General features: G+C 63.8%; 10 protein-coding genes across 20 annotated transcripts in view; 7 read left to right on the top strand and 3 right to left on the bottom strand.

Moving 5' to 3' along the window:
* THRA (thyroid hormone receptor alpha) overlaps positions 1 to 4,218 on the top strand; it is a 15,250-nt gene extending 11,032 nt beyond the window's left edge. For both annotated transcript variants that reach the window (XM_072885849.1, XM_072885850.1), the window contains exons 9-10: positions 1 to 48; positions 1,082 to 4,218. The exon at positions 1 to 48 is cut by the window's left edge and continues 211 nt beyond it. In XM_072885849.1, coding sequence (XP_072741950.1) covers positions 1 to 48; positions 1,082 to 1,332 — 299 coding nt within the window. In that variant the 3' untranslated portion in view covers positions 1,333 to 4,218. The remainder of the gene's footprint in view (positions 49 to 1,081) is intronic.
* On the bottom strand, positions 4,200 to 9,952 carry NR1D1 (nuclear receptor subfamily 1 group D member 1). The gene is given in 7 exon segments (XM_072885848.1): positions 4,200 to 4,798; positions 4,888 to 5,098; positions 5,681 to 6,462; positions 6,858 to 7,002; positions 7,089 to 7,177; positions 7,270 to 7,599; positions 9,758 to 9,952. Coding segments are annotated over 7 exon segments (1,785 nt in total). The 5' UTR covers positions 9,786 to 9,952; the 3' UTR covers positions 4,200 to 4,598.
* A 6,290-nt stretch (positions 9,953 to 16,242) lies between these two features.
* MSL1 (MSL complex subunit 1) lies at positions 16,243 to 23,933 on the top strand. 2 transcript variants are annotated; one of them, XM_072885995.1, is made up of 8 exons: positions 16,243 to 17,062; positions 19,548 to 19,771; positions 20,119 to 20,504; positions 21,477 to 21,541; positions 21,833 to 21,900; positions 22,198 to 22,322; positions 22,441 to 22,513; positions 22,679 to 23,933. In XM_072885995.1, exons 1-8 carry the CDS (start codon positions 16,484 to 16,486, stop codon positions 22,767 to 22,769), a joined length of 1,611 nt encoding a protein of 536 aa, XP_072742096.1. In that variant the 5' UTR covers positions 16,243 to 16,483; the 3' UTR covers positions 22,770 to 23,933. The 2 variants fall into 2 exon arrangements, with proteins under 2 accessions (XP_072742096.1, XP_072742097.1); XM_072885996.1 differs by lacking the exon at positions 16,243 to 17,062 and adding an exon at positions 18,562 to 19,245 and having other exon boundaries at positions 22,679 to 23,928.
* A 366-nt stretch (positions 23,934 to 24,299) lies between these two features.
* On the top strand, positions 24,300 to 36,572 carry CASC3 (CASC3 exon junction complex subunit). 4 transcript variants are annotated; one of them, XM_072885799.1, is made up of 14 exons: positions 24,300 to 24,598; positions 25,867 to 25,894; positions 26,250 to 26,287; positions 28,037 to 28,195; positions 28,283 to 28,434; positions 28,911 to 29,087; positions 29,331 to 30,025; positions 31,738 to 31,802; positions 32,051 to 32,165; positions 32,784 to 32,882; positions 33,650 to 33,864; positions 35,062 to 35,184; positions 35,346 to 35,409; positions 36,112 to 36,572. In XM_072885799.1, exons 1-13 carry the CDS (start codon positions 24,341 to 24,343, stop codon positions 35,379 to 35,381), a joined length of 2,160 nt encoding a protein of 719 aa, XP_072741900.1. In that variant the 5' UTR covers positions 24,300 to 24,340; the 3' UTR covers positions 35,382 to 35,409; positions 36,112 to 36,572. The 4 variants fall into 4 exon arrangements, with proteins under 4 accessions (XP_072741900.1, XP_072741899.1, XP_072741901.1 ...); XM_072885798.1 differs by having other exon boundaries at positions 35,333 to 35,409; XM_072885800.1 differs by lacking the exon at positions 35,346 to 35,409 and having other exon boundaries at positions 35,062 to 35,200.
* Positions 36,573 to 40,838: 4,266 nt separating this feature from the next.
* Positions 40,839 to 47,715, top strand: RAPGEFL1 (Rap guanine nucleotide exchange factor like 1). Its single transcript, XM_072885802.1, has 15 exons — positions 40,839 to 41,346; positions 43,680 to 43,758; positions 44,217 to 44,367; positions 44,441 to 44,538; positions 44,842 to 44,954; positions 45,132 to 45,299; positions 45,386 to 45,483; positions 45,630 to 45,752; positions 45,839 to 46,017; positions 46,096 to 46,186; positions 46,283 to 46,333; positions 46,593 to 46,680; positions 46,774 to 46,838; positions 47,168 to 47,222; positions 47,469 to 47,715. Exons 1-15 carry the CDS (start codon positions 40,926 to 40,928, stop codon positions 47,591 to 47,593), a joined length of 1,905 nt encoding a protein of 634 aa, XP_072741903.1. The 5' UTR covers positions 40,839 to 40,925; the 3' UTR covers positions 47,594 to 47,715.
* Positions 47,716 to 48,418: 703 nt separating this feature from the next.
* Positions 48,419 to 66,843, top strand: WIPF2 (WAS/WASL interacting protein family member 2). 4 transcript variants are annotated; one of them, XM_072885847.1, is made up of 9 exons: positions 48,584 to 48,673; positions 56,860 to 57,159; positions 60,384 to 60,508; positions 61,067 to 61,199; positions 61,360 to 61,479; positions 61,979 to 62,638; positions 64,048 to 64,257; positions 64,400 to 64,501; positions 65,448 to 66,843. In XM_072885847.1, the coding sequence occupies exons 3-9, from the start codon at positions 60,446 to 60,448 to the stop codon at positions 65,486 to 65,488; spliced, it is 1,329 nt and encodes a 442-aa protein (XP_072741948.1). In that variant the 5' UTR covers positions 48,584 to 48,673; positions 56,860 to 57,159; positions 60,384 to 60,445; the 3' UTR covers positions 65,489 to 66,843. The 4 variants fall into 4 exon arrangements, with proteins under 4 accessions (XP_072741945.1, XP_072741946.1, XP_072741948.1 ...); XM_072885845.1 differs by lacking the exon at positions 56,860 to 57,159 and having other exon boundaries at positions 48,548 to 48,673; XM_072885846.1 differs by lacking the exons at positions 48,584 to 48,673; positions 56,860 to 57,159 and adding an exon at positions 59,117 to 59,586.
* Positions 66,844 to 67,414: 571 nt separating this feature from the next.
* On the top strand, positions 67,415 to 71,071 carry CDC6 (cell division cycle 6). The gene is made up of 12 exons (XM_072885684.1): positions 67,415 to 67,498; positions 67,752 to 68,000; positions 68,279 to 68,497; positions 68,576 to 68,775; positions 68,964 to 69,127; positions 69,283 to 69,389; positions 69,540 to 69,679; positions 69,765 to 69,865; positions 70,016 to 70,080; positions 70,253 to 70,452; positions 70,563 to 70,703; positions 70,773 to 71,071. Exons 2-12 carry the CDS (start codon positions 67,763 to 67,765, stop codon positions 70,860 to 70,862), a joined length of 1,665 nt encoding a protein of 554 aa, XP_072741785.1. The 5' UTR covers positions 67,415 to 67,498; positions 67,752 to 67,762; the 3' UTR covers positions 70,863 to 71,071.
* A 4,476-nt stretch (positions 71,072 to 75,547) lies between these two features.
* On the top strand, positions 75,548 to 98,033 carry RARA (retinoic acid receptor alpha). 2 transcript variants are annotated; one of them, XM_072886049.1, is made up of 9 exons: positions 75,548 to 75,760; positions 83,048 to 83,349; positions 94,553 to 94,701; positions 94,797 to 94,938; positions 95,898 to 96,058; positions 96,138 to 96,314; positions 96,391 to 96,595; positions 96,856 to 97,014; positions 97,315 to 98,033. In XM_072886049.1, exons 2-9 carry the CDS (start codon positions 83,172 to 83,174, stop codon positions 97,524 to 97,526), a joined length of 1,383 nt encoding a protein of 460 aa, XP_072742150.1. In that variant the 5' UTR covers positions 75,548 to 75,760; positions 83,048 to 83,171; the 3' UTR covers positions 97,527 to 98,033. The 2 variants fall into 2 exon arrangements, with proteins under 2 accessions (XP_072742150.1, XP_072742151.1); XM_072886050.1 differs by lacking the exons at positions 75,548 to 75,760; positions 83,048 to 83,349 and adding an exon at positions 89,279 to 89,456.
* Positions 98,034 to 98,382: 349 nt separating this feature from the next.
* Positions 98,383 to 102,447, bottom strand: GJD3 (gap junction protein delta 3). Of its 2 annotated transcripts, XM_072886079.1 has the most exons (4): positions 102,416 to 102,447; positions 101,670 to 101,774; positions 99,910 to 100,009; positions 98,383 to 99,577 (listed from the first exon to the last, which is right to left on the bottom strand). In XM_072886079.1, the coding sequence occupies exon 4, from the start codon at positions 99,568 to 99,570 to the stop codon at positions 98,851 to 98,853; it is 720 nt and encodes a 239-aa protein (XP_072742180.1). In that variant the 5' UTR covers positions 99,571 to 99,577; positions 99,910 to 100,009; positions 101,670 to 101,774; positions 102,416 to 102,447; the 3' UTR covers positions 98,383 to 98,850. The 2 variants fall into 2 exon arrangements, with proteins under 2 accessions (XP_072742180.1, XP_072742179.1); XM_072886078.1 differs by lacking the exons at positions 101,670 to 101,774; positions 102,416 to 102,447 and having other exon boundaries at positions 99,910 to 100,217.
* A 23-nt stretch (positions 102,448 to 102,470) lies between these two features.
* Positions 102,471 to 124,167, bottom strand: TOP2A (DNA topoisomerase II alpha). The gene is made up of 35 exons (XM_072886019.1): positions 124,055 to 124,167; positions 123,511 to 123,657; positions 123,244 to 123,334; positions 122,711 to 122,774; positions 122,049 to 122,194; positions 121,553 to 121,650; positions 121,022 to 121,234; positions 120,643 to 120,816; positions 120,338 to 120,439; positions 119,723 to 119,860; positions 119,407 to 119,545; positions 118,950 to 119,107; positions 118,397 to 118,522; positions 117,818 to 117,928; positions 117,619 to 117,724; positions 116,830 to 116,939; positions 115,977 to 116,069; positions 115,390 to 115,504; positions 114,410 to 114,531; positions 113,676 to 113,824; positions 112,730 to 112,961; positions 112,466 to 112,600; positions 112,159 to 112,359; positions 111,391 to 111,586; positions 110,011 to 110,102; positions 109,291 to 109,428; positions 109,107 to 109,190; positions 108,267 to 108,464; positions 107,209 to 107,314; positions 106,769 to 106,909; positions 106,194 to 106,332; positions 105,992 to 106,053; positions 105,550 to 105,675; positions 104,268 to 104,494; positions 102,471 to 103,966 (listed from the first exon to the last, which is right to left on the bottom strand). Exons 1-35 carry the CDS (start codon positions 124,085 to 124,087, stop codon positions 103,817 to 103,819), a joined length of 4,662 nt encoding a protein of 1,553 aa, XP_072742120.1. The 5' UTR covers positions 124,088 to 124,167; the 3' UTR covers positions 102,471 to 103,816.
* Positions 124,168 to 130,697: the final 6,530 nt, after the last annotated feature.

Here is a 130,697-nt window from a genome sequence, read left to right as displayed (position 1 = left end):
ATGACACCGAGGTGGCCCTGCTCCAGGCTGTGCTGCTCATGTCCTCAGGTAGCGGCGTCGGCGTCCGCCCCCGGGGCTGCTGGGGGGGAATAGGGTGGGCACCCCAGTGCCCGGGGAGCCATAGGGTGCGTGGGGTGGGCACCCCGATGCCCAGAGTCCTCAGCATCCTGGGAGTGCTTTGGGTGGGCACCCCGATGCCCAGAGCCCCCAGCATCGTCAGGGTACGTTGGGTGGGCACCCCGATGCTCAGAGCCCCCAGTATCGTAGGGGTGCAGGAGGTGGGCACTGAAATGCCAAGAGCCCCCCGCCTCCTGTGGGCATGTTGGGTGGGCACCCCGATGCCCAGAGCCCCCAGCGTCCTGGGGGTGCATTGGGTGGGCACCCTGGGGAAACCGTGCCCCGCTGGCTTTGGGGGGGATGTGGGGGGGGTACCCCAGTGCCCTGGGGTGCCTGGGGTTGGGCACCTTGATGCTGTGAGCTCTCGGAGGTGGGCATGGCTGGGAGCTCCCGGGGTGGGCACTGAAATGCCCGCTGCCCGAGGAGCTGGGGGGACACGGGGTGGGCACCCAAATGGCCCTGGGGAGCTGTGCCAGGCTGTGCCGGGGGAACGTGGGGTGAGCACCCTAATTCCCAGTGCCCTGGGGAGCCGTGCCGGGCTGCATGGGGGGGGTTACGGGGTGAGTAACCTAATGCCCAGAGCCCCAGGGAGCTGTGTCAGGGCGCAAGGGGTGGGCACCCCAATCCCCAGTGCCCCAGGAGGATGGGGTGGGCACCCCAATCCCCAGTACTGCAGCAGCCTGGGGGTACAAGGGGTGGGCACCCCAATCCCCAGTGCCCCAGGAGGATGGGGTGGGCACCCCAGTCCCCAGTACTGCAGCAGCCTGGGGGTGCGAGGGGTGGGCACCCCAATCCCCCGTGCCCAGGAGCACGAGGCGCACGGGGTGAGCACCTCAGTGTCCGGGGCAGCCGTGCCAGGCTGAAGGGGGTCTACAGGGTGGGCACCCCAGCACCCAATGGGGGGGGGCGTGTGGGGCATGCAGCCTTGCGGGAGGGCGAACCCCCAGATTCTCTGTGCCCGCAGACCGGACGGGGCTGATCTGCGTGGAGAAGATCGAGAAGTGCCAGGAGACGTACCTGCTGGCCTTCGAGCACTACATCAACTACCGCAAACACAACATTCCCCACTTCTGGCCCAAGCTGCTGATGAAGGTGACGGATCTGCGGATGATCGGCGCCTGCCACGCCAGCCGCTTCCTGCACATGAAGGTGGAGTGTCCCACCGAGCTCTTCCCCCCCCTCTTCCTCGAGGTCTTCGAGGACCAGGAGGTGTAGGGCAGCCACCCCCTCGTGCCCCCCCTCCTCGCTCTGCCCCCCACCCCCCAAATTTTTCTTATCCCTGCCCCCCACCCCACCCCCCACCCCCCCAGGGGCGAGGGTGGGGGGATGCTGCGCCCAGGGTGGGGGTCCCGCTGTGCCCCCCGTGGCCGCGCCGCCCCCCGCGCCCCAGGACTTGACGAATTTTGTTTGTTTGCACAGGGAAGGGCCCCCACGGTCGAGCGTGTCCTTTATTGTCCTTCTCTTCTTAGATTATTATTTTTTAAGCATTTATTTCCCTCCCTGAGAGGCTAAAATATTAAACTAACTGCACTTTGGAAGGAGAGAGGAGGAGGAGGAGGAGGAGGAGGAAGAGCAGAGGAGAGGAGAGGAGGGGGCTCTGGGCTGCACAGGGAGAGGCTGCCCCGGCCGGGGGGGCCACGGCCACACGCACTTTTGGCCAGGCAGCGGCGCAGGGGCCGGGGGGGGCCAGGACCCCCCCCGTAGCGGGGCGGGGGGCACGGGGGGCACAGCGGCAGCGAGGGGGACCCCAGCCCACGGGGGCGCAGGGCTGGTGGGCCCCCCCCAGCCCACTGGCCTCTGGGTCTGCCCCGGCTGGGGTGGCCCCCCCACCCCGCACCCCTTTCCCCCCCCCAATTTGGGGCCAGATTCGGGGCTTTGGTTTTCTCTGTCTTTTTTGGGCTGAGAGGAGATGATTTTGTGCCAAGCGCCGGCGGACGGTGGGCGCTGCGGGACGCTGGAGGGGGGGGTCGTGAGGACCCGCTGCGGCCGCCCCCCCCCACACACCCCCACCTTTTCCGTTGTCCTTTTTTTGTTGTTTTTTCCCCTCGTTCTCGTGGGTTTATTTGTCGTGTCCGTCAGGAGTTGCAATGGCCCCGGAGGTGCCGGCGCGCCGGGGGGGGCAGTGGGTGCCCCCCTGGGACCCCACACAGCCCCCACTGCACTACTGCCCCGGCCCCCTGGCAGCAGCACTTCGGGGGGCTGCACCCCCCAACCACCCCCCTGCTCCCGAGAGGGGCCGGGCTGTGGCGGGGGCCAGCGGGGGGCCGGGGGGGGCTGGGCGGCCCGGCTCGGCGGGGGGCAGGGCTGCGGTGGGGGCACCCGGGAATGGTTTTATCACCTTTTTCCCCCCCCCAGTTTAGGTTTGTGAATTTTTTCTTACCTCAGGCGGAGGCCGAGGGGGGGGCGCGGGCCGGGGGGCGGCCGGCGAGGCAGGCAGCCTGCCGGGGCCCACCTAAGCTAATATATATATATATATATAAATATATATAAAATATATAATTTTTGTAATTAAAAAAAAAAAATCTTTTTACGGGTCGTTTAAAAGCAGAAATCCCAACACGAGACACTTCCCCCCCACCCCAGGCACAGGGGGACAGGCCGGGCTCCCCACCACACCCCGGCCCCCCCCATGGGGGTCGTGTCTGGGGGCCCTGCCGGACCCCCTGCAGCCGGGTCGGGGGGCGCAGCGGGGCCATGGCATGGCAGGGCCGCGGCACCCGTGGGTGCCCGCGCAGCCGGGGGTGTCGCGGTGCCCTCGGCCCCTCGCAGCAGGGCCAGCTTTGCACTTGGTGCAAAATGTCTTAAAGTCTCACCCCGGGTGCCCGGCTCAGGGGGGTCCCGGCACGGCCCCCAGCAGGCACGGCTGTGCCGGCACCGGCTGCGGGTTGTGCAATAGGAGCCGGTGCCAGGAAACACTAAAGCCAGCACTGGGGGGCCCCCGCTGCCCGCGGTCACGCTCAGCCCTGCCCGTGCCCGCCGTCCAGCGCCGGCCTTAACACGTGCCTTCGGGCTGCGGCCCCCACGGCACGGTGCCCGGGCCATGCCCACGCCGTGCGACGCCGGTGCGATGGCCGTGCCGTTCAATGCTGGTGCAACGGCCGTGCATGCTAGAGCAATGCCCATGGGATGGCCACGCTGTGCCGAGCAATGCCGGCGCGGCGGCCGTGCGTGCCGGCGCGATGCCCGCGCGGTGGCCGTGCATGCTGGTGCAGTGCCGGTGCAGCGGTCGTGCCGTGCCGGTGCCGTGGCCGAGCCATGATGGTGCAGTGCCCGTGCAATGGCCAAGCCGTGCCGGTGCAGTGGCCACGCGTGCTGGTTCAATGCTGGTGCAATGCCGGTGCCGTGGCCACGCGACGGCCACGCCGTGCCCGTGTGTTCCCGTGCACAGTCCACGCGACGCTGTGCGCTGCCCGCGCGCTGCCCACACTCGCTGCCTGCCCGTCCGTCCGTCCGGCAGCGTGGCAGGGCAGACTGTCGCGGGACGTGTCTTAAGCAGCAAACGTGACCCCCCCGCAGCCGGGTGTGGGGCCCCCCCGGGCAGCAGCCCGGTGCCCTGGGGTGGCTCGTCCCGGGGGGCACAGCCCGGCCCCCTGCCCCGCTGGCCAGCACGCCTTCGCCCTCGCACTCCCCCCGCGCCCCCCGGGCCGCTCCCTCTCGTCTCCGTTTCGCGTCGCCATCGCACGTCCAGCGTCGGCCCCGGCTACGCCCGGGGGGGGACAGGACCGGTGCCCCCCCCCCGCCACCTCCCCGGGCCATCCCCGCGTCCCCCGTCCCCGCGGCCCCCCTCCCCCCCCAAGCACATACCTCATGGCTCCCGGAGCTACCCCTGCTTGGGGCTGCGTCGAGCCCAGCCGGCACGGCTCGGCACGTCCCGGCACGGCTCGGCATGGCCCAGCGCGGGATCCCCCTGCTATGCATGGTGCCGCGGTGGCGGTGGGGGCCGCGGCCGGCGTCGCTGAATGTAGGGCGCGGGATGGGGGGGGGCCGCTGAGCTCCGTGACAATCACAGTCTGTGACGTGCGATTTTAAACCCTTTTGTGTTTTGGTCAGGATTTTAAAGAAAGATATTTTTATGGTAATTGTTGCTGGTCTATTTTACTATATATTTATGTAATAAATATATGATGAAAAAAAAAAAAAAAAACAAAAAAAAACCAACCAAACCCAACCAAACCCACCCACACAGCTCGGCTGGATCCGGCCTCTGCTTTCCACCGCTGGCTGCCGGAGTGGGGGGTCCGGGGTGGGGGAACCCCCCCAGTGCTGCCAGCAGAGCCGTGGGGCTGGCGCCCAGCTGGGGGTGGGGGGGGTCCTGGCATCCCAGTGCCCACCTGGGGGGTGCAGCCCCCTGGGAGTCCGGCAGGCGCTGTGGGGTTCGTGCTGCCCCTTGGGGGGCTCGTGCGTGCCCCCCCCCCGCCCGCGGTGCTATGTACAGGGGTGGCGGGTGTGCGGAGGGGGGGTCCCTGGGGTCCGTTGGGGCCCTACTGGGCGTCGATGCGGAAGGAGAGCAGCTTCTCGGAGTGGAGGTTGTTGAGGGTGCGCAGGTCCGGCAGCTTCAGCAGCAGCTTGGTGAACCGCGATGTCTCCGCCGGGTGCGTCTTCAGCACGAGGGCGCGCAGGGCGCGGATCAGCGTCTCCTGCAGCTGCTCCACCGATGCCGTGTCCTCCATGCCCGAGCGGTCTGCAGGGACGGGGCGTCAGCGGGCAGGCAGCGACACGCACCCCCCCCACCCCACCGCCCAGTTCCCCCCGCATCACCCCCGCTCCCACCTGCCGAGACCAGGACGACGGCGGTGAAGAGCCCCAGCTCCTCGTCAGTGAGGTCGAGGGCGCTGAGCTTCTCGCTGAACTCGAACATGGAGCTGAGGAGGTCGCCCATGCCCATGCCCCACAGCTCCTCCAGGCTGTACTTCGTCCGGCTCATGAACGTCACCGTCTGCTCCTTCACGTTGAACAGCGAGGCGAAGCGAACCATCAGCACCTGCAGCACACGCGGTGTCAGCCGGAACGGGGCACCGTGCCGTGCCGGGGAGCATCCCGCAGCGCCGTGGGGCACCGTGCTGGGCTGCGGGGCACCGTGCGATGCTGCTCCATGCCACGGCTCCCATGCTGTGGGGCACCCTGCAATGCTGTGGGCTACTGCGCAGTGCCACGGGGCACCGTACGATGCCGTGCTCTGCGCCACAGCTCCGTGCCGTGGGGCACCGTGCAATGCTGTGGGGCACTATGGTGGTCCATGGAGCACTGTGCCATGCTGTGGGGTATTATGCAATGCCATGGGGCACCATGCCAGGCTGTGAGGCTCTGCGCAACGCCACGGGGAACTGTGCCCGCGCCGTGGGGCTCCATGCCAGTCCATGGGGCACCATGCAACGCCATGGGGTACCGTGCCAGGCCGTGGGGCACCGTGCAATATCGTGGGACTTCATGCTGGGCTGTGGGGCACCGTGCAATGCCGTGGAGCACCGTGCCAGCCCGTGGAGGACCATGCAATGCGTGGGACTTCGTGCCGCGCCACAGGGCGCCGTGCCTTCCATCGAGCGCTCGCCGTCCCGGGACGTACCTCGAAGGTGCCGGCCTTGAGCAGGGTGACCTGGTCGTGCTGGGAAAGGGCCTGGAAGCCGGGAATGTGCTTGGCGAACTCGACCACCTCGCGGACAGCGGGCGTGAAGCTGAGGGAGAAATCCTCCCAGATCTCCTGCACTGAGCGCCCGCTGCGGCCGGGCGGGTGGCTGTTCATGGGGCAGGCCTGCGGGCGATGGCACGGCTCAGCCCGGCGCCACAGGGCTCCCCCGGCCCCGCCGCCGTGGCACAGACAAGGCGATTAGTGCGATTAGCGGCTAAAAATACCCGGGGAGGGGGAGCGGGAGCCCCCGGGCGCTCACCGGCAGGACGTCCTTGGTGCCGCGGGGCCAGGGGCAGCCCCGCACCGGGGGCTCGGGGTAGGCGGGGGGGCAGAGCCGGGGCTCAGGGGGGCCGGGGGCCCAGGCGGGGGCGCGTCCCAGCGCAGGAGGCCGCTCTCGCAGGCCGGGGGGGGTCCCAGCTTGTCGTGCGCGTAGACGAAGATCTCCTTGTGGGCCTTGGCCACCTGGGCGATGACATCCTCGGTGGCCCCCCCGGGGCTGGGCGAGCGGGGGGGCGTCAGCTGCTGGGGGAACTGGGAGAAGCAGGCGGGGGGGGCGAGCGGCGGGGGGCCGGGGGGTGGTGCACGGCCCCCGCCCAGCGCTGGACCCTCGCCGGGGCCGGGCATCCCCGGTGGGGCACTGCCCATGCCGCTCATGGCGCTCTGCATCTCCGCCAGCATCCGCTGCTTCTCCCGCTTGGGGATGCGCCCGAAGCGCACCGCTGCAGGGGACACCGGCGTTACCGGGCAGCCCGGGCACGCTGACCCCCTCCCCCCCAGCCCTGCACGATATGGGGGCCAGGGGCTGCCGGGAATGCGGCTGCATCCCTACACCCCCCCCGCTTGGAGGGGACGTACAGCCCCGAGCAGGGGGGGACCCATCCCGGGAGGGGACGTACAGCCCCGAGCACGGCGCAGGGGGGGACGTGTCCCATGGGGCGTGCACGGCAGCCAGTGCAGGCAGGGGAACCCAGTCCTGGAGGGGACGTACGGCCTCAAGCACAGGGCACCCATCCCGGGAGGGGACGTACAGCCCTGGGGGATCGCACCCCCGGAGGGGATGTGCAGCACTGAACGTGGGGTCCCTGGATCTGGGGGGTCCCGGGGCCGAGCTCACCGTCACGGGACATGCCGACCAGCAGGCACTTCTTGAAGCGGCATTGCTGGCAACGGTTGCGGTTGATGCGGACAATGGAGCAGTTCTCGTTCTTGAGGCACTTCTTGTACTGGATGTTCTGCTGGATGCTGCGGCGGAAGAAGCCCTGCGGGGCACGGGGGGGGGGTGTCACTCGGGGCCCCCCCCCAGCACAGGAGGGGCTCCGCGCCGCCCCGGCCCCATCCCCGGTACCTTGCAGCCCTCGCAGGCATGGACGCCGTAGTGGAAGCCAGAGGCGACGTCCCCGCAGACCTTGCAGAGCAGCACCATCCCGTTCAGCTCTGCCGAGGGACGGGGGTGAGCGGGGTCACGGGGTGCCCACTTTGGGGGGGGGACGACACCACCCGCCGCCCCCCCTGCCCGCCCCACTCACTGGTGACGGTGCTGCCGGCTTTGCTGGGCGAGCTGCGGCGCCGCTCGTCCGCGGGGACCTGCTGCACCCCGGGGAAGTTCACTGAGGAGCAGTAGGATGAGGAGGAGGAGGAGGAGGAGGATGAAGGGGAGCCATCCTCACGGGGGGCCAGCGAGCCCCCGCCGTAGGCACGGGAGTCCTGGAGGGAGCCGGTGGGCGACGGGGGAAAGTAGGTGGGGAAGGGCTGGGAGCCCGACTGAGAGCTGCTGTTGGAGCTGTCGCTGCAGAGCGAGACGGGGCTGGTGCGGTTGGGCGAGGTGCCGCTGGAGCCCACGTAGCTGATCACACCGCCTGCGGGCAGAGCAGCAGGGCCACACATGCAGCGAGCTGCGCCGGGCTCAGCCTCCCCCGGCCGAGAGGGGACCCCGAGACGGGGATCGCAGCCCTAGGCGGGATGGGCAGGGGGTCCCCAGGGAAGCACCCCGGATGCATCCCGGACCCACGGACGTCCCGCTGCACCGCAGCCGCGCGTGCGCTGCCCGCCCTCGGTCGGGCACCGCGCCCGCCGGCTGCCACGGGTGCCGGCCCCACGTGGGACGGGGACAGCCGGGTTGCCTGGGTGTGTGCCGGCCGGGGACACGGGCACGGCACCCCGGAAGTGCCCACGGGAGGAATACGGGCCGGGAACCCGCCGGAGTCATAACCAGGAGATCACGGTGGTTACAGCCGCCGGCTCCAGCCCCGTGCCCGTGGCACAGCCCTGCTCTCAGCCCCACGGGTCCAGACAGAGCCCCACGGCACGGCCCCCCCCATGGCACCGGCGTGGGGGTCACAGCGCAGCCCCCTCAGTTGGGGGGACGCAGCCCCACTGCAGGGCTGCAGCAAAGGGAGCTCTGCACGAGGGAACGCCACAAAGGTGGGGACCGGCGCGGGGGGGGGCACACGCTCAGCCCCGGTGCTGCGCCTACGCCGGCCCTGGCAGAGGTCACAGCCCCCCCCCCCTCCACCCCATTCCCCCTCCACGCACGGGGTAGCGGCAGCGGCACCGGGCCACGGCTCTGGCTGACTCAGTGCCGGGACACGTGGAGGGCGACATTGGGGACACAGGGGATGGCCGGGGCCATGTGTCTCCCGCCGCACACGGTGCCGCTGGCACGGATGCCGCGAGCCGGAGCCAGCTTGCCGCTGTGGGTACATGATGCACCGAGCCACCTCCATAAAGGGGGTCACCGAATTGGGGACAGTGGGTCCCATACCACCACCCGCCCCCCCCTCAGGACTGCAGCTCCTGGGGACCCCCAGCTGCTGGGACACCAAAATACTGGGGGGATCCCCCCGCCCCGAAGCCCCGGGACCCCCTCCCGGGGCTTCGGGCGGGGATCCCCCAAGGGGTTGCATCAGGACGCGGGGGTCATTCCCGACCCCGCAGCACCGGGACCCCCTGGGGACCCCCCCCTCCAAACAGCCGCCCCGCCGCTTTCCGCCTTCCCCCCCCCAAGCTCAGGCGGCCTCACGCCGCCGCCCCACGTGCTCGCGCCGCACGTGGCCTCCCGCGGTCCCGCCCCTTCACGCTTTGCCCCGCCCCCTCCCCTCCATTGGCTTATCGCGACGCCCCGCCCCTTCTCGTTGCCCCGGAGATAAGCCGCCCCCCCTCCCCTCCCCCCCCCCGCGTTGCAAAGGGCCAGTGGGACGCGGCGTCCCCGCTTCCGGGTGTGACGTCACGAGGGGGGGAAGCGATGATGTCATGAGGCGACCAATGGGCGGGGGTGGGGCGGGGCTGCGGGGAAAACAAACTCCGCACGTGGCAGCGGCGGGGAGGGGGACACGTGCCGGGGGGGGGGAGGAGGAGGGGGGGGGGCATCGCCTCCGTTCCCGCCCCGTCCCCCCCGCACCTCCCGGTGCGCGTCCCCGCGCGGGGCGCCCCGGCACGCGTGGCACCGCCTCCGCCGCCCACGGACTGCCCGGTCCCCGCTTGCCCCCGTCCCGGAGCGCTCCCCGCCGGTCCCGGGACAGCCCGGGGCAGCGATCCCGGTCCTCACCCTTCCTGCCCCCGCGCCCCGGCGTTCAGGACTCCCCGGTCCCGGTCTCCGTCCCTCCTGCCCCGGCGACCGGTGTTCAGGTCGCCCCGGTGGCCAAGACGCCCCGGTGCCAGCGCGCATCCCTCCCTCCCTCTCTCCCTCCCGGGGACTCCCCGGCCCCGCTGCCCGATCCTTACCCCGCTATGCAGGACCGCCCGGTCCCGGTAGGAAGGAGCCCCGTTCCGGGATGCGGTCCCGGCTGCGCATCCTGCCCCGGTCGGGCGTGCAGGACCCCCCGGTCCCGGTGTCCGGCCCCCTCCGACTCGCGGTCTCAGCGCGCAGCCCCCTCGCTGCGGTCCCCGGTGCACCGACCCCGGACTCCGCTCCGCTGCTCGCGACCGCTCCCGGTGCCGGTGCCCGCACGGTCCCGGCGCTCACGGCCGCGGGCGGGGAGGGGAAAGGGGGGGGGGGAGCTCCGGCGGGGCACTGACCTGTGCTGCCGGCCTCGGGGGCGGCCATCCTCGGGGCGGGGAGGGGGCGGGGGGGGCTCCGCCGAGCCTCCCGCAGCCGGTACCGCGCCGAAGGGGGGGCCGAGGCGAGGGGAGCCGCGCCGAGCCGTGCCGCGCCGCCGCCCGGCGAGGGCTGTTGTGCGCCCGCCGCCCGCCCCGCCGCCCGCCCGGCACCGGCCGCGGCTGCGCACTGGGCCGCACGCGGCGCCGCCGCCTCCCCCATGTGATTCCCGGGGAGAGCCTCGTGCCCCAGTGACACACTTTCCGCCGGCGGCCCCGGCCCCGCGCCGCCGCCGGGGAGCCCGGGCACGAGGGGGACCCCCACGGCGGGGCCGCCGGCCGGCCCCGCGGGGAGCGGCACCGGCGGCCGGAGCGGCAGCCGGGACCCCCCCCTGCACCGGCCCCGGCCCCGGCCCCTTGCAGCACCGACGCCCGGGCGCTGCGTAGCGGCGGGCAGAGGCGGGGGGACCCGGGCGTGGCACTGTCCCCTGCAGCGGGGACACCCGAGCGTGGCACCGGCACCCCCGGCACCTTGCGTGGCACCGTCGTCTGCAGTGGGGACGCCTGTGGCCCTGCACAGCAGGGTCCCTGCACTGGGGACGCTCAGGCATGGCGCTGTCCCCTGCACTGGGGACACCGGGGGACACCTGTCACCCTGCACAGCAGGGTCCCTGCACCGGGGACACCCGGGCACGGCGCTGTCCCCTGCACCAGGGAGACCCAGGCACAGCACTGGCACTGCTGTCGCCTTGCGTGGCACCGTCCCCTGCACTGGGGACACCGGGGGACACCTGTCACTCTGCACAGCAGGGTCCCTGCACCGGGCACACCCGGGCATGGCGCTGTCCCCTGCACTGGGGACACCCAGGCACAGCACTGGCACCCCTGGCACCCTGCACTGCACCGTCCCCTGGGGACACCTGGGGACACCTGGGCACCCTTGTCACCCAGCAGAGCACGGTCCCCACACAGGGAACACCCCAGCACGACACCGTCCCCTGCACTGGGGACACCCAGGCACAGTGTGGCACCAGCACCACAGGACTCCCCCGCACCAGGGATGCCGGTGCACGGCACAGCCCCTGGCACAGCCCCAGCGCACACCACGGCACGGAACGGCCGGACCCCTGCCCAACCAGCCCGGCTCAGCCCCCTGCTGTGCCCCCCCCCCCCCCCCATGTCCCCCGTGCCCAGCCCCTGCCTGTCCCCAGTGCCACCAGGGCGATGCGCTGCCCACGGCGGGTGCCCGGCGTGGCACGTGCCTGGCAGCCGCGGCCCAGCCTGGCCCCGCTCTCGGCTGCCGCAGGGGCTGCCGTGCCACGCTGTGCCCACCGCCACGGCGCCGGGGCACAGCCGTCGAGCAGATCTGGGTCACGGCACCGGGGCCAGCCCAACCCGGCGATGCTGGGGTCTCCGTGGGTGCCCATGGTGCCGGGGGGGGAGGGTTTCAGGGGTGCCGGCACCCTCCTGGGTGCCACGTGCCGGGTGCTGCCCTGGCCCCCAGCCAGGAGGAGAAGGTGCAGAGCACGGACGTGCCAGCGCTGGGAAATCCTCGGAGCTAATCCCGCGGGAGGGGAGGCCTGGGGCGCCCTGGCCATGCGGGGAGCTGCCGGCAGGGCTGTGCCGGGAGCCCGCGGGGTGCCTGGGGGGACACACCCCGGAGCCCTGCGCCCCAAGGAGCCCCTGGTGCCAGCCCTGGAGGGTGCGTGGGGACATTCCTCAGCTGGGGGCCCCCGGGGACTCTCGCTGGGTGCTGGGGCTGCTCCCGGCTCGTGGGGCACCCCATGGCACTGGGGTGGTGGGGACACCCCGTCACCCCGCAGGAAGTGCCCTCGCCCTGAGTCACCGGGCGGTTGCGCAGTGCCCCGGCCACACTGCGGCCGGCACTTCCAGCAGGGAGAAACCCTGGTGGCTCTCGGAAGAATGTGTGGGGCCAGGCTGGCACAGGGACCAGGGGACCCGGGTGGCCACCTCCCCCGGGGATGGGTGACCCTCACTGCCCCGTCCCCGCTCACGGTGGTCAGCCATGCCCGCCCGTGCCCTGGCTGCCCTGAGCGTGGAGGTGCCACTGGCCCCACACGGCGCCTCGTTCCCCTCCCGGCACGTTCCTGGGCCGTGGCAATTAGCCGTGACTCAGCCGCTCATCTGGGTTCGGAAAATAACCCTGCGCATGGCGCTGCGGCACACGGCACACGGCACAGAGCCGGCCCTGCACAGTGATGCTCGGCTGGACCCCGGGGGTCCCTGGAATGGGTGTGGGGCTGGGAGGGACGAGATCAATCCCGTGGGGTCCCGCCGTGGGGTCCCGCTGTGGGGCTGGGACCCCGGCACAGTGGGTGGGTCTGAGGGTGCTGTGAGCAGGACCCCCAGGCTGGGTGCAGCCGGGACATCCCGGCAGCAGGGCGGGGATGCCGGCTGGGGACAGTCCGTGGACAGCAGGGCTGGGGCGAGGGGGCCACCAAAGCCACGGGGACAGCGGGGTGCGGCAGCTGGGCACGTGCCCGCTGTGCCCTGCACCGGACCCTCGGCAGCCCCATGGCTGAGCCATCCCAGGGACCCTCCCAGAGGCCAGGGCTGTGCCCCGGGGAGCTCCCCGTGGGTCCCCGTGCGCCCCGACACGGCTGTGCCCTTGCCAGTCGGTCCATGGCGTGGACGGGGCACCTCAACCCCCTCCACGGTTGTCACGTGCCACCGCGCTCAGGTGCCAGGTGAGCCCTGCCCGGAGCGGTGGGGGGGTCACACGTCACCCCAGCCCCTGCCGCCGGCGCTGGCCCTGCTCGAGGGCAGCAGCCGGCTGTGCCCTCGCCCCCTCCCATGCGGTGCCCCCCTGACTGCACCCCCCGTACCACCCCCGGCCCCCTGCTTCGACATCCCCCCAGGACGGGCTGGGCCCGGCCCCCTCCCCTGCAGCAGGGACCCCGCTGCCCCTCGGGGACAAGGAGGCAGCGGAAGAATCAGCTCGCCGGTGTCAGGGAGCGGGTGTGAGGGCCAGCGGCCGCGTGCCCCGGTGCCCGGGTTGCCGGTGGTGCCGTGCGGCCGTGCCACGTGACTGTGCGCTCCGCTTGCCAGCGAACGCCTTCGTGCAGAGGGATTTATTTTTACTCTGGGCTGGCCGGGTTGTTTACCTTGTTGTACCTTTTCCAGGAAAGGGGGGGTGTCTCCGCCAGGGACGGGGGGTTTGTTCCTGCCTGTTGCCCCCCGGCCCCGGGCTGGGCACTGGGGGTCCGGCAGGGTGCAGACCCCCCTCAGCGCTGTAGCCCCAGCACCCCCCCGTGCTCGGGCACCCTCCAAACCCACCGCTGGGCTCCAGCATCCCCATGGGGCTGAGGACACCGGGTCTGGCTGGGTCCCTGTGCCACCCTGGGCCACATTGTGCCTCAGTTTCCCCAGCCATAGGTGTGACACCGCGGGGGGACAACCAGAGGTGCTGGGTCTCGCCCCGCTTGGGAGGTCCTGCACGCCCAAGCCCCCCTTTCGTCCCCATGGGATCCCGCTGACAGCAGTGGGCGGGTGGGCAGGAGCCCCGGTGCCGTTGCGGGGTACCGGGCAGGGGTGGGTGCTCGGGGTTTTGGGGTGTTTTCCTGCCGTGCAGCAGCAGCAGCTCCGCGGCTGAGAAGCAGAGAGCAGCCCTGGCTCGTCCCCACGGCTCTTGGCCGGGGCCGGCAGCTCCGCGCTGCCAGGGCTCGCCTTTCCCCTCCCTGCGGAAAGGGAAAAAAAATCAGGTAAACAAGGCGAGCCTGGCCCGGGCGGGGCGGGTGGGGGCACCCCACGGCAGGCGGGGGCACCCCACGGCGGGTGGGGGCACCCCACAGCACGCCGGCACTGCAGGACGGGGCAGATCTGGGTTGGGGGGCAGAGACCCTGGGAGGGGCAGGGTGTGGGGGTGCAGGGGGGCAGGGAGGGGCAGGGTGCGGGGGTGCAGGGGTGCCCAGATCCGGGGAGGTGCAGGATTTAGGGGTGAATGCACCCCAGGAGGGTGCAAGGACCCGGGAATCCAGGGAGGGTGCAAGGTGCCCAGGAGGGTGCGGGGGTGCAGGATCTGGGGGTGCAGGGACCCCAGGAGGGTGCAGAGACCCCAGGAGGGTGCAGGGACCCCAGGAGGGTGCAAGGGACCCAGAGATCGGGGGCTGCCGGGATATGGGGGTGCAGAAAGAGTGCAGGGGCCCGGGGGGGGGGGACAACGATGACACACGACCCCCGGTGTGTTCACCGTGCAGGGTGGTCCGGGAAGCCCCCACATGGGGAGCAGCCGGGGTGGGTGGGGGGACCCCCGTGGCCCCCTGCCTGCAGGGTGGGGCTGCGGCAGCGCTGGCCCCCCTCGCCCGCACCCCTCCTGGCCGCACCCCATAAATCTCCTGTGCTGATGTTCGTGTTCCTATCGCAGTGCCACGGCCCCGGATCCCCGAGCCGCCGCAGGGAGGGGAGGACAGCGACAGCACCGGGGGCCGCGGGGGGCTCCTTCGGCCTCACGGACCCCCCACCCCGGGGCACGCAGGACGGAGAAGCCCACTCCCCTTTCCCACGCCTCTGTAGCCCCATATCCAGCCTTCCCAAAAGAGCAGCTCGGTGGGGACGTGGGGCAGCCCCCCACAGCCCCTGACCCCGCGGTGGCCACGGGTTTCAGGGCAGCGGGCCTGTTGGCGTTTGTGCTAGCCCATGTGAGCGGGTGCTCCTCTCCTCTCCTCTCCTCCTCCTCCTCCTCCTCCTCCTCGGGTGCAGGGAGCCCTCTCCATCCCAGCGAGCTGGTTGCGGCATCACGTGGCGCTGGCATGTGAGCCCTGCTCCATTTTTAGCCCCAGCAGCCTCCCTGCGCGGCGGGGCCTGCTGCAGAGCCATGTGCGGGCGGGTGCCCGGCCGGCACGTGGGCCTGCCGCAGCGGGGACGGGGCACCGGGAACCCCACGGCCCGGGCTCGGCGCGGCGACGCGTGGGCGAGCCGCGGCCGGGCGCGTGTACGAGCGGGGCCACGCGTGTGCGCGCAGCGGGACGGCACGGCACGGCCGTCCCTAAAGGGCTTGGCGTGACCCACGGCACGGCGGGGAGAGCGGAGGGGGCTTCCTCTGCACCGGGCCGTGGGGAGGTGACACCGCCAGCGTGGCCCGGCCACCGCGGTGGAGGGGGGGCACCCCGCGATTCATTGGGAGGGGGTGTCTGCTGTGCGGGGGGGCTGGGTGCAGGGGACCCCCCGCACCCCCCCCTCCGTGAATGCAGCTCTGCGGAGAGGCACGTCCCCCACGTGTCCCCTGTGCGCGTCCCCGGTGCCACGGCCCTGTGTGTCGCGGGGGTGGGGTGGGGTGTGAGTGTTAGCGGAAGTGCTGCGTGTGCTGCGTGTGCGTGCGTGTGCACACGTGTGCAAGCTGGGGCTGCGGGGCGGGGGCGGGGGGGGGCTGCGTGCGTGGGCAGGGGGCTGCAGTGCCTGCAGGGCCCGCGTGTGGCTGCGGTGGGGGCTGCAGCCCCTCGGTGCGGGGGATGAGTGTGCGTGCGTGTGCATGCGTGTGCATGCGTGTGCATGCGTGTGCGTGTGTGCCGGGGCTGCAGTCTCTGTGGGGGAGTGCGTGTGTGTGTGTGTGGGGGTGCACGCACTTGCACATGTACAGCAGGAACTGCAGGCTCTGCAGTGCGTGCACACGGGGGCTGCAGACCCGCGGGGGTGTGGGGGCACACGGGGGGGCTGCAGACCCTGCGGGGGTGTGTGTGGGGTGTGGGCACACGGGGGGGCTGCAGACCCGCGGGGGTGTGTGGGGTGTGGGCACACGGGGGGCTGCAGACCCGCGGGGTGTGTGTGGGGTGTGTACACACGGGGGGGGGCACTGGCGGAGCCCGGCTCACGCAGGACAATCCCCTCCCCGCAGAGCGGGACCTCCCCCCTCCTCGCCCCCCCTGCGTGGGGGGATCGTGGCGGGGGGTCCCAGCCCCCGCCCCACCCCGCGGCCCCCCCCCCCTCGGGGCAGGGTCTCCCCGCGCCCCGCCGGGTCCCTCGCCGTGGGGCTGCGCCGAGAGCCGACAGACCCACGGTGGGCGGCGGGACGGGGCCGGAGGGGGCGGGGGGCGGGCGGGCGCGGGACCCCGGCGAGCTCCGGGCGGAGTCGCCGCGCTCGGGAGCCACCGGGCGGCCGCGCCCCGCTACTGCCGGCCCGGGACCCCCGCCCGGCCCCGGTCCCACCGGGCAGCGTCCCACGCGGGACCGGCGCGTGCGCGCGTGGAGGCCACCCCACGTCCCGGGGCGGGGCGGTGGCGGTGGGTGGGGGCTGTCCCCGGGGGTGCCCCCGCTCCGTCCCGCGCGCAGAGCTGCCCCGCTCCTCGCCCCCGGGGTCCCGGCTCCCCACCACCCCCCTCCGCGCCCCCGCCCCGACCGGGGCCGCCGTCGGCGCATGCGCACCGAGCCCGGTTTAAAGGTAACCGGGAGCCGCCGCGCGGCCCCGGCCCCGACCCGCCCCCGGCCCCGGCCGCCCCTCCCCATCCCCCCACCGCCCCGCGTGGAGCGGTCCCGCGTGTGCCCCGGCTCGGCCCCTCCCCTGCCCCGCGCGGGGAGGGGGCGGCGGGGCAGCCCCTGCCCGTGTCCCGCGGCCCCCGCCGCCCGGGGCGGGGGATGCGCTGCGCTGATGGCGGCGGGGCCCCGCCGTACCCCGGGCCGCGCAGCCGGCGGCGGCCGCCGTTGCGCCGCGTCGGCGGGCGGTAGCGGGGCGGCGCGGAGCGGCGGGCCCCGGCCATGAGGTCCACCGCCTTCCGGGCGGCCGAGCCGCCCCGGGGGGGGCAGGAGGAGGAGGAGGAGGAGGAGGAGGAGGGCGCCGCCGCCGCCGCCGCCCCGCACCGCCCGCCGCCCCGCCGGCCCCGGGACCCGCCGCCGCCGCCGCCGCTGGGGGCACACAAGGGCCGCGGCGGCGGGGTGGCGGCGGCGGCGGAGCAGCAGCAGCAGCAGCAGCAGCGCTGGGCCGGGCTGGTGCCGCTGGCCGGCGGCAAGCAGGCCGGCGCGGGGGATGCCGGCGCCCGGCCGCGCTACCAGGCGGTGCTGCCCGGGCGCGGCGCCGGGGAGGGCGCGGCGGGGCCGGGAGCGGGGCCGGGAGCGGGGCCCGTCGAGCCGGGCCCTCCGCCGCCGCCGCCGCCCGCTGAGGGCAAGTGGAAGAGCGGGTCGCGGCGCGGCGCGATGGGGGCCGGCGGGGGCTCGCCGGGGCAGGCGGCCTGCCTGCGGCAGATCCTGCTGCTCCAGCTGGACCTCATCGAGCAGCAGCAGCAGCAGCTGCAGGCCAAGGAGCGGCAGATCGAGGAGCTCAAGGCCGAGCGGGACACGGTACGGCGGGGGGGGGTGGGGGGGCGGGAACGCGGCACGGCAGGGGTTAACCCCCATCCCCGGGGCTCCCCCCGGATTTATCCCCCCAGCACCCAGGGGTCCCCGGCGCTTCCGCCCACCAACAGGTAAGTGCCCCCCCCGGTGGCACCCAAGGGGTTAACGCCACCCATTGCAGGGGTTAACCCCCGGTGGCACCCCAGGGGTTAACGCCCCCCGGGGTTTATGCTCCCCCGTGGCACCCCAGGCGTTAATGCCCCCTTGGGGGTTTATCCCCCGCAGCACCCAGGGGTTAATGCCCCCCCCCCGACACCTTGGGGGTAATTGATGCCCTGGGGGCATCAGTCCCCTCCCCAAGACACCCGGGGTTAATACCGCCCCCCAAGGGATCATTGCCCCCCGGGGGTTAATGGCTCCCCACCCCCGGGGGTCGGGACCCCCAGGTATCGACCCCCCCCGGGGTCGGTGCCCCCCCCAGACAAAGGCCGGCGGGGGGCGGGGTGACCGGCGGGGGCACAAAGGGCCGGGGCGGGGCGGGCCGGCGGGGGTTAACGGGCCGCCGCCCGTCGCCATGGCAGCGCGCCCGCGGGGGGGCCTTAAAGGGCCCGCGGCGCCTTCCCGCCCCGCCGCGCGGGGGTTAACTTAAAGGGGCCGCGTCACCGTGGTCACGGGGGCGGGGTGGGGGGTGCGGCGGGACACGGTCGTTCGTGGACCCGCGGGCACGGCCGCCCGTATCGCCCTGCTGCGGCAGGGCCGGCCCTGCTGGGCACGCCTTGCCTGCCCTGCCCCGCCGAGGCTGCCCCCCCCCACCCGGGCGTGGGGGGCCCCCCACGGCCCCGCAGGGCTGCCTGCCTTGCCCCACTCACGCGGGGGGCCCGGTTGGGCATTGCCTGTGCCGTGTGCCGCCCTGCTGTGTGCACCCCGATGCACGGCTCGGCTGGGCTTTGCCCCCCCGTGCCTCCCATGCGTTGCCCCCTATACATACCCTGCCTGCATTGCCCCCTATACGTACCCTGCCTGCATTGCCCTATGGATGCCATGCATTGCCTCCTATACGTACCCTGCCTGCATTGCCCTATGGATGCCATGCATTGCCCCCTATACGTACCCTGCCTGCATTGCCCTACAGATGCTGCGCGTTGCCCCCCACGCCTGCCCTGCCTGTGTCGCCCCACGCATGCGGCTGTGCCTCGCCGCGTGCTCACGCTGGCATCGCCCGCCTGCCGGGCTGCGCCTGCCCCAGCCGTCCCCGGTGGGGCGGCGTGTGCCGGAAGCCCGCGCTGGCTCTGCCAGACTGCAGTGGCGGCGGTTGCGGTGGCCCTGGTTGCAGAGGGAAGGGCCACCCCACGTGGTGAAGCTGGCGGGGCCGTACGGCAATGCTGCGTCCCCGCGGAGTGTGCTGAGTCCTCCAACATGGAGGAGCCGTTGCGGTGAGGCCGCGACGGGGCTTCACCGCGATGCATCCTCCCACGGGGGTGAAGGAGAGGGGGCAGGCAGGGACGGGGTGAGGGGGCTGCTCCCACCTCCTCTCCCCAAAGCCGGGTCCCCCCCACACCCACGTCCCCGGGGAGTGCCGGGACCCCCCGCTGCGCTTTGCCGAATGACCCCCTCTAAATGACTGCAGCTCCCGGCTGGCGGGGCCAGGAGAGGGTCGGGGACGGGTGACCGAGGGCAGGTGTCACCGCGACGGGTGCTTGCTCTCTAATGAAGCCTGTGTCTAATTATAAACCTCCCTCTCCCTCCCCGGGCCGGTGGCGCTGCCCGGGTGCTCGGGGAGGATGCGGCAGAGGTCGAGACCCCCAAAATCGCTCCTCAAAACGTGCGGGGTTCGCAGCTGGCCACGGCGCTCCTGCCACGGGGACGGGTAGCACCGGAGGGGGGGAAGCAGCCGGAGAGCAAGTGGCCATTTTGTGCCGTTTGGACATCTTAGCCCCAGCCTGCCGGCGTTGCAGTTGAACCGTCCGGGGGGTGCGATGCCCGCAGCACCCGGCGCTGGTTGCAGACGCTGCCCTCAGCCTCCTGTCCCCTCTGCAAGGGCAGGCGTGAGCCATGGCACTCCCGGCATGCCGGGAAGCCTGCAGTGCCAACCGAGCCGGAGCGGGGATGGCTCCACCGGGGCAGGTCCTGTTTGGGGGGCCCCTCGCAAATGTGCTCCTGCACCCTGAGCGTTGCCAAGAAGTTGCCAGGTAAATGCCACGACGGGCACAGTTTGGTACAGGCAGAAAGCAGGCAGGGCACCGCAGCGGGGTGGGCACCGCTCCTCTGCCGGCCCTGCACCGTGTGTGCCGGAGGGCTTCTGCAGATGGGTGATGGCAAAGATGCGGGTGCTGCGGGGTCGGGATCTTCCCCGGGGTGTTTCCCCGCTGCCGAAGGGATGTGCAGGCAGGGCACCACGCAGGCAGCTGCCCGGGGCTGGGGGAGCAGGGGTGCATGCGGGGTTCACCCCCGGGAGCGCACCCGCGAGGTGAGCCCTCGTCCTGCGTTGCAGCTCCTTGCGCGGATCGAGCGCATGGAAAGGCGAGTGCAGCTGGTGAAGAAGGACAGCGAGCGGGAGAAGCACCGCATCTTCCAGGGCTTCGAGGTGGACGAGAAGCCGGAGGCGGAGGCGTGTGAGAAGCTGCCGCTGGAGTGTCCCCAGGACCTGCTGGAGCCCCCCCCGACCCTGCAGCCCAAGCACTTCCCCTACGGCAGGAACGGGAAGGGGCACAAAAGGTAGGGGGTGCCCCGGGAGGGGGTGCACGGGGCCTGGGAGGGAAGGGAGGAGGGGGAGGACCTTCCCCGTGGCTTCACCCTCCATCCGTGGGGCCGGCACTTGAGCCGCTCGGAGAGGCTGCCTGGCAGCAGGAGTACATCCCATTGACTGTGGGCACCGGCTGGGGAAAACCTCGTGAAAGCCTGGGTGAGGAGCAGGGGGTCCCGAAATGCTGGGGAAGCCCCTCTCGCCTCTGGAAACCCACCTCCGGCCAGCCCTGGCGCAGCAGCCCTGGTTTGGGGGTGCCGGTAGCCCCGGTGTGGGGCGAGGATCCACGTGCCGGGCTCAGCTCCTCTTCTTCCCGCAGGAAGCCGACGTTTGGGAGCGCGGAGAGGAAGACGCCCGTTAAAAAACTGGTGTCAGAGTTCTCAAAAGTGAAGAGTAAAACTCCGAAGCACTCCCCGGGGAAGGAGGAATCAGGCGGCTCCTTGTCTGAAACTGTTTGTAAACGAGAACTGCGGAGCCAAGAGACTCCAGAAAAACCCAGGTCGCTCCTGGAGACCCCGCTCCGAGCCTCAGCCCTGCCAAAAGGCCCCGGCGCCCACCCTAAGGAGAAGGGCTTCTTCAGCAGCGAGACAGACGACCTGCCCTATCTCTCAACCACGGAAATGTACTTGTGCCGCTGGCACCAGCCGCCCCCGTCACCGCTGCCATTGCGGGAGCCCTCCCCAAAGAAGGAGGAGACTGTAGCAAGTAAGCGATGGAGAGCCCGCCGCGGTGCAGACGGCAGCATGCCGGGCGTTGGGGCAGAGCCGGCGGCCAGGTTTGCCCGCCTTAGGGCCGGCGCGGTGGATGGGCAACGGGGCTCGGCACCCTTGCCCCAAAGCCGGCAAAGGGCAGAGTCCCAGACGCGGTGGGAGAGGTGCAGCCCATCGTGCCGTGCTGCTGGCTCCTCCCGTGGTGGCCGGTAGCAGCCCCGCTGCTGGTGATGGGCTCTCCCAAACCACATCTCCGGCTCACCCTGCTCCGGCACGTGCCGGGCTGTCACCACACTGGGCGGACGTCGCACTGGGCTGCCGCTGCCTGCGCGGCCGAGCCGAGGGCAGCACGCTGGGCAGGGCTGCCAGCCCCGCTCCGCTTTAGCCGCCCGGTTTGCCGAGCAGCCTGCGCGCCCGTTTGAGCGAGGGGTGAAGCAACTTCCCGTTTGCGGTCCGGAAACGTGTCTCTGGCTTGTGCCACCGTGGCACAGCACAGGTTCCTCCGCGGGGTCGCCTGCTGCCCCCGAATCTGGTCCTGTCCTGCCGGCCGCCCCTTCCCAGCCGATCTCCTATGGGTCCCACGGCGCGGTGAGCGCTGGGCTGTGCCGTGGCAGACGTCGACGCTGCCAGCCAGGCTGCGCTGGATGGCCGAGTGCTCCGGCACGGGGGGAGCTCGGCGCATCTCCCCTCGGAGCGGCTTGTGTGCTTGGCCAGGGGGATGGCGACGAGCTCATCCTCCTGTCTCTGCCTCCCCCCCCAGGCCCCCCCGGTGATTCCCACCGCCCTCAGCCGGCGGCATCGCCCAGCCCAGCTCAGGACGGGGGTTTGGGGAGACCGAGCTGCGCTCCCCAAGGGAGGGACGGGCTGGAAAGGAGTGGCAAGGCGGTGGGGATGGGGCTGGAGTGCGGGGCTGGGGGGGGGGGGGGTGTCCTGGTGTGGCGTAACGGCCTGGCCTCTTGCCCTGCAGTTCCGTCTTGGAGGGACCATGTCGTGGAGCCCCTGAGAGACCCCAACCCCTCGGACCTCCTGGAGGTACGTACACCGCCCCGGCCGCTGCCAGAGCCGGCGTTGCCGCAGGCTTCTTCCTGGCTGTTTCACCGCTCCAGGAGAGCAGCTTGCAGCGTTGGCTGCCGCCGCGGCGCCGGCGGCATCTCGTCCCCTTCTCTGGCATAAACAGCATGGCAAATCCCGGCTGCGGTTGGAGGGCTGGGGTGGGGGTGAAGGGCCACCCCTCTGTACCGCGGCGGCTCTGGCTGCTGGCTCAGGGCTGTGCCGGGACCACCGGTGCTGGTCGGACGCGCTCACCCCCGTCTGTCGTTGCAGAACCTGGACGACAGCGTCTTTTCCAAACGGCACGCGAAGCTGGAGCTGGATGAGAAACGAAGGAAAAGGTGGGAGCAAAGAGGGCGACGGGGGCCCGGTGTCCCCAGCAGGGCGGTCGGTCTGCACCCGCTCCCGCGGGGAAGGGCCCTGGGGTGTCACCGGGGGGGGGGACGGGACACGGGACACACGCGGGATCTGGTTGCCCAGGGCGCAGCTGGCAGCTGGAATGGGAGCCAGAAACGCTGCCGGAGAAGGGATGCTCCCGCATCGCTGCCAGCGCAGCCCCTGAGCTCCCCGGGAGGGTCGAGGTGCCTGCCCGCTCGCTGCCTGCGGCTTCTCACTGCCGGGGGGGTCGCGTTTTCCAGGTGGGATATTCAGCGGATCAGGGAACAGAGAATTCTACAGCGGCTGCAGCTCCGAATGTACAAAAGGAAAGGGATTCAGGAGTCGGAGCCTGAAGTTACCTCATTTTTCCCTGAGCCAGATGACGGTGAGTGCCTGCGGCATTGGGGGGCAGGCAGGGGTTGGTGGGGGGCAGGCGGGGGGGGGCTGCCTGCAGCGGGGGGTGCCGGCAAGGGGTGCGTAACACTCCGGCGTCTCTCCCGCAGTGGAAAGCTTGCTCATCACCCCCTACCTGCCTGTCGTCGCCTTTGGCCGGCCCTTACCAAAACTGACCCCACAGTGAGTACCGGCATCACCGGCGGTGGCGGGGAGGGACGGGGCTGGGCTGTGCCGGGGCACCGCTGCTCCGGCCGGCATCCTCGGCATCGCCCGCCGGGAGGGTGCTGGTGCGTTTTGGGTCGGGGACGGAGCCTCGCAGTGCGGTGATGCCAGCTCTGCCCGCAGGAACTTCGAGCTGCCTTGGCTGGACGAGCGCAGCCGCTGCCGGCTGGAGGTGCAGAAGAAGCAGACGCCGCACCGGACCTGCCGGAAATAGCGGAGCTGCTGGGAGCTCCGTACGTCACCGGGTCGCACCGACGGCCGCTGCCCTCCCCTGCCTTCTTGTTGACGGATGGTTTCGTTCCTCTGTGACCCCCGTTTTGTTCTCTTGGGTTTTGCAACACGTTCTCTGGACTTGTCCCCTCCGCCCCGTGCCGGCAGCCGTACCCCCGGCAGCACCGACTGTCCTCACTGCCCGCTGCGGCTCCGCACGCTGCCCCTGCCCTCCCGCAGCCGATGTTCGGTTTATTTTGGACATTTGGCTTCGAGCCGCGGGTGGAAGTGCGGAAACCGCCGGGGCCAGACCCCGGTGTTGGGGGTGCCGCGTCCTGCTGGGGCTCTGCCTGCCGCTGCCTTCTTGTTACGTTTAGTTAGGAAACGGGATAAACGCCAGTTTGTGTCCGAGCAGTGCGAGAGGCGGCAGCGGGTGCTGCCAGCGGGTCCCGGCACTGCCAGCCCGGTGCCCTGCCGTGGCGAGGCGTGGGGTGCCGGAAAGTGCCAGGAAGCCTCTTTGGTTTTTTTTTTTTTTCCCCCTCTCTTGAGTGGCTGTAATGGACGGGGTCAGAGGGGAGAATTTAAAAACAAAACCTTTTTTTCTTTTTTTCCTTTTTTTTTTTTTTTTTGTGAAATAGAAATCCTATACGCACAATTTTGGGTTTTTTAAATTTTTTTTTTTATATAATTTAAATGTTTTCAGGTTGGCAAGGTGTGCCATAAGGAGCTGGGTTGCTGTGAGAGCCGGCGCCGTGTCCGCTCCGCCGCGGTGTCCCCTGCCCTGGCCGAGCCCCTGGGTGCCGCTGGACCCACCCTGGGTGCCGGGGCCCGGACCCTGCGGGGTGGGGGGGGTGGGGGGTGTCCACGGGGGGGGCTCTGCGCATCCCCAGCTCCGGCCAGGCTCTCTGCAGCCTCCCCTTCAGCAGAGATTAAACAGGAAAAACGCCAGCAGAGCCGCTTCTTTTCTATTTTATTTTATTTTCCCCCTTCTTGTGCCGTCCCTGCGTGGGGTCTGCACCCCCCCCCGAGTTTAATTTCTGCCCCCTCCCGTCGCCCCCAGCTGCTTTCTGGCACCGAGGTTAATTAGCGGAAGGAAACTTGTTTAAAAAAACGTTTGGGGGGGGGGGGGGGAAGGAAATTGTTAAAAAACAAAAAAAAATAAAGTTATGACCACGTTAGCGGTGGGCGCTGCCCGTCCTGCCTGCGGGGGCGGGGGGTGTCACCCGCGCTGCCTTTTTTTTTTTTTTTTTTTTTTTTTTTTTTTTTTTTTACAATAAACGAGGAAAACGGACACTGCGTGCTGGTGTCTGGCCCCTCCCACCCCGGGCGTGACGTAATTTCCGCCGCCGTGACGCCATCCGCGCTGTGACGTCGGCGCCCTGCCCGTCGCGCGCCTGCCCCCTGCTGGGGGGAGAGAAGAGGCGGGTGGGGAGGGGCGGGAGCGCCGGCCCCCCTGCCGCAAGGGCTGCCGGGACGGCGGCGGCCCCGGTGACGTTGCGGGCCGCGGGGGCCGCCGGGAGGTGTAGTCAGTCCCGTGGTGCCCCGCGCCGCCGCCCGCCCCTGCGGCTGCCCAAGATGGCGGACCGGCGGCGGCAGCGCGCCTCGCAGGACAGCGAGGACGACTCGGACTCGGCTGCCTCCGACAGCGCCGACTCGGCAGCCAGCGCCGTCCGCTCCCGCTCGGGATCCGGCTCCGGCTCGGGCTCCGGTTCCCCCCGCCCGCCGCACCGCCCGCCGCGGGGCGCCGCCGGGGCCCTCAGCGCTGGGCCGCGGGGCCGCGGGGCCGAGAGCGCTGCTGGGGGCGCGTCCAAGAGCGCGCCCGAGTCCGAGTGTGTGAGTGCGGGTGTGGGGGAGCGTGGGGGCCCCGGGAGTGGGGGGAGAGAGGGGGCGAGGGGACCCTGGGGAGTGGGGGGGCCGGGGGCTGGGGGAAGGCGGGGGCAGTCGGGGGCTCGGAGCCGGGGGTGGGGGTGGCATTGGGACCTGGAGGGGTTGGGGGGGACACTGGGGTGCGGGGGGAGCCGGGGCGGGAGAGCTGGGGGAGCGCCGGGCTGGGGAATTGGGGGAACCGGGCTGGGTCCCGTGGGGGGGGAGCGGGGCTGGGGCAGCCCCCCGGGACAGGCCGGGCTCTGCGGCTCCCCAGCACCTGGGGGGGGGGGGGGGTCCCCTTCTGTGCCGGGGCTGGCTTCCCACTGCGGGGTCCCGTCCCCCGGCCTGGGGTCCCCGCAGCGGGGCGTGGGCGGGTGGGTTTGCTGCCCAGTCGGGCCTCTTCCTCTCTGTGTCAGCTCTGGCCAGGCTTCTCGTGGTGGGCATTAAAGCGAGGGCACTAAAGGCCTTGTACAGGGAGCTTGTGGTGCTGCTCTCCCCCGCGTCTGCGGGGCAGTTCTTCTCTTCCGGCAGTTTACGGCTGGGTGCGATTTTGTCCCGTCGTGGGTGTATAGTGCCGGTTATTTCAAGTTCCTCCCGAATCGCAGCGTATTTCTGCTCGGTTGTTTTGGTGTTTGGGCTTATCTCGTGAATGCGTTGGCTGGGTTTGTTTTTGATCTGAGGTTATTTTTACTGCGCAGTTCGATCGGTCTGTTCTTTTACTAGAAACTTTTCCTGAGCTGATTCTGCTTCATCCAGCGTCTTCTCTCGGGCGCAGGGTTGTGTTTCTGTCACCGGAGTCTCTAGCAGATGTCTGCCTGAGCTCGGTCCTGCTCGGTGTCTGTTCATTATTCCCAGGCTCCTGCTTTAAGTACTCCTCTTGTTCTTTCCCGAGTTAGCTGTCTGGCTCTCCGTTATCGAGGGAGGGGAGCCTGGCTTCTCTGTCGATGTCGCTCTTTTCCCTCTGAAAACCCCCAGCAGTTAACACAGTTTGTGCTTTTTTTCTTGAGCTGCGTTCCGCCAGCGTAGCTCGCTCTCGAAGGATCTTAGAGAAAGGTGCTGGGAGCCCTGAATTTGTTTCTTCTTTCTCGGTCACTGAAGCTGAGCTTCCAAGGGCGGATGCGATAGGCCCGGGGCCAAGCCTTGTTGTAATTGTGTCTGGGATCGTAGGATGCCGCAGGGAGCCGGCTGCTGACCTTCCCCTCCTCTAACCCACCTTCCTCTCCCTCTCTCCGCAGGAAAGCGAGGATGGCATTGAAGGAGACGGTGAGTAACGACTCTCTCTGGCACCGCAAGCGCTGTCTGTGTGCAACAAGTAAAAACCAGACAAAATGCCTTTTTTAATAGTCCTGTAGTTGTTGTCATCCCGAATATTACCTCGTAACAGTAAGCAAACGTGGGGTGCAGGGGCAGCGCACCCCAAAGTCGCCCTTGCTTCCTCCTGTGTGAGCTAGCAATGGTATTCATCAGGGATGCGGTGCTGCTGGCCTCTGACTTCCCCTTGGTGGGACTGTCAGTGTGTGTTTGCCAGCGGTCGCCCGCAGCACGGCGTGTTGCGCTCGGGTAGAAGCTGTGTCTCTGTTTCTGCCCTGACACCAAACTCCTTTTTCTCCCCCCCCAGCTGTACTCTCGGATTACGAAAGCGCAGAAGACTCGGAGGTAAGAGGAAGCTCTGTCCTGGTGTTTAAAGGGTTCTGCCGAGTGACTGCATCTTGCATAATTTTAGCACAAAACCCAATTTGTGTCCTTCGTTCTCTTCCACTGACCCCGTCGGCACTGATTGCTTTTGTCTCAAGATACCAGCTCGCGTGCTTCGCGCCAGCCGTGCACAGACTCGGAGCGAGCCGCGCTGCAGCGTAGTCATCGCCGCTGCAGAGGAAAACGGTCTCCCCCGGTCTGAGCCCCCTCGCCGGGCAGTTCCTTCGTGCGCAGTCCACGGCGCTGGGCCCAGCCCTGTGGAGAAGCTGCCTGCGCTGTTGCGGGACAGGCGTAGGGCCAGTGTGTATGGGGGGGAAAAAACGCCTGGCTCCTCAGACACTGGATACTGGGAGCAGGATTTGCCATGGCCAAGAAGGGTGTGGAAGGAAGTGTAGGATGCTGGTTGTGTTTTAATTAGTTGAAATTAAAAACTAAGTGCTGGGTTGGAAGCATCCCAGGTAGCATCCCTGTCTTCTGCGTACAGCAGCTGGAGGGGTAGCGCACCCTGTGAGTGCTGGCAGCTCTGCGCTGGGTGCATGCTGAGAAAATCCCGCCTTGCGTGCACCGAGACCCCCTGCCTGCGCCTGGGAGGCAGCCTGGGCAGCAGCCTGTGGCTGTAGGTTTCCCTGGATTTTAAGTTCAGAACTGTAAGTTTAACATCTCGAGGAAGTTTAGAGAAGTTCTGGTTTCTGATGATTACAATGAAGGCTTTCTAGCGAAAGCCCTTCTCTTGAGACAGCTGTTTTGGGGACCTTGAGGGAGGCAGCAGTTAGAGGAAACGCAAAACAACAAGGCAGGTGAAATCGAAGCTCGTAGGGGCTGTTAATTTGTGAATTAATCTCTGCCGTTAGTGAGGAAGGAGTGCGGCGGGCTGTAGAGGTGATACGTGGAGGGTAAGGGGCAGCGTCCCGTGTTCACCGTGCGGCAGCTCTTCAAACCTGGAAACCTGCGCGGAAGCTCCCCCGGCGCTTGGTGTGTAGAAGCAGAGTAGCGCTGGTGCACGCTGGGCTGTTGGAGCAGCGGGGGTATTGCATCACTGACATGCCAGGATGACTCTGTTCCTGTGCCTAAAAATAATGCCACGTCTGGGTTTCCCCAACGTAAACAAAAGGAGTAGTTGATGTGCAAATACGCTGTGTTGAAAGAGAAAAATAGAGCAGTCTTTTTGTTAATCACGCAGAGCTATTTTTAGTGTCAGTTCCAGCCTAAGCAAGGCTTGCAGGCTCCTGGAGGGTGAAACGAGGTCACGCTCCTGCGAGCGGAGTGCTCCGAGTGAGTCAGCTGAGTAACTCCAGGGAATTTGGAAACGCGGCGCTGGCTGGATCCGGGCCCTCGGTGTGGGAAGGAAGGGACGGTCTGAGGGCCCTTGTTCGCTGGTCTCCCCAGCTTGCACGAGCCCTTTCCTTTCAGAGCGGCGAGAGGCTGTGGCTTTGTGGGGGAGCTGGTCCTGGCTCTGTTCTAGAAAGCCTGACTGTTGGATCTGATGTCACTGGTGGGAGTTGGTGGAGAGAGGTGTTGGGTTTAGTCTTTGCTTTTTCCATAAAAATACAGGGGCAGGAAGGACTTTGAGAGCTAATCCTCTGCTTTGAAAGAGTCAGGTCTCTAACAACTGGAACAGGGATCTAACTCCAGATTTGGGGACTTGTGTGGGGAAATTCCTGGGGGACCTGTTGCTAAAGGTGCATGTTTGAGTAACTGGGGCTCTTTCAGGCAGAGGAAGAGGATTACAGCGAGGAAGAAAGTGCCAAAGTGGAACTGAAGCAGGATAGTAATGACTCCTGTGAGTCAGCAGCAAAAGCAGAGAAAGGGGATGAGAAACCTGACTCCAAAGGTGCTGTAACTGGTGAGAGGCAAAGCGGGGATGGGCAGGTAGGTATTAAACAGGCATTCTCTGGGCTGTGGGGGGCTTCTCACAGAGGGACTGCTGCAGTGGTAAGAGCTGTCTGATTTTGACAGGAGAGCACTGAACCTGTTGAGAATAAAGTTGGGAAAAAAGTTCCCAAGCACCTGGACGATGATGAGGATCGTAAGAACCCGGCTTACATCCCACGCAAAGGGCTTTTCTTTGAGCACGACCTCCGAGGGCAGACGCAGGAGGAGGAGGTCAGGTATGTGAGCATCCCCCACGTGTCTGCCTCTCTCTGGGAGGGTGAGGCCAACTCCCAGGCCAGCGTTTGGCAGCACGGCTCCTTGCTTCGGTGTGAAGCGCTGGGAAGGCATCAGTAAGGAGGGTTTGTCTGTGCTTCAATTGCCTGCTTGCAGTGTCCTGCCAGGGCGTTTTGGCTCTTTGTTTTGAAGGAGAGACTGAGGGTGGTGCAAAAAAAAAAAAACAACAAAAAAACCAACCAAAAAACCAGAAACCACAAGGAAAGCCTCTTGCCAATGAGCAGTGACCCTTGCTGCTTTTCAGAAATAGCAATGGGTAGACCAGCAGCTGCTAGGCGGGAAAAGTGGAAGGAAGAAGAGACGCTGTGCACACGCTGCCCTAGAAATGCTTGGTCTCTGTGTGTGGGGCTGGCTGAAGCTGCCCACATCTCCTTGGCTTTGCAACAATCTCTTGGTCCTCCCTGTGTAACTGTTCCAGGCCAAAGGGTCGTCAGCGGAAGCTGTGGAAGGACGAGGGCCGTTGGGAGCATGACAAATTCCGGGAGGACGAGCAGGCCCCCAAGACCAGGCAGGAGCTGATCGCGCTTTATGGCTATGACATCAGGTCAGCTCACAACCCCGATGACATCAAGCCGAGGAGGATGCGCAAACCAAGGTGAGCAGCAAAGTTACTAGAGCCTGGCTCGTCCCGGAGGGAAACCTCAGCCTTTGTGCCAGGCGCTTCAAACGGCAGGTCTGAAGCCCCGAAGGGGGAAAGCCCTGTTGGCTTTTGGCCCTGGGGTGGGACCTTGGTCTTGGGAATTCTGCACGCTGCGTACAGGAGAGGGGTTCCCTGGCACAGCAGCACCTCTCACTCAGGGATTTCTTTCCAGTCGTTTGTACTATTTTTCTTCCTCAGGTTCGGGAGTCCTCCTCAGCGAGACCCAAACTGGTCCAACGAGAGGCCAAATAAGCCGCCAAGGCACCAAGGTGCAGACAGCACTTCAACTCCCCCGCGAACGTTCACCAACCGGAGCTCTGCAGGTACAGGGAGGATGCCCCCGCCTAGGAACTACCCGAGGATGGGGGGCTACAAAGAGACCCGTCCAAGCTACCGAGCTTCGGAAGCAAGCGTCCAGCATCTGTCTCGTAACGGTGAGCAAATGAAACAGGAGAGCAACTATCGAGCAAAGCGTGCAGAGCAAACCCCACCGAGAGACAAGTCACCCGAGATGGAAGCGGCACACGTCCACAGCAGCCCTGTGAAGGAGGAGGTTGCTTTGGAAAACCAAGCCACGGCTGCTGATGCTGCACAGCCACCGCCAGACAGACCAATTGAAAAGAAGTCTTATTCCCGGGCAAGAAGGACCAGAATCAAAGCTGGGGATGCAGGGAAGCTGGCAGATGAAGTGCCCGCTTCAGAAGGGCTGACTCCTGTGCCTCCGAAACCTGTGCAAGCCGAGACGTCCCCCCCACCAGCCAAGAGCAGTAACTGGGAGTCGCCGGTAGAATCCAGCTTGGATGGACTCGAGCAAGAGATGACCCAAATAAATCTCACTGAGCAGAACTGGACTCTGGGGCAGTCTCAGTTCATACAGACCCGGGAGCTGAGGGGTAAGTGGGTGCAGCCTGTTGGTTTTCCACTGCAGCCCCAGGCAGATGCAATTCTGCATTCGTGTAGTCGGTCAGAGCTGAATTGTCTCTGCCTTATTCCAGTCTCAGGGTAGGTACGTGATGGCGATGCATGCTACTGAGAAAGTGCAGTGGAGAGGTGGTTAGAGGGGACAAAACAGAAGAGAAAAAGGGGAAATTAAACATTCCGGTGTAGGTTAATTGAATTAGAGCTGGGAAGGACATAAGAGTAGATCCTTTCACTCTCTCTGCCCTGTTTTGGGTTGAGAACGGGGAAGCTTCAATGAAGCTCAAGGCCTGGGTGTGGAACAGGCAACAGGGACTTTGTGCAGTGTGAATCATGGAGAGACCGGCTGCTGCAGCGGGAGTCGGAGTTCGGGAGATGAGGAGCCTTGTGCTCGGTTGGTAGGTAAGGGTAACGAATGATCGGGCTCCTGTAAAGTCCTGCTAGGAGCAGGAGGGAACTTTCCTCTGTTCATCAGCTTATTTCCTAGCATTGAGATTTGGTTGCCTCTAGCTAAGGCCTGACTGGGATTGGCGAATTCATTTGTGCCCGGTAGGAGGAAGCTGCTCTGTTTGCAGCAGCAGGCAGGCTGAGGGAGGGATATTTGGCAGAATTACCCCCGTGCGAGGTAAGGACTGAATTCTAGTTGAGCATCCATGCGAGAGGTCATTCAGGTATAATTATCTCTGCAGAACTGGAGTCTTTTCTGGGGAGTGTTAAGAGTCCTTCCCGAGGGAAATAAAACTGGAGCAAGGAGAAGAAAGCGACTTGCTGCTTTCATAAGCATCTCTTGAGGTTTAGGTCATGAAACCATAAGTCTTCTTGCACTGCTGTGACTGGTAAAATCTTTGTGTGAACAGACCCTTGGTCTCGACTGTGGATGTGAGTAGACGGGCTTTAAACATGCCAGTAGAATGAGAGTTCAAAAGTGCTGTGAGTTGCAGCTGAGATTATGTACTCTTTTTTTGTTTGTGATGCTTAGAAATAAAGCATCTTAACAAGTTTACTGTGAGACAGCTCTAGACTGCAGATAGGAGACCGCTTTCTGTCCTTAAGAAGGGTGTATTACTCTACTGTCCCTCTGTTTCTTCCTAGCAGAGAAGGTCGGAGTTAATTCTGGGAGGCATTTGGCTAGATGAGCCAGCCATCAGGTCCTTCTGTATGTACAGCGTGTATGCCTGTCCGTATATTTGAAGTATCAGTGATCCGTGGGCACTTCCAGTGTTTGTTTTGTCCACTTTTGCTCCCCTGGAATCGCCTGTGATCAGTTTGGCACCATGGTTTTAAAGAGCGCCCTAACTTTGTTGTTTGAATTAAAAGGAGACGTGATAAAAGTGGTTACGCCCTGTAGAGGGTTTAAACTGCAGTCCCACGTGGATCCTTGTTTCTACTCTGAAGAGGTCCTTGTCTCCGCAGGAACAGAGCTTAGATCAGGACCTGGGTCTCAAGCTGAGGATTATTTTTCTTTTTTAGCAAGATTTAAAAGGTGTTGAGCAGTGTGGATGATTGTATGGTGGCACAACAGCTTCTAATTTGTACTGAAATATTTAAAATTGTAACCTAAGAGATTAAGTCATTAGAAAAGGTTTCTCGTCATGAAAGCAAGACGGGCGCAGTGCCCTCGGCGGGTGAGGTGGCTCTTTACTGGGAGCAAATGCAAACCATAATAACCAGTTTGTTTCTTCCTCAGGTATTCCTAACCATATGCACGTGGGAACTGGGCCACCACCTCAGTTTAACAGGATGGAGGAAATGGTAAAGCTTGTTGCGTGGAGTGTGACTCTTGCTTTTAGAAGCGCGGAAGCCCAGCATTTATTTGTTTCTGCGTTGTAGTAATTAGAGGCTGCCTGCGACACCTCAGCCTTTCCCTTCTGTGGGTGTTCATAGTTTTTACCGTGTGACCCAGATAGAGCTTTGCAGGGGAGCGGGTCGGCGCTCCCTCGCTGGAGGGAGAGCTCCTGCCCCTCGTGCTGACCCTCGCCGATCCCTTTGGACTCTTTCAGGCGGTGCAGGGGGGCCGTGTGAAACGCTACTCGTCGCAGCGGCAGAGACCGCCGGTGCCGGAGCCTGCCCCCCCCATGCACATCAGCATCATGGAAGGGCACTACTACGACCCACGTGAGTGTTTCCCTCCCGCTCCTGAGGTTCCGTGTGTGCTCAGACCTGAGCAGCTGGAGCAGGAGTCCCCCCACTCCTGTTAGGGTCGGGCAGAGTGGGGGCTTTGTCTTCCCTTTTCCTTGTAAATAACATCGCTGCGTCGTCTCGTACGGTAACTAAAAAGCTGCTCTGAGCCTCCCTGATCGGTGTTTAAACCCACTGAAATACAGTCAGGGTTACCACCTCCCCTCCCTGTGCAAGGACTCTCTAGGACACTGCTTTTCTTCATGAGAGCTAGGATTTAAAATTAACTTGAAATCAGAGCAATGTCTTTGACATTTAAGAGCGGGGAAAAGTACAGAACAAGACTGAGGATAGATTAGGAATTTACTCCAGCATTTGAAGGGTTGGAGAAGAAATTCCCCGAGTATTCTCCTGCTTTGTAAAGGGAGTAGGAAGCTTTTCTGTTGGGAATACGTAGCATCTGCGAGCCTGGTAGACTGCGTGTGCCGATGGGAACGTAGCTTGCAGCACTGCATTCAAGTGTTGTAACGGTAGCTGGCTGGGGCGCGCATGTGACTTGCTGCAGTAGAATAAAATTCGGTGGAGCTTTTCCTTACCAGCTGTTGTATGTTGCAGTACAATTCCAGGGACCAATCTACACCCACAGTGAGAACCCGGCCCCGCTGCCGCCTCAGGGGATGATCGTACAGCCAGAAATGCACCTCCCTCATCCAGGTGAGGAACCAGCTCCCCAGCGGGGCACGGGGCAGCTGGTACCGACGTTCCGGTTGTGCCCTGGGGTGGCTCAGCCCGTGCTGGGGAGCAGATAACTGGTTTAACGCAGCCTCTGTCGCTGGGGGAATCCATTTTCCCTGTTCCTACAACATGGAAGAGACCTGTTTCCCTCATGCAGTGAGGCTGGATCAATATAAATTTTAAGGAAAGAAAAACAGACGTTTCTGGGCCTTGCAGCCAGCACAGAGCCGAGGTGATCTGAATGTTTTGGCAGCCTCTGGCTGGATGTCTGCAGGTTCTGTGCAGACCCTCCTGGCTGAGTCGCTTCCCCTTCAGTGGGGCGCTCGGCTCTGCCAGCTGTTGTGCTAGGCTGGTTCTTCAGTCCCTGCTGCTTGTAGATCAGAAAAGAAAAGCAGAAATGAGAGCTGTTGAATTGGCATGTTCTCTATCCTGTCCACAAAAACTGTTTCCTGAAGTGGATGTGCTGACCAGGGCTGTGTCCGGTTCTGGTGAATCGGGACCCCGGCATTGCGGAGGGGGCCGTGCTCCGCTGCGCTGAGAAGCGCTTCCCTTTTTCCCTCCCCAGCGCAGGAGCTGAGGTCTCGTGGCTGCAGGAAAGGCCTTTGAGCAAAGCGCTTCTCCTTCCTGCTGCAGCGGGGAAGGCGCAGCCATGCTGACCTGCTGCCGATGTAGCGGCCCCCACCCTCCACGGGACGTGCTGGCTTTACACGCGACATCACGTTCAGCTTATTTTTGTTGCTTCCCAGGTTTACATCCCCACCAGACGCCAGCCCCCATGGCAAACCCCGGGCTGTACCCTCCGCCAGTCTCCATGCCCCCGGGCCAGCCCCCGCCGCAGCAGCTGCTTGCACCGACTTACTTCTCCCCTCCTGGAGTCATGAATTTTGGGAATCCTGGCTACCCCTACCCCCCAGGGGCACTACCCCCTCCGCCCCCTCCTCATCTCTATTCCAACACGCAGGTAAGCCAGCTGCCTGAGCAGGAGCCGTCGAGAGCAGAAGGGATCCTGTGGTGTGTGGGTATATTCTCTGAGGCTTCCTGGGAGAGGATGTGGAGCAGCTGGGCTGCTCCGTGGTGGGAGGTTGGTTGCTGTCATCCCTCTCTCTGCTTGGGGTGGGTAACTGAAAAGGACTGCTCCTGTGCCTGCTGTGCAGCTGCCCTGGATTTAGGGTCTAGCGGATGAAATGCCTGTGTTGGTGGATCTCAGAATCGAGGCCTTTCCCTACAGAACAGGGCAACAGCCCACCGGGAGCCTGTGAATCGTTATGTCCCCTTCAGGTCCATGCTAAGCCAAGGACACCTTGAAAATTGCTTTGGAAGTCCTTTCTGTTTGAGGTGGAGGCAGGAGGCTGGAAACTGGCTGGTGCTGTTCTTCGGCACCGGACGGGAAAGCCCTTGGTGTGACCAGCACAGGGCTGGCTGTTCCCGCTCGACGTCCGACCTCTGTGTCGGCCGTAGCTGCTGGGCAGCGAGGAAGCAGAGCGCTGTGGGCGTCGTGATGATGAACCCGTGGCTCCCCGTGGCCGCCGTGCGAGCGGCACACGGCTGACACGCAGTGGCAGGCGAGAGATGTGCACGCTCCCCGAGCCCTGCAACCCCTCTGACCTTCCCTGCTGTCCTGGGCTGATCCCAGCTGCCCCGGCAGGGAACCAGCCTGGTTTTGGGGCAGATCCCGAGCCCCCGGGCAGCTGGAGGGGATCTCGGTGTAAAGGGGAACTGTTGCCTGCCTTATCTGGGCAGAAAAACGGTAGCTGCTGCTGTTGCAAAGCGCAGGCATTATAAGGCAGTTGTGAAGCTCTGCAGGGCGGAGGAAACCCATCTGCCACAAACTTCAGCCTGGCGTGGCTGTGGATTGCTGCAGCCCGTACCTGCCCACCCTGCCGAGAGCAGGGAGGCCCTGGTAAGGGGCAGGGGTAGGCGAGGGTCCTGCGGGAGTTGTAAGCGCTGCTGTTCTTTGTAGCCTTGGAGAGCACAGCACAAATCAACCCCCATCCCCCTGCGGCCGCTCACCTTCGGCGCTAGGCGGTGGCATCTTCTCACAGCCCAGCTGTGTGCCGTAAAGGCTGTCCGAGACGCGTTGTGCTCTCGCAGGGGATGCAGCTTTCTGCACCCCCACACAGTGAAGAGCACTGACCCTTCTGCTCTCTGGGGAACGCAGGCCCAGTCCCAGGTGTACGGAGGGGTCACGTACTACAACACTGTCCAGCAGCAAGTGCAGCCCAAGCCTTCTCCACCTCGGAGGACGTCCCAGCCTGTGACTATCAAGCCACCGCCTCCTGAGGTACCGTCCCCTCGGCGTGAGTCTGCGCGTGTGTGATGCTGTACCGTTGGGGTGTGCGTGATGCTGCAGTCTCCCTCTCCCATCCAAAAAATACGTTGTTCCAAGGAAATCTTAAACTGTCTAATCTTTGACATGTCCCAAACCTCAGCTTCTCGTTGCAGGTGGTAAGCAGGGCTCCAGTTAATTTGAGTTTCTAAGTACTTTAAAACTAAACCCACGTAAAAAGTAAGTCCAAAGTTGACGCTTGCTTTTTTTTTTTTTTAATTTGCTCAGGGTAGAAAACAAAACACTTTAGAGAGAGAAAAATCCAGTCCTAAGCTAGGAGGCAGTGACTTCTCTGGAAGAATAAATGTTGAGACCTTAGCAGTAGGTGACTCAGGCAGCAGACTGAAAGGCTTTCCAGAGATGAGAGCCATTTCTCTGCCCTGGGAATGGTTTTCTCACTCCAGTGCTGTGAGCTGTGCGTGTGTGTGCACGCCAGAGTGCCACGTGTGTGTTTGGTTTCCTTTTTAATACCTTGCTTAGCATATGGGAGCTGAGCGAGCCCAAATCGCGGCAAGCCCAGGCCCGGGCAGGCATGTGCTGGTTGTTTCCCCGTACGCGGGGAGGCGGCGTGCGGCGCGGTAGAGGGCTGGGAAACATGCAGCGTTTGTAAATCCACCGCGAGATGGTCTGATGGAGGTGCCCTTTGAAAGGCCTCGCGATGGAGAAATGTTGAACCACGAGGAGAGCCTGGCTGAAGGGAGCTGGTTGTGCCCAGAGCGGGCACAGAGGAAGCCGGAGGCGCGGGTGGGCAGCGGTCGCGTTGTGGCACCCAGGCGTGGAGGGTGTTTGCTCGCAGGACCCTGGCGATAGCGCTGCAACCCCTGCGTGGCGTTTGTGGCGGGGCAGCCTAAGCCTCTGCTTCTCTTCCCTCTTCCCCGCCAGGACAACAAAGGTGAAAAATCAAAGGAGAGGAGCAACACGTAGGGATGCGGCCGTGGGAATCCCAACGCCAGACCCGGCACCTCGGCAAGGAGGAAGCTCCTCCTCGGGAAAGGCTCCTTCCCTGCGCGTAGGTGAGGCAGCGGGATGAAATCAGCTGCACCGTCTTGTGCTCAGGGCCAGGCACCTTCCCTCTCTGGTTTTACCGGTGCCCTCCCGAAAACCATCTCGCCGCTGCTGATCTGCCTTCCTTCCCCCTCCCTCGCTGGGGCACTGAGGTCACCGAAGAATCAACCCCCAGAGTCGGTCCTTGGCCACAAGTTCTCGCAACTTCTCTCTTTTACTAAACGTCTGCCCTTTTCCCTCTCTAGGATGTTAAACTCGACTGGCTTGATTGTGGTCTCTGTTTTTATTTAAGAAATGAACCAGCTCCTTCAGTAAACCTGATTTGTTTCTTTTGGGTATTTTGAATTTGTTTGTCTGGCTAACCGGAACGTAACATCCCCTGCCCCCCGTGGAGACAGCTGATAAGTTAATTCTTCATTTCAATTCTCTTTTTAAATTAGCAAGTTTATTTCTGCCATTGTTTAAGCATAGGAAGGGCAGCTGAGCGATAGGAGTCTGTCAGGAGCGCGCTGGCCGTGCAGTCACTGCTTAATTTAGAAGCTCCTCCCGTTTCTTTTTCCGAACAAGCCCTGTTGGTAACTGGTGTTTCTGTCCATGTGCGTGCGAGCTCTCCGCTCGCATCAGATAGGAATCCGCGTGCACGAGCACGGGGCGACCCTCTTCCCCGCTGCCGCAAGCGCACCTTGCAGAGCAGGGGGAGATTTCCACCCGCCTCCTGCACCTCTGCCAAATCAGCGGCAGAGAGGGAGGTTTACGGGCGTCCAGGCACCGCGATGGTGCCAGAACAGCCCTGCCAGCAGACAAACCAGCTAGACAGGGCAAGCAGAGGAGTGATTTGCTCCTACTGCTTGGGTGTTGCTGCTGTGGAAGTGGAAGGAGGTGGTGTAACCCGCCCCGACGCATCCAGCCCGGGCTCCCGTCCCCGGGAGGAAGCGCCTCGGCCCTGCGCCTGCCACCACGTAAACCGGCGTTCCCCCGGGGACCTCGGCGGGCTCGTTTCCCCCGTTAGGATTCGGAGGCCGATCCGCAGCGGCGACTGGCACCGCAGCGCCGAGCGTGCCAAGCCGGGCCCGGCTGGCTTGCCTGCGCCGCAGCGCTGCGCCGCCTCTCTGCAGCACGCATCCCACCGGCACCGTGGCAGGCGGAGCAGCTCCGGCTCCCAGTCACGCTCGGGCTTGGCCGTATCCTCGCAGCCGTTTGCAAATTGCATTAGGAAACTTGGCAAGGCAGGCTGCCAATTCCTGCCGCGCGCCCCGAGCACGTGCTGGGGCAGCGTGGGGAGGTGCCAGCTGCTGGCGCGGGCCGCTCGGCGAGAGGGGGAACGTTGCCGCTCCAAGCAAGCGGCCTCTTGGCCTCAGAGTCCCCATCTGCGGCGAGGGAGGGGTGCCCAGCGGCCCACCTGCCCCCTCCCTGCTCGAGATCTTCTGGTGCATGCCCGGCTCTCAGCAGAAGTACCTTCTTTGTTTGTTGTTTGTAACTCGATGACCTTTTGTACCTAATTTCAGACGTCAAAGCGACATTTTAAAATCCCTTCATGTTTGAAATGTAACTGTTTCTCTGCCTTAAGGCTGAAATGCATCGCTAACATATCAAAGTCCTGGACCTTACAACACTGTGATGGGGTTTTGGTTTTGTTTATTTGGATTCCTTTCCCTTAGGAGTGCACATTTGTAACCAGCATTGTATCGGCACGCAGATGAGAATACCTTTTAGAAAGCAGCCAGCTCTCTGTCTCTCTTTCCTCGGGCTGAGACCTGCAGGGACAGCGTGCACCTGCGCTGCCCCGGGAGGACCGGTGTCCCTTCCACCGCGCTGCCGGTAAGCTCGGCCGCAGGCCGGGAGCTGCTCTCCCATTTCCAGGAGCTCCTGGTGGGACTGGAAGAGCGGCTCCTCTGCAGCTGGTGCCAGCCGCCCTCGCCTCCGCACCGGCATCCCCCGGGAGCCGCTGCCGCCCGTCCCCAGCCCAGCTCTGCCCCGGTAGCGGGGCTCGGCGCAGGAGCGAGCCCCCTCCTCTCCCCGCAGCCTCGCTCGCTCGCGGGGGAAGGAACAACTGGTGTGTAGGTGGTGTGGGAGCTGCTGCCTGCGCGCTTCTGTGCCGCGCTGCCTCCCTCCGCCTCGGCACCGCTGCCGCAGCCTCCCCCTGGCCCACGGCCCGGCTTTCCACGGGAAACAGGGTGGTGGGTGACGCGTACCCCGCTCCCGCACCCTCCCGGTACGCCCTGATCGCAGGGGTATCGAGGCAGCGCCGCAGCGGGGTCTGCCCTGCGCAGCCGGCCCCGGGCTGGCCACGGTTTGCCTGCGGAGGGGAAAGGCTGAGGCAGGGCCTGCCACTGCCGTGGTGGGAGGGTGGCTGGGAGGGCAGAGGGACCTCCGCTGCCCCCCTTTGCATCCCCCCCCAGCCCCTTTCCTCCGTTCCCTGCAGCTCTCCCCAGCTCCTGCCCTCGCTGCCGGCAGCAGGGTCGGGGTCCCAGCGCCCGTCTGGCAGCAGAGGCAGGAGAGATCAACCTGCTGCCCCTTCCCTCAGCGGCACCCCTGCCTCAGTTTCCCTCCCTGGCGGAGGGCTCAGAGCCGAGCCTGGTCCAGGGGCCAGCTCAGACCATCACAGGGGCCTCGCAGAGAAGCTGCCGGGTGAGAAGAGAAGCCCCTCGAGCAGGGGCTCTCCCCTTCCCCGAATGCCGAGATCCCCTCTCCCAGCGCTGCAGCCGGGAAGTGGGTGAAGGCGCTGGCTCGGGGAGGGATTTTTCCCTCGGTGTAATTTTTCCCTCCTACACAAGGTCTGTTTTGAGCAGCGCCTGGAGGCTTCGCACCCCCCGCTCGGCTGCCGGGGCGGGAGAACGCAACGCGGCTGCAAATGGAGGCGCAGGCTTTGGGAGGGAAGCGCCTGCTCCAGATCCCAGCTCGTTAAGAGAAATAACAGCAAATTAATTAAGCTAATACCTCGCTCTGCGCCAGCAGTGCCCCCATCCGTGCCGAGCCGGGGGAGAGGAGCTGGGCCGAGCCCACAGGCCCGGGTCTGGGGCATGTTTCCCGAGAGTGAGCACGGCCCTCGGCACAGCACGATGCTCCGTGTCCCTCCTGCCCGCACGGCCCGGCTGCAGCCCCGCCGCCGCCAGCTCCTATGGCCTCGCCGTGCCTCAGTTTCCCCTCCTGCCTCCTCCGGCCTCTGCTGTCGGGAGAAGCCCCTCTCCATGCAGCCACAGCCTGGCCAGCGGGCGCCGCTCGCACCCGGGGCCGGGCACCCTCGTCCGGGGCAGAGGGAACGGGGGAGCTCAGCTGGGTGGGAGCATTTCGGGGTCTCAGGTGGGATGGTGGGGGGTCTGAGTGCTGGGGCCTGGCGGGGCGGGTGGAGGTGCCATGGGGCAGAGGAGGGCTGTGCCGTGCCGTGCCATCCCACCAGGGCCCTGTGCAGCCGGGGATGGGGACGTGGGGACGTGTTTTTGCTGCTTTTCCGCGGCCGCACGGATGGAGTTGCCAAGCAACTGCCGGGTGGAGGCGAAGTGGGAACAAAGCGGGAGCAGCCGGGACCCCCATCCCTCCGTCCCTCCCCAAACCCCTGGGTCTGCCCGCCCAGGCACGGCGGGGGCTGCGGGGTCACCCGCCGCGTCCCCCCCGGCCATCGCTGCCGTCCCACCCTGGGGCTGCGGAGGCGAACCCTGGAGCGAACCCTGGGCGACGGCGATTGTGGGGGCACACGGGGTCTGTCCCCCCGTTGCCGTCGCCACCGTTGCCACGCCCGGAGGGGTGCAGAGCGGGTCCCGCACCCGGCGCCTCCCCAGCTGCTCGCAGCAGGGCCCGGGGCTGCGGGGCCTGGGCAGGGTGGGTGCTCGGCACCCAGCGGGCAGGGGGCATGGCGGCTCTGCCCCGGGCGGGCGCCACGTCCCACCCTGCCCTGCCCCGGCACCTGCCCCGGCTTGCCAGCCCGGCAGGGCCTGTTCCCGGCCTGGCAGGCAGCGCGGGGGGCAGGCAGCTGCCCCGACCTGCCCGGCCCTGCCTGCAGGGTGGCCCCGGCCCCGGGGGGTGCCCGCACCGGAGTGGGGGGTCCTGCACCCACCCCCGGCCTTTTCCCACGCTGCGATGGGGTGCAGAGAGCTGGGCTGGGGGGCGCCGGGGCTGGGTCACCCCACGCCTGAGGACGTGTCCCCCGCGGAGGGGACACCGGGGAGGGGACACCATGGCGGGCTGCGCTCCCCCTGCCCGGCCGTGCGGCGGCGGGGGGGTGCGGGGGCTCTGCCAGTGTGTCCCCCGTGCGTGACCGATGGCGTGTGGCCGTGTCCCCGGTGTGACGGTGCTGCGGGGGGCAGGGGACCGGGGTGTGCACCGCATCACCTGTGCGGGGCTCCGGGGGGGCGCGACGGCGTCCCGCTGTGCGAGCGTCGCTGCTGCGGCTGCACCCCGGTGTCACCGCATCCCCGGGACGGGTCCGCCCCGGCCCCCGCGCTCCGGTGCCGTTCCCGGTGCGGGGGCGGGCAGGTGCCGGGGGCGGCGGCGGGGCGGGGCGGCGGGGCGGGCGCTGGCGGCGGCTCCGCGGGCCGCGGCGGGGCGCAGCGCGCAGCAGGCGCGGGGCGGGCGGGGAGCGGCGCCGGGGCCCGAGCCCGACCCGAGCCGAGCGGAGCCGCCCCGCCGCCGCCGCCGCCGCCGCCGCCGCCGCCCATGGCCCCCTGAGCCGCCGCCGCCGCCGCGCCCGGGCGGCCATGAAGCCGCTGGAGAAGTTGCTGAAGAAGCCGGGCTCGCACCTGCCCGCCCGCCCCGCTGCCGCACCGGGACTGGGACCGGGGCAGGGATCGGGACCGGGGCCGCGGCGGCAGAGCCTGTCGCGCCCGCCCGCCTCCCCCGAGGAGCCGGCGGGGCCGGCGGGGCCGCAGCCGGGGGGCGAGGGCCGCTGGCTGGAGCTGCGGCCGCCCGAGGCGCCGCTCCGCTCCCCCGAGGAGCCGTCCCCGGGCGGCGACCGCGACCGGGACCGGGAGCCGCCGAGCCCCGAGCCGCCGCCCGCCGCCCGCTGCTGCTGCGGCTGCGGCTGCGCCCCCGCCGCGCCCGCGCCCCCCGAGCGGCTCCTGGCCGCGCTCCTCGAGCGGCTGCCGGCGGGCGGCGCGCACGGCCGCGGCTGCGGAGCAGGTACCGCGGGTCGGGGCTGGCGGGGCGGCCGCGGCGGGACCCCCGGGAGCGCGGCCGGGGGGGGTGGAGGGGCCGCGGGCACCGGCGCGGGAGGCTGCGGGGGTGCCCGGTGCGGGGGAGCGCGGGGGCCGCGGCCGGGCGCTGCCACGGGGGATGCTGGGGTGATGCGGCGGGGGGGGCGGTCCGGGGGTGTCTGACCGGCGCCCGGCCGGCCGCTGCCCGGGGGGATGCGCCGAGGGAGGCCGGGGCGGGGAGAGGCCGGGTGCCCGGCGGGGCGGGTGCCCGGTCGGGGTGGCAAGGTCAGGCGGGGTCGCCAGCGGCCTGGGGTGCCCGTGGCAGTGGGGCGGGCAGAGGCGTTGCGGGGTGGGCAGGGGTCCCACGGGGCATCGCTGCCTGGCCCCGTGCTGCGGCAGGCAGAGGGGCTGGGCGGGGGTCGGGGGGGACGGGGGCTCTGCGGCAGCACCAGGCCTGGCGGAGGCCGAGGTTGGCCGGGCACCCGCTGCCACCGCACCGCGCAGAGCCACCAGCCTCCCGGTTAATCTTTAACGTTTTCCCGGTGCTAAAATTATCCCCGACGGGAGCCGCAGCGGAGGAGCGGGGGGGGCCGGGCGGACGCCCCTTCCCTCCGGCACAGGCTTCCCGGTGCCCGCGATGCCGTCCCGCTGCGGCTCCCCGAGCCAAGGTGCCGGGGTGGTTTTGGGTGCGCGGAGCTGGGTGGGAGCCAGGCTGGGCGCAGGCGGGCTGGGAGCGCTCCCACGCCGTGGGGATCCCCGCTCTGGCCGACCCCGCTCGGCTGCCGGGGTGCGGGGCTGGGGGTCCCCGGGGGGCAGTGGGGCACCCCAGCCCAGCGCCAGCCCCGTGCCCCAGGGATGCCCGGGGCGGGGTGGGGCTCTTCGACACGAGGGAGCCTTTTGGGTAGGAGCGAGATGGGACTGGCAGCACCAGGCCCTGCCTGCACCAACACGCTGCCCGGCCCAGCCCTGCGGTGCCCAGGCTGGCGGAGAGCCGGGGGGGGGGAGGGGGGGCAGGAGCCGGCGTGGGGGTCCGAGGGCTCCCGCCGGCCATGCTCCCCCAGCGTGGGAAAGCCGTCCCTGCGGCTCTGGGGGATGGTGTGGGTGCTGCAGAGGGATGGGGAAACTGAGGCAGGGCTGGAGGGGACTGCGGCCTGTGGAGGAGGCGGGAGGTGGTGGTGTTTGACTCCTTCTGCCCCCCAGGCAGAGCCCGGGAGGGGGCTGTGCCCAGGGCAGGGAGGGCTGGGGGAGCTGGGGGCCGTGTACCTGCCCTGGGGGCACCCCCCACGCTGCCGGAGCCCCTGCCCGCCCCGACACGGGTGCAGGACGCTGGATGTGGGGCACAGGCCCTGCAGCGCTGGGGGGGCCCGTGGGTCCAGCCCGTGCCCCAGACTGCTGCGTCCCGCTTTCGGTGGCAGCTCATCCCCCGCGGGCGCTGTGCCCCGGTGCGCTGGTGCTGGGGGAGCCGCAGCCCTGGCTCAGCACAGATCCGTGGCCGGGTTAATGGGTTTGGGCCTGGGGGGCGGCCAGGGGGACGCTCGGCACAGCCCCTTCTGCGGGCGCAGGTCCTGTGGGCCTCTGTGGGTGCACCAGGGTCCCCGGTACAGCCACGGCGTCCCTGGCGCACGTGGGCACAGCCCCCTGGGCACCCGTCTGGCCGGGGACCCGCTCAGGGCTCAGTGTCGAGGGTTGCTCCGGGGCTGGGCGAGGGAGCTGTGCCTCGTCCAAAGGTCACGGCGGTGGCTGGGTGCTGGCGCTGACGGGCCCTGCCGCCGGTATTGGCCCCTCGGCTCACCCAGCCGTGCCGTGCCGTGCCAAAACACCCTCCCCAGCGCCGGTGCGCCTGCGGTGGCCCAGAGAGCCCCACTGCAGGCACCGGCTCCCCCGGCACCGGCGCAGCGAGCCCTGAGCGTGGCTGCCCAAATAGTTGCTGCTGCCACCTGCCCTCACTGCCTGCCTCAGTGTCCCCATTGCCTTGAGCCGTGTCCCGGTTTGGCCGCAGCCGGGCTCTCGCCAGGGCCGGCGGGCGTGCCGGGGCATCGCGGCTCATGGCCTGCCCTGCTGGCGCCTCTGCCCCTGTGCCACGCTCCTCCCGGGACCCGGCTGCCCCGCGGGGCTGGGAGCGGGTCCGTGAGTCAGCAGCGGGCGCGGGGGGGGTTCGGCGTGGGGCTTGGCGTGGGGTTCAGCGTCTCCTGGTGTCACCCTGGGAATTAGCATCGCTCCCCTCGGCCGCCTGCTCCACCGGGCGCGGGGCCTCCGGGGGGTGTCGGTGTGGGGGCTGTGTGGGGTGGGGTGCCCACGCCTGCCCCCCATCTCCCCCAGAGTCGCTGCTGGACGACATCGTGCTCACGCACTCGCTCTTCCTGCCCACCGAGCGCTTCCTGCAGCAGCTGCACCAGCAATATCCTTGGGGGGCACGAGGGGCAGCGGGTGGGCGTGGGGAGGGCGTTGGGGTGCCACGGGGGTGCAATGGGGGGGGGCCGGAGGTGGGGCAGGGGGAGGGCACGAGGGTGGCACGAGGACGAACGTGAGGGTGCAACCAGGAGGGCGTCAAGGTGGGCACGAGGGTGGGCACGAGAGTGCCATGGGGGGGGCACAAGGGTGGGCGTGGGGTTGCAAGGAGGAGGGCATGAGGAGGGCGGCAGGGTGCCACGGGGGGGGCACAGGGGAGCAGCAAGGAGGGAACTGGGGTGCCGTAAGGGTGGGCACGTGGGTGCCGTGAGGAGGGCAGGGGTTTGGGCACAAGGCGGGCAGCGGGGTGTCGCCAGGGTGGGCACGAAGATGCTCACCGGGGGCACAGTGGGTGCCCGCGGGTGGCCGGGGTCTCTCCTTGCCGTGGCACCTCCTTGACGGTGCCACCTTCGTGCTGGCAGCGGGCAGCCCCCCGCCGCGCTGGGAGGAGGGGGCCGGGCTGCGGCGCAAGCGGGCAGTGCTGGCTGTGCTGCTGCACTTCCTCGAGACCTACAAGGGGCTGCTGCAAGAGGAGGAGAGCGCCGGGAAGGTGATCAAGGTGGGTGTTCCCCCCCCCGCGACCCTCCCAGGGCCCCGCAGCCCCCCGGCCTGAGCCCCTCTCCCCCCCCCAGGAGCTCTACCTGCTCATCATGAAGGACACGTCCCTCTACCACGACTTGGAGGATGAGATCCTCAAGCTGCACCAGCTCGTGGAGACCGTGGAGCTCAAGTGAGTGGGGGGACAGGGGGTCCCCAGGGAGGGCGGGGGGTCCCGGGGGCAGGGCAGGAGGTCCCCAGAGGGGACGGGACGCCCTGGGGGTCAGGGGGTCCCCGGGAGGGACAAGGAGTTGCGGTCCTTGGGGATGCCCAGCAGCCGGGGTGGTCATCAGCGGCCCTTTGGTAACGAGCAAGGACCCGGGCAGGGGGCTCTGGCCCCCTGCTCTGGCAGAGCACCCTGGCAGGGCTCGGGGTGCAGCACCCAAGGGTGCTGGCCATGCTGGGACCCCTGCCTGACCCCGCGCCGGTGCTGCAGGGTGGCCGACGAGACACCCCCACCAAACAAGCAGGTGAAGCCGCTGTTCAGGCACTTCCGCCGCATCGACTCGTGCCTGCAGACGCGGGTGGCTTTCCGCGGCTCCGACGAGAGTGAGTGACCGCGGCCGGGTGCCAGCTGCTGGGGTCCCCTCCCTGGCCCGCCGCGACCTGCCAAGGGGCTGTGCCTGCTCCGTGCCTCAGTTTCCCCAGTCGGGGCTCCGGCGTGCCCTGGGGAGGTGTGCGGGGTCCGGTGCAGCCCTGACACCCCCCCTCCCCCCTTCTCCCCAGTCTTCTGCCGCGTGTACATGCCCGACCACTCGTACGTCACCATCCGCAGCCGTCTCTCGGCCTCGGTGCAGGACATCCTGGCCTCCGTCACCGAGAAGCTGCAGTACTCGGAGGAGCAGAGCACCCGCGAAGACGCCCTCATCCTCGTCACCATGGCCTCGTCCGGAGGTGCCCACGGAGCCGGGGGGGGTGTGGGTGTGGGCAGGGGCGGGGGTCCGGCCGGTGCTGACCCCCTGCCTGCGCTCTGCCCGCAGAGAAAGCGGTCCTGCAGCCCAGCGAGGAGTGCGTCTTCACCACCCTGGGCATCAACAGCCACCTCTTTGCCTGCACCAGGGACACCTTCGACTCCCTGGTGAGCGCCGTGCCCCCGGGGACCCCCCCGCCTGCCCAGCCCCGGCGCCGCGGGCACTCCCTGGGCGGAAAGAAGGGGGACCCTCCTGCGGGACCCCCATGGCCCAGCATCCGCCCGAGCGTCCCTGTGCCCACGTCCCCTCGCAGGTGCCGCTGCCCGAGGAGATCCAGGTGGTCCCGGGGGACACGGAGATCCACCGCGCAGAGCCGGAGGAGATCGCCAACCACCTCACCGCCTTCCACTGGGAGCTCTTCCGCTGCATCCACGAGGTGGGGAGGGTGGCCGGGGGGGTGCGGGGGGCTGCGCCGTGGCGGGGGGGACCCTGACAACGTCCGCGTTCCCCCCACGCCGGCAGCTGGAGTTCGTGGACTACGTGTTCCACGGGGAGCGGGGTCGGCGGGAGACGGCCAACCTGGAGCTGCTGCTGCAGCGGTGCAGCGAGGTGCAGCACTGGGTGGGCACCGAGCTGCTGCTCTGCGAGTCGCTGGGCAAGCGCGCCCACCTCCTCAAGAAGCTCATCAAGATCGCCGCCATGTGAGTGCGGGGCCGGGGGGTGTGGGGGGGGGTCGTGGGGGGGTCCCCTGCCCGCCTCTCACCCTCTCTCCCCCCTAGATGCAAGCAGAACCAGGACATGCTCTCCTTCTACGCCGTCATCATCGGGCTCAACAATGCCGCCATCAGCCGCCTGCGCCTCACCTGGGAGGTAAGGGGACGTGGGGTGCCCTGGACACCCCCCCCCCGGGTGCTCCCTCACCCCCCCAGGGCTCATGGTCCTTCCCCCCCGGGGCTTGTCTTGCAGAAGCTCCCGGGGAAATTCAAGAACCTGTTTCGGAAGTTCGAGAACCTGACGGTGAGAGGGTGTTGGGGGAGCCCCCGTGCCCCCCACGGGGTATTTCGGGAGCTGGTGGGCAGGGGACGTTCCCATGCTGTCCCCGGGGTGTCCTCCCCCGTCCGTCCCCCCCCTCCCCCCCGGCCACCAGCAATGGCCACGGTCCTGTGCCTCCGGCAGCCAGCGTGGCAGGGGGGTCTGGGCCAGGCCGGGCAGGGTGCTGGCACCCATGGGGAGCTGCCCCTTCCCCCCCAGCCCTGACCCCCCTACCCCTCCCCAGGACCCCTGCAGGAACCACAAGACCTACCGGGAGGTGCTGGCCAAGATGAAACCCCCCCTCATCCCCTTCGTGCCGCTCATCCTCAAAGGTGAGGGGGGCACGGGGGCTGCCTGCGCCCCACGGTTGGCTGGGGTCCCACTGCCACCCCATGGGACCCCCCTCACCCCCCGCTTGCCCCCAGATCTGACCTTCCTGCACGAAGGCAGCAAGACCCTCCTGGACGGGCTGGTCAACGTGGAGAAACTGGTGGGTGCCCCCTCACTGGGGGGCTGCTGGGATGGGGGGGACGTGGCCAAGGGACCCCCCGGGGTGAGACCAGGGAAGGGGGAGCCCACCAAGGGGCTGGCACCCTCCTGTCCTTGCAGTGGGGTGGAGGGGGTCTGGGGGGTGCAGAATAGGATCCCTGGGGGAGCAGGGTCCCTGGTGATGGGGACGCCTCGGGGTGTGCAGCAGGGTCCCGGAGGCGGGGGGGGACAGTCCCCAAGGTCCTGGGGGGAAGGTGGTCCCTGGGGGGGGGGGGGGCGGGCAGGGTGCGGTGGGAGCGAGGGCTGACGGTGGGGTGCTCCCTGCCCCAGCACTGCATCGCCGAGAAAGTGAGGACCATCCGCAAGTACCGGAGCCGCCCGCTCTGTGAGTACGGCGGGGGGCCGGGACCCCACAGCCCCGGTTGGGTGGGGGGCGAGGGGCCAGCGGGATACGGGGGGTGGGGGTGGGGGTGTCGACCCCATGGCAGGGGACGGAGGGGTGGGGGCAAGTGCAGGGTCCCGCACCCCCGGCGCCGGCCCTGTGGGATGGGGACGTGTCTGGACCCACATCCCCATCATCCCCACCCCGGGGGCTGCATGGTCCCGGCCCCCCCGGCACTGACCCCCCCAGGCCTGGAGCTGGAGGCCTCCCCCAGCCAGCTGCAGACCAAGGCCTACGTGCGGCAGCTGCGGGTCATCGACAACCAGAACCTGCTCTTCGAGCTCTCCTACAAGCTGGAGCCCGGCAGCCAGTGAGGGCCAGGGGGCCCCCCCCCCCCCGGGACCCCCCCCCCCCAGCACTGACGCACTTTGGCCAGGGGCCCCGGCCTCGCAGCTGGGTGCTGCCCCCCCGCTCTTGGCACCGCGGGGGGGGCGGGTTTGGGGACCCCGGGCGCATCCCCCCCCTCCCCCCCCTTCCCCCTGGCACCCCGCTGCCCCCCCCTTCCCCTGGCTGGGGTGCAGGGGCCCGTGTCGTCCTCCCCCCCCCCGGGGTGCCCTGCTGGGCCCCCTCTATTTTTGTACGTGCCCCCTCCGCCCCTGTCCCCCTCCCCTCCCCCGACGTGTATATTTTGTACCGAGCCGCCGTCCGGAATTGTACATTTATTTTTTAAAAAAAAGGAGGAAAAAGAAAAGGGAAAAAAAAAAAAAAAAAAAAAAAAAAGCCCGGGGGGGCGGGGGGCGCGGAGCCCCAATAAAAAGCTGTCCCGGCGCCCGTCTGCTGATGTCATGCTGGGGAGTGAGGTCATCGCCGTGCTGCTGGGGAGGTCGTGCGGGGGGCGGGGGGTCACGGGCGCTGCCCCTCCCGTTACCGAGCGGGGGGGGGGCCTCAACCTTCTCAAGGTGGCGGCAGCACGGAGCCGCTCGGCGTGACCTTCCCAATATGGTAGCCGCGAGTGTTCCGTCCGGCCTTCCCAACATGGCGGGTGGGCGGAGCTGGCGGCAGTAGCCGTAGCCGGGCTCGGCCGCGGCACCTCCGGCCCCCAGTGGCGGCTCGGCCCGCAGCGGAGAATCGCTCCCCGGCGGCGCCGCGCTCCTCTCGCTCCTCTGGACGCCCGCGGAGCCAGGCGCTCCCGCCGCGGGGGTGACCTTCCCAAGATGGCAGCCCCAGAGCCCTGCGCAGCTCCTCGCCCGCAGTGCCCTTCCCGCCATGGCCGCCCGACCGCCCCAGCATGGCGCTGCGGCCTTGCCGCCCCGCTGTGCCCCGCCCACATCCGGTCCAGGCGGCGCAGGCGCAGGAGGGGCGACGACCGCCATTTTGTTTGGCGGCGGCTGGAGGCCGGACGGCGCCGCGGGGCCGCGTTTCCGGGTGCGGCGGGAGGAGGCCGCGGGCGGCGGGTGAGCGCGGGGACACCGGGCCGGGGGTCGACGGGGCCTGTGAGGCCTGTGGGGGCCGGGGCTGGGGGCCGCGGGGCTCTGCGTGGAGTGCGGTGGCTCGGGGTGGGCGTGTGGGGTGCGGAGGGGCTGCGCGGGGCCTGTGAGGAGCCCGGGGCCGGCTGTAGGGTGCCCGGGGCCGGCGGGCTGCGGCGGGGCGAGGGGGCTGGTGGTGTGCTGGGGTCTGTGTGGGGCCTGTTTTGGGGAGGGGGACGCGCTCTGGGTTCTTTCGGGGTGCGGGAAGACTGGGGTGGCTGTGGGCGCTTTGGGGCCGGCGGTGGGTCCGCAGGGGCGCGGCGGGACGGGGGTGGCTGTGAGTGCGCTGGGCTCTGCGTGGGGCGCGGCGGGGTCTGCAGGGACGGTGGCAGCGGGACGCAGGGAGGTTGTGGGGGAGTTTCCCAGGGGAGGGACCGGTGCAGCTGGGAACGTCTGTGCTGGAGAGGTGTTGGCAGAGGGCACCGGTGGCGGCGGGGGGGCTCTGCGGGGATCCCGGCGAGAGCTTCTCCCCCCTCTGCTTCTCCCCGTGTCACGGGAAGGTGCCCGTCACGTTCTTCCCTTCGCCCCCCTCCAGCGGTGCTTCCTGGGGGAGCAGGGAGGGCTCCGTGTCCGTGCGTGGGCAGGTGCCGTGGGAGGTGTGGGTGACTGGTTGTGCTGTCCTGGGGGAGGACGATACTCTCAGGGTGAGGCCAGGCCCAGGGTCCCCAAGCAGCGTTGCAGTCCGGTCGCTCCTCTGGGCCCAGAGCTGGCAAACTGTGGCCTGAGTGGCCTTTGCCTACAAAAACCCGAGCATGGGGCAGCATATGGCCGGGCAGCAAAGTGCTGTGAGTGCCACGGTGGAGGCTGAGCTCTCCCTTCTGCTCTGGGTAAACACCACCACGGCTGCGTGCTCCCCGTCCGCCGGCCCTCCCCACCCACGTAGCCGTACAGCAGCGCCTGCCCCTGCCAGACGCTGCCCAGGCAGCGCCCCGGCCTTGAGGACCGAATTCCTGCTGTGGGTTTATGCTCCGGACCCCTCCAGAGTCCTGGTTGTAAGCAAGCGAAATAAGTAGCTGATTGTTTTCCATGTGTCCTTTGGGACAGGGGCAGAGCGGCAGCACCGTGGCATGAGCGGCCGCAGCCTTTCCCCCCACGAAGACTCAGCAGAATTGATGCGGCTCGTCCCTGCCCTTGAGCGCGCGGTTGGCCCCGGCGAGCGACTCTCGCCCACCCCAGCTCTCTGTTCGCAGGGTTCCCCATGCACCTCGATGTCCTCAGCCGCGACACGGGAGGGGATGCAGATGGGTTCAGGCTGCGGGTTACGTGTGCCGCACGGGGACGAGCCCAGCGGGTGGGCTGCGCCCGTGAGCCTGGGCACTGAGCTGTCCCTCCTCAGGGCTCTGCTCCCATCGAGGTGTTGCTTGTTTTGGTATTTGCTCTGTCACGGAGAAGCTGGGGGAGGCAGTGGCCAGGGTGGGTTCCGGGCAATGCAGGCCAGAGCCCCAGCGAGCCCAGCGCTGCTCAGTGTGCTCTCAAACAGCTTATTCTCCAAGCACTGCTCAGAGCCACTTATTTTTTGAGGGTTTATCTCGAGTCCCCGTTGCTGTTAACCATGGCCCTGCTCCAGCTACCCCCCTGCAGTGAGCGGGGTGGGGGCCCAGGCTGTGTCCCCCCCATCTGCTTGAACTTGGGCAGCGTTTCTGGGGGCCCGTGGAGTGGGATGCAGAGGGAGGAGATGCCGGCTGCCTCCTGACCCTCAGCTGACGGGTGGATGTGGGGTGCTGAACACCTCGTGACTGCCCTGCTCTGGGTTTCCCAATCCTGCTGTCCAGGCGAAACGTGGGCTGGAGGCCGCTGCCTCCCCCCACCCCGGCTGGTGGGAAGGCGGCAGCGAGGAGCCAAGGCGGCAGCGAGGAGCCGGTGCGGCAGCGTCCTCGAGCCACGTGGAGGCAGAGGTTTTGCATGAAAGTCATTTCAGTGAACCGCAGCCTGTGCGCTGGGCTGAGCAGGAGCCCTTGGAGAGGTGCCGCCATCCCAAATTGGCCCCGTTTTACCTTTGGCAGACTTGGCTGCAGACGGGTGTCCGCCCGGGTTGCTCTGGCCTGGCCTGATCTCTGGTGTGGAGTGTCACTACCCCGCTGATGGCTGGCAGAGAGGATTTAATCTGACCTGACTCCTGTCCCCGCTGCCAAAGGAGTCGGCTCTGTTTGCAGATGAAGTGTGAATCCGCCCGGCTCCGTCTTGGACGTGCTCTTCGGGGCAAAGCTACCTGGCGAGCACATCCTCTGCTTTTCACAGCTCAGCTGCCTGCCTTCATTCCTGCCTGTCTCAGCTTACCGAGTGTGTCGTGTCCCCAAGGTGTTTCGGCACCACTGCTTCAGCCGAGCCCCCCCGGCAGATGTCCCCTCTTCGCGCCTCGTGTGACAGCGGCCACACTCCCCGCCGATGGGTGCTGCCAGGCGGCGGCACGGCAGCTCTCCCGCTCGCAGCCGCGCTGTGTTGCTGGAATGCAAAGGCAGAGCCTGTTTTCCCATGGCTGCTCCGGGGCCGGGAGCACAGACCTCTCTTTGTGCCGTGGGAGGTGAGGGAGGGCTTGGCTTCGTCCCACCCGAACAAACGGGAGCTGTTGGCCGTGGCGTGCCAAGCCGGTGCCATCTAGAGCATGTGTTGTACCCGGCACTGAGACATGAGCATGGCACAGAGGGGAGTGCGGCTGACTGGTGCCACCATTACCACCGCTGCCCACCCCTCTGCCTCCCTTCCCAGTGAAATGGGTCTGTTTGAGTGAGTATTTGCCGCTAAAAGTATTAGGTCCGCAGTTCCGCAGCGTGGCAGGCCGGCTGGTGCCGCAGACGTGCGAGGCTGCAAAGCTTTCGGCTGCTGTGGCTGCAGGGTATTAGATCCTGACATGAAAGTCACCGTGCAGAGTGCCACTCTGCTGCTGTTGGATTTTCTGCTCTTGCTGAACGCGTTACCTCCGAGGTGAGGCATGCCGGCCCCCCCTCTCCACCAGAGCCAAGGTGACGGGGCATGTTCCAGGTCAGGGCTCGCTTCCCACTTTGCTTTGCTTTAAAGTGCTGTTGTCGAGGCGCTCTGGTCCTTGTCTGACCTACTTACTTACATCTGGCTGCTTGGAAGGAAGGCAGATTTGCTCTGCCAAAGAAGTAGCTTTCTGCTGGGAAGCAAAGGTGGGAGGAGGGAGCGGGGGAAAATGCCCTCCTAACGAGGGGCTGAGCGTGTTAGGTTTCTCTAACTGGCTGCTTTGCCAGGGCAGCTCTGGAACGAGTGCAGCTCCCAGGTCTTGCTCCTCGCTCTGATGTTACGAGGTTGGTTCAAAAATTAAACTGTCTTTTCCAGAGCTGAGCCGGCTTCTTCGTCACCGGCCTCAGGGGGGCTGTGGTAGTGGGAGCCGAAACCTGCTGCGGGGTCTCTTGCAGCACAGAGGCTGTGGAGCTCCATGCCCTGGCCTGGTGCTGGGGCTCAGATGTCTCTCTGCTTCCTTTGGCCCATCCCCGTTCCCCTTCCTTCCTCTGGTGTCTCCCACATGCAATACCATAACCATAGAAATTCCTGCTGCTCGGCAGGACTGGCTGCACCAGCCGGAGCCAGGGCAGCCCTGGGCGCAGTCTCTCCCTCTGGCAGCCCCGGGGGAGGAGGCAGCTCCGGAGGGATGCTCACGGGGAAAGGGGAGAAGCTGCAGAGCGGGTGCAGAGGTTTGCAGGGAGCTCCGCTTTCCCCTTTCCAGCGGGAGCAGCTGAGGTGAGTTGCAAATGCTGCTCGGCAGAGCTCGCTCACAGCGTTGGCCCCCGGGCAGTCTGAGCCATGGGGAGATGTGGGTGTCGTGCCAGGCCCTGCGCCCCGGGATGCTGCGTGCTGGGATTTGGTGCTGCTGCACTTGAGTGTCCTTGTCAGGTCTGACCTGCTGCCGTGGTGCTCCTGCAGCATTGCATGTTGCGCTTGCTTGGGCCCAGGACCTGTCTCTGCTTTTGCCGAAGCAGCCGGGCACCTTCCCTGTGCGGCCAGCAGTGTTTCCTCCTGGAGGTGTGGGGCTTAAATCTTCCCTCGCCTGGGCTGGAGTCTGGGTTGGTGACCTCAAGGTGCTCGTGACTTTGCATGGGAGCGACAGGGTTGCATCTGCAAGGACCGTCCGACCCCATCGCTGAGTCTCTCCATCTGTCACACCCTGTTACTAGACCATGCCTCAAAGCAAGCCCTCCTCTCCCTCTGCGCCGACTGTAAATTTGCAGTGTGTTCTTGGCACCTTCCGACCTGAAAAGCAGCCGAGTGTGGATCTGACTGTGCGGAGAACTCGCTCTGACGGGGCTTGGCTTGGTTTTCCCTTGGCATTGACACAGGCACTTCCTTCGCACTCTTACACCTCCTGCAGCTGCGGCTGTCGCAGCGAAGGCCGGTGGGGCCGGGCCCTCGCCACCTTCGGCCTCCTGCCCCAGCAAGGGCTCTGCTTGCCGTAAGCTGTCCTATCGATCCCATGACATGGATCAGCCCTGTTTGTAAGGTTTCTGTAGCTTTAGGATCTTGCACAAACATCAAGCGTGTATGTGTGCCCCAAAATAACACTTAAGTGCTGGGTATTCTATGGTAGCTTGTAAATTTTCTCCTAATGACTCTGAGTGCAAACCTGGTTAGAGGAGAGATGCGTTTCTTTTTTAGAAGCAGTCAGCGATGGTTTTCCAAGTGGCTGCTTCCTTTCTGCGAGGCCGTTGTGGCTTTGGGGTGGTTCGGGGTGACTTTATTCTGCGGCAGGGACTGTGCCCTTCCAGCAGGCACCTCCTGACAGCGCCCAGTGACTTGCACTCTGCCTCGGTTACTTGTCCTGTGTATTCTGGATTGCGAATTGGCGCATCTCTGCTTGGCCTTTGCCTAGGAAAACCCTGAGAATACTTGGCCGAGTTTCATGGAACAGCAGGAGACCTCGCGCTCCAGCCCAGCTCTACTCGTCTCCTTCAGGGCTGCTTCCCGCAGCCGGGCTCAGAGCAGCTCTTGCAAAAGAGTCGGTACGGGAGGCTGGCGAGCAGGCAGAGCCCCAGCGCCTCTGGCCTGCAGCAGAGGGGTGGCAAAAGGGACCAGAGCTGGAGGTCTCTGTCGTCAGCCTCCCCAAAAGCCCCATCAGCAGAGGAAGAGGGAAGGAGCGTCACGGATGCCTGGCAGGAGGTGGGAGAGACCCCAGCGGGGGGCATGGGGGGCTGTCTGTCCTGGAGGCTCCCGGCCAGGGCAGGGGAATCCAACCCAGCGCTGGGCACTGCCTTGCTGGGTGAAGGTGCTGAAGGGCTGCAGGCGGAGCGGGAGGGATGCCGCCGCAGGGGCACTGCGGGGTCTCTGGCGTTTTTAAGCACTCTGCTTAAACGCAGGCGGAGGCTGGTACAGGGGTTTAAGCTGGAGCCAGTCCTGCAGTATTTTACAGGCACAGTTATTCTCCATCCAGGCTCCTGAGAAGAGCGGACCTCCAGGCAGTGTGTGTGTGTGTAGCTCATGGGTTTTCAACAGAATTTTTTTTTTTTTTCCACGGTTGTAACCGAACTCTCTGGGTGGGGGCCGGGGGACTGGGCAGACCACTGGCTTTTTTCCTAAAACACCGGCAACAGCCCGTTTGGCCTCGTGGCACAGTGATCTCTTGCAGAGACGCTGCCTGTTGGGCCCACGCACCAGGGCAGGGCTGCTGCTCCCGAAGGGCAGAGGGGGAAGACCCAGAAATGTCAGACCTTCAGCACCGGCCTGGCATCGCTTCTGCCGAGAGGGTGGGTCGGCTTATTGCCAACCGCTCGGATATTGGGGTGAGTCTGGGAGAAAAGCTTGATGCAGGGGTTTGATTTGAAAGCGTGGCCTTCAGCGAGGGCCCCCTCCAATTAATGTGCTTTTTTTGGCAGAGAGTTTCACCTGGGCATTTTGCTGTCCCTGCCTCGTGACTCAGACCTGCGTCGGCAGACGCTGCGGCAGCTGACGGTGTCAACTCAGGGTGGCAGGCTGGAGCTGGAGACTGGTTGCCTGCTCCCGTGTAAGGCCGCCGGTGCCATAAGCTCTGCGCTGTGGAGTGTCTGGTGCTGTTTTACAAATAACTTTGCGCGCCGTCGGTTTTGAGTGACGGTCGGAAGAGCTGCGGGTTCGTTCGGTGTTCCTTGCTCTTTGATTGTAGCACCTCAGCTGCAGCCTGGTGGAGACCAAAGATTGACGCTGCGCTGGGTCCGCTGTGCAGAGAGCCTTAGACGCGGCTCGTTAGTGCCTGCCTCTAAACGAGCTCTGCATGACTGGGCCCCGGCACTACTGGGGGGCTTTAAAAGGCTCTTGGAGGTGGCTGGAGCCCTTCTCTGCTCCGCGTCCTGCTCGGAGCAGCCTGGGGCCACCAATATTTTCCTTGCTCCCCTTGTGCCTCAAGGAGCTCCCGGCTCTGTCGGCTCCAGCGTGCAGGCTTCATTTGCTCTAAATGCACAGACGGTGTTGGAGCCCGTGGTGAAGGGGACGGTGCATTGTTGGCAGTTGATAAAAAGGCATTTTAATCTGACCTCTAGACTAACACCACCAGGCTCGGGAACCGCTTTGCATTCAGCGGTGTATTGTTCTCTGCGAGGCGTGGGCCATGCAGCACGTTATTCCCAGCCGTGGGTCACCGTTGAAGCAGTCGGGAAGTCCCTGTGTCTCCCTCTGTTTCCTCCCGCTGGAACAATCGGAGATGTCCGTCGGAGAGAGCGGTGGTTCAGAGCGGTTCCTGCCCGGTCCCCTCGTGTGCCACCTCTCCCTCCCCGCCTTCCTTTCCCTTCTCGCCTGGCACATGGGACGGGGAGAGGCAGGGAAGTCTGCGGGCCCTCCTGGGACGGGCTTTTCCTGCTCTTCGCTTTGCTGCAGCCCCTAATGTCAGGACATGATTCCTCGCTACTGATTAAAGGTTTCCTCCGCCAAGTGAACCGAGCTGAGCTCGGTGGAAAGCTGCTAAAGGACGGCCTGACTCTGGGGTCCTGTGGTCAGGGATGGGGAAGCTGTGGCTCCACCGAGGGCTGTGGAATTCAGCCCCGAGGCGTTAGAAACTTTTGTGTTCAGGGTTTTGTTAAAAATGCATTGTCAGTGACCGTGGGTTGTTAATAATTCACAGTGAACGTCTGAGTCCCGCGGGGCTGGAGTGTGTCTGTCTGTCTGCACGCAGAGATGCACCGGCTCTTTGAGACGCTCCAAATCGAGATGGCAGCTCACTCTCTTAAAGCATGCTGATACGATTTTAAAAGCCTGAATGACCTTAAATCCTGCGATGGCTGCCTTTCAGGATAAATTATTTATGTCGCATCTTCAGTGCTGCCGAAGCCCTCGCTCCTCAGGAACGGGCAGAAATGTCAGGCTTTGGAGGACAGGCTCTGAATTTGGAAGGGCTGCGCTCAGGGTAACCGAAGGTTTGGATGGGAAGAGGTGGAAGATAAAGGTGCCCTGCGAGGCGGGGGCGGGAGGGAGGGTGTTTGAGAGGTCCAGCCTTGGAAGTCGTCCCCAAACCGGTGCAGCCGCATTCTGCAGCCGACATCAGAGGGCTGGAAATTCCTCTTGATCTGCAGTTCAAAGCCGCTGCCTCCCTGAGGATGAAGCGCTTCATCTCGGGTTTGCAAATGCAGGCTCGCCGCCGCAGCGAGCGTAGCTGTGAAATACAAATCTGCCACGGCGCCCAAATCCCCCTGAAAAGCGAGGAAACGTGCTTATGGCGTCTGAAGGTCACTGCTGCCTGTCCTGCTAAAAAAGCAAACCCCCCCCACCCCCGAGGGATGAGCAGAATCCAGGGCTGCTTGCTGGAGAAGGCATTTCATTTCCCATCATGGCAAACGGGGACTTGAAAAACGCCTGAAAAACGTGGTGTGTAGTCCTGTCCAGGCCAGATCTAGCTAATTCAGCTGTTTTACAGGAGAGAGGGGGGTTGCCAAGTGTAACATTTTTGGGTTTTAATAGTGTTTTGAACCCAGGGTTGGCAGGGGAGGCCTGATTCGAAATGCTGCAGGACTGCCCCAAAGTAGGTGCTGCGGTGATGGTGGGGTCCGGCCTGGCTGCTGAGCAGCAGCTCTGGAAGAAGCTTTCTGCAGGGTCACCTCGATTTCAGTGAACTCTCCTCCAAAGTGATAGCTTTTCACACGTTGTCTTCCTCTCGGTTTTCTCACAGCTTTCTTGGTTTTTGTTTTTTATTTTAAAAGGAAACCTAAAGCGCAAACCTGCCCCTCCTGGCTTAACCGAAGACGAGCTCTCCTCTGCGCTTTGATCTAGTGGGTGTCTCTCTCGCTGCCCTGATTCAGGTCTTTCAAACCACTTTCCCTGCAAGCACAGTGAGCTGCCGCCGCAGCATATGGAGCTCTCAGAGGCTCAGATCTGGCTTGGTGAAAGAATCCCTGGTAACGAAGAACAAAGGAGAAGAAATGCAGAGAAGTCGGCTGTCTGAGCGGCATTGTTTCAAAGGGCATGGTTTCCGTAAGGCATACGCCAGACATTAAGGGGTGGTAAGCAGTGCTGGGAGAACCCCCCCCTTTTTTTTGTTTCTTGGAGGATTTAGCTTGTGTCTCCCTAATCTTTATCAGCTGTGTCTGTCTTCACGAATATTAAAGATCTAGGCTTTATTTTAAAGACGGACACGGATCACTCCAGCGTTCCCATTCAGAGGTTTCGGCTTTTCTCATGGTATGAAATAATCAGCAGCCACCATTGCCGACTTCTGTGCCTCTTGATTTTGGTTTTTCAATGTGACCTTTGCTGTTAATCCGCAACCTGAACGGGGCCGTGTGCTGAAACGAAATGACCTGTTTTTCGGGAATTCAGCTCCAGTTTATCCTCAAGCTGCTTTAGCTTAAACTCATCTCTCCCCTCCTCTCTCGCTCTTCTAGGTCAGAGCCTTTATCTGAATGCAGGTTTCGGTGCAGCACTAGTTTTAAGGGCATGTTAGATACGGGGAGATAATGACTCACGGTCGTCTTTGTAGAAATACCCCTCTTCTCCCCGGCTGTGCTTACAGGAGGTAATGTTGCTGTGGGATTGTCCATAGCCGCTCCGCCTGATGCAGGGCCTACGTGGGGGGCAGCAGGGCAAACGGGGGTACCCGAACAGCATGCTTCCCTTGCAGACATGGCACTGACTTGTATTCTGACAGCCGACAAACCCCCATCCATCCATCCATCTGCGTACGGTGAGGCAGCGTGTCCCTGTCTTGGGAGTATCTGAAGGGGCTCCTGTGACCCCAAGTGCTGTCAAGGTGCAGAGCTGGGTGGGAAACGTCACCCCGTGAGTAACCAGCTGGAGAAGGAGCGTAACAGGGAGGTGATGTGGGTGTTTCTGTTCCTGTGGGTCGGGAGCGGAGGTGACGGCCTGCAGCACTGGCACCGCTCCTGTGCTGGCTCAGGCCTGTGACACATGAGAGCGAGTCAGGAGTCTCATTACCTGGCATGTTTCTCAGCTGTATCTCTGCTAATTACCTCCAGCTGCCGGTGTTCAAACAAGGCCAGGGCTCTCCTGCCTGTCCCCTCCTGCCGCGATGCTGTCACGCCGTCCCCCTGACATCACACTGTGCCCTGGCAACAGCTTGCGCTGTCCCAGCCCTGTGATCCCGCTGTGGGGTGGGAAGGAGCACAGGGGAAAAGCGCTCCTGTTGCAACATGTCCTGGCAGCACCGGCAGGTCCCAGGCGAGCATGTTATGAGCCATCTCTGATCTTGCTTCGGTGGGAAAGGTGCAGGCTGAATGGGTTTGCCGGGCTTCGTTCCAGTCTGCGGAGCATCCCGGTATGGTGGGACTGGTGGCACAAGGGGCTGAAGGAGAAATCGCCGGACATTGGCTCTTCTGTGTGAGGCTTCCAGCTCAGTCTGGAGCAAAGTAATGCTGCGTGTGTCAGGAGAAGGTGCATTTCCGAGAGGCAGGAGTGAGGTTGCTGCCACGGTGAGGTGGACGAGGACCCACTGAGTGACAGCGGGTTCAAGCTCGGGCCGTTCTCTGGCTCTGCAGAGGTGTGGCAGGTGCCACCAGAGAATGTGAGATCTCGAGTGACTTAGAAAACACCAGAAGACAGAGGGAGGAACATCTTTGCAATGAGGGTGTCTGTAGTTGGGAAGTTTCTCACTCAGTAGAAGAGCTGCTTTTAATTAAAAGGCGAGTTATTTATTTATTTTCCTGAACCGCAGGGAGCTGGTGGTTTGCTTGAGGGCAGGGGAGCCGCTGGCATCACAACGATGCTGCTGGTCCGTTTTTCCTGTTCTCAGACCTCTGCTGTGACAGGGAGTGGTAATGTCTGACATGTGAGGACGGACCTGGTCTTATCCTGGCCTCCATGGGCCGTGGCATTAGTAAATTGTAGTTTATCTGGTCGAAAGTGACTCTCAGAACGGATCTGGATTTTAATACCCGATACAAACCATTTCAAAGGTCGTGGGCACCTGGGTTTCAGTGCCTGGGTCTTAAAGAAACTTTCACTGTCGTGGTGGATATATCTGTGACCTCCCTGGTCGCTTGCCCTGGAGGTCAGGGATCAGAAGTTGGAAGCTTCAGGTGTGAAACTATCCTGTTCAACCTGGTGTTGGCATTGTGGTCCCCTTCAATGGTTAACGAAGAGGTTTTCCTGGGGGAAAGATATCTGTGGCCCAGAGAGGGGCATTTATCCCCTGCCTCTCGGTCTGCCCCGAGCACCCGAAACTCCCGGGGTGGCGAGTGAGGCCTCCAGTCATTGCATTCCTATTCCCTGAGCCGCTGCTGCCGGGACGGCCCTACCTGCGCGCTGCTGTCAGAGGCACGAGCTTGCCAGGGGCCCGTCCTGTGATCTCCCGGTGATTCAGGCTCTTCTTCCTGTTCCCGCTTCCTCCGTGCTCAGTCTCCGGTGCCGACCAGAGCTGCTGGGCTCTGTGGAGCCCCACCGCCGAGCGCTGTGTGGGCTGGGAGCCGTTCTGGGTAAGCCGTGGCGCAGGACGGATTCGCTTTGGGCTTGTAATGAGATGGATTGAAATGTAATCAGATCTGTGTTGGGAAAGCTTGTTTTGCTGCCGGCTCGGACAGCTTCAAGGGAGGCTTTGGAGTTGTGGAAATGGAGCGGGGTGCAGACAGCCTTCAGAGTGTTGGGAGGTTGTCAAAGTAGGATCCGAGTGGTTTGGAAAATCTGCCTTATCCGTCAGGGCTGTTTGGGGACGGGAGCGTCTCTCCTTGTGCGAGCCACAGGACAGCACTGTGCCGCTTCGTCTGCCTTCTGCTCGGTGATCCGTCTGGCAGATTTAACGGCATTCGTGGCTGGAGGGGCCTGCTGGGGACATGTGCCAGGGCTGGCCGCAGTGCCTGCTGACGGGCTGTAGGCTTTGGCCTCCTGTCACGCTTCTGCGTGAGCAGCGGCTGCAGATGAAGGAACTGGATTGATGGCGCAGGATTAGCTTGGCTGGGTTTTCTCTGCTGAGCGAGGTGGTCGCGTGAAAAATGTCCTGGGTTTCAGCTACAGGCTCTGCGCTGGCGTGGGAGCCCTGGTGATTTGGGGCGGCGGGGGGTTGTGCTGGCTCCCACCGCTGGGACCTGCTGCTCCCGGGTGTTGGGAGAACCCGGCAGCCCTTTTGAGCCAGCTGTGAGAGGGCAGCCCCAGCCTCTGCTCTGTGCGGGGAGCTCCAGGTACGGGGCACCAGCATGCTAGCCTGGGGCCATGTTTCTCCGTGGCTGGCTCGCCAGCTTTCCCCTCCAGTCCCTGACTGCTTCCTCCCTTCCCACAGGCATGAGTGACCAGGCTTGCCCCCAGCACTGAGCAGCCGGAGCGACCGGGAGCCAGGCCACGATGCCGATCCCTCCTCCCCCGCCGCCACCGCCTGGCCCCCCGCCGCCTCCCACCTTCAGTCAGGTAGGGGTCTTCTCGCTGCCCGGTGGCCTGGCTGGTTGTAGGGTGGGGAGGTGGCCTGTCTCCACATGGTGCTACTTGCTAGGGGCCCCTGTGTTGTCTCTGGACCTCCTCGAGTCCAGCCTACGAGAGCTTCGGGTGACCCATGGGCTGTGCCTCAGTTTCCCTTGCAGCAGAGTCTGTATGTGAAAGGGGCTGCCTGAGTTTACGGGTTTTTTTTTGTTGGTTTTTTTTTTTTTGCATTAGTGTCTTCTGCTCCACCGTGGCTCGGGGGGGAGAGCAGGGGATCTTGCAGGTGGCTGTAACTGAGCTGTGCCTTGGGTCTAGGTAGGACAGGGTCTCAGGCTTGCCCTGTGGGATGGCAGCGTAACCTCCTGGGGCAGCCCCGTCACTCCATCTGGAAGAGAGCCCCTGGAGAAGGCTGTTTGCTGGCAGGAGGTGGGGGTGCCTCTGGGCTCAGCGGAGGAGAATTGGGAAGGTGGAGTTGGGCTGTGCCTGCTCTGTGCGTCGGGGTATCGGTCTGCACAGGTGAGCTCCTGCTAAGCTGCTTCTTGTCTTCAGGCGAACACAGAGCCACCGAAACTGAGCCGAGAGGAGCAGCGGGGCCGTGGGGCCCTCCTGCAGGACATCTGTAAAGGGACCAAGCTAAAGAAAGTGACACAAATCAACGACCGGAGTGCACCAATCCTAGAGAGTGAGTACCTGCCTGGCCTGTCCTCAGGAGGCACTCAGCCCCATGCTGGGTCCTGCTGTGCCCTTTGGGATGGCTTCTGGGCTCTTACCTGTCTGGTTTCCAGTGGCTCCTCGTTGGAGGAGCTGATAATACCAGGCTTAACCTCTCTGCCTCCTTTCAGAGCCCAAGGGCAGTGGCAGCAGCAGCTACAGCTCCAGCTCAGCTGCGATCCAGCCGAAGGGTGGCCTCTTCCAAGGCGGTGTGCCCAAGCTCAGACCCGTGGGAGGGAAGGACGGCTCAGGTAATGGCCGTCTGACTGTGGTTTGCGTGGGGGTTCCCTGGGGAGGTCCCTGAGCAGGAGGGGGTTGAGGATCTTGCCACGTTGACCTGGAGATTTCAGCTGGTTAGAGGCAGGGACCCCAAATCAACACTCCACGTGTGGCTGCAGGCAAGCTGCCTTCTCTCCGTGCCACAGCGTCCCACGACGCAAACCTCCTCGGAGGGCCTGAGAGTCGTGTGTGTTGTTGAATGTTTCTCTCTGCTATTTTCTGTGGCAACCTGCCTTCCAGCAAGCCAGAGAGTGAATAGCAGTGGTGAGAGAGGAGCCGTGTGTGGCTGAGCGCGGTGCCAGCTCCCTGCCTGTGCCAGACAGCGTTCCCCGTGGTCTGGCCCTCCTCGGCCGAGCGGGCAGGCTGCCCCACGCTCTGCGCAGGCTCGGGGACGATGCGCAGCACGTCGCTCTTGCTGACTCCCGGGCCCGTGCCGTGCCTGGCCAGTCACTCTGCTTTCCTTCACCGCAGACAGCTCCAGTAAGCAAACCCTGCAAGTCCCCGGCTCCAGAGCAGCCGCCCCCAGGCCCCCGGTGCCGGCCAGCAACACCCGACCTCAAGATGATGCTGACAACAGCCGGGCCTCTCCCCCGGAGCTGCCGCGCACGCAGAGGCCCTCCCTGCCGGACCTCTCCCGGCCCAACACCGCCGGCAGCACCGGCATGAAGCACAGCTCGTCCGCCCCGCCACCTCCCCCGCCGGGACGCCGTGCCACCGCACCTCCTGCCCCCCCTCCGGCGCACGGCACCAAGGTCTCTTCCTACAACCGGGAGAAGCCCCTGCCGCCCACCCCGGGACAGCGACTGCCCGTGAGCAGGGACGGACCCCCGGCCCCACCACCCATCAAGCCCCCTCCCTCCCCAGTCAGTATCCGAACGGGGTCGGGGGCTCAGGGCCAGTCTCTCGCCCCCCCGCCGCCCCCTTATCGGCAACCCCCTGGTGTCCCCAACGGCCCTTCCAGCCCCATCAACGAATCCGCCCCGGAGCTGCCGCAGAGACACAACTCCTTGCACAGGAAGACGCCGGGCCCCTTGCGGGGTCTTGCGCCGCCGCCGCCTGTTTCATCCTCCCCGTCTCTTCAGAGCAGTCGCCCCCCTCCGCCGGCCAGAGACCCCCCCAGCCGGGGAGCAGGTAAGAACCATTTGCTCTGCTGGGCCCGGCTCCTTCACGCCTGGGAGCAGCCGTGGTGGGTCAGGCTGTGGCCGCCTGCCCGTGGGGTGTTTGGTGGCTGGTAGGAGATGCCGGGGGAAGAGTCAGCACCGGGGTGCAGCGAGGCTTCCCCTGCACGTGGCAGTTGGTGTAGGGGTTGAGCCAGGGGCAGTAGCTGGCCTGTCACCTTCAATACGTGTCCCTGGTCCTGTCCTCTGTTTATTCAGTTCCTTTCACACCTGATGTTGGCAGCAGGTTGCGGCTGGGCAGCTCCTGCCTGTGAGGATGATGTGTCCTCCTGGGGTGGGAGGTGAGAACATGGTGGAGCCAGAGCCGTGTATGGTGCTCCCCTGAGCTTCCCGAATGTTACCGGGGCGGTGACAAAAAGCTGCGGCAGAGCAGGGAGAAGCCTCTCCCTCGGCGGTGCAGCCGTACACCCTCGCGCAGCCCTCGGGAACCGTCCTGCCCCTCCGGGATGGTTTCGGTGCTGCGTGGTTCAGAGCACAGCTGGCGATGAATGCTCTGACGCCGCTGGTGCAGGGATTGGGGTTTTGGTGTCGGGGACCCTTCGAAGGGGTGGCTTTGTGAAAACCACTCGCTGTTCCCCCTGTGCACACAGAGCCGGGCGCGAGCGTGTCCCTGCTGCCGGGAGTGGCCATGGCTTCGCCCCGGTGCCCCCCCGCCCCGTGCACTGCTGGGCTCTGCGTCCAGACCGCAGCTCCCGCCTGGTCCCCTGCCAAGCCGCTCTGTCCTTCCGGCCTTGCCAGAATCCTTCCTTTGAGTTACAGCTGGGGATCTGCTCTGTTAGGCTGTGTGTAATTAGCCTAATGAGGAGCATGAACTGCCACTGTGTGTCTGTGGGAGGCTGGGCAGGAGCAAGAGGTGGGTCGGAGGGGCCGTGGGTCCTGTCGCTGTCTTGGTGGCAGTGCGGATGTGCCTCCCAGCCCTGGCAGGCAGCATCTTGTCTCCACATGGAGCTGCTGCCCTCAAACCCTCACGTGTGCGGGCTCGTAGCTGCTCCTCAGATCTCCTCTCGTGCAGAGGGTGACCTGGGTCCGGCTGCGGGCTGGGAGCGTGCAGGGGCTGGAGCAGCCCCACTGAGGGTGGGCGGTGAGCTGGGAGGGAGCGGGCTGGCCGGTTCCCTCCGCTGCAGCTGAGGAGGAGGAACGCAGATGTCAGGAATGAGCAGGAAATCTCTGCTGGGCGCGCGTAGGAGCATCCCTGGGCCGGCCACGCTGGCCGCTGGTGCGGTCTGGCTCAGCAGCTGGCCTGGAAAGCTACCTCGGAGGATGTCCTTGGCCCTGCTGCCGGAGGGAGGGTTTGCCCTGGGGATGCCGTGCCTTGGCAGGCTGCGGTGGGCTGTGCCGGTGCTGACCCAGCTCTCCTTGCAGCCCCACCGCCCCCTCCGCCGATGCTGCGAAACGGGGGGCGTGACGCCCCCCCACCTCCACCCCCCTACAGACTGCACGGCTCTGCCGAGCCCCCAGGCCGAGGGAAGCCGCCGCCGCCACCCACGAGGACACCGGCTGGGCCACCGCCGCCGCCACCGCCAGTGCGGAATGGGCACCGGGACTCCATCTCCACCGTCAGAGCGTTCCTGGGTGAGCGGGGCCCTGGGCGAGGGTCTGCACTCGCAGCGGCTGCTGCTCCCCCAGGGCGGGCTGGAGCTGGGGCCCTTTGGTTTTAGCTGCGCTCATCCCGAGCCACCCTCCCTGACCTGCCCGTTTTCCCCCTTCTCTGCAGATGACTTTGAATCCAAATACTCCTTTCATCCTGTCGAAGACTTCCCAGCCCCAGAAGAATATAAATACTTCCAGAGAATCTACCCCAGCAAAACAAACAGAGGTAAGGGAGGAGGAGGAGGCGGCGGTGTCCTGCTGTCCTGCGTGACCTGGCTCCCCTCCTGCGCCCTCGAGGGTGGCAGGAGGTGACGGCAGCGCAGCTGTGGACGTCCGCTGTCCCGTTTGTCCCCGCTCAGGGTGGATTGTGCAGGGGCTGGCGTGAGCCACCCCAGATGATCCACGTCCTTCTCTGTGCAGCAGCATTGCCTTGGGGCCTGCACGCTCTCCCCGGGGTGCCCAGCCCCGAAGGCAGCCTGCTGCGCTTGGGGGAGGTGGGTGAGCCCCGAGGATTTGGGCCGTGCGGGTGTCCCATCCCGCCTGCCCCCTCTTTTGCCTGCTGAACCAGTGCGGAGAAACGCCGCAGGGCTTGTTCCCACCTGCGCTGAGGGCCTTTGGTGCTGGAGTGGCTACAGAAGGACCCCAGCAGCCGGCCCCGTGGCTGAAGCTGGGGGGGGGAGGGTAAAAAGCCCCTTTGCCTCCCGGGACGAGCCCGACCCCGGGGCCCTGAGCAGCGGCACTCGGACCCGGCGCTGCCGGCACAGCACAAAGTGCCCTTGCTGCGCCGCTGCCGCGCGTCAGCCCTGCGGATCCCGGAGGAGACTCCGGGGAGAATGGGATGCTCGTTTATTTTTAGAGCGATGAATGTTTAATGTGGATTTGAAAAGCCCTGAGCTTTCCATGCGTGCTGCAGCGGCTGCTTCGAGTCACAAATCTCAGACTCCAGATCTCTGCGGGGAGTACGGGGAGGGGGGGGCAGCTGGCGCGGGGGTGCGGAGGAGGGAAAGCAGACGTGCCAGATCCCGCTCTGCGGAGCACCGGGGCGGCGATCCGCTGAACCCATGCAGGTGGCTGGGGGAGCAGCCAGTCCAGCGTGTGCCAGCAGCGCGGGGCACGCCGTGCCAGCCGTCTCCGTGCGAGTTCTGGTTTCAACAGGCTTTTTTGTCTTGCAGCTACGCGTGGGGCCCCCCCTCTGCCCCCCATCCCCAGGTGAAAGTGGGCTGCGCAGGCGGATTGTTCCTGAGCAGAGAGACGGACCTCCTTCCCCTTCCTCAGACGGACCCTCCCCACCTCCCTGCCCCCCAGGATCCTGCATGAGAAACTCCCAGCGTCTTTGGCTTTCCGAGCTGCGCCAGGACGAGCAGATACCCCCAGCCCAGCCCTCTCCACCAGCCCACCCTCATCTATGCATCTCCCACGGGACTCGGTGACCTTGCTGGCAAGCCCGGATGGGTCCTTTCCTCCTTGCTCGTCGCAGATCCCGGGTCGGGCCGGGACCGTGTGTCCAGCCGCAGCCTGGGAGCCGGGCACGAGGACTTGGGGCGGACGCCGAGCCGTGTGCGGCCGGCTGTTGGGACCGGAGGTGGCTCGGTGCCCGATTCCTCGGGACCGGGGCAGAGCGAGGGCTTGGAGAGGAGCCGGGGTAGGGCAGGAGATGGACGCGCTGCGTGATCACCGGCTGCGCCGGCGGTGGAGCGAGCGGGGAGCCGGGCCAGGCCAGGCCGGCAGAGCCTCGTTACCCCGGCGCAGCTGATTGCTTTTTTTTGCACAGGAGCCAGTGGAGGAGCGGGGGGGCAAGCGGGACCATCCGGGGAGACCCCGACGGCGCTGGGCCGGGGCTGGCGGCTGCGGGGCGGCTGGGTGGGGGGGAACCCCCACTCCCCGCTCCTGCGGGAGGACGTCCCCCATATCCCCCAAACCGCCGCAGCCAACGGCTTTTCGCACCGCTGGGTTTTGATGGGGCGAGGAGGCGCCTGGCGGCGGCAGCCTGGGTTTTAACGCTAAATTACCAAACTAGAGCATTTTAACGGGAAGACGCTAATTGTCCGTGGAGGAAACCGGGGGGTGCCGTTACCGTGGGGGGGCGGGGGGGTCGTTCGTTCTGTTTCTTACGTGGCAGGGGGGAGCGTGGGGAGGGACCTGGGGCCACGGCCCCCGCGCCGGGGGGGCTCCGGCTGACGTTTTGCCTTACACACTACCCTGTCCGACTGTTGGTACCGGGCTGGTTTCACTGTATTTACTCACAGCACCGGGGTGGGCTGCCCATTAACTGTAGTTACTGATCTATTTTGTACATTGTAAAAAGCTTGTACTATAGGAGGAAGGTGGGCTCGCTGCGGGTGTACTAAACCCTCCCCTCTAACTGTTTTGGGGGTTGTTTTGTTGTGGTTTTGGTTTTTTTGTTTTTTTGTTTTTTTTTTTTTAATGAAGATGGACCCTTTCCCTGTTGAGGCTGGAGCCAGGCAGCGCTCAGGGCGAGGGAGGAGGCTTGGGGTGGGTTTCTCTGGAGGATGACCCCCCCCTCGCCCCAGCGCTCCCGTTTGGTTTAAATAAAGGTAAAAAAAGGTTCTCCCCGAGCGCTGGCTGCCCGTCCCCGGGGGGCGAGGGGCTGTTTTAAGAGGGAACACGAGAAAAACTGAGGAGCTTGAAATTGCATTTAAATAAAAGTAATAAAGATACATGTCTCTTCAAGGGCACTGGCTGGGGGCGTGGCTGGGGATGGGGGTCCCCAGGCCCAAGGGGGGGGGCTCGGTGCCTCCCCAGGGACACCCCTCCTCTTTTGGGGGTGGCTTATGGCCCGGGGGAGGGGGGGGTCCGGCCTGCAGCAAGGCCGGTACAGGGAGGCACTAAGAAGGCAGGGTGGGGGGCGCTGGGAGCACTGGGAAGGCGGGACTGGGAGTACTGGGGGTGCTGGGAGCACTGGGAAGGCGGGACTGGGAGTACTGGGGAGGCGGGATTGGGGGAATGGGAGCACAGCGAGGCCTCAGCCCCTCTCCACAGACTACAACTCCCAGCATGCCTCGCGGGCCGCGCACTACACCTCCGCGCAGGCTTCGAGCGCCGGCGCCTATTGGCTGCTCGGCGGCCGTCCCTTCCTCCGGCCGCGGCGCTTGGCGCGGGATCTTGCGATTGGCGGGCGTCCCAGCCAATGGGGAGGAGGGGGCGGAGCCGGCTCGGCCTGGTGGCGGGAAGTGCGGTGCTGGGGCTGAGTTGGCGCGAGAAGGTGGGTGGCGGCAGGAGGGGGCGCGGGGGGGGATGGAGGGGATGGGGGGACATGGGGGGGCAGGGCAGGGCTGTGCCGGTGCGGGGGTGTCGGGAGCGGAGATTGGGACAGGGCCGTGGGGCAGAGCAGGCCGATGTGGGGTGCGGGGGAGCGGGCGGGGGTTGGGGGATGGCGGGGGAAGGTAGTGGGCGACCGGGAGCTGCGGGGCTGGGGGGGTCTCCCCGCCTGACCGGTGTCCTCCCTCCATTCGCAGGCCCCCCCGCCATGGCCAGCAGCAGCCCGCAGCGCCAGCCCACCATCGGCTTCCCCCGCAGGAGGAGCGCCCGCCGCCCCGCCGCCCCCCCGGCCAAGCGCGGCCCCGACCCCGCCGGCCCCGAGCCCCCCGCCCCGCGGCTCTCGCCCTGCCCCAGGGCCTCGGGCCCCGCCGAGCCCGGCCGGGCGGCCTCTGCCACACGCTCGGCCCAGACCAAAGCGCTGCCCCTGAGCCCCCGCAAGCGCCTGGGTGGGCCCCCCCCGCGCTGCCCCCTCCCCTGGGACCCCCCGGGGAGGATGTGGGGGGGCATCCCGTTCCCAAAAGCGGGGCTGGGACCTCGCCCCGGCGGGGCTGGGGCACGGGGCTGGACCCAGCTCCATCCCGTCCCTCGCACATCTGGTTTGCGGCTTCCCCCCGTTTCGGGAGGAAAAGCTGCTCCCGCGGGGCCTGGGGGGGCTGAAGCGCGAAGCGTCCCCCCAGGGAGAGCGATGCCGGGTTACCGCTCCGCTGACCCATCTCCTCCGCAGGTGACGACAACCTCTGCAACGTCCCCCGCGCCCTGCCCTGCTCCCCAGCCAAGCGCAGCAAGGAGAACCAGGGCCGCCGCTTGCTTTTCGGGGACCCCCCAGCCTCCCCCGAGAAGCCCAGCAGCCCGGGGCCATCCCCGCGTCGTGGGGGGCAGGAGACGCCCCGGAGCTCGGGGCTCGCTGGGCAGCCTGCCCGCACCCAGCTCTTCAGGCAGGAAGGTGAGCACGGTCGGGGAGGGGGACGGGGTCCTGGCGACGCTGCGGCCCCCCCCTGAGCCCTCTCCCTCCCCTCGGCAGGCACCTGGTACCAGCAGGCGAAGCGGGTGCTGCATGCGGCCGTGCCCGACCGCCTCCACGCCAGGGAGAGGGAGATGGGCATCATCCAGCAGTTCCTGCGGGACCACGTCTGCGGGCGCCGGCCCGGCAGCCTTTATGTCTCCGGAGCCCCCGGGACCGGGAAAACGGCCTGTCTGAGCCGTGTCCTGCTTGACTGCAAGGTGCGCCACGGCCGGGGGTCCCAGCAGCGGCTGAGGAGCGGGACGGGCCCCTCTGGGTGGCAGGGGTGCCCATTTTGGGGGTGCTGGTGGAGCAGATTGGCAGGGAAACGGCGGGGGGAGCACAGCCCCGCTGGGTCAGGGGAAGGGGCAGCAGGTCGTGGCCGGTGTAACGCTCCCGTCCCTGGCAGGATGAGCTCGCCGGGAGCAAAACCGTCGTCCTGAACTGCATGTTGCTGAGCAGCCCGCAGGGCATCTTCCCCGCCGTGGCGCAGCAGCTGGGCCTGCCCGCGGCCGCCGGCCGGGAGGGCGTGCGGAGGCTGGAGAAGCAGCTGACGGCCCGGGGGCCCATGGTGTGAGTTCCCTGCCTGGGGGGTGGCGTGGGGTCCCGCCTTGACACCCTGAGCGTGGCCAGCTGGGAGAGGCGGCCCCGGCGGCGGCTCTCCCTGCGAACGGGCCGCGGGGGCGGTGGGCAGAGCCGGGGCTGACCCGGGCTCCCCGTTTCCGTAGCCTGCTGGTGCTGGACGAGCTGGACCAGCTGGAGATCAAGGGGCAGGACGTGCTCTACACCCTCTTCGAGTGGCCTCGTCTGCCCGGCTCCAGGCTCGTCCTCGTGGGTGAGTGCGCGGCAGCGTGGCACTGGCTACCCTCCCTATTTTGGGGGGTTGACGGGGGTTTGCCTTTGCACGCCCCCTCCTGCTCGCACTCTCCCTCCTCGGGGCACAGCCTTCATCCTCCCTCCCCTCCTCACCCCGCTGTGCCCGCAGGGTTGGCCAACGCGCTGGACCTGATGGACCGCAGCCTGGCCAGGCTCGGTGCCCGGCTGGCCGGCAGCCCCCAGCTGCTGCACTTCCCGCCCTACACCAGGGAGCAGCTCACCGCCATCCTGCAGGAGCGGCTGGGGCAGGTGGGGATGCGGGGGGGGGGAGCACTCGGGGGGGGCTCTCTGCCCACGCAGGCGGCAGCACTGACGGCCCGCGGTGCCTCGGCAGGTTGCTGGTGAGCCCGTCCTGGACGCCGCTGCGCTCCAGTTCTGTGCCCGCAAGGTCTCCGCGGTCTCCGGTGACGCTCGCAAGGCCTTGGATGTCTGCAGGTCAGCGCCTGCCCCAAAATCCAGCGGTGCTGGGGCCAGCGCGTGGCCCCTGCAAGTCCCGCACAGCTCCCCTGCGCTGGGGGTGCCCGTGCCAGGGTGCCGGTGCCAGGGCGGCCGCTCTGCCTGGCGCTCAGGGCTGTCTCTCCGCAGGCGTGCCGTGGAGGTGGTGGAGCTGGAGGTGCGGAGCCAGACCCTGCTCAAGCCGCTGCCCGGTGGTGAGTAGCTGCTGCCGGCTGCTGCACCGGAGCCAAAACGCTGTGGGGGGGCACCTCTGGGCCGGCCTCAACGCAGGGTCCGGGGTCCCTTTCTGGGGCACCTACTCTGTGCTGTCACCCGCCCGCCTTTCTCATCACCCTGAGGTCCCCTGCAGCCCTGTCTGTCCCGCAGGTGACTCCCCGGCGTCTCCCGTCCCCAAGCGCGTGGGGCTCCTGCACGTCTCCCGCGTGATCTCGGAGGTGTTTGGGGACCGGCTGGTGGCGGGCAGCCGGGGAGCCCCGGACGCCTTCCCACTGCAGCAGAAGGTGCTGCTCTGCTCCCTGCTGCTGCTCACCCGGTGCCTGCGTGCCCGGGAGGTGACGCTGGGGAAGGTGAGTGTCGGTGGGACCCTCTCGGGGCTGGATTTGGGAAGCGGGCGGGCGTCCCTGGGGTCTCCCTTGAGCGCGATGCCGTGGCGTAACGCCCACCCTGCTTTCCCCAGCTCCACGACAACTACAGCCAGGTCTGCCGGCAGCAGCAGCTCCCTGCCGTCGACCAGGCCGAGTGTCTGTCCCTCGTCACCCTCCTGGAGTCCCGCGGTGTCCTCGAGCTGAAGAGGGCCAAGGAGGCCCGGCTGGCCAAGGTACCCCGGGGTCCGGCAGCGGGGCAGGGTCCGGCAGCGGGGTGCTGAGCGGCTCTCGTCTCTCCCCAGGTCTCCCTGAAGATGGAGGAGGCGGCGGTGGAGCACGCGCTGCAGGACACGGCGCTGGTGGGCAGCATCCTGGCCCAGGGGCTGCGCTAGCCCCCCCGGCGGCCCCCTGCCCGTGGCCCCTCGGCGCGGGCTGGGCGGACGCTGCCCCGGGTGGGATTTCGGTGCGTGCATGGTTTGGCCGGGCCATGGCGGGAGCAGGGAAATGGCTCCCGGAGGCCTCAGCTGTTGTTTGTTGAGCCCTGCCCTGGGGCCTCGGTCTGGGGCAGTTTTATTAATAATATTATTATTATTAATTATTATTATTATTATTATTGTGTGGCTGGAGCCGAGGTGGGAGGCTGGCAGCCGCCCCAGCCCCTTTGCAGCAGCGGCCGTGGGCAGTGGGTGCTCCTGGCCCCGCTCCCAGCCCAGCACGCGTGATCCCGGGGCTCGGGGTTGCTCCTTGCTACGAGCCACGGACACATCTGCTCAGACACACGGACACACGGCTCGTTCGGAGCCTTCTGGGCCCCCCAAGGCCCCGGCGGCAGGCTGGTCGGTCCCGGTGCCAGCCCCGCTCTGGGTCCCGGTGCTGACAGCGGCAGAGGGGGTGCGTGGTGCGCTCGGCTCCAGGCTGTGCCCGGCTGGAGGGTGGGGGGACAGCGGGGCCCCCCTCTATCTCCTGGTATTAATAAAGTCATTCTGGTTCAGCGCTGGCTCCTGCCTCTGCCCCCCCTGTTCCCTCCCTGCCCCAGGGCTGTGGGGGCCCAGCCCTGTCCCCCCCCAGCCCCTCTCCTCCGGGGCTGCAGCCCCCCCAGCTCCTGGCCCTGGCTCCTCCATTTGTGTTAAATAATAGATGCTTTGACCTAATTTTTCAGCTTCCCGGGGTGGGGGGGCCCCAGGCAGGCGGGGGAGCAGGGAGGGGCTGGGGCTGCGTCAGTGCCCCCGTGTCCGGCCATCGCACCCCACCTCCGGCCATCCCGCCCTGTCCCCAGGACCCCCGGCTGCCCCCTCAGCAGCTCCCACCCGGGGATGGGGTGCTGGGTGTGGGGGCAGGGCAGGGTGTCTGGGTCCCCCGTGTGCCTCAGTTTCCCCTGGCCCCATGGTGTGGCCCTGGTGTGTGCCAGCCCTGTCCTGGCCCCGGCCCCATGGCTTGCAGGGTCCCCACGTGGGACGGATGCAAGGACGTGGGGACATCAGCTGTGTCTTTTCCCTGGGCACCCGGTGCCAAAGCGGAGCCTGGCGAGGCCGCCGGATGCCACCGTTGAACCGGGCGTCCCGGCGCAGCCCCTGCTTCCCAACCCCCATTTTGGCACGCTGCGGCACTGCCCGTCCCTGCTGTGCCAGGGGACACCTTGGGGACGGGGCAGGCCCTGGCCACCAGGTCCTTTCCCAGCCGCCATTCGCCATGGGGAGCGGTGGGGAAACCGAGGCAGGGCCGGCGTGGCAGGGCCGGGGGTGGCTGATGGCCCCAGCCGGGCCCCGAGCGCGGTTCAGCCGATGGCTGCCGTGGGGCTATTTATAGCCGGAGCTGCCATGTGTCAGACGTGTGCGGCGGCACGGGGGAGGGCAGCGGGTTCAGGCCAGGCTGCGCCCGCTCTGCTCCACGTCCCTGCCCCCTCGCCGTGCCGGGGGGCTGAGGGGGGACCCCCTCCCCACCCCCTCACCAACACCACGGGGCTGAGCGGGGACCGTGGTCCTGCCGCCCGTCACCAGGCCGCGGGGCCGAGCGGGTACCGGCATCCCCGCACCCGTGGGCAGAGCTGGGCTGCCTGGGGGCCCCCTGCCCCCCCCACGGGCCATGGCGGTCGCATCCTGCCCTGCACCAGCCCCGTGGCCGTGATGCAGCCCCACGGCACGGAGCCGTGGCACGCAGTGACGGTGGCCAGAAGGAAGCAGCTGGCAGCGTCCATGACCGCAGTGACACGGCGGTGACGCAGGCGGGCACCGCGGTGCCCCTGCTTCCCCACATCCCCCTGGCTGCTCCATCCCTGGCCCCCCCCGTGCCCACCGTGGGGCTGGGGGAGGTGGCGGCTGTGCGGGCAGGGCACGGGGGGCACCCCCAAACCTAGGCCAGACCGGCCACGCCGGGCATCCCGCGGCGAGGCTGGAGGGTCCCCGATCCCGGCACTGTCCCCAGGGTGGCCCGGCTGTGCGGGGGGGGACGGGGACAGCGGGGCGGCATGGGGGATGTGGCCCCACGGTGCGGGAACGCGGCTCCCCTCGCTGTGCCAGCCCGCCGGGGTGCCCGCGGCCGCGCCGGCCCTGGCTCCGCTCTCTGCCGCAGTGGATGAAAAATCGATAGTGCAGACGGATTCTGCTGCGCGGGTGCTGGAGCTCCCGCCGGAGCCGTTCATCACCGCTCGGTGAGGGGCTGGCAGCGTCGCGGCGGGAGCACCGCGGCTCGGGGACATCTCTGCTGGCCCAGGGACACCCCAGGACACCCAGGCCCCGCACCGCGGCCGGCAGCCGGGGCGGCAGCAGCACGGGGGGGCCGAGGGGCTGGCGGGGCCCCGTCCCCCCCACTCCGGCACACGTGTGCCCACGTCCTCTCGCTCCCACGCGCACGTGCCGTGCCGTGCCCACGGGGCTGGGCAGTGCCTGCCTGCGCTGCGGGCAGCCCCCGGCGTGCACGTCCGGCCGCGCACCGGCCCGCATGTGCGTGGCGGGGGCCCGGTGTCCCCTCGGCGGTGTCCCCGGTGCCCCGGCTGCCTCCCTGTCCTCCCTTGCACTCTCCTTACATAAGTGGCCACGTGGCGGGCACGGCCCCCTCCCGCCGTGCCGTCACCGCCAGCACCCAGATTCCATCTGACAGCCCCTTTCCGCTCGGCTGCGCTCCTGCCGGGCACCGGGGCCGCGGGTGCGGGGCAGGACCCCACACGACCCCACCACGCCGGCGCTGGGCCCCGCACCGGGTGAGGGCTGTGGAGCCTCGGCGGGACGGGGACACCGGGGACACAGCCCTGCCCCGCCCGCACCTCCCGTCCGCGCCCCGGCACCCTGCTGTCCTGCCCGCTCCGCTGCCCGTGCCCTGACAGACCTCGGCACCCCGACGCCGCGCGACAGGCTGGGGCTGGGCCCTGCAGCCGGGCAGGATCCGGCCAGCAGCGGGTTTGGCCCCACGGGCAGCGCCACGGCAGGGTGGTGCGGGGTCCCCGGTGCTCGACGGCCGCCCCGGTGGGCCACGGAGGGGGTGGTGGGCTGGCCGCCGCGCACATCTGGGAGTGATTTGGCACATTCCTCTGGGCTGAGCACACGCCGGCGGCTGGGCCTCGCCGCAGCCGGCAGACCCGGTGTGCTGGGGAGGGGGCCAGCGGCCGTGCCAGGCCATGGGTGCCCTGGCCTCGCTGCCCGCGCCTGGCCCAGGGTGTCCTGCCTCGATCTGCTGAGCACACAGGGGAAACTGAGGCACGGGAGTGCTGCTCAGAGTGGCCCGGTGGGCACCCGGCCCTCCTGGCTTGGATGCCGCGGGGCCTGACAGGCACCCAGGGGCCTGGGCAGCACTGGGGGGGGGGCAGCAGGACCCCCACGGGCGTGTGCTGAGGCTGCCCAGACTCCTCACACGTGTGTCTTTGCCGGGCAGCTCCTGCCCCGCTGCCCCCCCCAGCCCTTGTGCTGCTTCTGGCCTTCCCCCCGCAGGGGACGGCAGGCCCTGGCTCCCCTCCTGCCTCAGTTTCCCTCCGCAGCCGTGTGCAGGCGAGGAGCAGCGGAGCTGGGTGTCTGCTCGGCCCTGTCCCGGGCTCAGGGTGGCTCGGGGTGGCCCTGGGGGAACCGGCACGGGGGACCGGGCCCTCCCCTGCCCCCTCTGTCCCAGCCCGGGGCCTGGGGCTCCTGCAGGGCCCTGTCCCTGCGCGGGGCTGTGCCAGGGCTGCCCCAGTGCTGCAGTTCTCCTTTTTCTTCCCTTTTTTTCACAGCGAAGTTGCTTTAACCCCTCGCCTGCCCTCAGTGGGCTCCGGGTGGGTGGCTCGGTGCGGTGCGGGGGACACGGGGGTGCCGGGGCCGTCACCGGGACCCCGGGGTGGGGGCAGCTGGCGGGGGCGAGGGTGCTGCGGACACAGCAGCGCGGTTGATAGGAGCCTGTGCCGTGTCCCTGTCCCCGTCCCCGGGGTCGGTGGCCCCGCGGGGGGCAGGCAGGCGGCCAGGGAAGCCCCCCCCCCTCTGGGTGCAGCCACTCTGCAGCCCCAGGGGGCCGTGGGTGACCCCCGGCCCTGCCCCTCTGAGCCTGGGGGGCAGCTGGGGGATCCCCCACCCAGGGAACCCTACCACCCCCACACCCCGCTTGACCCCCCCCCCACCCTGCCGCGGGGTCCTTGGGTGGTCCCAGCTCTGCCCCTCCACCCCCCCGCGGGGGGGAGGGTCACCCCCACACACCCCTCCCCGCATTTCCCCTCATACCCTGGGTGCCCCCTCTGCCATCCCCCACCCCCGCGACTCCCTCCCCCTCTTTAGGCATCCCTCGGGTCCTTGCGTGGCCCCTGAATCATGGGGGGGGGAACTCGGTCGGTGAGCGTTGGGGGGGCAGGAAATAGGGGTGAGGAGGCTGCGGTTGCGCGGCCCCTTTAAGAGCCCCCCTTCGCGCGGCGCGCGCACCCACTTTCTCCCCTTCCGCCTTCTGGTGACTTCAAAGAGTTACAATGTAGCGCCGGCCACGCCCACGCCCCGCCCCGCCCGCCAATGGGGCGCCGCCGGAGGCGGCGCCCCATTGGCGGGCGGGCGGGGCGTGGGCGTGGCCGGCGGGAGGGGCGGAGCGTCCGCCCTCGCTCCCCCCCTCCGCCCGCCCGCCCGCCCTCCGCCGCCGCCGCCGCCGCCGCCGCCCCGCCCGGCCCAGCCCCGGGTAAAGTTTCCCCGCGAGCACATGACTCGCAATGGCCGCGGCCGCCGCTCGTTAAACCCCCCTCCGTTCCCCCCCCGCCTTCCCTTAGGCCGGGTCTCTCCGTGCCTCCGCCATGCGAGCACCACCGGGAGCTTTCCGGTTTTAAGGATTTCGGGGTGAAGTCTACCGTGATCAGGTAAACGAGTGGGCCCCGTGTCCACCCGTGGTAGGGTGGGAGGTTCTGTCGCGGTCCCGGTACCGGGGGTTGGGAAGGGGGGGAACCGTTGCGGTGTGCCGGTGGGAGGGGTCGCCGTCTTGGCGGGGGTGCACGCACCGGGTGAGGGCGGTCGGTGTCGTCGTCCCACCGGGACCCCCCCCTTCCCCCCCCCCCCCCACAGTGGGTCGGGGTAGTGGGGTGTCCCCGCCCTGGGAGGGGCTCCTGGAGGTCCTGCCCCGGGGAAGGGGGTGTCTCGGGGGTCCCGGGGCGGTGGGGGGGGCCCCTCCCGGGAGGCGGCGCCGGGGATCCCCCTCCGGTAAGGGGGGGCGGGGGGGGATCCCCCGCGCTCCGCGACGCGGTGGTGGTGGGGTCCCCGCGGGGGGGGCCAGGGCCCCCGCCCCGCTGAGGCTGCCGTGAGCCCCGGAGGGGCAGCGTTGCCGCCGCCCCCGTTCCGGATCGTGGCTTTGCCCCCGGGATTGGCGGTGCCGGCCCCCCCCCCTCACCCTCTCCGGTTACCGGTGCTGGGGTCCCCCCTCCCGGGACCGGCTGGCTGGGCGCTCCCGAGCGGCAGCGCTGCCCCCCCACCCCGGGGAGGGCTCGGGGCACCCCCGGTGCGAGGGGCTGCGGTTCCCCACCGCCCCGGGGGGGGGGGGCGGGCCCCCGCCATGGAGCGCGGTGTTGGGGGTGCCCCTCCGGGAGAGCCGGGCCCCCCCGGGCCGCCGGTGCGCGCAGCCACGTCCCCCCCCGTCGTCGTCCGTGTCGTGTCCGTGTCCCCCCCCCCACCGCGGGGGAGGAGGCGGGCGGGGGGGACCGGGGTCGCTTCCCCTTTTGGGGGTGCGGGGGCCGGGGCGCAGACGGCGGGGCCCGGCGGGTGAGCGGGGCCGGGAGCGCGGGGGCGGCGGGGGCCGGGGCCGGGGTCCGGGGGCGGGCGCGGCGTCTGCGCCGTTTCCTGGCCGGCGGGCGGAGGAAGCCATCGCTCTCCGCGGCTGACAGGGCGCTGGCGCGGCGGCGGGGCCGGGGGCCGGGCGGGGGCGCCGGCCGCCGCCTCCCCGCCGCAGCAGATGCCCGGGGCCGGCCCGGGGCGGCGGAGCCCCGCGGGCTCCTGGCGGCGGCGGTGGCGGCCGGGGTGGGGAGGGGCCGCCCCTGCCGGGGGCTCCCCGGTCCGCGGCCCCGTGGGTGGGGGGAGCCCCCCGGGCCGGGCAGCAGCGCCCCGGGCCGGAGGGGGGGGGGTGGGGGTGGGGGCCGGGGCAGAGCCCCTCTGGCCGCCGGAGCCGGGGTGTCCCCCAAATCTGTGCCTCTGACCTTTGACCTCGTTGGGCGGCGGGGGGGGCCGTCCTGCAGCCCGGTGGGTGCAGGGGGGGGACACACGACACACGGGCACTTCCCCACGGTGCCCACGCCGGTCCCCGCCGCAGGGACGCCCGTCCCACCGAGGGGTGCCGGGCAGGCGCTGGCGGCAGCTGTGGGTGCGGTGTCCCGACCACCGGCCTCCGTGTTGGGATTAGCGGGTGACGGCTTGGTGGCTTAGCGGCCCCACGGCCGCCGCTTCTGGGCCATATGTCACCCGTGGGCCCCGCGCCCTGCCCTTGGGGGTGACCTTGCTGCAGCGCAGGGACACGGGTGGCCCCGCGGGTGCTCGCACCGGGGATGCCGGTGGGTGCCCGGCCCCTTCATCCGCCGCTCCGCTCGTGGTCCCCCCGGGTGACACGGCCGCCGCCAGCGGTCACCGGGACAGTGGGGAGGAGGGCAGGGCCCCGTGCTCCATCCCACGCCGCCCGGTGCCCACGGCACCCTGTCCCAGCCGGGATGCCCGGCGTCGCCCGGCTGTCCTTGCACACCCGCCGTGTCCCCGGTGCTCAGTCCTCGTGCCAGGAGCAGCGTCGCGGCTGCCGAGCCCGGGGAGGGCCTGTGCCGCCGCCTGCCCTGCGGCGCTGGGATTCACCAGCTCCGCGGCTCCGGCTCTATTTATAACCAGGAGGCTCTGGCGTGTCGACGTGCCACACTCGGCTGCGCCAGCCGCGGGCAGAGCATGCCCTGGGCCACCCGCCCCGGCAAGGGCCTGCGCCGATGCCAGCGCTGCCAGCCTGGAGGGTGGCTGGGCTCTGGGGTCCCCTGGCCCTTTTTGGGGTGCTGCTGTGGCGTCTCGGGGAGGGTCTTGGCCGGCGGAGCCGTGGGGCCCTTGCAGCGTGTACCCAGGGACCCCCGGCACCCACAGGCACCCCACCCCGTGGGGCACCCCTATGCCGCAGGGCCCCCCCGTGGCAGTGCCAGCCCCGTGGCTAGGAGGGGGACGGGCTGCGGTGCCAGCAGGCGCGGGGGGGGCTGCGATCATATCTGCGGTGACACATGTGCTGATTACGGAAAATGGGTTAATCTCCCTGCGGCTGGAAGCAGCTTAGTGGGGGGTGGCTCGTGGCAGGGCCCGGCGAGGGGCCTCGTGCGCCTGCCCTGGCCTCCGCTGTCCCCGGCTGAGCCACAGCTGCCAGGCCGTGACAGGGGACATGGCGCTGCCACGCATCTGCACGCCTTCCCGCAGCCGGCCCGGTTGCGGCGTGCGGGGTTGCGGTGCCTGCGGCCCAGGGCGGTTGCCCCCCCCCCCCCCCCCCAGGTACGCCAGGTCCCAGCCTGATCCCAGCAGCCTGCCCGGGCCGGGGGCATGGTGCCACCGAATCCCGGTGTCCGGGGGTGTCGTGCGGTCGCCTGCCCGCTGCGTCCACCCACGCCAGCCCCGGGCGCCGTGTCCCGAGTGGCCCCGTGCCGCGGGCCGGCGGTGCAGCCAGCTGCACTTGTCTGCCGGCTGTCGCGGAGCCAGAAAGGGCTGTCTGGGGCCGCGCTGTTCCCGGCACGCCGTTCCCAGGGCGCCGGCTGCGTGCCGCATCCAGGGCTAAAAACAACCGGGGGCTGCTGCGAGTGGCTGCCGTGGCGCAATCCCACCGCTTCCCGGGAGCCCGCGGGGGGCTGGGATGGGGCACCCCGGGCCTGCCACCCTCCCCTGGCAGCGGGCAGGGCTGCGGCACCTGCGGTTCCCTGGGCTCGTCCCGAGGGTCAGGGCTGTGCCGCAGGGTGGGGGCCGGGCTGGGCCTGGGGGTGCCACCTCCGTGGGCAGGCGGCGCTGGGGTGTGGGTGGGGGTCCCCAGGGTGCTGCGGGGCCATCCCGTGGTGCGAGGGGCTGGTGGGTAGGGCTGGCCTGGGCGCTGCTGGGCCTTGGGGGCTGAGCCGGGCTGGCTCGCTCCTTCCAGGATCCGGCGAGCCGGCACCCGTGGGTCAGCGGGCCCCGGGCGGTGCTGGCGCCGGTGGTGGCGTGGCACAGCCGTGCCCGTCCTGGGGGCCGTGGCGGGGGCCGTGGCACCTGTTCCCGCAGAAGAATGGCGTGTCTGGTGGTGGGTGCGGGAGGTGTAACTGGAGTGGCGCGTTCCCCACGTAACCGGAGCCGGCCCGGCTGCGACAGGTGGAATTTCAGTTTGTGGCTTCCACCCGGCAGCGGGACGTGGGGGTGCCGGGGCGAGGACCCACACCATGGGGCTGGCGGCTGCTCCCTGGGGTGCCTGTGTGCCCCCACAGGGTGGGGAGGCCAGTACGGACACCAGGGTCCATGCTGGTGGAAGCCGCGTGTGGGTTGCTGTTGCCCACAGGGTGCCAGGGCATGGGGGCACCGGCGCTGCCCGGTGACCCACGGTGGGGCTGAGCGGGCCCCTGCGTGCGCCGCTGGTCCTTGGGAGCAGCGTGTGAGTCCTAGGGTCTGCACCGGCCCCAGCGCTCCCAGATCCCCTTGAATGGGTGCCGCGGGCAGCCCCGGCTCTGGCGCACGCCGCCTGTGCCGAGTGTGTGCCGCCGGCTCTGGCTCTGCCGCCGGGCTGGGGCATGATTCACGCCTGCCCGGGGACGTGAGAAACGTGATGGTGACTCACGGCCGAGATGCTTCGGGGATACGGGAGGGGGGTCTCTCTCGGCAGCCCTGTCGGGGGGCACCTCGCACGCCCTGCGTGGCACTGGCCGGCCTGGGGAGAGCCGGGGGGGGGCTGGCAGCGGCGGGGGACTGCCAGGCCCTCGGCCTCGCGTGTGAGGCCGCCCCGGGCTGGGCGCTGACAGCAGCGAGGAAACCGCAGGCTGTGACCGCACAGCGGCTCCGTGGGCGCTTCCTGCCCTGCCCGGGAGGCTGCCAGTGGAGCGGGGCCACCCTGCTCCCCCTGCGCCGGGGGGCACGGCACCCCCGCCCTCTGCCTATGTGCCGCGGGGTGGCCTGGCACTGGGGTGTCCCTGTGACCTGTTCCGGTCTCCCCCCCCCAGCTTTGATGGGGGATGTGGGCAGCAGCTGCCCCTGCCGGATCTGGGGAGCGGAGTGGGCTGGCAGGAGGCTGGGGTGATGGGCTCTGGGGTGGCAGCAGGGACAGGGCAGGGGACCGGGGTGGCGGGGGAGCAGGGTGACAAGGTCTGGGGTGGCAGGGGAGCAGGGTGAAAGGGTCCAGGGTGGTAGCAGGGCCGGGGCTGAACTGAAACCTGGCCGCCTGGGAATCGAGAGCAGCAAGGGGAAGCTGCGGCCGGGAGCGCGGTGCCCGCAGGCATGACAGGAAGGGCCTGGCCACTGCCCGCTGCCCCGCCAGGCACCCCAGAGCAGCCCCAGTCCCGCTTGCCGCTGCGGTGCTGGGGGGGGGACACACACACGGGACGGGGACAGGGCGGTGCCCCCACTCACCGGCGTGTCACATCCGGACGCTGGCGCTGCCATCGCCGTGTACCCTGGCAGGAAGCGCGGCTGGGTTTGGTGGTGTGACATGGGCACCAGGACGGAGGGTGCTGCCTGCACCGAGGGGTTCAGGTTGCCCCTGGGGTAGGACGGGAGGGCGGGGGGGGGGCTGCTCGGACCCCTTGGCGGCAGGGCCGGGGCGGCCACTGGGGAGGTGGGTGTCGTGGTGCCGCCGTCCCGGTGCAATCCCCGTCGCTCTGCGGTCCGTGTTGGCCGTGCCACGCAGGATGCGTCCCTGCCCGGGTGTGGGCAGTGAATCCAGCCTGGGGGCTGCATTTTCAGAAGGGGTCTCTTGGGGGGGGTTGTGCCAGCGCTGCCCAGCCTATCCGGGCGTGTGGGGTGGGTTTCGTGCCCCGGTTTGGGGTCACGGGTGGCTTGGGCAGCAGTGGTCCCCCAGCCGCACTGCTGCCGGCCCTGGGAACGGCTCTGGTCCGTCCGTCCGTCCGCTCCCGGGGGCCGCCCCCGGCCTGGGCGGGAGATTCCTCGTGGCTGGGATTTGGCCCGGGCCCCGTGGCCGTGTTTTCCGCGGGGCTGGAACGAGGCGCTGGATTCCAGGAAGCTCCGGGCCCCATCCAGCTCCTGCCGGGGACTGGAGGAAAAGGCGCCGGGGAGGGCGAGCGCAGGCCCCCGACGAGGGGCTGCACGGCCCCCAGCCCCACGCTGCTGGCCTGGGACGCTGTGGCAGCGGGGCCTGGCCGGGACACCCAGGACCCCCATTTGGGACACCCAGGACCCCCTGGTCAGGGAGCAGCCGTGCGCCAGGGTCTGCGCCGGCTCGGGGGCCCCTGAGGGCTCCTCTGGGCTGCGGCTCCTTCTGCCCGCGGGGACCCACGGGAGTGGGGCTGGTTGGGCTCCCCGGACCCTCCTGGCCGCTGCTGGTCCCGTCGGGGGTGTTGGGAAGGGGCTGGGGGGGCTGGCAGCCGCCCGCTGGGTTTGGGGTGCACAGTGGCGGGGCCGACGGTGCTGGCCTCGCTCGGTCCCAGGCCGGCGGTGTGCAGGGGGGGCAGGAGCGGGTTGAGTAATTGGGCCCCGGCACGGCTGGCGCGGTGCCCGGCGAGCACTTGGCACCGGCAAACATAAACAGTTCTTCCCGCGCCTTCCTCCCCCCTGCTCCCCCCGGCCGGCACGGCTCGGGGGCCACGGGCAGGCCCCCACACCGGGGGGCCGGGGTCCCTGCGGCGCCATGTGGGGACCCCATGCCAGGGCCGTCCCCTCCCCGGGGCTGAGCCGTGGCCCCTGTGCCCGGGCGGATGCTGACCCGGTGTCCAGCACCGTGCCCCCGCGGTGCCTGTGGGAATCCGGCACGCGCTGCAGCACCCAGCGGGGCACCCTGTGCCGGGGGTGGATGTGACCCCCACCCCAGCTGCCCCTGGGTGCCCACCCTGGGGGCAGCTGGACCGTGGGTCTCCCCACGGGTGCTCCAGTGGGTCCCCACGGGCGGGGGGTAGCACCGGGGCTGTGGGTGCTGGGGTGAGCTGGGAGGATGGGGGTCCTGCCTCCAGTGGGTGCACCCAGCTGGGTGCTGGGGGGGGGCGGGCAGGGCCGTGCCCATCCCAGCCCCTCCCCAGCGCCTCGCCGGGCGGCTCAGCCTTGTTCCTCTGGATCCTTTTCCGCCTCCGCGGGGCCGGGAGCCAGCACTCTCGGCAAATAAACAGCCCCCGCCGGGCCCCACGCCAGCGCTTAAATAAACAGCCAGCCCGGGATTGTGAAAGCCCCGTGCCCCCCTTCCCACCGCCGCCCCCCGGCCTGGCCTGGGCCGCGGGGTCTGTACCCCGCCAGGCTGGCGTGGGAGCTGCTGGCACAGCCCGGCACACGGCCCAGCCCGGCACACGGCACGGGGCGGGGGCTGCGCCCCGACGGGCAGAGCCCAACCCTGCGGCGGGCTGCCAGGCTGAGTCCCCGGGTGCCGGTCCCAGGGGGATGAGCCCCCTCCAGCCCCGGGGCCGGGTGGCTGAGCCCCCTCGTGCTCGGTGCAGGCGTGGGGGGAGCAGAGCCGGCGAGGGTGCGTGGCCATGACAGCAGAGCTGGGCTGGAGCGGAGCCGCTGTCCTCAGGGGACCCCGGCGTGCCCGCCCGTCCGTCCCCCCCCCCCCCGCAGTTGCCTCGCAGGCCCCCAGGCTGGGACAAGGGGTGTTGCCCCCCTGGGACCCCCGTGTGCGCCTGCTCCCGGGCCAGGCCTGGGTGAGCAGGTTTGGGGCCGTCGCGTGGCCCTTGGCCTGAGGGGGTGTCCGGTGGGGCCGCAGTGTCCCCACGCCGTCCCCCTGTCCCCTCGCCCACTAAGCTGGGATTAGCGACCTGCGCCTGCCGGGCCCTGCCAGTCGCGGTGTCGTTAATCTGGGGGATTGTCATTAATCTCGTGGGGAGCGCTGGGCCCGGCCGGCTGCGCCCTCCTGGGGCTGGGAGGGGATGCGACCCCGGGGGGGGTCTGGGGAAACTGAGGCAAGGCTGGTGGGTGCCACATTGGGGTGGGGGCCAGGCACCCCAGTCTTTCCGCTAACCCCCTTTTCTGCTCCCCCCCTGCAGCATCGCAGGAGCCAGCGCCGCCAGCGAGGACAGCCGCCGGGCAGCGGGTTGCCCACGGGCCCCATGCTCTGCTCGGCCCCCGCGCCCCACGCCTGAGAGCCCCCCTGTGCCGGAGACCCCCGCCATGGCCAGCAACAGCAGCTCCTGCCCCACGCCTGGAGGGGGGCACCTCAACGGCTACCCCGTGCCCCCCTACGCCTTCTTCTTCCCCCACATGCTGGGGGGGCTCTCGCCACCCAGCACGCTGGCCGGCATCCAGCACCAGCTGCCCGTCAGCGGATACAGCACCCCGTCACCCGCCAGTGAGTACCGCGGCCCCGCGGGGAGGGTGGTGGGACCCCCGGTGCTGGTGGGGGGGTGTGTGTGCGGGGTCCCCTCTGTGCCAGGGTCTGTCCCCAGTGTGGGGTGTGGGTGCTGTCTCTAGGCTGCCGCTCCGGCACCGGTCTGTAACCTGCCCCGGGACAGTGGCACCGGTGAGCGGGTGCCTCTGCTCCCAGCCACCGCGTTGCCCACCCATGGGGAGCTGGGTTTGGGGGGCACCGGCTCCTCGCCCGGTGGGAGGCGAGCGGCAGGCACTTCCCCCCGTGTGTCCCCGTTAGCGCTGCTGCTGGGGAAACTGAGGCATGGAGCGGGCAGTGGCACCCGGCGGGATGTGTGCGAGTTAATTGCTGCTGTGTGGCCGCCTTCGTTAATGGCCGTGTTTATACCCTGGCTGTTAACGGCCCAGCTGGCCCTGGTTAGAGGCCGTTGACTGTCACCGTCCCCGGCACCCACCGCGGCTGGGCTGGGAGACGGGGGGCTCGGTGGTGGCGGGGAGCTGGGGAGGCCGGTGCCACGCTGCGTCCCCACGGCGGCTCTTTGTTCGCCGGCGGCGCGGGGGCCGCCCGTGGGGGAGGCGATGAAGGCAATCATCGCGTCTGCTCCTGATTCAATTTCCCCCTGACAGGGTCGTCCATCACGGCCCCGGTAATCACCGCCCCACCGCGCCGGCAGCTGGGAGCTGCGGGAGGTGGGCTCCCGGCCGGGGTCCTCCCCGCACCCTCACCCCGGCACTGGGCTCACGGTGTGCCTCAGTTTCCCCAGAGCCTCGCTGGGTGCCGTGGGGTGGCTGCCGGACCCCTTCCTATCGCCGGCACCGCTGCAGACAGGTGCCCTTGCCCGTTCCCGTGCCGTGCCGGCATGGGTGCCCTGCGGCACCCACCGTCGGGGAGGCCCCCGTGGGTCGGGGTGTGGCGGGGCCCCCCCAGCCCGTCCCTGGCCCCGGGGGACGGTGCAGGCCCGGGCAGGGCCGGCCCCGGGCGCTGTCCCCCGCCGGAGACGCCCCGGCGGCGGTGGGACCCAGTGGGACCAGTTCAGCGACTGGGTGGCGGCGGGTGGGGCCCCTCCCCCGCGCTGGCTCTGGGGCCATTCCTGTACAGCGCTGTGGGAACGGGCTGGGGGGGGGACACACGCCTGTCCCCCCCCCTTTCCATGACACTGGGGATGGGGGCCTTGGGGAGGGCTGGAGGGTGCCCTGGGGCTGATGGTGGCCAGGTGGGCTGTGCCTCAGTTTCCCCTTGGCCTTCTCTGCTGGGGTGCCCAGGGGTCCTGGTGGGATGGCAGCGTGTCTGCCCCCCCCCCGTAGCACCCGTACAGCCTGGTGGGTGCCCCGTTTGTGTGGGTCGTGCAGGATTCGGTGCGTGCCCGGGTGGGATTCCTCCGCTCTCCCTCCTGGTGGCGGGGCCGGCAGGGAAACGCTGGGGTCCGTGTCTCGGCTGGGGGGACCTGGGGCTGGGGGGCTGCGGAGGGGCCCAGTACAACCACCCCCTCCTCATGTGTGTCCGGCCCTGCCGCTGGCCCCGCCGCCGGCCCGCCCTCGCCAGATGTGCTGCAGCTGCGCGGCCCCGGGACCGATCCCACTGGGCCCTCCTGGGGGTGCAGATGTCCCCCCCGGGGTTTGGCCGGTCGCCCCGCCGCGGCCGTGGGTGTTGAGATGGGGATCCGGTGGTGTTGGGGCTACAGGGGAGCTGCCAGGGCCGGATCCGGCCCCCTGGGGTGCTGCGTGCTGGGCCCCCGGTGTGGGGCAATGGGATCGGCCGCGTCCTGTGCTGGGGGCTGCCCCGCTCGCCCCGGGCACGGGTGCAGGGGGGGCCCGTTGCCACCCCCCTGCCTGAGGTGGGTGTCCCTGGGAGTCGCCGTCCCAGCTGGGGCCAGACCCGCGTGCCGGGGCCCTTCGTGCCACGAGTCGAGAGCGCCGGGCGAAGGGGAGGTGAGCGGAGGTGCCAGGCACGGTGCTGGGGACCCCCGGTGCGGCCCCCCGGCACAAGCGCCGCGTCTTCCCCTGCGGGGTGGGGACGGGAGCCCCTGCCCCACGCTGGGCCCCGACGTGGGGCACCCCGGGGCAGGCAGGGGACGGTGGCGGGGGGCACCCAGGGTTGGCGTGGGGCCTCTCCACGCTCCGAGCTGCGTGTGGGCACGTGTGCTCTGGCACGGTGGGTGTGCACGTGTGTGCACGCTGCGGGGGTGCGTGCGCGCGCGCCCCGTGCGAGGGGGTGCGCACATCCGCGCCGCGCGTGCACGGAGCTGGCTGCCTGCGTGTGTCCGTGGCGCGGTGCGCGTGCGCTGTGCCTGCGTGTGCACGTCCGTGTGCGCACAGCTGGGGCTGTGCGGGGGGGTGCGCGTGCGTGTAGCAAGTGTGCGCGGGTGCGCTCAGTGCCCAGCCCGCTGTGCGTGTGCCTGTTCCTGCGCGCCCGTGTGCGCACGCCGAACGCGGCACGAGGCCGCCCGTGTCCCCGTGCCGGGTGTGTACACGCGTGTCGGTGCGTGTGGGGGTGCTGGGGCTGTGGCTGCGTCCCCGTCCCCACGGACTCTGCGGTGGCCTGCTGCCACGGGCCCTGGCTGTCCCCGGGGGTCCCCTCCCCTTGCCCAGTGCTGGCCCATGGGGGGGTCTCGGGGGGTCACGAGGGATTCCCACCCCCTGCCCCGCGAGGGGCTCCCTGGGCTGCCGCCCCCCCCCTCCCCGGACCCTCCCTCTGCCCTGGTTCCCAGGCTGCGGGAAATGGGACCCCGGCACGGCCCCCTCCCTGGGCAGCCGGCCCCCCCCACCCCGGCCCCGCTCTCGGCTGCCGGGACGGGGGGCCCCGTGGCCGGGCCTGGCCTGTCACCCTACCCGCTGGCTCTGGTTTCCTCTGCGCCACAGCCGCTCCCCCGCAGCGCCCTGTAATTAATTAATTTTTAAAAATTAATGAGCAAAACGTGCTCCCTGCAGGCGGGGGGCGGCGGGGCTGGCGGGGCCCCGCTCGGGGCAGCGGCCGGGGAGCCCCTGCGGGGTGCGGTGCTGGGGACCCCCTGGCCCCCCCATCCCCACCCGGGGAAGATTGATGAGGCCGGGCTGGGCGCTGGGCCCCCGCGCCTGGGAAAGCCCATTACGGCGGAGGTTTTCTATCACTGTCACGGGGGGCCGGGGGGAGCCGCCTGCGCAGGCCGGGAATTCGCCGCGTTCAAAAGCCGCTGAAGGGGATAAATGGGGTCTTTTGAAGTGGGCGGGCGGGAGGGGGGCTGCGGGGCCCCGAGGTGCCGGCGTGGGGATGGGGGGAAGGGGCCGGGGCCAGGCACCCTGTACCCCAAGGCTGGGATGGGTGAGTTTGCGTGGGGGTCCCGGCTGTCCCCACCCGCGTCCCGTTGTCCGCTGGGGCTGTGACCCTGCACTCCTGCAGCTGCACGCTCTGGGCACAGCGGAGTCCCCCGTGGTGTCCCCCGTGGTGTCCCCATGGGCTTTGTGGCCGGGTCTCCATCACGCTTGTGGGGGGGCATCTTGTGTTCCCCGGAGCATCGGCCGCCCCCGTGAGCGGGGCCAGGAGGAAGCGGGGCCGGGGGCTGCTGCTGAGGGGGGGGCCTCATTCTGTTGTCTCCAGGCTGCTGGCGGGGTGGTGGGACGTGGCCGTGGGGCGTGGCGGGGCGTCCCCGTCCCCCTCGTGCCGCAGGGCTGCGTGTGGGGCGCTCCCCTCGCCCTGTTCCTCTTGGCTTCTGCATTAAGACTTGGGTTTTTGGGTTTTTTTAATCTCTGTTTCTTCCTGTTGCCGCCGGTACGGGACGGGAAGCGCTGCCCGGCGGCACAGCCGCCAGCGTGCGTGCATGGCACGGCTGTGCCGCGGCCCAGCCGTGTGGTGCCACCGGCCTGCGTCCCCTCCGTCGCAGCCACATTCTTTCCAGCGCTGGTAAATGAGTCAAAGCAGACATTTGTCATGTTCGCTGCAGGAAGTTGGAGGAGCGCTGGGCTTTTGTTCAGAAACCTGCTGGCTAAGCAAAGCCTTTGACTTTCTATTATTATTTAAACAGGCGCTGCTGATCTGCTCTGCGCAGACACACACATATGCACACACACACACACACATGCACACACGCCCCCCGGCCTTTTTCTTATTCTTTTTCGTTTTTCTCCCTTTTCCCCCCCACTCTTGGGGGGGTGGGGGGGAGGTTGCAATAAAAGCTGGGCGGCCCTGGCTGCTCACTTTGGGACTGGGGTGGGGTGGGGGAGCCGCTGGCGTGTGTGGGGCCGGGGGTGCGTGGGTGTGCAGAATGTGGGCGGGAGGGTGCCCTCGGCATTGGGGGGTGTGTGCTCATGCTGCCCCGTGTGCACACACGCGTGCACACACGCGTGCACACGCGCAGCTGCTCACGCACGCTCCCTGCTTGCTGCGTGTGGCCGTGCAGGGCTGGCATGTGCGTCCTCCCATCAGCGTCCGGCCGTGCACACGCGTGTGCTCCTCTTGCCCCTCGCCCGTGGCAGGACCCGGCCGGAGGCCTGCATGGGCCCTGCAGCGTCCTGGGCTCTCCCTGTTGTAAGGACACCCCATGGCGGTGGCAGCATGGGGCCGGGGCAGAGCAGACCTCGGGGTGGCAGGGGCCGCGTGCCCGCCGTGGGACGCGCCGGGGCGGGGTGGCTGTGGCAGCGGTGCTGCGCTGCAGGAAGCGAGGGTGGGTGGGTGAGACCGTGCGGTGGGGAGGTTACCGGCGCGTCAGGGAAGTGGCACTGCCGGCGCCCGTCCTGCCAGCCCAGGCTGTGGCCGCTGTCCTTGGCGTGGGTCCGTCCCTGTTTGGGTGTGGGCAGCGGGGCCGTGGCGCGTGGGGAGATGCCGGCCTGTGTGTCCATCACCGCGTGGGCAGCCCCGGGAGGGGTGCTGGCCTTGGGGTGCTACCTCCCGTGGGGACCTGGGAGGATGGGGAGGGGGGAGCGTGTGGTGCTCTCCCCTGCGTGGACCACACGCAAACACACACATGTGCAGTGAGGACGTGCACACACAGGTACGGTGGGGATGTGCAGGCGCACACACGCGCAGACATATGTGTGCACGCGCTCAGCTGCTCCTGTGGTCGGTGGGGACTCGGTGTCACACACATGTACGCTACGCGTGTGCAGGAGGACTGCGCACACGTGTACGTGCACACAGGCTGCTCCGTGCACTGCGGGGACGTGCACACACGCACCCCCCCACGCAGTGGTGCACCAGGAGCACGCGTGGGCCCCCCCTCTGCAGTGGGAACGCAGACACGCACCTACCCCCTCATGCAGTGGAACACGCATGCACACACATGCACGCACACGCATGCACACGCATGCACGCACACATGCACACCCCCCCCCACCCCCCCCCGTGCGGTGGCACGCGCACCCCCGGGGGGGCGGCCGGGGGTCAGGGCGAGGTGAGCCCTTCCCAGCCGGGTTCACCCGCAGTTCACCGCATCCCATTAGGCAAATGAGCCGCGGCCCCGGGTAGCCCCCGGCCCCGGGCAGCCCCCCCCGGCCCCGCCGTGCCGCCCCCTCCCGCCCCCCCGGCCCGGCCCGGTCCCGCGTGGCGCTGGCCCCGCGCGTCCGTGTCCCCCCGCGGCCGGTGCCGGCCGTCCCCGGGGAGGGGAAGGGGGGGGAGGGGGCGGCGGCGGGGGAGGCCGGGGGCGGCCCCGCGGCGCGGAGCGGGTTAAGGCTGTGGGGAGGCGGCTGGTGTCGGGAGGGACCGGGGCTGCCGGAGCCGCAGAGCCGGCGGGGCTGCGCCTTCCTCCCCTCCCCCTCCTCCGCCTCCCGCCGCCGCCGCCGCCGCCGCCTGCCCGGGCGCGGAGCGGAGCGGCGGGGCCCCGCTCCCCGGCTGAGCCGCGGCGGGGCCATGGCAGCGCGGCGCGGGGCGCCCCGGGGGCCCGGCCGCCGCGGGGGGGGGCGCTGACCGGCCGGGGCCGCCCCCGCCGCCGGGCCGGGGGGGAGCCGCCCCGCGGCCCCGGGCCATGTACGAGGGCGCGGCGGTGGCGGGGCTGCCCCCCGGCCCCTTCCTCCGGATGGATTTCTACGGGCCGGGCCGGGGCTGCCTGCTGCCGGAGCGCGGCCCCCCCGCGCCCCGCGGGGCCCCCCGCCGCCCCCCGCCCTGGAGCAGCTCCGGCCGCTGTAGGTACCCGCGCCCCGGGGGCGGCCGGGCCCCTCGCCGCCGCCTCGGGCCGGTGCTGGAGCCCGCCCGGGCGGGGAGAGCCGGCCCGAAACCCGGCTCTGATCCGGGCGGGGGGGGGGGGCGCTGCGGGGTGCCGGGTGCGGGGATGGGTGCAGAGCGGGGGGTGCTGGGGGCTTGGCCGCGGGCGGGGGGGCCGAGCCGGCTGCTGGGTGCCGATCCCAGGGGTGTGCCGGGCTCAGCCCCCGGCCCAGCGCCCTCCCCGCCGGCTCCAGCGCCGGGCCCGGCTCTGCGCAGATGCCGCCGGTTCGGCCATAAACAACCCTTGTCCTATTTCGGCGAAGGCTGGGCCGGGGCCGGGGCCGGGGCCGGGGCCGAGCCCAGCGCGGCGGGGGCCGGGGCCCGGGGGGGCCCCCCCTTGCGCCTCTGGCACCCCCTTCCCGCGGGCGGGGGCCGCGGCAGCGCCGGCCCCGCCGGGAATTTTGCTCCCTCCTGATAAGGGCTCCGAGAAAATCCAATTAACTACAGAGCTGCTGCTGCTGCTGCTGCTGCTGCTGCTGCTGCTGCTGCTGCACGGGCGGAGGGGGAGCGCCAGCGTGGGCCCCCCCCGCCACGGCCCCGCCGGGGATCGGGGTGCACCCCTGGGCCGGGGTGTCCTGGGTGCTGATGTGGGGCCCGGCCAGCGGGATCCTGCCCTGTGTCCCTGGCGGGGGGGGGGGGGGTCACCACCCCGTGTCCCCCGTGGGTCACCCGCCGTCCTTGGGGACAGGCAGCCCCGTGCTCTGTGCAGACGGGGGGTGCGGAGGGCGTGCGGGCATCTCCGTGCCGGGGCGGGCAGTGGGAGCCGGCAGGGGCACCCCGAGCTGCCGGCCGGCCCGGGGGCTGCCACCCCACGGGGGACACGGGGCCCCGCTGTGCTTTTTGCCCACCGTGCAGGGGCGAGGGTGGGGTGGGGGGCGAGTGGGGCCCGGGTGGGCTGGAAGGGGTCCCACGCCCCCTCCCAGCGGGCAGCCGGCCGGCCTGGCCTGGAGCCCAGGGACCGCAGGCGGCGATAACGGCCTGGGGAAAGTCCTGCCGGCCCCGTAGGACTTTCACCCCGATAAGGGCTGCGGGGCCCTCCCGTGGGGCGCAGCGGGGCCGGGGGGGCCGCCTCATCCCCGGGGGGCCGGCAAGCCTCTCTCCCAGCCGCCGGTTCGCCCTTCCGGTGGCGATGCCCGGTGCGGCGTGCTGCCCGTGGCCGTCACGGGCGTGTGTGGGTGTGCGACCGTGGCCCCCGCGGTCTCGCTCCCCGCATTGTCTCGGGGCTCGCTCGACCTTTCCGCTGGCATCGGGCGTGAGGGGCCTTTGTCTGCAGCTGGGGACGGCGTGGGGCTGCCGCGGGGGCTCCCAGCGCCGCTGCGGGGGACTGCTGCCTTTGGAGCCCCGCAGCGGGCAGGGCGCAGGCAGGGCCTGGCAGGGGCTGTGTGTCCCAGGCGTCAGTGCCATCCCCTTAGCACAGGGTCCCCCCAGATCCCACTGGGGCCGTGCTGTCCTGAGTGGGGTGGCTGGGGGCCATCGTGTCCCCCTGCCCCGGTACACCCAGTCGTGCAGGAGAGGTACTCCCCGTCGGCTGCAGCCTTGGGTGGGCGCGCGGCTGTGGTGCTCACGTGGGGGCCCTGCCCACACCAGGACACCTCCCGTCTCTGGTCATGGTGACCGTGACCCAGTGGGTGCGTGGGCGGCGGGTGCTGGCGCGACTCCTTGGCAGGGTGCCTCGCTCACGTGGTGGTGCTGGTGTCGGAGATGCCGTGCCTCAGTTTCCCCAGAGACAGCTGTGGCTGCGGCTGGGCTGTACCCAGCGGGGCCGGCCCGAGGTGCTGGCTGCTGGCCCGGCGCCGGCACTGCCCTGCCCGGCGGGATGCCGTCTCGCTGGCGCGGGGGGAAGAGCCGCTCCTCGGGGTGCGGGGAGCCTGCCCGCTGCCGCAGTGGGGCCCGGGGACGCTGCCACGCCACAGCTGGGGAAACTGAGGCACGAGGTGGTTCTCGACAGTGGCGGTGGCGCTTGCAGGAGCCCACGGAGGCAGTGGGCCTCCCGTGCCCACATTGGGTCCACGTCCTGCCAGGGGTGCTGTGGGGTGCTGCGGGGGTCTCAGGGGGTACGTGGCGTTGGGTCGTACACGAGCACCGCCCCGCCGGGCACGGGGCGGCCCCGCTGTCTCCTCATGTTAGCCGCGCTCCGTCACCCCGGGCCGGCCGGTGGCGCGCAGCCGGTGTAGTGCTGCGGCACGGCGTGGCGGTGCGGCAGATGGGTGAGTCGGGGTGGTGGGGACCCCGGGCCCCTGGGTCTGCTGGGCAGGACGCCCGGTGGGGACCAGGCAGGGTGGCAGTGCCCGGCGGGCTGAGCACCGTGCCTGGCACCAGGTGGGCAGGACCGGGCACCCCACGGCCCAGGGCACCCCATGATTCGGGGCTCCCAGGACCCTCCTTCGCCCCCCTCCCTCGCTCCCGCAGAGGCGCAGGAATTTGGGGCACGTGGGATCCTCATCCGCAGGAAAGCCCTGGGCGGGCGCCCACCCTCCCGCTGGGTGCGCCGGGCCCCGTGGCGCGGGCGTGGGGCTGTCCCGCCTGGCACGGCCCTGCCTGCCGGATCAGGCCCTGCGGCGAGCACCGGCGGAGCCCCGCCGCGGCCCCCGGCCGGGCTTTGCTCCTCGTCCTGCCGCTCTGGAGGCCCGGGTCCCGGCCCCGGCTCTGGCCCGGGAGCGACGGCGGGTTGTCGGTGGTGTTGTCCCCCCTGGGCCCTGGCACACGGGGTGGCCCCGCGGGCGCTTTCCCACGCCGGGGCGGGTTGCCGTGTGTCGGGGCGCCCCGGGGTCCCTTGGCGTGGGCAGGAAGCGGCCGGCGGGGCCGCGGGCGGGGGCGGCTCGTTCGGCCGGGGATGCTGGCGGAGCCGCAGCATCTGGTCTGCAGCTGGGCTCCGCTTCCTCTGAATGGGGCGGGGGGGGGGCAGGAGGCCTGGGTCCCTCCTGTTCCAGGAGGAGATGGGGCTGGGGGAGGGGAGGGGGCCCGGCCGCCTGGGTCCCCCGTGTCCCCGGCCGGCCCTTCCTGCCCCAGCCCTGCGGGAGCAAGGGGAGGTTTGCACCCATGCTGCCCGCTCAGCACCTTTGGGTGCTGCTCTGTGCCCTCCCGTTGTCCCGCAGGGGTGCGAGGGGCACCCAGGCCTGACGCCACCACGAGGGGCTCCTGGGGAGCTGGCCAGGCAGGCGGCTGCACCCACAGCCCCGTCCCTTCCCTGGTGGCACCGCGGTCCCTTCGCCGGTGGCTGCGGTGGCAGGGGATTCCTACGGCGCTGGCGCAGCCGTGCCTGCCCGGGGACACCGGCGCGGGGGGAGCCGGGTCCCCTCCCCCCCTCCGCACCCAGCACATCAAAATCTTGTCAAATCTGCATTTTGTGAGTGCAGCTCTCCACGAGGAAGTTCTTAAATTATATAAAAGAGGCGATAAATTATAGACGACGTTCGCTCAGTCACTTTAATGGCTCCGCTCCCTCGAGTGGCAGCGGTGATTTATTCAGTGCCGCCCGGGAAGCGCTGCCCGGCTCGCTCGCCTCCGCACCCTGCGCACTCACCTCCCACCCTGCACGCTTGCCTCCGCGCCCCGCATGTTCGCTCCTACCCTGCACGCTTGCGTTCTCTGCCCTGCACGCTCGCCTCTACGCCTGGCACGCTCACCTCTGCGCCCTTCATGCGTGCCTCCGTGCCCTGCACGCTCGCCTCCCGCCCCGCACGCTCGCCTCCTTGCCGGCACGCTCGCCCGTCCCCGTTGTGCTGGGGGACAGCGTCGTGGGTGCCTTTGTCCCCCTTGTCCCCTCGTCCCTGACCCCGTGGCCTTCGGCAAGGGGCCGGTGGCGCAGCCAGGATGGGGACCCCCCGCCCCTCAGCCGTTGCCCCCCAAGCCCCACCGCCCTGGCGGGACCCAGAGCGGACCTCGGCCCTGAGGGTGGGCGCAGGGTGGGTGCCCCTCGTGGGGCCTCTTCCTGCCCCGGCCCCGGGGGCGAAGCGAGCGGCGGGGCCCTTTTCGGGGGCCCTTTTTGGGGTGCAGGGGCCAGCGGGGCCGGGGGGGGGGGGGGGAAGCGGGCTCCCCCGCCGGGCCCGGCCTTTAATATCCTGTTTGACTGGTTCGCTTGGCTCCGCTGCAGAAAAACATTCGCAAACATCCCGGAGGAGCCGGGGAGCGCTTAACCCCTGCCTGGCTGCGCCCCGCTCCAGGGGCCGGCACCCCGGCCGCACCGGGGCCCCGCCGCAGCTGCGGCTGCGCCAGGGCGGGGGACGGGGCTTGTCCTGGGGGGCTTGGGCACCTCCCGGGCGGTCCTGGGGGACAGTGGGGGACAGGGGTGGTCCTGGGGACGGGAGGGAGCAAAGTCCCACGGGATTTTGGGGTGCAGGAGGGGGGGCAGGCATGTCCCACGAGGTTTTGGGGTGCAGGGGGCACTGGCTGCGTCCCCCGTGCTGGCGGGGCCGTGGCAGCACGCGTTGTCGCAGGGACGAGGGCAGCGCTGCCCTCGGGGACGACCCTTGCCGGGGTCCCATGGGGTGCCGGCTGGGTGCTGCTGTGCCCGTCCCCTCCCGGGGGGGCCGTGCCTCCGGCCCTGGGGCGGTGGGCGCAGCGGGCGGCCCCTGGGCCACGCACGCGTGTGTACCCGCACGTGCGAGCGAGTGTGCGGCACCGGCCCCCCCGCGCCAGGCCGGGACTGCACCGTGCCGGCCCCGCAGACGCCGTCAGCGCTGCCCACATGGGGGGCTCCTGGGATCCCGGCTTTTTTCTTTTCTTTTTTTTCTTTTCTTTTTTTTTTTTTTTTTTGTCTGCCTGAATTCCACATCGTCTCCGTGGCCTGGAAATGTCAAGTTGCATCTTCCCAGCTCACGTCCTCTCCCCGCTGGCCCTGCGCGACCCGGCCCCGTGGCCGGGGAGGGCCGGGGTGGCCAGTGCGGGGGGGGCTGGTGGGACCACCGGAGCCGGGGGCCGGTCCTGGCACTGTCGGGGGGCGAGGGGCGGGGGGTCCCCATGGGGCCAGCCCTGCCTGGGGGTCTCCGTGCCCTGAGTGCCGCCACCTTCCCTGCAGCCGTCGAGACGCAGAGCACCAGCTCGGAGGAGATCGTGCCCAGCCCGCCCTCGCCCCCGCCCCTGCCCCGCATCTACAAGCCCTGCTTCGTCTGCCAGGACAAGTCCTCGGGGTACCACTACGGGGTGAGCGCCTGCGAGGGCTGCAAGGTGAGAGCTGCCAGCGCCCCGCGCCGGGGCCACCGTCCCCGCGGGTCCCCGGGGTCCCCGGGCCGGGCACTGACCGGGGCGTGCGGGGTCCCCAGGGCTTCTTCCGCCGCAGCATCCAGAAGAACATGGTGTACACGTGCCACCGGGACAAGAACTGCATCATCAACAAGGTGACGCGCAACCGGTGCCAGTACTGCCGCCTCCAGAAGTGCTTCGAAGTCGGCATGTCCAAGGAGTGTGAGTGCGGGGACGGGGACAGGGATGGGGACGCGGATGGGATGGTGATGGGGACACCCTGCCTGGGTGCAGCCGGGGGGGGGGGGCCGGGGTGCGGTGGGCCATCCCGGCAACCCCCGCCATGTGCCCAGGGAGGCCCTGGGGGGGGCGGGCGGGGGGGCCTGGGCTTGTGTCACAGCCTGGCCGTTGCCCAGGCAACGCGTGATTGATGATGTCAGAGATAAATGACGCTGACGAGGCCTCCTGGCGTCTGCGTGCCAGTTGTCATGGTGCCCGGCTGTACCCCGCGCGGCGCGGCATCGCTGGCGGTGGGTGACCGGGGGCGACGGCTGCTGGGGCGCAGCTGCCTCCCCCAGCACCCGGCAGTCCTGCCCCGTCTGCCGGCCCCTGGGGGGGGCCCGTGATCCCCGGGAGGGGGCTGCCGGGCACTGGGGGGCCGGGCACGGCCGGGGGGTGTTCGGCATCCCAGGGGCTGCAGCTCACCGGCACCTATGGGGGGTCCTGTCCCCCCCCCCCCCCCGGCCGACAGAGGCTGATCCCTGCGGGCGCGGGCCGGGGCTGCGCCTGGCTGCTCCCTCCCCGCTGCTGCCTCCGAGGTGTCCGCACGCCCCCATGATGAGTGCGGTGGCTCAGCTGCCATTTTCTCTCCCTGGTGTTTTTCTCCGCTGTATCGGCTTTGCAGAGCAGAGCTGAGCGCTGTCCCCACGGCCAGGGGTGTTGTCCCCCCCCCGCCCCCCACGGGTGCGGTGTCACCCCTAATTGCCTCCTAATGACTTGGGTGCTTATTTAAAGGAAAGCTGTGCAGGGCAGGCGGCTCTGCTGGCCATTTGTCACCGTCACTGGCAGTGGGGTCCTCATCCTGCCCTGGGGAGTGACCGAGTGCGGTGGGGCCGAGCCCGCCCTGGGCAGGGGCTGGGTGGCAGCGGGGCCGGGTGACGCTGACCCTGCCATCCCCGCAGCCGTCCGCAATGACCGGAACAAGAAGAAGAAGGACGTGCCCAAGCCGGAGTGCTCGGAGAGCTACATCATCACGCCCGAGGTGGAGGAGCTCATCGAGAAGGTGCGCAAAGCCCACCAGGAGACCTTCCCCGCCCTCTGCCAGCTCGGCAAATACACTACGGTGAGTGTCGGGGGGTCCCGGGGGGCTGGGGAGCACGGCTGTCCCCCCCCATGCCCTCACCCCCCGCCTCCTGCCGCAGAACAACAGCTCGGAGCAGCGGGTCTCCCTGGACATCGACCTGTGGGACAAGTTCAGCGAGTTGTCCACCAAGTGCATCATCAAGACGGTGGAGTTTGCCAAGCAGCTCCCGGGCTTCACCACGCTCACCATCGCCGACCAGATCACCCTCCTCAAAGCTGCCTGCCTCGACATCCTGGTGAGAGCGGGGACGGGGACGGGGACGGGGACGGGGAGGGGACGCCAGGCTGAGTCCCCCGCCCTCGCCCCCCCAGATCCTGCGGATCTGCACGCGCTACACGCCGGAGCAGGACACCATGACCTTCTCGGATGGGCTGACGCTGAACCGCACGCAGATGCACAACGCCGGCTTCGGGCCCCTCACCGACCTGGTCTTCGCCTTCGCCAACCAGCTGCTGCCGCTGGAGATGGACGATGCCGAGACGGGGCTGCTCAGCGCCATTTGCCTCATCTGTGGAGGTGGGTGCTGGGGGGGTACAGGGACGGGCACCCTGCCCAGCGCCCCGGCATACCCCTGGCACCTGCCTGGCTGTCCTCCCCAAAGAGCTGACCAAGAAGACCCCAAATAGTGCCCTTTGCCACGGCACAGCCACCATGGTGACCCCCTCGGGGCCTGGTACAGGGAGCTGGGTCATATCCGTGCCCACGGGGGGCAAGGGGGAACGACAGGATGTGTGCTGACCCCCCTGTAACCACTGTCCGCCCCACCCCCACCCCAGACCGCCAGGACCTGGAGCAGCCCGACAAAGTGGACAAGCTGCAGGAGCCGCTGCTGGAGGCGCTGAAGATCTACGTGAGGAAGAGGAGGCCCAACAAGCCCCACATGTTCCCCAAGATGCTCATGAAGATCACGGATCTCCGCAGCATCAGCGCCAAGGGTGAGCGCTGGGGACGGGGCGGCCGCCCTGCTGCGGCTCCGTGTCCTGGGGGAGCAGCCCTTGGGCTCGGCATCACTGGGGGGATCCAGGTCCTTCCCCAGGGCACAGCATCCTCCGGAGGGTACGAGGGAGGGGGTTCCCACAGCACCGCATCCTCCGGGGATGCTGGGGACGTGGCCATGTCCCTTGTCCTCGGCACCCAGGGAGGAGCAGAGCCGGGGTTGGGGGTGCCGGGTTGGGGGTGCCGGGTTGGGGGTGCCGGCACTGCCCGGGCCCCGCTGACCCCCACCCTTCCTGCAGGCGCCGAGAGGGTGATCACGCTGAAGATGGAGATCCCGGGGTCGATGCCGCCCCTCATCCAGGAGATGCTGGAGAACTCGGAGGGCATGGACACACTGGGGGGGCAGCCGGGCAGCCCCCACGCGGGCAGCCTGGGGCCCCCCCCGGGCAGCTGCAGCCCCAGCCTTTCGCCCAGCTCCAACCGCAGCAGCCCGGCCACGCACTCGCCGTGACCCGCGCCCGGCGTGCACCAGGACAGAGCCCGGCATGCCGGCACGCAGGGGGGGACCCTGCGCCTGGGCCCTGGCTGCAGCCCCCCCGGGGGCGGACTCCTTGGCAGCCCCCCCGCCGGCGCAGCCCCGGGACCCCCCCGCTGGAGCAGACCCCGCGGGGAGCCCTGCAGCCCCCGGCCCCCCCCAGCCCCGGGCGAAGCGCGTTGGTTGAGTCACATTTCAGGGGCACGGGGGCCCTCGGCCGCGTCCCCGGGGACGCCCCGGCCCCACCAGCACCAGCACACACGGGATCGCGACCACCGAGCCACCCCCCCCCGTCCCGGCCGTCCGGCGGGGAGGACCCGGCCAGACCCCGCACGCCGAGGAAGCAGAGTCATTTAAAAGAGAAAAGAAAGCAAAGTATATATATATAAATATCTATAAATATCTATAAATACGTTTTAAAACCTTTGTAAAAGTTTGGAGGGGTTTTTAGGCCTGTGCAGGTGGAGGGGGCACGGCGGGTGCTGCCGGGGGGGGTGGGGGGCACACGATTTATTATTATTAAATTTTTTTTTGTTGTTGTTGAGATTTTAGTGGTTTTAGAGTCGGGGGGTGCCGGGTGGGCCCTGCCCCGGCCCCCCCAGGCGGGGTGGGGGCTGTGGGGGCGCGTGGCAGTGCCAGCCCCGGCCTCGCGGGGAGCGGGGCCCGGCACGGGGGGACGGGGGGAGGGGCTGGCTCCAGAATAAAGTTTATTTATTCTAGTGCCCGGCTCGTTCTTGCTGTGGGGGCACCGGGGTGGGGGGTGCCTGGGGAGGGGGCATGGTCGGGGTTGTGGTACCCCAAGTCCTGGGGGGTGGGGGTGGGGGTGTCTTTGCTGCAGGGGGGCACCCCAGGACCCCCCCCATCTGCCCTTCCTGGCTCTGGCTGTCTCCAAAGGCTGGAGTGGGGCAGAACCATTTGGGGTTCCCCCCCAGCACCCCCAAAGCTCTGCGCTTCCCAGCCCCGATGCTGTGGTTGCATCCCTCTACGTCAGGGGCTGCCCTGGCCCGCAGAGCCCCGATGCATTCATGACACCCCCAGCACAGGGTGTGGGGGCAGCCCTGGCCCCCCATGCTGGGGGGGGGGGGGGGTCAGGGGTGCCCCTGCTGCAGTGCAGGGATGGGACCTGTTTGTTTTCCTTTTGTCCATATTTTTTTTCCAGCAGCTGCCGGGTGAGGCCCCATCCACCGCCCACAACAGGAACCGGGGGCAGCGGGGCACGGCACGGCCCAGCCCGGCCCTGCTGCCCTGGCACGGCTGAGAACAGCCACAGCTCGTGCCAGCAATGGCAGCCTGGGGCCAGCTACACGGTCAGGTCCCCCTGTGGCGGGGGGCAACGTGGCTCCTCCGTGGCCCCCGCTGGCTGCCCAGGGGCCGGTCCCCGCTCCTGCGGCCGGTGGCAGCACCCAGCCCGGGGCGGGGGGCCCTTGCGCAGGAGGTGGGTGAGCTCGGCCAGGCTGAGCAGCGCCGAGACCAGCCCCACCACGAAGTAGAAGTGGATGAAGACGGTTTTCTCTGTGGGGCGGGAGACGAAGCAGTCGACGTGGTGCGGGCAGGGCCGCCGGTGGCAGACGAAGAGCGGCTGCACCCTGAAGCCGTAGAGCAGCGCCTGCCCCAGCAGGAAGCCCAGCTCAGCCGCGATGCGTGCCACCACGCTGCCCACGTAGAATGGCTGGAGGCGGCGGGCGTGCTGGCTGGGGACCCCCCTGGGCCCCGGCTTGGCCGCCTGGTGCACGGCGAAGATGACGAAGAGGGCGGCAGGGGCCGAGAGCACGACGATGTGGAAGACGAGGAAGCGGTAGTGGGAGATGGGGAAGGCAGCATCGTAGCAGACTGGTTTGCAGCCCGGCTGCTGCGTGTTGCAGACGAACTCCTCCTGCTCGTCCTCGAAGACGTCGCTGCCCACGGTGGCCAGGACCAGGATGCGGAAGAGGAGCATCACCACCAGCCAGAACCTCCCCACCATGGGCGAGTGCTCCTGCACCGCGTCCAGCAGCGAGCTCAGGAAGCCCCACTCGCCCATGGCCGCGCTGCGGGCGCAGGGTCAGCGCTGGGGGGATGCCGTGGCCGCGAGGATGGACCCCAGCGGGCAGCACGGCCCCTCCAGCTCACCACCCTCCATGCCAATCCCAAATGCATCGCACCAGCCCCGCGCACAGGGTGGCCGGGCAGTGCCAGCCCAGCTCACCCCTGTCACGAGTGTCCCCAGGCGTCTGCTGTGCCCTGGGACTCGCTCCCCCAGAGATGGGCCCAAGGACACCAGCTGCGGCAGGACTAGCAGGTTCCCCATCCCTTGTGTCCCCCCCCCCAGATCCCTCCCGAGCCCCCCACAGCCCCAGCCTGGCAGGGTCGGCCCCGGTACCTGCGGAGGCTGCGGTCCACGGTGTCCGGGGCTGTGCGGGACTGTCCGGTCCCGTGTCCGGCCGGGCTGGGATGACGGTCCCGCAGCCACGCCTGGAGTCCTTTTAAAGAGACAGAGCAGCAGCAGGGGCACCCGGAGGGGAGGGAGGGGCTCGGCTCTGCCGGGGGGGCCTCAAGGGCCGACGCTGCCCCTGCCCCGGGGCCAGCAGCTGCCCGGGGCACAGGTTGGTGCAGGGGGCAGCGGCCCCCCCATGCAGAAATGCCCCCGTGTCTTGGCCTCCCCAAACCCCCAGGGCCTCAGGGTACCAAGCCACAGCACTCAGCCCCCAAAAGGCCCCCCCGGCGCTGGCAGAGCCCGGCTGCATCGGCCGCGTCCGACTGTGCCGCGACAGCTCCTGCCCCCCCCGTCCCGCCGGTCTCCCCCGCCGGGCCGGGGTGCTGTGCCCAGGGGATGCTCAGGACTGGCAGCAGCCCCCCCGCTCCGTGACGCTGTCGGGGCCGTGGAGGGTCCCGGGGACCATCCCGGGCTGTCCCTGGCTCCGGCATGTGCTGGCCGGCAGGCCGTGCTGCCAGGCAGCTGCTTTTCAAAGCTCTGCGGTGCTCTGCAAGAAATCCTCCGTGGCACAGCCGGGGCCCCTGCCAGCCCCTGCCCGGCCAAGGGCAAGCACCGATGGCCTTTGCCCGTGCCTCCGATTCCCTTTCTGGTACGGGGAGCAGAGCCCTGGCTGCTGCGGGTCACCCTCGGGCCCCCCTCGCCCCTCGCGGGATGTGCGATGCCCAGGGCGGGTTGGTGCCCGATGCCCCACAGCTCAGCTCCCCCTGCAGCAGCGCTCAGCGTCCCCAACACCCCGGTCAGGGAGATTTTGTGATGGAGAAAATCCTGGTATAGAGACTGTGGCGCACTCTGTGTCTGTGTGTTCATGCACGCACCGCTCTATATATACATTTGGGGTGATGCCGGGGTTACGGGAGCAGCTACGCAGCCAGCCCGGAGCAGCCGGCGTGGCGCAGCCGTGGCCTCGCCATTTGCTGTGCGAGTTGTGACAACTGAGTCTCCGGGCGCGCTTGCAGCAAGGAGAGCCGTAAATAGCACGGCCCCTCGGCAGGGACGCGCCAGAGACGCTCTCCAGAGCCTGGCAGTGGAAAATCTGACAGTGCTTTCCACACTTGACTGGGTTCCAAAGCACCTTGGTGGCACCGATAGTGCCTGCAAGTGACCGCCACGCCATGGGCAGCGGGGGACGGGGGGGCCCTGGGGTTTGCCAGTTGGTCCTGCAGCCACGCAGCTCCCCCTGTGCCGAGAATCACCAGCCTGGGACGTGGGGGGAGGCGGGTGTCACAGCTGGGTCCTGCTTGTCCCCTGGTGCCAGCCCAAGAGCCACTGCTGGCTCCCCGTGCCTGCTGGCACAACGGCAGCCCCGCACCAACCCTGCGCCACGTGTTTCAGCCATGTGCACGATGCCCTGGCGGCCCCGGGGTGCTGAGCACTGAGGTGCAGGGACATGGAACAGCGTGGCTCGTTCCCCAGGGCTTCATTAGTGACCCCGGTCCCTCCCGCTGTGGGGACCCTGCCCACTAACCCCCTATTTCTGCCAGGAGCAGCCAGAGCAGAGCCCGCCGGCTGCCCCCCGGCAGACAGGCAGCCCCCCCAGGGCTGTGACTCCGGCCCGGGGAGGCAGCTTAGCACAAATCCAGCCCTCGAGAGTAAAACTCTCCGGCCCGGGAGTGCTGAGCACATCAGAAACTTCAGCCACTGCTCACCTGCGGCCACCCCTGCCGGCTGCAGAAGCAGAACCTGGGGCAGATGGTCTGTGCGGGCAGACGCCGGGTGCCACACGGGCGTTCACAGGAATTTGGAAACCTTGGCTGTGAAAAGCCACGGCGTCAGCAGCGAGGAACTGGCAGGGAAACGATCCCCGCAGCACCTGAGCCGGCTGCAGGCATTCCCTCAGGCAGGGTTCAGGGCTGGGGGGCAGCAAATGCTGACCCACTCCCACCCAGGCAGGACACGAGTGGGGTTTTCACAGCGCTTTTTCACAGGCACCAGATTCCCCTGAGTGCTGAAGCAACCAGCTCCCAGCCACGGGTGCCCGAGAGGGAAGCAGAAGAGAGACACCATTTGAGCAGACCCTCTCTGCAAAGCCCGAGGCTCCTACAGCTCCTTCTATAGGGTGAAGCTCTGCCCCGGCACCTTCTTTACGTGGCTCCAGGCCATGGTGACCACCTACACCAGCCCTACACACAGAGCAGAGGGCTTGGCGTGAGCTCTGCAATGATAATTTCCATACCACCACCAAAAATGGCTAAATCAGCACTGAAAATAACCTCAGAAGTAATAAGCGTGGTTAAGACAATGGAGATGACCCATTTAGACTAGTCTTGGCAGGAGAGGGTGGGAGCTGATGGCTTCTTGCTCCTGAGAAAGTCTGCGCTTCAAGGACTCACCGTGAACAAAGACAAAGCTTGAAGTACTCACCCTGGACAAAGACAAAGCTTCAAGTACTCACCCTGGACAAAACCGGTGGAGAGCCGGTGCAAGGGAAGACTGAGGGAACAGGCAGATGAGGACAACTCCTTTTTATTGAAGAAAGCTTGAATAAAAACACTTTTATTACATAAATATTAAAAAGGACAGAAACTCAAGAAGAAAAACACAGAAAACATTTACATAGACAGTCAAGAAATGCCCCTCAGTGCTATAGAAATGGCTCTATGAAAAACAAAACACGACGAAGTACTCCAGTGAAGTACTTCTAAGGGGAAGGGGAAGGGGAAGATGGCGCTTCCCTGCTTCTGCTGAGGAACCAGAGCGCTGGAAGGTCCGACCACCCTGTGGCACTGAGGTGGCAAACAGGCCTCATCTCACAGGGGACCGCACTCTTGGTGCAGCCAGGCACATAGAAGCTAAGGGGAAGTTCTTTGTCCCCGGGAACGAACAGGCAGGAGAAGCTTCAACGCTGCTGAGCAGCCGCTCTGCACAACGGCCTTTTCTAGGGCCAAGTATGGCAGCAGAGAAGCTCAGCACGGGGGAACCTGCTGCTTTCCAACACGTGCATTGGAACGACCAAGTGGCTTTCCTGCAAGTTCCCACAGATCAAAGATCCTCGGATGGCGAACGTCTGTCCTGCCTCACTCAGCTGGCACTGCAGAGACGCCCGTTTAGCTCTTTAACAGCACAAGGCATTGGCAGTCACGAGCATCTCTTACCTGAAGATGACCTCTGGGCTGAACGAGCTGAACATGGGGTTTCTTGGCAGCCGGACAGAAGATAAAACTGCCAACACTGAGCACAGCGTGGAGACAAGTCTGCACAAAGCTCCATTACTAAATCTGAATTTAAAAAAACCAAAGGCTAAAACTCAACATGGCAGAGGTTGAGCAACCGGGGCCTGCACAGACATAAAGGACTGGAAAAGAGAAAGAAAAACAGTAGCATGGAGCTCTAAGTGCCTACACCTCACATGTTACGTCTTTATGGTTGTGGAATTAAAAGCTTATATATTTTATTATTTTTCAAGGTATCTAAAGAGGAAGGTATATATGTGAGAGGGTATTTTAAAGGATTTGATATGTTCTAAAGTCTACTTGAACATTAAAATGACCACAAAGTGTCAAAAGATTCCAGCTAGCTAATGGGTAAGAGGGAAATACATCAGCACTAGCTGGGTGCATGGCTCCAGTGTTCACGGGAAAGGGGGGGGGGTGTTCCTGTTTAAACAAATCTAACTTATTTAAAACCAAGAAAAATAGAACTGTATTCACTCGTAACAAACATTTTTGGACTAGCTTAAATTCAGTGAAAAGATTTCCTAGTCTGAGATGTTCTTTGGTGACAGCTCGTAAAGAGCTCTGCTGAAGGCTAGTTCGTAGATCAGTTTGGATCAGCGGTTTAAAATAGTCATAAAAATTCAAAATATATCATCTTCATCGGACTCCTCCAAGTACCGGACAGGCTTTTTGAGACGTCCAGGCCTGGTACGGGGCACGGCTGCTACGGGGCTGTCCGCACGAGCAGTTGAATCAACAGTAAAGCTATCATCGTCGTCCAGCTTGGATTTCTGGAGGGAAAGCATAGTCCAGAAGTGAATCAGGAATCTGAGCATAAACAGGGAACACAATTAGCATAAAACGCACCGCTGTGTTACGGGTAAGGTGGTTGTTCAGACTGATGAGACCAAACCAACAGTCTGGGATAAGTACGTGTGCCCGACCCCCCCTTCTCACCCACCTTCCCCCCACCCAGCAATAAAGACGGGTGTCGCAGAGGAGCTTCCACCCCTGCCACGCTTTTCCTGCCAGAATAACCGACACCATACTCTGAGGTACCCCCTCGACTCTAACGGGTGGCAGAGTACAAACCTTTACTGCAACTGATTTGGAATGCTTCAAGCCAAAATCTGAATCTGAATCCGAATCCAAAGAGCTTGGCTGTCTTTTGATAACTTTCCGCCCCTTGGTCTGGTCAGGCTTCCCGTCACCCGCTGCTGCAGCCTCACAATCCAGGGGTCCCTCCTTCACCGCTGTCTTGCTGGATTTGGGTGCAGCCTTTTTCTTGGCTAGAACATCCATGATGGACGGCTGGTTATCTGAAACAGAACTCTGCGTTTAAACCTTGTTTTGCTGCCTCTCTTCTCATTCGCAGTTTGTGAATGACTTCCAACATAAATATGGCTCTGCACTATGCTGCGAGGTCAGCACGCAGGTCTCATTTTGAAGCACGGTTTTCTAGAAAGATTGCTCTTTCCCAACATTACGAGAAATGAGGTTGTTTATCTGCTTATTTCAACTACATTTAGAGGATCAAATTAAAATGTACCCAAAGCAATTTACAGACTATTTCAGATAGAAAAGCCCTGAACTCTCAAGGCTGTCTAACCAATCTTATACCTTCAAAACTTTTGCACAGAGAAGGAATGAATTTACCATCTATACTAAACAGTTACTTGTGGAGTTCTTTCTTACCTATATTTTGACTTTTTTTTTAACAGCATCTTGAAGCACGTCTCCAAGTTAAGCTGAAATGAGTGGGCCATTCTTGAATGATATAGGCTTTCTCAATTTAGAAGCGGAAGAAACGGCTATTTTGCTGTGAAGCAACGTACTACCATACTGATGGGATCCAAACCAGCTAGTGATGGAATATGCAAAACAGCTTTCAAAGTTTCACAAAGACTCTGGGCAGTTAAGTTTAAAAAACCTGAGTCAAATGCTGTAGATTTATGAGGTCGAGCTAGCACTAAATAGATCAAGCTACCCCAAAGAAGCTTGTCTTCTTCCTGGGAAGCGAGCTACCAAGTAGCTTTCTTCCCAAAAAGACATTGACTGCAAGACACAAATTCCACTCGGATTATTTCTGCCAAGTATTACATAGCACCGTAGGAAGCATTCACTTTTCCTGTTCCCAAACTAAAATTCACTCCCTCCAAGCATGTCTGAGATGAACTAGAACATGATATGTTTGGAAACAAACTTCTTTAAAAATGACAACAACTAGGCAACCTTTGCCACAAACCTCAGATCTTTTCTGAAATGAAAACTCAAGTTTTTCAGGCCTCTAAATGTCTAGCAAAATCACTCAGACTTGTTTCCCACCGGAATAATAATTGTTATCTAAAAATGATCTTACTAAACTTCGCCTTACCCTTAGTGGCACTGGCCTTCTTAGCTGCAGCAGGTTTTTTAGATACGGCCTTACTGCGAGGCACAAGGACAGAAGGAACTGCAGGAGCTTGACTCACATTTTCATTAGCAACATCTTGGGCTTGAACTGAATGAAGAAACCAGAAAGGAAGTCTGAAACAGTCAAATTACCTACTCTGGCTATAAACATTAGAGCAGAAGGAAATAATTTTGATCCACTTTATAAAAAGAACAACTATTAAAACTGGATTAACCACAAATTCGAGTTAGAAACAGACAAGTCCAGTGCACTGAAACCAGCTTGTACCCTAGCATCAAAGGTTCTTTGCAAGATCTTGTGACTAACGTCTGCCTTTGTCAGCGTTAAGCACCGGTCAGAATGCCCAGTGCACTCTCATGGGGTTTTAGGAAAATCAACCAGGTTTGGAAGGTCTTGCACTCACCAGGGATAGCGCTTTGCACTGGCTTTTCCTTGGGAGCTTTAGCTGCTTTTTCAGTGGTTTTCCTAGAATACAAAACCCCAAATATTTTTTCAACTTATGATGCACTTTTAGGTGCATTGAAGAAAAAGAGCTATTAATTTCTGTACAGCATTAACACTAGAAGCACAACTCATTTCCAGTGATTATGTGGAGAAATACTCACTTTGGAGCAGCTCTGGGCTTGGGAGCAGGTTTTTCTTTTGAGTTTGTATCCGATTCACTGTTGGCCTGAAATTCAGAGTCCTCATCTGAGCTGGAGAGATTTGCATCTGAGTCCGAACTGATTACGGTCTTGACTTTGGCTGATGAAATGACACAGATGTATTATTTTACACATTTGGCAACATGCAGTTTATTTTTCAATATTTTAGCTGCAGTTATTAAAAAATAAAGATCTGAATGAAAACAAGCAGATATTGAGACTGCCAGTGAGAAGACTCCAAAGCACAAGTGTATTCTGGGCTTGCTTACCAACAATGCATTTGATTTGCCAAGACAGTTGTGTAACTAAAACCAATAACCTTATTTCTCTAGTTGCCCATTTCTGCTTTTCCTTGAAAAGCGTTGTGAAAATCTGCTCAAATGGTAGAAATATTTAGTTGTTATATACAGTAAAATAAATAAGCCTCTTAAAAATTATTTCTGACCGAGATCTCAGACTCTGGGAGCTCTCTAAATAATTTGTTCAATTTTCTTCTCCACAGACTGCCCCTCTTCTGCATTTGTGTCGTCACTCACCTGCTGCTTGGCGAACCACTCTCTCTCTTTGAGGAGGCGCTTCAAAATCAGAGTCTGAATCAGACCCTGAGTCAGACCAAGGGTTTCGTTTCTTCATTTTCTTTAATGGCTTAAATGGTAGAGTGGCCTGTCTCTTAGCACCTGAAAAATATTGGGAGGCAGGATGAACCAGGAAACTTCTATGTGTACTTCAGGCTCAGCAGTTCAAGCTCAACTTAGAAATACATCACTAAATCCAGAGGATTCTGGCTTAAACATCGAAGAGAAATAGTAACGTATCCTGCTTAACTGTTATCCAGGATCCCTTTCTCTCTCATGTAGTTGTTCCAAAAATACTGATCCTAGATGTTACTCATCACCTTCAGGAAGAGGTCAGATAACCAAATTTACAACCCTTCCCCTCAGTTTCCATTGATGGAATAACACATAAAAGCATTTACCTTGCTCAGTATTAATCTTCTGCACTAATCTCTGCTTAAGGCCTGAAGGCTCTTTGTCTCCTGATGTGTTTTCTTCTTGATTCTCATCAAATTCATTTTTTTCAGTCTGAAGATACAAGCAGATATCAAATAGATAGCGAGTCAGCTCACACCATTAGAAGAGGCACACAGAGTAATGTAGAAAGGAGCTGCTTATTTTAGATGTATGCAAGGTAGTGATACAAGAAATCTGAGTTTGTGAAACAAACTGCATGTAAAATTGATTACAGCCAAGTAAATCAGACATGATCTTTCCCCAGATCAGGTGACTTAAACTGCAAAATCCAACATTAACAAAAACAGGAACTTTGTCCCCACTCCTGAGCGTGCTTTGGTACCGCCTTTGTGTGCTGGTGCTGTGGCTCTAGGGTGTGTTGAGGATGCAGAATTGAACAGGGTGGGTTAAAAACAACAGTGCAAGTTATTTGGAAAAACTGTTAGATGGAACCATCTGTAGGAAAGGAGCAATATGTCTGGCTTACAGGTCAAAACAGGTGAGGGGATATTTCAATTTTCTGTGTTGCAAATGGCTGAGCGGCATAATTTCAACTAGCCCTATAAAAAGAGTTAAATCTTCTTTATCTCCTTGATATCGAGAACAATAATGGCATTAAGTGGCTGAAAGCATTACTGGAAACGCAAAGGCTGTTATAGAGAAGTTAATTTACTAGCTGTACTTCCTGCCTGCTAGAGGATTTATAAAATCCCCAAGACACCTAGAACAACCTTACTTGCATCTGCCTTTTCGTTTCTAAGCTACCAACCCATCTCTGACACTGCGATATATGCTCTTGCCTAAAGATTTCCCTCTAAACCATTTCCCGATACGTTTGTGAATCTGTTCTCCTTTAGACTGAGAAACATCCATTCCCAGTGTTCCCCGTGTCCTAAGATTCTGTCCCTCTCCCTGAATAGCTGCTGCATCAAGACAAGTTCAGCTAACAAGAACGTGCATTTCTTTAGGACTGTTTTGAAGAGGATGTAAAGAAAGATTAAGCATTCAGAATGTTCCTTTTTACCTTTATTTTCCTTTTAGTTCTCTTCTCTGCCTCTGCCTTCATCTCTGCAGTTACCCGAGGAACAACCCTTACGCCATGAGGTGATGGCATTACTTCTGACAGTTGCGCCTTCTTCACCTTCGTTTTCCCTCCTTTCACATTTAAAGGTTTACCAGTAAACCCTGCCATCTCATCCTGAATTTGCTTGGCTTCCACTGCCTGCAGAGGTGAGCATAAAATAACACAACCATGAGAATATCAAAGAAACAATGTACTACTGAAAAAACCCCACCATAGCACAGCCCTTGCAGTGAAGCACTCTGTACTTGCCGATAGATTTCCTACCATCAGTTTAAGTGAAGCTTCCCACTCTGCTACAGATTTGCGCATTTTCAAGCAATGATTTAAGCCAGAGCTATGGTTTGGTTACTTGAGGAGTAAGAAGAGACACAGGCAGTGACCAGGTGTGATGGTGCACAGACACCTGCGCACAATTTGGGCTCTGTTCAGTAAAGTCCAGCTCCTCCCTCACCTTTTCGGTGTCCCAAAGCCCTTTGATCTACATCTCCTCAGACTATATCCTAGTACTAGTTTTCTCTCAAGCCCTCCGAAAACTCCTCTTCATTATTCAGACTGGTAATTGACCTCCTTCCAACGGCCACCTTGGTGGTTCAACTCCCTGGCCCAGAGCAGTGCTACTCCTGTCCAAGCTACGAAGGTGAAGAAAGCTTTCATTCTCCTCAATGAGGGCAAGACATAGGAGTTGCATGTTTAGCTTCCTTGTTATGACAAAAAAGTCAATAAAGAGCTGGTGGATAAGACTACAAGGGAGTGAGCCATCTGCACTGGACACTGACGTACATCAAGTTCTTCAACAAAGACAGCAAGGTCTTCCTTCCAGAGGTCAGAGGGACTCTTGCGCTTAAGGTTTTCCAGCTCCTTTTCCTAAAGGGAATCACAGTTGACAATCAGTCACATATTTTAATCCACCATTAAAAAAATGTATTATATAATAATGCTTTTATAAGAAAAGGAAGGAACATACTTTGTTATCCCTCTGCTTACAGAGCTCATCTTTCTTCTCTTTAGTCAGATACCAAAGGGGCATGTTCAGCAGATAGTTGAAGTCTGGTCCAGTAGCTGCAGCTGATTCTTTCTCACTGTCTTCCTCCTCCTCTTCTTCCTGAATGTGGATTTAAAACAAACATTGTCAACAAATATAATGACATACAAGGGTAGGGCTATTGATCAAATCTGGACTGCTTCACAGGTACTCCATATGCTTATGGTGTCCTAGACTCTTCTAGAACAGTTCAGAAATGGATAAAGTTACGCTTCTTAATGCCTCAGCTGCTATTGCACAGAGGAATCCATCTGCAAAAACAATTCTCCAAATCCCTTTTGCTCTACTCTACTTGACCTCTCTGTCTTGATAGTCCAGATTCTCTCCTCAGGCTACTTAAAACTGCCATCTTCCTCACAGCCCTTCCACACCTGTGTCCCCCAGGCAGAAGGAATCCCTTAAGGAACAGCAGAAATTGCTGTGGCAGGAGGACTTGACCCGACAGACTCAAACCTGAATGACTAGGTCTCAGTGCCTTCTGAACAAGAGACTGAATTTTTGCTTGTTTTATGTTTCCTATCACAGACATACCAGACATGCAAGCTCTTGATCCTACAAATTGAAAAGCAACTTGGGCTTCTTCCTACAAATTATGAAGCTTCAGAGATAGGGTCTATTTAGAGAGGATGACCGAAGCATTACCTTGTTTTGCGATTCCTTCCAAGCCTTCACTGGATCAGATTCATACCCTCTCTGGATAAGAACTTGAATCAACTCTTTCTTGGGTTTGTTTTCTGTAAACAGACATTTCAGGATTGCAAGTTAGGGACCACTACCAATCACTGTTAGGAAAGACAGATGAGCTTTAAATTTTGGATCCCATGGTTCTAGCAGCTCAGCATCCTATCGGGCTCTAAAATAGCCTTTCCTCATCAGAGGTGGGACATGTGGAAGAGCCTGAAATAACACCTAAAAAGTTCCTACTTAGCAGGTTATTTGTCAGGTCAGCATTGCTCCTATACCTGTCAGGAACACCTGCCAGAGCACTGTAAATATTTTTCTTCTTTATTTTCATATATGCATTTCCCCTGCCCTAAGTAGTTTTTGAGCTTGAAAAAAATAGGTGTGATGGTATCAAAGAGGTTTCAGGATAACAAGCAGGCAGGTGGAGGAAAAAACTCCTGATAGCACTCAAAGGCTTTGGTATAGCTTGCACCTCATTAGACTTCACCTGGGAAATTTATGCTGTAAGTGCCCCAACCAATGGAAATGCTTCAGCTGGAATTTGTTCCTTTTTAAGATATCAGAAGCAATCAACCATGACACACAAATACAAATGAAACCAGCTCTGTCAGCCTTGGAACTGCTTATTGCAAAAACCCAAGAAAATGAATTTCAAGGAAATTATTTCTCTTCCTGAGTCAAGTCAAACAGACACAGGCTGTTGGGATTATTGGGCTGCCTTCAGACACAAACCACAAAGCATCTTATGACACTTTGTCTAGCTGCGTCCTCCATGAATGCAAGTGAAATACAGACTGCCTTTTAGACTGAGGTGGAAGAGTTGATTGAAAAATTTGAATGCTGGGAACAAAGATCTGTTTCTTTTTCTAGCTCATGATTCTCAGATGCCGCTAACTTGAGTATCTTCTAAGTTTGAAACCCCAATCCACTGAGAGCATGATTTGGAATATTTTTGCAGAGGTTCACAAAGATAACAGAGAGAGATATGGGTTCTTAAGAAGTATGCATTTGAACAGAAAACACTACCCCTTTCTACTGAGTCAGAAATAGATAGGAATTATTGCTAAACTGTTAAAAAAATTTTTACTCTCAAAATAGTGTCAAACACGCAGTAGGAAAGCTGTATGAGTATCCTGTTTTAATTAACATGTGCATAATGCTCTATAGACCAAGGATACTCTGTGAGGCATTTTCCTCTTGTATGTTACTGGAACAGAAAGATAAGCTCTGGTGTAGTTTGTTAAGAGCCAGTCCGGGGCTGAGGAGGTGCTGACAGAACTCAAGGGAGCACCCAGTTCTCCCAGTTTGAGAAACCAAGTAACCAAGAACAATGCATACCGATCACAATTTTGCCATCTATTTTCTCCAGGATGAAACGAGCCTGGTTGCTCAGTTTTGCAGACTCGGCACCTAGCATTCCAATAAGCCAGTCTTTTCTCAAATTGTAATATTGGAGCCTGAGTTCAAAGAACTCTTTAAGAATATCCTGGGGAGAGTCATACTTCTTGAGAAAGCCGACATGGTCAAAAAGAACCTAGATGAAAGAACACAGGCGTTATGGTGATAAAACTGATTTCCAAACCCACTGAAAATTACCTATAACACAGGTGTGATAGTACAATTGAATTATTAGCCAACAAATTATAAAACCTTAGTGTTGTTTTAAGAAATTACTTCAGTTCGCAAGCACAGCAGCAGAGACAATTTTAGAATTTCAAAGTTCTTGGAAACACATAGTAGGGTTAAGGTTACTTGAATCTTAAAGCTATCTGCAGGATAAACATCTTGCATCAAACTTCACACTTGTCAGAATCCAGACATTCAATGGTGGTGCTGTTGTCACAACAAAGGTTTCCCTGAACTGTGTGGTTTCAGATCACTTTGACTCCTTCAGGCAAAACCGTACCACTCTGGGCCCATTCCCAAGCCAGTCTCTTGACCTTTTGAAGGTATATTTAGAAAGCTGATTTAAAACCAGTAACAGCAGAAAAACTCAAGTGAATAGGTTACTGCAAAAGAGTATTTTTGTTACACGCAGCAACTGCAGCTGTTCACGCAGTCTTTGAGTTAAACCAAGAACTTTCTTCAGTAAAATCTATTACATACCATGGAGTTGCATGTTAAATTTGTTTGGAGTTTGAAGACCTTATGCAGCCCCACTGCTTTAGCTTCGGCTAGTTTTTCTTCAGTCATCTTCACTATAAACTTCACTGTCGTGTCTGTGTGATATTCTTTATAGTCTACGATTAGTGGGGGTGTCTTCTCAGTCCCATTTAACATTGGCTCCAGAACTTGCTCTTTGTAAGTCTGAGAAAAGAATCAAAGTCAGACCCATGTTTTCCAAAACCCACTAATCGCTTTTTGCTTTACAGGGCAAAATATACATTGCTAGGGCAAATTCACCGTTTATTACCTGTGTCCATGTCCTGACAGGCAGCTCAGAGATCTCAATGGTTGTAGAATCAAGGATAGACACTTCACCACTTATCACATACTGATTAGGTCCCAGCTCATCTATTGTGCCTTTGAAATTCTTGTAACTAGGAAGCTAAGCAGAAAAGAACAGGGGATTCAGCTTTGTGTTGATGCTTCTGTTTTTAAGCACTTGCATGAAATGCTCCAATATGTGCTGAATAAACTAACGAGTGAGATATTGTTTTTTAAATACATTATTTACCATTGGCAATGGCTCTTCTCCATCCATCAGACGACGGATATTATTCACGACTTCCCTGATATCAAAGTTGGGGATCTTACAGGACCAGCCAGTACCAATCCCTTCTGCTCCATTTATCAGCACCATTGGAATGATAGGCATATACCATTCTGGCTCCACACGTTGATTGTCATCATATAGGAACCTCAGGATATGGTCATCCATTGGTGGGAACAGCAACCGTGCTAGCGGGCTAGAATGGAAAAGAGAATTTAAGCCCAAATTCTTGTTACAGAACAGTGACCACCATGTATAAAAAGAACCCCCCAGAAAACAAACAAAACACATAAATCAGGTTTATTACTACCAACCAACCTTAGCCATACAGCCTGGGTGTCTGTGTTAGGAAAGTCGGCTTCTAGAGTAACCCTCAGAACAGAGATGCATCTTCAGCAATCTCACCAATCTCCACAGGTTCCACTGACTATACGGGACCCTAAGCTCGTACTTTAAGTATATAAATTAGACGTTTAATGTCTGGGAAGGCTCCAGTTCTCTATACCTTGCTTTAGTACGACCATACACGTGCTCAAGTAACAGATTTGACTCAAGTTCAACCTGAGTGACCACTGGGTCACAGAGACGACACCACTGTACTTTCAGATACTAGAACTTCACTCTCCCAACTCAAGGTCATTTTTTATTATCCTACCCAAATTTCTCCCTTTGTTTTCGCTCCCATTTCCATATTCTCTGCTATGCCTTGCTGTTCTCTGGGATGATAACCAAGTTTACATATCTGAATCTAGCATCCAAATCTCACTTCAATTGTTGCTACTCTGAATATGCAAGTAGTCCAAAGTTTTAAAGGGAAAAAGTAAATTCATTTTTCATTTTAATTGCTGTAAAATTGAGTCCTGTAATATGCTAAGAATATTTAAGACAGTAAGAAATCTTTAATGCTGACCTGAGCATCGTAAAGATGTATCGAGGGCTGGCAGAGTCTTTCCCACCATGCAGCCTTGTGCCAAACTGACCAATAGGCTGTAGCAAGTTGAGGTTGTTACTGCCCACAAAGTTCTGAGCTAAGTTAATAATAGTCATCATCAGCGATGCCTGCAGTAAAGGAAGGTTCACAGCTAAAAATGCAGAATTCTTCACTGCATGGACAAAGTTAAAGATAAAATTCACACCAAGAACAGAATTGATATAGAGAATAAACCCAACTAATAAAATACTAGAGGAAACTCTCACTGAAAGTGCATCCCAAGACCCTCCAGTCCAGATGACTAGATATATTCTAGTGACCCATGATATATTGCTATCTACCTGTTCTTGAAATCTCCAGTGAAAGATTCTATCAATCTCACAAGGGAAGCTTGTTTTAGTGCTTAACTTCTCCTCCCAAGGTAGAAAGGCTATTAATGTCTGCCTAAGTGTATCACAAATAAAGCAGGTTTTTCCTGTTCTACTTTTTGAATGAAATATACTCCCATAAAGTCTAGGTAGGACAGGCAGACTGACCAATCTCAGATTAAATTAATATTGAAGAATTAATAGCGGATATACAGCCACTTTGCTTTGGCATTTATACTCAAACATCTAATCCTGCTTTAGAGTCATCTTAACTGCCAAGTCAACAGAAGGGCTTTTTTGCCTTTCACTTAAAAAACTTTTTGCACAACCAGGCCAGGTTCTTACTTCACCATGATGGTATGAGGACATCTCAGCTACAGAACCAGCCAGCTGAGCAACCTTCACCTCCCGCTTATCATTTCGTTTGAAACATGTGAACAGAACTTTCCTTTGACCTGGCTTCAAACCTGTATAAAAAAGAAAAGATCTTGTGATTAGAATGCACAATGTGTTTCACTTCCCTCTTCTGCTCTCTAGAGACTAAGAACTACTTATACACCTGTCCTGGTTTCGGCTGGGATAGAGTTAATTTTCTTCCTAGGAGCTGGTACAGTGCTGTGGTTTGGATTTAGGATGGGAACAATGTGGTAACACACTGATGTTGTAGTTGTTGCTAAGCTGTGCTTACGCTAGGCAAGGGCTTTTCAGCTTCCCATGCTCTGCTGGGTGCACAAGAAGCTGGGAGGGGGCACAGCCAAACTGGACAAAGGGCTATTCCCTACCATACGGCGTCATGCCCAGTAGAGAAACTGGGGGGAGTTGGCCGGGGAGCAGCGATCGCTGCTCGGGGACAGGCTGGCCATCCATCAGTGGGTGGTGAGCAATTGCACTGTGCCTCACTTGCTTTGTACATTGTTTTATCATCATCATTATTAATATTATTTTCTCTTCCTCTGCTGTCCTCTTAAACTGTCTTTATCTCAGCCCACGGGTTTTACTTTTTTCCCCGATTCTCTCCCCCATCCTACCAGGGCTGGGGGGGGAGGGTGAGCAAGTGGTGTGGTGCTTAGTTGCCGACTGGGGTTAAACCACGACAACACCTAAAGATTCTACACCAGGAGAGTAAGATACTTGCAATAATATACTACAAAATGGACAAGACATTTAATCCAAAGATTAAAAAACTTGGCCAGCAGAAAATGGACTTCAGAACACTGACACTGAAAACTCAGCAGGTTACCCTGATTCTGATGATATGACATACAAACACCCATTTAAGTTCTGGGGAATGCACTATGAGGAATCACTATCTTGAAATAACTTACCATCAACCAGTGACGGGATCGATCTTTCATTATCTGAGTTTGAGAACAGGACTAACTCCTTGTTGATGAAGTCGTTGTATGTCAGGTAATTAGTATTTTTCCCATATAGGTATTCCTAAGAAAAACAGGTGCAAGATTGCCTTAATTTTAACAAGGTCTAATCTGTTTCTTAGCTCATACTTGGCTAATTTCACTAAAATGGAAGCTCCTTGTAAGACTAGCTAAACACAGCTCAAGCACTGACATTCCTAGCATGTGGAACACTGCTTCCCACGATGCAGGCCCATTTTTTTGAGAAATAAAGTCTTCATACAGTCCTGCTTGAGTTGTCATTTCCCTATCAGTAAAGTAATTTGAAAGATAAGAGTTAAAAAATGAAATTAACTGTTGGACAATTGACAACGAGGCTACACGGATGAGAGAAGAAGCTACTCTGCAAAATCCTGAAACGTATTAACTGTCCCGTAATCCAGTGACTGACTCACTGACTCTGGGCTGTGTGCAGCTGTAGCATGCCAGACTGAAGCTGAGAACAGCCCCCGGGAGAGAGAGGAAACCAGTTTCCTTCATACACGTAAACCTTTTACCTCTGGCAGACCATGCAGCTTCCGTTGTCTTCTATCCTCCATGAAATTAGTCAGCCACTCCTTTCGCTCTTCTACCTTCTTCTTGCTAAAGGCCTGTATATTACAAAATGAAAAGTAACTGAATTCTAGGACATTCTGTGGTGTGCCCTATTGGATCACTTGAGAAAAAGAAAGCATGCAGGAGGAGTTTACCCAGGAGAATAACATGCTAAACAGGCTGACTTAATAGCCCAAGAAGTGCAATAAAAGGTTCTTGTAGCTAAATATATTAAGAGCGTAATTTCCACCAGTCTTTAGGAGACATGGTAGTTAGGTTTAAATTATGGATTTTTAACATAGTAATGAAAAACTAAAGCAGATTTGGGGGGAAATCAATATTTTGGGGAAAAACTTGTTTTTTTGGCATTGCCTAATAGCTCTGAATACTTGAGTCAATGCCTACTGAAGGTGAAGAAGTTCACAGAAGTGAGGACTGTTTTAATCCACTGGTGAACCATTTTGCAAGAAGAAAATCTGGGGGAGAAAGGGGAGGTCTGACTTGGGGAGAATTGCAGCAGAACATGCAGAAAAATGTTAAAGGAATATTTACTATTGTGTCTGAAAATGTCAATTGGTTTGTAGTGATCAGTTTGTTCTGAGCTATATTTAAAAACCATCATTAAAAGGGTACTCTTGGCCTGAGGTCCATGGACAGATTTGCTTCTACTGGTTAGACTAAAGCCGTAGCCTTGGTAACAAAGAGATTTTCTCAAGCCCAAAGGCCTCTAAGAGCATTTTAAGAGAAAATACCCAGCACTCCAAGCAGTAGAATACCAAAGGTAGTAAGTCAGCAATTAAATCAAGTGTTAGTTACCAGGGTGATCGCAGCATCATCTTCAGGCCCAGAATATTTGAAGCCAATTCGATGTTTAGCCATATCTGCAAAGTATTCTTTAGCCTCCTTCGATGTGCTGGTACCCAAACCTGCAGAGACAGTACTAGTTAATCCTAATTACTTCTTGCTTAAATTGAGTTGCAGTTCAAAGAAATATTTTATTATGCCTAGTTCCTGCGATGCATCATATAAATGAACAGCATGAAGATGACTTACTGAAAACTTACGTTACTTTAAAATGAGGTGTAAGGTATCACAAAAATCACAAGAATTACAGATAAGTGAGCAGCTGCGTGTTGTACTTTCGGATTTTGTCTGTAACTCCTGTAGATATCTGAAATGATTAACTGCAAATTGGAAATGATTCCTCATCACCCAGCCATTGTTCTGCAGCTGGCAGCTTTCTTACTGGTAGCGATTCTGGAGGAAGTACTTAGCTTACAGTGCTAACAGTACACAAGGACTGCACTGTGGAAATAGCACATAAAACTGAGCATAATTGCCTAAGAGGGCTGAAAGGATGGTTACCTACAATATTGTAGTTCCATTTTGAGAGATTTTATTGAGGTTTATCCAGTTAGAGGTTATTGTTTCCTTACTTTTATATTTTATGCCGCATGTATTTGTAATCAGAATATCTTAGGAGGGAAGAGACTTGGAAGTCACCCGGTCCAAACCCTTTCTGCAAAAGCAGGGCTAACTCTAAATTTAATCATGAATGCTCTTACTTGGATCATTTAATTGCACCATATTAAGTTTTCTACAAACCTTTATAGTACTTGATTTTCCATGAATTGTAGTTCTGTGTACTGTTTTTCCATTCTTCAAATTCAGGAATGCTGTAGAATGCAATTTCTTCTTTGTTTTTAGAGGCCTACAATGAACAAATATTTTAACCATGAAATGAGAGGCAGATTTGGACCAATGGATGCTTACTCATTCACCTTACCATCTACCCAGCCCTTACCTTTATGATGGGAGTAATAAATTCCTCCAAAAAGTTGTGTCTTAGAAGGGATGGCCAGTTGTGATGGATGAAGTTAATAAGCAAACCTTTGATATGCGATCCATCTTGATCCTGATTTCAAAAGAAAAAAAAAGAGAAAAAAAGAAGACATATTTAATCAGGGACATGATGGGAGTGATAATTGTTAGCTTAATAGCAAATGATTCTGTAATTCCAGCTAACTGACCCTATTAACTTTCACTTCTAAAAAGGTGACCATGCGTTGCTTAACTACTGAAAATTAAGAGAAACAGAAAAGGCACATTCTTGGTGAAAAAAGATATCAAGGACTGGTCAAGGACCTTGAATCAGCAGACTGGAAAGGCAGTATTTAGGTATTTGGTGATGCTACTCCCCCCTCTACTTTATCTGTTTTGTTTTGTGGCTGAAAAGACATTATGACCCACTAAAATATAGAATGATAAAAAGAAATGAATACAGAGAATTGGGTACAAGAATGGCAGTGGGAGAAAGGTAGTATTTTCTTCTTCAAGTGTTGTTTTTTTTCCTCTCCCAATTTTCAGTTGTAGTGAACCTAACCTGATCTGTCATAATCATAATCTTTCCATAGCGAAGAGTCCTTAAAGATTCTTGATCTTCATAGTTCTTTTTGTATTGTAAACCCACAATCTTGATTATGTTGTTGATTTCAGCATTTTCCATAATCTGGAAAAGATCACACGGAATAAAAACTTGTCTTTCAGACTTAAAACGTAGCTCAAAAAAGTCTAAAATGATCCATAAGTATACTGTAGAATGAGCTTTGCCTTGTCAGTACTTTTTTGCTGTTTAGAAACTCATCATTTCTAAACTGAAGTCTAATGCTTAAATTATTCTAGATCATTCCAAACATCTTCTAGTCCAAACACAAACACTATTATCCCTTCAGGCAAAATACCGAACAGGACTTAATATTCCCACTTAACCAGCAAGGCAGGCTGAAGATGAGGCTAGACTCAGGCGTTTGAGACACTACTCCTATGAGTTACAGTGTTCCAGGTGTTCAGCTGTACTGACTCAGTTAAAACACATTGCATTACACAAAGCACACCGCACCTTCTAACATGTAAACTATAAAGATTTTCCAACTAACCTGCTTATGAGAAGCTTCTCTGACGTTGAGTATTTTCCCACGAAGGGGAAATACTCCATACTTGTCTCTACCAACCACTCCTAGACCAGAGACAGCCAGCGTTTTGGCCGAGTCTCCCTCGGTCAGGATAAGTGTACAATCTAAAGAATTCTTGCTGCCTAAAAAAAAAAAAGAACCAACCAAAAAAAAAACCAAGTCAATTTTCTAATTAAGAAGTGAAATCAAAGCCTGCATACTCACAAATTGAATGAGAATAAATATCTCCTAATCCATACAGGTTTTGTTGCACTGCACATAGTAAATGGGGATAAACACAGTAAACGGGACTGTAAAATGGGGATAAACTCTAATTACAGGTTTTCTCATTTTTCCTTAGGAGACAATTCTTTCATTTGTCTAATGAACAAGTTTTAACTGTTTTTGAATGAATTGGTTACAAAGGATGTAAAACACTTACCAGCATCATTGGCATCATCCAGCTTAGGAACACCCTTAATCTTAGTGTGTTTCACAGCTGAACATTTCTTATTCAGCTGGCTCTGAGCTTTAAATTTTACCCAGTTTAGGATACTTTCAACAATGCCACAGCCAACTGCCTGCAATACAAAAAATAACCCCCCAAAATTGTGGGAAAAGCCTTAACAATGACAGAATTTTAAGTTATATACTTTTTCTTTAGTTCATGACATTACTTCAAAAGTATCTATTTGCCACATTAAACATAAGATGCAGTTTTACAGCCATCTTGATTATCTGTGTATATCAATACTTACACCCTTAATAAATTTTTCACTCAGTTTACAGGTTGAGCCAAAGTTCTTTGCCTGCAGAGTCATGTTCTCCTTAGTCTGAGAGTCAAAGGTTGGGTTTTCAATTAAGGCATTCACGAAAAGCCACATGTGGTTCTTCACCTATAGTTAAATACAACACGCATCACACGTTATACAGGCTCATCTCAGTAACAGCAGGGCATTCGCCTGTCAGAATCACACAGTGAGGAAAAACTCAATTATCGCTGTATGTTTTTGAGTTTTCCTAGATGTCTTGAAAGAATTTAGGACAGCTAATGAACATTCATGAACAATGTTATAGGCTTTGGGATGTCAAGGAATCCGCAGCTCTCAGCCTAAATAGGTATTATCTAAAAGATACTGAGTTTCAGTGCATCTGCACTGACTTATAGTGTTTTGATTACAAAATACATCAGCCAAACAAAGAGAAGATTGTTGGCTTAAACTGGACAATATGAGACTTCTATAATTAGCAATTTTATATGTATCGTCCGTACAATGGAAATACATATTATTAATGTAGTAATGCATTAAGCTATAGTTACAATTTGCAATAATGCAAGAGTTGTGTTTCCCACTGGGGAAATTCTGTTGTACCTGAAAAGGCTTCACTCCAACTCCGTTTTTGTTCTTCTTTTTCACAACATCAATGAGTTTAGTCACAAGCTGGTCAGCTACATAATCAATGTGCCTGCCACCCTAAGGGAAAATGGGACCAAAGACCTGGTGGTGATTCCATTGGAAAAAAAGAAGTATGCATATCTATTTAAAACTTTAAGCATAGTCTTTGCAACGTTAAGCAACTAAGTATTTTTCACTAACATACCTACATTTGAAAATAGCTAAGAATATTAATGAAGAATATGGCATTAGCTTGACTAAATAAACTAAAGAAGAGTTACCTTTGTAGTGGCAATGCTGTTGACAAAGCTAACTTGCTGGAAGCCTTTTTCACTTAAAGTCAAACATACTTCCCACCGAGAATTTACTTCCTCATGGATAACCTTAAGCGCATTACCAGTTTCATCTACTTTGTCCTTCAGATAGAGGTCCACATAACTGCGGAATCCTTTCACCTGCATGCAGATAAAAGCAGACAACTCATTTATAACAGCTCCTATAAATACTTAATTCATATCCTCCTGAAAAGTGGGTAGAGAAATCACTAATGCAAATTTTCCCTTTACTATGTGTAATGAGGTAAATTGCTTCAACAAAATCTCACTGCTTAAATGGCATGAGAAATACAGATACTACTGTTTCTTTTAAACGCTCACTTACAGGCAGCCTCTGTCCGTTTAGGAAAACTTTGACATCCTTTGTGGATCCAGCAATATCATATGCTCTTCGAGACATTAGTGCTACAATGTCTTTATCAAGAATTGTCATTTTGAATTTTGACAGATCAGGTTGGAAAGTGACACACGTGTAATCTTCTCCATCAAAATATTTCAGTTGCATTTCACCAGCCTTTCCCATGTTGTCTGTCCAGGTCTGAGAAAAAGAAGTTTTGTGAGCCGCAAGTCTAACAGACATGAGCAACTAGCTTAGTTTTTAAAAGCAGCAAGCTGATTTACGAGTTTTAAATACTTTCCAATTAAAAAACCTCACTGGTTAAAAACTAGACTCTGATTATGTCTGCTCATTTAATTATTCATTTGAATTATATTTGGTGGTACAGTAACTACAGACCAAATTTATTCTAATCATGGTGAACTGAATGCAAGTTACACCTAGATTTTTGGAACAAAAACTTAGGGTCTTCTTTGAAAACCTTGAGTATAACCTTACTGAAATGAGAAGCGTTCATACCTGCTTGAATAACTTTTTGTATTCACGACATGCAGTTTCCACAGTAAATTTTTTGCTAAATATGTTGCACAGTTTGGCTCCATAACCATTTCGCCCACCTGGAATTAGAAGGAAAACAGACTTGTGTTATTACCCTTGTTCAAAACCATCTAAAAGAATTCCAGACTAACAGGAGTTCAGCTACTTCAGCACAATCAATAATACAACTGTCAATAAGCAACAATATCCTACAAACTCAGTATGTGACTGCAAACCCATATTTAATTGGGATTAGCGCTCAAAGAGAACTTTTCCTGTTCTCCGTATTTGTAGCGTTATTACTATAAAATAGAGCATGGAGACTTCTCTCTGATGGACTCAGAACGCCGTTTTCATGTTGCATCAAGGATCCCCTTCCCCCCACTTTAGTTCAGTTCACACATTTAAACCATTGATTAAACACATTTTTGATCAGGCTGCTCAAAAATATTAGTGCGTATTTGAGAGTCTTCCCTACCTGTGACTTTCTTTTCATTGTCATCGTAGTTGCTGGATGTTAGTAGCTGTCCAAAGATAAGAGCAGGCACATAGACCTTCTCCACTTTGTGTTCGACAACTGGAATACCTTTCCCATTGTTCCATACACTGATTGTGTTATTCTCTCTAGGGGAAGAAAAATGTGTGTTTTTAAGGCTGCAAATGACTGAGCTATGAAATAAGCGTTATACAAAAGCTCTGGGGAAAGGCCACCATTTCATCAAGAGCAAATCTCTGCTCAGCAAGTGCAGAAACAGCCAGCAGAGGGAGGACAAGTCAACAGAAAAATTCTCAGATCTGCAGATACTGCCTAGGAAAGGGACCACCACACATAAAAATCCTCTACCTACGCTCAATGACAGAATAAAAAGATTGAGAGGAAGAAAAGAGGAAAATGGCCACAAACGGAAAACAACCACAACAAAAAAGCAGTCATTTCACCAGTCAGCACTCTGTAAGAGACCAAGAGGCTAAACAAAGAAAAAGACTTTCACAGCTGGTGTATTACATTTGGTCTAACTTGGATCGGATGCATTGCAGAGCCCTCCAGTGCTACCCCAGCTTAGCAGAACAGCATCTGAGTGAGAAAATTTAATGTGCTTGAGTTGGGAAGGCAATGAACAAAAATGAAATAAAACTTACACATCAATTGCAACTTTAATGCATGACATGCTTTTATCCCTCTGCTTGTTGTCTGCAGCATTGACTAGGATGGAAAGATTATTGTTATTATATTACATTCTCAGTGAAGACAAAACTATTAACTATAACATGTCTTCAGTGGAACGAATGCAAAAATTCAATACAATGTTACTAATAATCACCTTGGTATGCAAATATTTTGCAAGTTACAAAGAGGAGTACTACGAGTTAACATAAAAGGGAGAATTTGGGGCTGAATGACATTGGTTTTGTAGTAGAGTGTGCCATCGTCCCATGAATGGCTTACTATTAGGTAGCGCTAACAGAAGGACATTAGTATCCAATATTTCCAAGCCCAATCAACAAACAATGTACTCTGCGAACACCATCCATCAAGGTAGGCATTACTTGGTCAACAACGCAACTAGACAAAAGTACACTTGATAAGTTCTTACATTTAGTTCCAGTTTCTTAGACATTCAGCACCCATTAATAACTCGACAACCATTGACTCAACAGGTAAGTCACCTTACCTAGAATCTCATCAAAGATTTTGTATAAGCCAGGCACAAAGGTCACATCTCTGCAGTTAAGGCCCACGTCCTCATCAAAAACCCACATTTGCTGAAAAGAAGGCAAGAAATACATAAGACCCCAGGTACACCACCTCTTCCGTGCCATCAGTTTGTAAAGCAAATGTTTTGTGCGTTATAAACAGATGCTAATGACTTCTCGCCTGCACCGAGGAGTTCGGGCGGCTTAGCCCCACGACCCTCCCGTGCCCCGGGCCTCCCCCGCACCTGGGTGACCAGCTCCACGGAGCCGATGTAGGTGTCGGGCCGGAGCAGGATGTGCTCCAGCTGCGTCTTCTTCTGGTAGATGTGCTCCACCGAGACCTGCTTCTTGGTGCCATCGCCCTTGGGCACCCGGGGGTTATCGTCCGCGGGCTGCTCGGGGGAGAGACAGCGGCAGTGAGGGGCAGCGGGATCCGGGAGGCGATTTTGGGGGGGGGGCCGAAGGGGATCAAGTCCGGGGGAGGGGGGGAGGGAGTTGGAGTGGGCCCGGGCGGCGGCCGGGTACCAGGGGAGAGGGGGAGGATCCCGGGAGGGGCCCGAGGAGAACGTGGATGGGGGAAATCTCAGAGAAACGGGGGAGCTGAGGAGACCGGGGGGACCGGGGGAAGAGGCGGCGAGAGGGGCCCGGGGAGACCCTGAGGGGGCCCGCCGGGAGCTAAGGGAGGCCCGGGGCATGGAGGGGATGGGGCGGCGGGGGAACCCGAAGCCCTGCGGGGACAGGGGACCGCGGTGCGTGGGGCGGGAGAAGGCGGCGGGGCGCCGCACGCACTCGGAGAGGCGACGGGGACTCCTGGAGCTCCATGGCGGCGGCAGGCGCTGCTGAGCGGAGGCGATGGCGGCCCCAACGGCCCGGCGCGTTTCAAACCTCGGCTCAGCCCGCCGAAACCCTCCGCCAATCCCCGCCCGCGGGCCCCCAGCGCGCCGCCAATCGCAGCGGAAGGGCGGGGACACGGGTCGCGCCCCTCCCTCCCTCTGGCCAGTCACAAGGCGCTCCGCGCATTCAAACCAGCCACTCAGAAGGGACAGTTGCGGAAAGGACAGCAATATCGACCAATAGAAGAGCGAGGGCGAGGGGGAGGGCGCTATGTGGCGGGGTCCTACAGCAGCCCGGTTGCCGTTGGTGGTGTGAGGTACTGGGACCCGCTGGGCAGGTCCCGCGCTCATACTGGGGTTCACTGGGCAGCTTCTGGGGACGCGCAGGGACCTACTGGACAGGCCCTGGAGACCCACTGGGCTGGCCCTCATGTCACACTGGGGCATACTGGGCAGGCCCTGGGACCATATTGGCCAGGCCTTGGGGACACACTGGGACCCACTGGGCACACCTGGGGACCCATTGGGACCCACTGGGAAGGTCCCAGGGACTCACTAGGACACATTGGGCAGGTCCTGGGGACCCACTGGGCAGGTCCCGAGGACACACTGGTGACGCTGGGGCACACTACTGCCTCTTCAACAGGCACCGGGCCCTGGAGCGTGCCCCTGCGTGCCCCCCGAGCAGGGGGCTGCTGCCATGTGCAGGCAGAGACCCAAATCTCTCTGCTGCTGCCCAAACCCCATGCCCCAGCCCTGCCCGCACACCCTTGCCTGCCCGCACACCCTTGCCTGCCCGCACGCCCTTGCCTGCCCGCTCCTCTGCGGAGAGGGTGACGGTGCCTGCTTGTGCGTTCTGCCGCCATCCGCTGCTGGTGCTCCAGGAGGGGCAAACCCCGCTGCCTGCAACCCGGGAGAGGCAAACTCTGGTGCCCGCGCTCCGGGAGAGGCAAAGCCTGCTGCCCACGTTCTGGGAGAAGCTGGTCTGTTAATGCAGTGCCCGGTGACACTGACATCACTAGAAATGGAACCCTGAGACTTCGCCGTCCCTGCGGTGTCCCCTCCCGCTCCATTTGTGCTGATCCCAATGGGGCTGAAGCCCACACGTGGATCCAGACCCTCTCCCCGTTCCCCGGGCTGGCTGCAGCGTGCTGCCCCACATGCCCCTTGCTGCAGCAGGCGGTGTCCTGAGTAGGGTCCCCCTCCATAACAGAGCACTGGGTGTCATCCAAAACACCAACTTTTTTGTGTCTTTATTTCTGGGGCAGTGACAGCATTTGCTTCGCTGGAGGTGCAGGGAGGTGGCCGGGCACAGCCTGGCATCACCCTGCCGCCCCATGGCACGGGGATCCACAGGGACGGCGCAGCCGGGGTCGAGCATGGCACAACCTGGCCACAGGGACAGTGTCCTTCCTCTCAGTGCTCTTGCACGGTTCTGACGCTGCAGTTCTCCCCCCGGCACTGCCCACGGGGCTCCCGGGGCTGCTTCCCCGGCCACGCAGGACGCGGGGAGCTGCCTGGGGCGTGCGGCTGGGCGTCACCGGTGCTGCAGTGCCGGGGTCACCACATGTGCCGGTAGGGAAAAGCCACTTCCACGCAGAGCACCACCAGCGCCTCGGAACAGTTGTGCCGCTGCCCGGCCAGCAGCCTGCCCTTGCCCAGGGGGACGGCCAGGCCCTCCCCGGGGCCGGAGCTGCGCCAGCCCTGGCAATCCCACCGGCGGGCTTGGCTGCCCCGTGGCATGGATCCGTGCCAGGCCAGCCGGCGGGGCCTGCGGACGGGGACGGGGGTGAGAGGGGCTGGGGGTCACCCTCCTCTGGGGCACCTCTGGCTCTTTGCACCAGCTCCTGGATCTGTGCAAGCTCCAGGGGCGGGGGGAGACCCACTGCAGCCCCGGTTCCTGGCACGGGTGCGTTTGTTCGGGGACGCCCTGCCGGCTCCCGCCCCATGGCCGAACTCACCAGAGGGGATCTGTCAGGACATTGCGCCCATTGAAGGAGTAGATGGGGCCCCGCGGGGCGGCACCGGCTTGGCCCTCGAAGAGGGAGCTCCAGGACTTGGCCAGCAGCTGGCCCTGCGGGCACATGTGGCGGCGCTGAGCCAGGGGCCGGGGGCTGGGGGCTGGGGGGCCAGGGCAATGCCCTTGTTCCGACCACATGTGGGCAATAACTTGCTCTGGGTTCCTCCCGCCTCCTCAAAACACAAGCGCTGAGCATGGCGGGGGTGCGGCAGCCCCAGTGCAGGACTGGGCAAGGCTCCCCCCACCGAGGCTCACCGGGGGCCGCGGGGCTTTGCCGCCAGCAGCCCCCACAGGGGACAGGGGAACCTGCCTTCAGGTTGACGACAGGGAGGGTCCTGTCCGTCCTCTTGACGATGGAGACCAGGTCCTGGGTGGGGGCCGACAGGAACGCCCGGAAAGTGCCGAAGAGCCGAGCCTCCTGGGACTGCCGGTAGCACTGCAGGTCGGCACCCCGGATCCCGCTCATGTCACCGGCGAGGGGCACGTTCAGGGCGGCCAGGCGGAGCTGGGGAGGGGAGGCATGGTGAGGGGCAGGCTTGGGCACGGCCAGGCGTCGAGGTCTCTGCTCCCCCCTTCCCAGGAGGGTGCGAGCTGCCGGCGATGCCAGCCGGGCACGGAGGGGTCCCCTGGGCACCTCTCCCGTGGCCGGGCCACCCGTCTGCCAGCCCCGGAGCCAGGGAGTGGGGCATTGCTTACTGAGGGGATCCGTGGGGCGATGGTGGTTGGCAGCATCTGGGGCAGCCCTTGTCCCTCCTCCTTCTGGACCTGCAATAACGCAGCTCAGGTCAGCCTGGGGACACCCATCCCTGTGCCATGGGTGCCATGGGTGCAGCACCCTCCCCATCCCAACAGGACCCCAGACTCTGCGTGTGCCGGGCCGGCGCTGCCCTGCCAACAGCCTGTCTCCACGGCACGTCCCTCCCGGCGCGGCCGGACCTGCAGCAGCGCTCACCAGTGAGTCTGTCGGGGCCAGCGCGGGCGGCCCAGTGTCAGGACCTCTCATCTGCACCTGCTTTGCCTCCTGGATGGAAAGGAGAGGACAGTCCCGCGGGGGCCTGTCCCCCGCTCTGGCCGGCAAAGGAGGGCTCTGTCCCCTCGGTGGGATGCGAGCAGACCCGGTGGCTGCTCGCACCCCTCACCTGGTACCGTGGGGTGGAGGCGGAAGGGTCGTCACCGGCGAAGACCGACTCCGAATCCTCCAGCTGCTCAATGCAAGGAGGGGTTAGGGGGGAACCGGCTCCTTCCCCGGGCTCTGCTGCCCCAACGTCAAATCCAGCCTGGTGTCCCCTCCCTGCAAGGGACCCCGAGGGACGTCCTTAGTGCACGGTACCAGGAGGCGGCTCCAGCCAGCGGGGGTCCGGATGAAGGCGCTGCTCCCTTCCCGCACGTAGACCAGGCTCCCCTCAGGCACGGCACCACCCGACTTCAGCATCAGCTCCTTGGTCCGGAAGACCCACGTCTGGCGCTGGGGGGGACGGAGAGGTTCACGGCCCAGCTGCGGCGCACGGGGCAGCCGGACAGGCTGGGGGGCTTGCCCGCGGCTGCAGCCAGGACGCACCTGGAGATCGGCGTGGGAGTCCGGCGGCTCCGTCCGAGGGATGTCAGCATCTGGAAAGCCCCGAGAGGGTGGGGGATCACAAGGCGCCCCGGTGCAGGGGCTAGATGCTCCCGTGGGAGCCGGCCCCGCAGGGATGCAGTGGCAGTGGGAGCCATGTGGGAGAGCCAGCTGCGGTGCCGGGGACCTGTGCAGGGTGGCACGGCCCTGGCGCCCAGGAAGGGAGGCAAGACTTCACAAAAAGGTGTTTCCAAGGAGGTTGGAGCTCCCGAAACACCTGAGAAATGCCCTTACCTGCTGCCCAGCGTGCATCGGCAGCTGCCTGCGAAGGCAAGCGGAGCCCGTTACTGCTGCTGAGCACAGGGACGCCCTTCCCGGTGCATGGAAAGGCGACAGGGTCTCTCTCGGGGACAGCAAGGCTGTGGCTTACCGGCTGCTTGCAGGGCAGCTGGGCACGGATGGGGTAAACCCTCTGTAAGCAAAGGCAGGCAGGTTTGTGGGGAGCCTCTCGTGCTGTGCACGCTCACACGTGTGCGTGCTCTGGCACAGGCATGTGCACAGCCCGTGCTGGGCCTTACGTTGAGGTAGAGAAGACCTGGTGCTCCGGGGGGGCCGGGGGGCCCAGGGGGGCCGGGGTTCCCGGGGGGACCTCGAAGACCCTGTGGTAGAGCAGTGTGGAGATTGGACTGGGCTATTTTGGTGCTGCCTTTTGGGGGGCAGCTATAAGACACCCCGTTGCTGTCCCTCATCCTTCCCACTCTGTTCCCCTCCCGGGGCTGAACCTCCCCGGGCCAGGGCAGCGCGCGGACGCGAGCCAGGCAGTGTCTCTCACATGGGGGATGATCGCTCCATAAATCTCCGGCTCCTCTTTGCCACCCTGCAGAGAAAGAGAGAAAAGATTGAGACTGATCCCCATCCTCCCCCTCTCCATCCTCCATCCCTCCATCCCAGCTGGGGCTATGAGCCCTGTGGGGCTGCCGGTGGGGTGAGCCGCAGCGTGGGGCACGCAGAGCTGCCTGGGCTCCCGCAGCAGGGTCCCCAAGGCCAGGCTGGGGTCCCCGGGCACCCCTTGCCATGATGGGGCCCCACAAGCCCTGAGGACTCACCGTTTGGTACCCGCTGATGGGCACCCAGGAGCCCGACTGGCTGCCGGTGCTGGGGAAGGGGATGTGGCCTGGTTTGCACCCGTGTTCCCCGTAGCAGCACCCCTGGGTGAGCCGCAGAGAGAGGCACGATTAGAGCCTGTGCTGGGTGGTGGGGATGGGGCTGTGTGCTGTGTGCGTGAACGGGCATGCTGCGTGCTTGCATGGGTGCGCACACGTGTGTGCTCTCCCTGCATGCACGGGTGTGTGCACGCGTGCATTTGCATATGCTGCAGGGGACGGTGTGACTTGCCACCCCCCTATGTCCCAGCCCGTTTGGGGACTCTGGCGTTGCCGCCGGGGCGAGGCGAAGGCTGGTGCTGCCTTGGCACGGGGAGGGCGGTGGGGGGGGAGCAGAGACAGCACATGGGGCTCAGGGGTTCACACCCAGGCTGTGGGGATGGGACCCCCCCGCCAGCTCCCCCAGCGCCCATGCCCGCAGCTACAAACCCGCTCTCCAGGGTCGCCCTTTTCTCCCTGGAAGGAAAGCGGAGAGGTCCTGTCAGTGCCCCGGTGCCGGTGGTCCCGGCCCCCCGGCACAGCGCTGTGCCTCACTTCACGGGGCCATGGGGCTGTTTGGTCTTGGCACCGGCACCGGGGAGCGGCCACAGCCGATGCTGTCCCCGTGCCCTCGCTGCCAACACCCACCACCCGCGGTGCCTGCTCCCCCAGCTCACCTTGGGGCCCGGTGGCCCGGTGGATCCGCGGTGCCCCGCGTGGCGCGAGTCGCACTGGAAGGAGAGGACGTACCGGGGTGAGCGCGGGGGCTGCTCCCCACCCCCGAGCACCCACAGCCCTGGGACCCCCTACTCACCCTGTAGTCTCCCGGTGGCCCTGGTGGCCCCATGGGACCGGGCATGCCTGGGGAGCCTGTCTCTCCCGTCCGGCCAGGGCTCCCCGGCATGCCCGGCAGTCCGTGTTCGCCCTTCTCACCCTGCCGGCACACGGTGTGCGGGGTGGTGAGCACGGGGGCTCAGCACCCTGCGTCCCCCCGGGCCCTGCAGCAGCAGGGCTGGGGCAGCCCCGGAGCCCCTCTGATGGGCTCGGTGCTGGGGGCTGCTCCCTGCCAGGGCAGAGCAAGGGGCCGCTGAGCCCAGCTGCTCCGTGCCCACCCCGCTGGCTCTGCTCTGGCCCCAGGGCCATGGACAAGCGGGGCTGGGACCCGCTTACCTTTAGCCCGGGGAATCCCGGCTCCCCTCGGAGCCCTGGTTTGCCAGGGAGCGACACAGGTCCTGCAGGACCGGGGGGTCCTTCGTGCCCAGGTACCCCGGGGGGACCCTGTGGGCCTGGGAGCCCTGGTGCCCCCGGGGGTCCGTCTGGCCCAGCCAAGCCTGGAGACCCTGGAGGTCCCTCAGCCCCGGGGAAACCGGGTGGTCCCACAGCCCCTGGTGGACCGAGGGGTCCCGGCTGCCCCTCCCGCCCGGGGGTCCCTGGGGGGCCTTCGTGGCCTGGGTAGCCAGGGGGTCCGGGCAGGCCAGGCGGCCCAGGGGGGCCTGGGGGTCCTGGGTTCCCCGCAGGGCTGGATGCTCCTAGCTGCGTGTCGGGTTGGAGGGAGAGAGGGAAGAGAGAGCAGAGTTGGTGAACAGATGCGTATGGTCCATCCCTTGGTCCCCCTCCCCTGGGCTGCCCACTCCCACACTCCCGTGCCCCAGCCCTCCCCATCCCTGCCAGTCCAGCCGGGGATGGACACCGCAGCCAGTGCTGGCATCACCTACCAGCCCCGGCGTCGCCCACCCATGCCCCCCACCCCGGTGCTCACCTTGTTCTCTGATCCCTCGGGGAGGGCGGCGGGCCCGGGTGGGCTCCTGGCTCCCCAGCTGCCTGGTGGTCCCGGGGGCCCTGGTGGTCCCGGAGGACCTGGGGGGCCCCGGGGGCCCTGGTG

This window comes from Ciconia boyciana, chromosome 22 (assembly GCF_034638445.1).
Source record: "Ciconia boyciana chromosome 22, ASM3463844v1, whole genome shotgun sequence".
NCBI lineage: Eukaryota > Metazoa > Chordata > Aves > Ciconiiformes > Ciconiidae > Ciconia > Ciconia boyciana.
Note: the sequence above shows the minus strand (reverse complement) of the source record. Positions and strands in the feature narration are given on the sequence as shown.

Coding starts and splice junctions, on each gene's coding strand:
- RAPGEFL1 (XM_072885802.1), top strand. CDS start 40,926: ATGAAGCCGCTGGAGAAGTTGCTGAAGAAGCCGGGCTCGCACCTGCCC. Junction 44,368..44,440: donor GCGCCGGGAAGGTGATCAAG/GTGGGTGTTCCC, acceptor TCCCCCCCCCAG/GAGCTCTACCTGCTCATCAT. Junction 45,753..45,838: donor TCTTCCGCTGCATCCACGAG/GTGGGGAGGGTG, acceptor CCACGCCGGCAG/CTGGAGTTCGTGGACTACGT.
- CASC3 (XM_072885797.1), top strand. CDS start 24,341: ATGGCGGACCGGCGGCGGCAGCGCGCCTCGCAGGACAGCGAGGACGAC. Junction 26,288..28,036: donor AAAGCGCAGAAGACTCGGAG/GTAAGAGGAAGC, acceptor GGGCTCTTTCAG/GCAGAGGAAGAGGATTACAG. Junction 35,185..36,111: donor TCAAGCCACCGCCTCCTGAG/GTACCGTCCCCT, acceptor CTTCCCCGCCAG/GACAACAAAGGTGAAAAATC.
- TOP2A (XM_072886019.1), bottom strand. CDS start 124,087: ATGGAGCTCCAGGAGTCCCCGTCGCCTCTCCGA. Junction 121,651..122,048: donor CAATGAAAAGAAAGTCACAG/GTAGGGAAGACT, acceptor TTCTAATTCCAG/GTGGGCGAAATGGTTATGGA. Junction 104,495..105,549: donor GAAGGCCAGTGCCACTAAGG/GTAAGGCGAAGT, acceptor GTTCTGTTTCAG/ATAACCAGCCGTCCATCATG.
- CDC6 (XM_072885684.1), top strand. CDS start 67,763: ATGGCCAGCAGCAGCCCGCAGCGCCAGCCCACCATCGGCTTCCCCCGC. Junction 68,001..68,278: donor GAGCCCCCGCAAGCGCCTGG/GTGGGCCCCCCC, acceptor TCTCCTCCGCAG/GTGACGACAACCTCTGCAAC. Junction 69,680..69,764: donor TGCAGGAGCGGCTGGGGCAG/GTGGGGATGCGG, acceptor GTGCCTCGGCAG/GTTGCTGGTGAGCCCGTCCT.
- RARA (XM_072886049.1), top strand. CDS start 83,172: ATGGCCAGCAACAGCAGCTCCTGCCCCACGCCTGGAGGGGGGCACCTC. Junction 83,350..94,552: donor CAGCACCCCGTCACCCGCCA/GTGAGTACCGCG, acceptor CCTTCCCTGCAG/CCGTCGAGACGCAGAGCACC. Junction 96,315..96,390: donor CTGCCTGCCTCGACATCCTG/GTGAGAGCGGGG, acceptor TCGCCCCCCCAG/ATCCTGCGGATCTGCACGCG.
- MSL1 (XM_072885995.1), top strand. CDS start 16,484: ATGAGGTCCACCGCCTTCCGGGCGGCCGAGCCGCCCCGGGGGGGGCAG. Junction 19,772..20,118: donor AACGGGAAGGGGCACAAAAG/GTAGGGGGTGCC, acceptor TTCTTCCCGCAG/GAAGCCGACGTTTGGGAGCG. Junction 22,514..22,678: donor TTACCAAAACTGACCCCACA/GTGAGTACCGGC, acceptor CTCTGCCCGCAG/GAACTTCGAGCTGCCTTGGC.
- GJD3 (XM_072886079.1), bottom strand. CDS start 99,570: ATGGGCGAGTGGGGCTTCCTGAGCTCGCTGCTGGACGCGGTGCAGGAG.
- WIPF2 (XM_072885844.1), top strand. CDS start 48,434: ATGGCAGCCCCAGAGCCCTGCGCAGCTCCTCGCCCGCAGTGCCCTTCC. Junction 48,674..61,066: donor GAGGAGGCCGCGGGCGGCGG/GTGAGCGCGGGG, acceptor TCTTGTCTTCAG/GCGAACACAGAGCCACCGAA. Junction 64,258..64,399: donor CACCGTCAGAGCGTTCCTGG/GTGAGCGGGGCC, acceptor CCTTCTCTGCAG/ATGACTTTGAATCCAAATAC.